This window comes from Meriones unguiculatus, chromosome 18 (assembly GCF_030254825.1).
Source record: "Meriones unguiculatus strain TT.TT164.6M chromosome 18, Bangor_MerUng_6.1, whole genome shotgun sequence".
Taxonomy (NCBI): domain Eukaryota; kingdom Metazoa; phylum Chordata; class Mammalia; order Rodentia; family Muridae; genus Meriones; species Meriones unguiculatus.
Genome location: NC_083365.1, coordinates 24,946,122 through 25,090,300, shown reverse-complemented (window position 1 = coordinate 25,090,300; position 144,179 = coordinate 24,946,122).

The following is a 144,179-nucleotide window of genomic DNA, read 5'->3' as shown; positions in this document are numbered from 1 at the left end:
ACCCCCAGGAGCTTACCTGCATTTCTGACCATAAGTCAATACTCTCATCCTAAGAAAAGTAGCCTGCTCTTCTCCACACCTCTCCTATTCCTGAAGTTCTGCTCCCTTTGTCAGCATTGTGGTCCCATAGAAATTGTCAAGAAAAGTTTTACAATAATAGCATGGCAAGGAATACCCCCACAGGCTCATGGCCAGCATGTAGTCACGGGATTTTACATTCAGAATCTTCCTTCAGGACCCCTGGGCAGACATTGTCCTCAAATTATCAATAATTTTATTCTTATTAAGTTATCTGTGATTTCGTGTCTTGTGAATGATATCTGACGGGAAAACAAGGGCTGAACCAGGACCTTGGAAACTCCACTCCTGTGAAGCCCCACCTACTGCTGCCTAAATTCTTCAACTGTTTTTTGGTAAGTCCAGCAAATGCAGTCTAGCCACCATTCCTGGTGATGTCCTGGGACAGGAAATGCTGAGGTAGACATTATCTCATTGCTTCTCTGTTTGAGTAACAAACAAACATCTATCCCTTGTAGATAGGGCATGGGTAACGACTCACAAAGGCTACATCTCTGCATCCACCTGCCCAGCAATTGTTCGCTGATCTTATAAACCGGGGGACGAGACTTTGTCAGTCTTGTCATTTCCTCTGCTTCCCTGAGCCTTATAAGTTTGCTGAGTTTTCTGAGCCTCCTGTCCCTCCCTCCCCCAGGAGGGAATGTTTCAATCTGTAGGTAACGGTTTCACAAGGGTACACACCCTGCGTTTTCTACATTCTGGTGCATGTTGTTGTGGCCTTTTGAATGTCTGAATTCCATAACCAAGCCACAGTATGTAGGCTTGAGGGGGATCGCAGAGAAAAGGAGAGCTGTTCTTCCCTTGCTTTAAAAAGGAGTCCTTGATTTTCATTTTTCACTCGCTATTGCAGACAATGCAGCTAAGAATGAATAAGGAACGCACACAGGGTAAAGTGGCCTAATTCCTTAGAGGTTACCGTTCCTGCCTACAATAAGTAGATTGAAATACCAACATCAGAAAGCAGGATGGTGGAGGGGGATCCAAGACGACAGCGACCAGCGCACACCAGATCTGAGGGGCATAGGATCTGAAACTCCAAAATTGGTGAGTGGAGGGGTTGGCTGAAGCCACAACATCGACGACAATGAGGCTTCCTACGCAAGAGGGGACAACCTGTGAGCTGGCACAGTTTGGATCCAGGTCACTCGCAGACATCTCTAGAGGGACTGAGAGTGATGAATAGTCCACTACCCTGCACTTCCCCTTGCCCTAAGCAGCCATGCTAGCCCCAAACACAAGCCCCTGAGCTCGGGGACTGAAAGGCAGAGTCATCTGCCAAAAAAAGCCCATGGCCATATGGTTTCAGTGCAGAATTCTACCAGACCTTCAAAGAAGAGCTAACTCCAATTCTCTTCAAACTATTCCACAAAATAGAAACAGAAGGGACATTACCAAAATATGAGGCCACAGTCACCGTGATACCTAAACCACACAAAGACCTAACCAAAAAAGAAAACTTCAGACCTATCTCTCTTATGAACATTGATGCAAAAATACTCAGTCCAAGAACACATAAAATATATCATCCACCATGACCAAGTAGGCTTCATCCCAGGCATGCAGGGGTGGTTCAATATACAGAAATCCATTAATGTAATCCATCATATTAAAAAACTGAAGGAGAAAAACCACAATATCATCTCCTTAGATGCCGAAAAAGCATTTGACAAAATCCAGCACCCATTCATGTTTAAAGTCTTGGAGAGATCAGGGATACAAAGCACATACCTAAACATAGTAAAGGCAATATACAGCAAGCCTATAGCCAACATCAAACTAAACGGAGAGAAACTTAAATTAATCCCACTGAAATCATGGACAAGGCATCTCTCCGTATCTCTTCAATATAGTATTTGAAGTCCAAGATAGAGCAATAAGACAACTAATGGAGATCAAGGTGATATAATTTGGAAAGGAGGAGGTCAAAGTATCATTATTTGTAGATGATATGATAGTATACATGAGTGACCCAAAAATTCAAGCAGACAACTCCTTCAGCTGAAAAACACCTTCAGCAAAGTGGCTGTATACAAAATTAATTCAAAAATATCAGTAGCCCTCCTGTATATGAAATACAAAAGGGCTAAGAAAGAAATTAAGGAAACTACAGCCTTCACAATAGCCACTAATAACATAAAGTACCTTGGTGTAACTCTGATAAAGCAAGTGAAAGACCTGCTTGAAAATACCTTCAAGTCTATGAAGAAAGAAATTGAAGAAGATATCAAAAGATGGAAAGATCTCCTGTGCTCATGGATTGGTAGGATTAACATAGTGAAAATGGCCATACTGCCAAAAGCAATCTACAGATTCAATGCAATTCCCTTCAAAATACCAACACAACTCTTTACAGAACTTGAAAGAATTAATTCCCAGTTTCATAAGGAAAAATGAAAAAAAAAAAAAAACAGAATTTCTAAAACAATCCTGTACAGCAACAGATCATCTGGAAGCATCTCTACCTCTGATGTCAAGCTGTACTACAGAGCAATAGTTAATAAAAACTGCATGGTACTGGCATAGAAACACAATGGTGGATCAGTGGAATTGAATAGAAGACCCAGAAATAAAGCCACACACCTACAGATACTTGATTTTTGACAAAGAAGCCAAAACCATATGATGGAAAAAAGACAACATCTTCAACAAATGTTGCTGGTCTAACTGGATGTCTACATGTAGAAAAATGCAAATAAATCCATACTTATCACCCTGCACAAAACTAAAGTCCAAGCGGATTAAAGACCTCAACATAAAACCAGACACACTAAATGTGTTAGAAAAGTGGGAAGAACCTTGAACTCATTGGTACAGGAGACAACTTCCTGAACAGAACACCAACAGCACAGCCTCTAAGAGCAACAGTTAATAAATGGGACCCCATGAAGCTGAAAAGCTTCTGTAAAGCAAAGGACATTGCCATCAGAGCAAAACGACAGCCTACAGATTGAGAAAGGATCTTCACCAACCCTGTATCTGACAGAGGGCTAACGTCCAGAATATATAAAGAACACAAAAATTAAAAAGCAACAAACAAAGTAATCTAATTAAAAAAATGGGGTACAGAGCTAAACAGAATTCTCTGTAGAGGAATATAGAATGGCAGAAAAACACCTAAAGAGGTGCTCAATGTCTTTAGCCATCTAAGAGATGCAAATCAAAATGACCCTGAGATTTCATCTTACACCCATCAGAATGGCTAAGATCAAACACTGAAGTGACAACACATGCTGGAGAGGATGTGGAGAAAGGGGAACCCTCTTCCATTGCTGGTGGGAATGTAACCTTGTATAACCACTTTTGAAATCAATCTGGTACTTTCTCAGAAATTAGGAATAATGCTTCCTCAAGATCCAGCTATATATAACTCCTAGGCATATATCCAAAAGATGCTCAAGTACACAACAAGGACATTTACTCAACCATGTTCATAGCAGCTTTATTCATAATAGCTAGAATCTGGAAACAACCTAAATGTCCCTCAACTGAGGAATGGATACAGAAATTGTGGTACATTTACACAATGGAATACTACTCAGCAATTAAAAACAAGTAAATCATGAATTTTGCAAGCAAACAGTGAGAACTAGAAAAGATCATCCTGAGTGAGTTATTCCAGAAGCAGAAAGACATACATGGCACATACTCACTTATAAGAGGATATTGGACATGTAATATAGGATAAACATACTAAAATCTGTACACCTAAAGAAGCTAAGCAAGGAAGACCCTCGGTAAGATGATCAATACTCACTCAGAAAGGCAAACAGGATGGACATTAGAAGATGCAGAAAACAGGAAACAGGACAGGAGCCTACCACAAAGGGCCTTTGTAAGACTATCTACTCAGCAGTGTCTCAAAGCAGATGCTGAGACTTATAGCCAAACTCTGGGTAGAGTGTAGGGACTGTTATGAAGGAAGGGGGAGATAGAAAGACCTGGAGGGGACAGGAGCTCCACTAGCAGAGCAACAGAGCCAAAAATTCTGGGCTTAGGGGTTTTTTCAGAGACTGATATTCCCACTAGGACCATGCATGGAGATAATCTAGAACCCCTGCACAGATGTAACCCATGGCAGCTCAGTGTCCAAATGGGTTCCTAGTAAAGGGAACAGGAGCTGTCTGTGACATGAATTCAGTGGCTGGCTCTATGCTCATCTAAGGGGGGAGCAGCCTTACCAGGCCACAGAGGAAGACAATAGAGCCAGTTCTGATGAGACTTTATAGGCTGGGGTCAGATGGAAGAGGAGGAGGACCTCCCCTATCAATGGACTTGGGGAACTATATGTGAGGAGAACTCAGAGGGAAGGTGTGATTGGGAGGGCATATGGGAGGGGGCTACAGCTGGGATACCAAGTGAATTAATTGTAATTAATAAACAAATAAATAATTTTAAAAATCCAAACAAAAATAAATCCCAAGAACTTGACAACCTTGTAAATTTCAATGTGAGATAGAAAAATAATACCCTGCTTTGTGGAAGTATCTTATTGGTAAATAAAGAACTCTCATTCCTCTGTGTCACAGAAAAAAAAAAAAAGGAAAGTAAGCAGGGTGGTGGAGGCAAAGATATCATTGTCTTATGAGAGCTCAGCTGACCCTTCTTCTCCTTAGAGTCTGAAAGCTGACCATTTCACCAAACCCAAGCTGAGAAAGTAAAAGCTAGCTCAGATGCCTGCAGATCTTTCAGCATAAGTGGATCCTGCAGAAAAATCAAAGAGACAGGAGGGCACATTAGCATCTGGATCAATGGTTGTACAATCCTAAGTGTTTTGATTGATCGAAATGAACTTTTTGTAGCCTTGGAGGAGTTCTTCAAAATGTAATATGTCTGTATTGTTATAACAATTTGCACACCATTTCTTACTACTTTCTTCTTCTTCTTCTTCTTCTTCTTCTTCTTCTTCTTCTTCTTCTTCTTCTTCTTCTTCTTCTTCTTCCTCTTCTTCCTCTTCTTCCTCTTCTTCCTCTTCTTCCTCTTCTTCCTCTTCTTCCTCTTCTTCCTCTTCTTCCTCTTCTTCCTCTTCTTCTTCTTCTTCTTCTTCTTCTTCTTCTTCTTCTTCTTCTTCTTCTTCTTCTTCTTCTTCTTCTTCTTCTTCTTCTTCTCCCCCCTCCCGCCCCCCTGAGACGGTTTTGCTGTGTAGTCTTGGCCATCCTGGACTCACTTTCTAGAACAGGCTGGCAATTATCTGCCTGCCTCTGCTCCCTGAGTGCTGGGATTACAGGCATGGCCACCACACCAGCTACTTCCGTTTCCCTGTAGCGACTTACTGAGAAAGACAAAGGGGCATTTTATATTTCACATGATAACTGTTTCCAAAACTGTGGGAAGAATTCATTTGAAAAGAAAGATAATAAGGTTCTTGTTGAAAGAATGCTTCTGAAAAAAAGCATTTGGCTCTTAATTCAGTTCCCAGAATGTCCAGAAACTGGTCCTCATTCTTACTGCTCAACATGTTTTGTCTTTTGATTTTAAATTTGTATCTGCATGTATTTATTTTGTCCTGTGAGTTGTTGAATATCTTTACATGCAGTTTCTTGAATACTGTAATTTGCTCGTGGTAGACTTTTGCTATTATCTTTTTAGAGAGGGGATTTCTCTGTGTATAGCCTTTGTTTTCCTGGACTCAATTTGTAGACCAGGCTGGCTTCAAACTCAGATATCCATCTGCCTCTGCCTCCTGAAAGCTGGGATTAAATGTATGCACTACCACTGACAGGCTTCATGGAAGACTCTGAATAGGTTTTTCAAGTGATAAGTTAGTTAGGACAAAATCCAGCAACCCACGAAGCCTTGTCTGCAGTCTAACTTCTAATTTTCAAACAGTTACCAGCCACAGTCAGTGGGCCATTGCTATGTGTTATGCATTGATCAACTTAGAAAAATTCCTTCACTTTCTGCCTACATCAAATTCCCTCATTTGCCGAGATCCAAATCCAGTGTAATCAACAATCTCAGGTTTTCCATCAATGGTGCCTTTGAAACTCATCTGACTCCCTTTAACTTTCCCAGGAGAGTAAGTTTCTGTTAAAGCAATGATCACACTGTCTTAGTTTGTCCTCCTGAACACTAAGTTATTCAAGCTCTTACTACATGAATCTCCATCTCCTTTATCTTTCTCAAACAGGAGTTCATTTGTCCCCAATATAGAAACAAGTTTATTTCCAATGTCAGAGTTGTAAAATAGATGAATAAGATTTACAGCACAATAGCTGTTTAGCATATACTTATTTGTGTACAGTTGAAACATAACTCGCTGAGTAGCTAATTACTATTTCTGGAGGAAAGCAAGAATGAACCTCATCTCCATAATTAAAACAAACAGAGCAATAGGTAGCAAATCTGTCCAGCAAACAAACTTTGAAAATTGTGTTGCATTGTAGCAATAGACAGAATTATAACAGCTATGTCTACTGAGGTCATAAGACACCAGGGTCCTCAAAATAGGTCAGCATTTCCATTCTTTAGAAACAAAATATCAAACTGCAATATTTTATTCTTCGCCTACAATGTCATCTTTAAATATATGATTCACTTTATCTTTGATACTGATGTTACCATTTAGACTTCAAGATCCAATTTTACTGTTTCTTTCATCATTCACTTCATTTTCTACTATAATTATAATCTTCATTGACCTGTGGATTGCTCAAAGGAAAGAATGCTATCTATTTAAAATGTCTTCCTTGCTACCAGTTGGTACAGTGGGTCACAAAGGACAATTGTTAACTTTGATAAGTATAGAATACCAATTAGAAACTGGAGAAAACCCAGACCAAACAGAGCATATTCAAATTAGTGAAAATCTAATAAAGCGAAAAATGAAATGTGGAAATGTTTTAGAAATGTATCACACAGCCACCACGAGCATCACACTCTGTAAAAGGAACTTCTATTCACCTGCTTCAACTGTTGTCTCTGAGGCTGGTTGCCTCCTTCTGCTAACCTAGACCTAGTCCTAGAAGCTTCTAGCCTCCCTACAACCTAACCTAGGCCTAGAATGTTTTTAGCCTCTGAGACTTACTGCTGAATAAACTCACCCTTTCTAATTCTTTCTGAGCTCAAAGCTGGCTGGTTCAACTCAGCTGTTCTGGCTCAAACTCCTTTTCTAGCAAACTTGTTCAGTATCTGGCTTTACTCCCAGCCCCTGAATTGCTCTGGTTGGCCTCCAAGTAACTCAAGCAATCTGCTCTAATCTCCTGGCTACTTCTCATTCTCTGGCTCATTCAGTCTTCACCTGAGTTCTCTCTCCTTCTGCAACCCATCTCTCGCCATTATTGTCCTAGGAAAACTTTTTCTTCTCTCTCTGCATTGCTACTTACACAGTTCATCTTTTCCCTCTCTTCTCGTGAGAGTTGGGCATATCCTATTTTGTCAAATTTTTTCTGATTCATTGCATTTTCTGCCACTCAATTAGACACCAAGTTTAAACATGCACGATTTCTTCTACAAACTAACTTTACCTTCATTGTTTGAGATAAAAAGTGTGTACCACCATGGATCTAAGCTTTTATTTACCTAGAACTTGTTTGAGACCAAGCTGGCCTTGAACACAGATCTTTTTGCCTCTGTCTTCTGTATTAAAAGTGTGTTTTTATTCCAGGCAAATCACACAGACCAAGAAAATCACTGGGTGTGATCTCTTACCAGAACAGCCAAGTTCTGAAGTAACATTTCTCTATACCACTCTACGCTACCCCTCACATCCTGAGTAATGGCTGTCAAACCCAGCTAACATCCCATGTGTCTTTGCTCTGCTCAGCGTATGTTTTGGCAGAGCCTAAAGACTAAGGTCTGTGCCTCCATGCTTTCTCACCAGCATTGTATTTCTTAGGGTTAGGAATGATGTTGCTTATGACCCTAGTTCACTCACTTAAACTCTTATATAATATCCACTTTCTTAGCATATTGTTTATTTTGGGCCTGTTTTTCAAAATGTGCGGTGTTGTATCAAATATTCTTTAATTTGTCCTCACAAAAATATATTTCTTGACTATATATCTAAATTAAGTTTAACATTATTGAATTTATTAATTTTGCCTTATAAAATTAATTAATAAATAATAGTTATGTTATCACTATAAGCAAGATAATTTAGTATTAATTATTATACTCAATTATATTTAATAATATTATACTTAACAATATTTTATTAACTAATGAGATTATTCTCTATTCTAAGTGAATGTATTTGATTAATAAAATGTAAAATATTCCCTTTATGTTTCTTTGCCTGGTTTATTTTTGTACATGGTATAACATAATAAAAATATTTTGATATTATAATCAGCCCCAACAGTATTTACTGAACACATTTTTTTCCTCATTGATATCAGAGAAAGCTATGACCATTGGTGAATATTTTTAAATTTTCTTGCTCAATAAGATATTATATTTATCCAGTTTTGCCTCAATAAAAGTATTGCTATATTATATTAATTATTAGCCTTTTGGATCTTGATAGCTAATAGAAGAAATCTTCTTACCTGATGATGTTTACACATTAGAGAAGTCTGGGTAGGGCCAGCAGGAATTTTAAACAGGTAAAAGTACTGCCTGAGTGTGACCATATGGACTTATTTTTCAACTCCTGAAAGTTGTCCTTTGACCTCCATACACACACCATGGCACATAAACCACACAAATAAGTAAATATTCATATTAGCTTTATCACATCTTCTATTGACTTTATCTGTGATTGCTAATACAAAGAATATTTCTTAAATAGTACAGTCTGGAACTCTTGTTAGTATGTAAAACTACAACTAATTTATAAAAAGAATATTGTATTATAAATTGTGTGTGTGTTTATTCAGCTATGTGCAGAAGCCAGAGGTATCAGATCCCTCTCACCTGACATGGGTGCTCAGTGCAGGTCTCCTTCATGGGCAGAACTGGTTCTTAACTGCAGAGCTGTTCTTTCAGTCCCACATAATTGAATTTTGTATATTGAACTTATATCTAGCAACCTTTGGATAATACGCTAAGTAGTAAATGAGCAAAGGAGATTCAATTTTAGTGAAGTGGAACCTCTTACTAAAAAGAAAAATTAGAGCTCAACAAAACATATTTGTGATAAATCCTAGGCTCAGGGGTAAAGTGACTTCTAAGGATACCACTGTGCTCAAACAATACATAACAAAATAGAAATGAAAACCAACAAAAACACCCAAGCTAACACAAACTGAGAGCTCTGATTGTAACATGATTGGGAAGCATGCATGCAGGGCAGTGAGATTTCACGTGTACCACTGCTTGAAAGATAAGATGCTAACTTCGACTTTCAGCTTATCTCGGGAGATAATTCAACACTTTCTCTCAGGGATCCAACAACCCAGGAATTTCCCATAGTAGTCTTTATGCACGCATGCACACATTAACATAGATAACAATATTGTTCATAAGATTGTAACATGGAGAAAAATAAAAACTTTGCCATCAAGATAGATAGCATACCCAGCTGATGGACTATTAAACAGCAGTAAAGGAGCGTGTGATACCCATAAAAAGATGACTTACTATCAAAAACATAATGTTAGAATATCAGAAATATTTAAATGATGGTTCCCTCAATAAATGAATCTGAAAGATATGACAGGAGAAGAAGGGATAGGTTATGACCCATTGGAAATGCCTTACTTTCCCAGGCAAATGCTGAGTATATGAATCTAACTACATCCTAAAGCGATATTGACAATATCTGAATAGAATATAAAACTCGTGTACATAGTTTGTTTTTTAGCACTTTGTGGATTCTTTTTTCCCCACCCTTTATCCCCTGGGTTTCACCTTCTATCACTAGATAGGGAGAAAGGGGAGAGAGAGACAGAGACAGAGAGACAAAGAGAGATCCTTGAATTGAATTTATTTCTTCTTGTTTCTTCTTTGAGCACAACTACTAACAAAAAACAACTAAGCCCCCTGAAGAAACACCAACCACCAACCATCCCTATTGGGGATCTAGCATTTATATGCTCTCTGAAAAAAAATCTCAGAATTTCAAAGATCAGAATTTCAAATTGCAGAAGCTATCTGCAGCTAGAAAATCCCACGCCTCTGCTAGAGCATGAGGCAAATCATAGTCAACTGCTGCAAAGAACCTCGTATCCCCACACCTGTGATTAAGATGAAAATATATTCTTATAATACTTTTTGTGTTTTTTAAAGAAGCCAAACTTCCAGAACTATCACTAAATGTGTATTCCAAATATATAATAAAATTTCATATTATACACTTAATTGTAATAACATTAACATGCTATTATATAGTAACATATCAAGTGAAAGAAGTTTGAAAAAAAAATGTAAAATATCTACTCACTTAGCAAATACTTAGTAAACATTGTTAATGCCAGAAACTGCTAAACAAACCATGAATTAAGCTATACAAAGCACCGGTGTTGGGCAAGAGAAAACTCCCCTGCATTCCATCATCTTCAATTGAGCTAACTTAAAATTGCAAAATATGCATACTTACACAGTTACTCGAAAGGGAAACAAAAATAAGCAAATGTTTTCTATTTTAAATCATAAGGTATTTAAACACTTTGGACAATCTGGAACAAAGAATAATACTAAGCAAGGCAATGATACATGCTACTAGAGTAAGCTAATTGACCACAAAGGAAGACTATGAGAGACAGAGGAAGAAAGATAAGGACTATAAGAAAACTAGAAAATGCTTTTAAAATGGCTGGTAAGACTTGCAGATAATTATCTCAAGTGACAACAGTCCTCTTTAACAGTCACATCTCTCTAACATTTTCGTCTTATTCCAATTTTCCATGAAAAAAAAAATACAGCTTTGGAGAGGACCAAAGAGTTTGATTTGAGAGACATGCTAAGCCAATTATCACTTTGAGTGTTTAAAGATGTTATACTCTGCTTAATTTTTACAATATGTGAAAATCAATTGACTTTTCCCATTGATATTCAATGTTTATTCACCGTAAGTTTTGAAATAATGATCCCTCCGATTTCAGTGCAGGCAGATAGGGACCAGCGTAGCACAGTTATAAACAGCTTCTGTCAGCTTCTTCAGAAACTCTCTGTCAGTGCCCAGCAGCCAGACACTTGTTAGTGTTCACCACGTAGTATCCCGCAGCAGAGAATCTGGTGTCACTGTGCGCAAGGTGTTAATGAGTAAAGACTCAGCTAATAACTGTGGAGAACTTGCTGACCAGGCAGAAAAACATTACTGAAGCAGCCACAAAATGGGGTCCTTCCAACTTATAACACAAATCAATGTTTTTCAGTAACAAGACTGTCCAGGTACATAAACAGAGATACAGGGAATAAAGAAATAATGCCTAGCACATTACACCTTCTATATAAAACTTACGAGTAGTATTTACTCCCTTGTGTCATATAGCTAAACTTATTTTAGGTAAACTGCAACCAAGGGATCCTGAACAAGAAAGAACATAATGTTTTCATTCATAAAATTGATGAAATAAAATGTTGATGAAGAAACAATGTTAAAATACATAAAAGAAGCCTCTAGCTTGACCAAATGTTTAACTGAAAATGAGATGGTTTTCTCGGTGGGTAAAGAATTTGTCCCTAACATGAAGACTAGAGCTCGGACATGCAGAATCAACTTAGAAGTCAGGTCTATGGGGTAGTCTATCTATAACCCCAGTGTTGGGAGAGTGATGACATAGGACCCCTGGGCAAGCTAGCTAACTAGAGTACCAAGATGGCAAACTCTGATCTCAGTGACAGACTGTGCGTCAGCTCATGGGGTGAAGAGTAACAGAAGACATCGCACTTGGGCCTATGCGCACGTGCGCACACGTGCACACACACACACATACACACACACAAACACACACAGATTTGCCTTCTACAATGTGGATCTATACACGTGAACACACATACAAGTACACACATATACCATACATTATACATAACCCACAAACAAACTGAGGCCCAAGTCACAATGGAGTCAACTGTCCATCATGTTAATTAGTCCAGAATCAGATGGTTTAAAAGAGCAAGGGAACACAAAAGGAGTTCGACACCAATCCAACATTCAAAACAAAACAAAACCTTGCATTTTTAGCATGGCGCCTGGCTGGCAGGCACCAGTAAGTGGATCCAGTGTGGTTTGGCTGTGGTTCTAGGGCAGCTTTACTTGCAGAAGACCACTAAGGTTCTCCGCATCCTCTCCTTTGGACACTTCTTACTTCGTCAGACAATACATAGAGTATAAAATATTTGGCCATAATTTCTTGCTGATTATAATGAGTTCAGAACCGATTAACCTGAACAAAACAGAGAAACAGGATCTAGAAAGCCTACATGCGCACAAGATTTTCCAGTGGATTCAACAATGAGGAGAAAAGAAACTTGGCTCAAAATCCTAGAAAGCCCCTTTGTGAGGAGAAACATTAAAGATGAAAAGACATGGTGAAGTTATCTAAAAGTAATCTACCTTTTATAGAATAAAACTCTCTTCATGCACTAAAAAAATATCATCTCCTCCATATGTTAATATAATCTTTGAATATAAAATCCAAATTAAAAACTAATTCTTAATAGAAAGCTTTTGTTAAAAGGCAACATTTTGAAATGCTGTCAGTAACTATCATAAATATTTGAGAAGTTAATATTTTAATCTTCAACTATAGCACAGAAAACACTTTTGGTGACAGACAGCACTTCATTAATGGAGTTCTGTGTGTCTAATTGCTTTGGGCACAGTGAGCTGCATTATTTTGACACATGACACGCAATTAATATGTGGTCACGCGGATAACGGGAGATTTTACACCTTCCCCCTTCTATGTTCAGAGTGAATAATTAGCATATATTTTTCTGCCTAGAATAATAATCAGAGCCTCAGATCCAGAAGTTGCCTAATGAGGTAAGATTCCAGTTGTTGACATTAATACATCTGACACATTTTTTCAGTTGTTAAAGTAAACCTTGTGCTATCACTTCATTTACCCTTTCCCAAGTGCCCTTGGGAACTAGGAGTTATGTTGTTCTCAACACAAATGATTGAGAAGAAAGACCCCAATGGACATTTTATATTACTGCTTCACTGCTATGCACACAGTAGGCATGAAATAAATATCTCTGACAAGTTCTAGGAGAGCAAATTTTGATATCTTTTGCCATGACATGTGATCATTAGTATTCAAAGCAGAATCTACGTCTTTCGGGCAAGTTTCTAGAATTAAAAAGTGGATTATCTTGCAGCACAATGTGAGGTGCAAACAGTTATTTTCATCAAACCCAGCGTAAGTATGCGAAGAAATATTGTTAATGAAACGGTCATCCAGCATCTAGGCAACAGAGGCAGGAAGTGACTCAGCCTGCTCACCAATTAGTCAATACGACTCTGCAAGCTTTTAAGAATTTACACATTAACTCAACTGAGCAAGCGCTAACCTGTACTGTGAGATGTGATCTGGAGCCTCTGAACACAAAGACTGAGAGTAGAGAGTGTCGTTGAAAGGACAGAGAAAAGAATTAAAAAGGCCCCCTTCGGATACAGTTTCCTTCCCATAGTAAGTTTGTGTATGCCCAAATGCTTTCTAGGTGAAGCTAAGGAAGCTGAAATGAAGCTCATCGTTAACTTCAGTGAGTGGACGTCAATTCTAAGGGTTTTGAACAATCAAGAAAAATTATAAATTTAAGCATTAACTGATCGTGTATGAAGCTAGTAATGCCATGGTTTTATTATTATGGCCTATAGAGAACATCTTACATGCTGAAGAGTTTGTGAATATGTAATATATCCACGTATGAACTTTCACACTGAAGAGATTAATTGATTACAATTAATACACGACAATTAAGAAAACGCCAAACCAAAATCACACCACATAATCTACAATCTATAAAAATATTATCACATTACATACGAAGTATGGAAAGAAATGCATCTATCGTACCATGCCAGCTGCAAAGTTAAACTAACAAAATGATAGCTTAAGCAAACTTTTAATTCATAAAGCAGACAAGCCAGTATTTGACTTGATATCTGTTTAACACCTTGACCTGCCAACTTCTTTATTATCAAAATGAAAATATTGTTATGTCACAGGAAGGTTGACCAGAAGGATGGCCAGTGTGGAAAATTTACTCAAGAAATGATGTAGTTGATATGCACTACCGATAAGTTGGGCAAATTTCAAAGGTAGTTAGCTAGTATGATTCTCTAGCAAATGTAAATAGCAGCAATCTATGCAATGAGTATTAGAAGCCTATCAGTATGAAACATAAAAGTAATGGAAATAATCACCATTACCTGAACGTATATGCAAAACGTCATCTATCTGTAAGACTCATGAAACAATGCCAGTTGAATATCATTATTTCATTATACAGTAAAGAAACTGTACTGATTCGCTGTTTTGACTTAGCTAAGGTATAAATAGAATTGCCAGAATTCCAGGCTCTTTCTGGTTCCAGATGAACACCATGGCCAAGAGGAAATACTGTTGTGTGAACATCTATTTATCTCAAATAAAATACATATTATAAGCAAATGAATGATCTACTCAAATACGGTTTAGCCAACTAATGAGTTTATTGGTCTTATAGACAGGGGTAAAGTGAGAAGTTACTGATAGCATGGATGATTCAAAGCCTGCTAAGTCACCAAAATGTATACCAGGGAATGGATAACAGTTCACAAAACCTGTGTGCTTGGAGCAGTCTTCCTAACTTTAGGCAGCTTGGCTAACTAGGAAACTTTTTTCAAGAAACTTTCTTTATGGATTTTATAGCCATACGATGGGGGCTTGGTCTTATGAATCCTGTAAATTCTAGGAACTGGGTGAGTTTTATGAGTTTCATCTACTTCATAAAATTTATGTCTTCTTTTCCCCTACAGGAGTGAATATTTTAATTTAAAAGAAATAGCTCCATAACTTAATCTGTTCTTGCAATTGTTAAATGTGTTTCAACCCTGAATCTTGGAGAGAATGCAATAGATATATTGTTATTTTCATTCATTTATGGCTAGGCATTGATGATTACACTACTACTAAAGTGATTTATTCTCAGGAGGTTTACTTTTATGAATCTTGCAATAATCACTTTCTACAATGAAAAATAAGACTTTCTCCACCACAAAAGCTTATAGCGGGAAATTATGGTAATAAACATAAATAAATTTTTAGAATACAAATCCGCAGGCATATCAGATGTTTATCAAAGGAATAGCAAGTCTCCCCCACTCAGATCTATTATCTTGCCCATAGACTATTGTCTAATACTACTAATCATGAGCGCAGTGTCAAAAATGTTAGACTTAGCAGCGATCAGAAAGCAGTTGGTTGTACCTATAGCAGTCCTACCAGTAATGTACCGATGAACACATCTTGCCTGACATGTCGCCGATGCAGCACAGAGGCCCAATCCCCTCGTGATTCTGTCAGTTACGCTTTCTCCAGTGAACTGCATAGAATCTTTGAGAACCATAAATGCCAGCCAGCACAGAGGATGCTTTCAGCTCAGTCCTTGAATGATTTCTCTATGTCCTGCAACCAAAGCATGCAGTCTCTTGTTCCAGGATGAAACCAACAGAAGCGGACAAAGCTTTATGATTTGGGGGTCTTCAGGGACCTCCCCAATCAAGGCTTTATAGGGAGGTAGTCCACCTCTGACATTAAAATTGGGATTGTCATAGAACGGCATTTAGCTGAAAAGGCCCTTTACGATTATTCATGGTGCCTTCATATCAATTATTTAACTACTGTTATTATTTCCTTTTGATCTGTATTTTACAAATAAGCAGGATACTTAAGGGTTAGATTTAACAGGATCTCTGAAGGCCAAATGACATCCAAATCTTGGGTAGAGATACTGAGTAATAAATATTAGCAATATCCAATAAGGCATGAAAAGATCTCATCACTTTGACAAAACAGCAGTGCTAGGGTCTGAGAGATGTTTCAGCAAAGGAAGGTATTTTCTGTCAGGCCCTAATAACCCAAGTTTGACCATCAGGACCAAACATGAGAAAAGAAGAGAAATGACTCCTGCAAGTTATCAACTGCACCCTGCCCACCCTAACTCATGAAAAAAGAAAATCGTTAAAGGTAATGTGAGTACAATGTCATATATGAAAGACTCCGCCTTCTAGCTTCCAATAATCCACAGCCAGTTTCTATGACTCATACTGCTTCCTTATCCTAGAGTGCTGTCGTTACCTTGCCTTGGAACCACTGCATCTTTCACCTTGATGGCTCAGTAGATCCAACCTGCACTGCTTGACCAGGCTTGGGCCCAGAGGAAAGTAGACCAAAGTGAGTGCACCATCTGAACATTAGGCTGGCATAGACCACCAGCTGCCGCAATGGCCAGGGTCCAGCTCAATTGCTAAATCACCTACAGCTCCTGCTGCTTCTCTCATTTAACAACAGAGTTCTACCCAAACTCATGCACTTCACAGTGAAGGCTCTAATGCCTTTTGCAGCATTAAAGTTGGAAGAAGGAAAAGACAGAGGCAGGCCCCTATTTGTGCCTGTCAGTCTGTTTTGTTCTGGTTTCTCTCCTTACGTCCAGTTTCTTTCTCTGCTTGAGCTGTTCTCACCTGCATAAACTCTCACCAATGTTCAAGCTTCTGGAGTAGCTCACGCAAAGGTCCAGCCTGATGGTACATACTCGGTCTTCCTAGTCCAGAGCTTGAATTCTAGGGAGAAAGGCAGTCTGTGATTTCAAGTTTTAAGACCAACCTACTTAAAAAGCTGATACACCGAATAAAGAAAATAAAACACAAACAAAACGAATGATTTGGTTAATAAATACACATCCAACGAATGCTACAAACAGGCATAAAATCATACATCTTAATTGGATAAAGTTATCTCCTCTCATTCACATTGAATTACTAGAGTTATTCTTAGGAAAGCTGGGATCCAAAGGAGAAACATCTTTAATTGCTGCCTTTAATTATTATCATGTCATCAGCTCTAGCCAGTGCAAGTACAAATGGGTGATATAAATCTTGATAATGAAGAAAAATAACTATTTATAAAATCTTATTGTATAATTAGAAAGTCTATAGGAATTAACTGAAAAAGTAATAGAATTCATTATTCTGATCTGATGACAGAAAAATCCATTATCCTGTAACTGATAGAGAAAACTCTATATTTATCTGACTGTGTAATCCTCTAGCTGACTCTGCAATGTTCTGCCAGTTCTGGAATAATCTTAGTAACGTCTATCTAGATGGCTTGCATACAATATTTTGCACAATATATATTTCAAAAATACATTAAAAGATCTGGCAGTGTTCTCTGTAATGAGAAAGAGAAATATCAAGATTACAGTGATCAACTTCTCATCCGAAATTATATATTTACCGTATCATCAGTAAAAATAGTAGTGGTGCTCTAAAACTCAGAAACAGCCCTAATTATTATGCAATAAAATATAGAAGCAGATGTTCCATAAAGGATATAAAAGTAAGTACGACAAATGGCTATGTCAAATTACTAATACTCCTGAACATTAAAACAATTCATTAAGTTACAATTCTTAAAACAGTATGAGATGAAATATATATAATTACATATCTATGCAGATCAATGAAATAAAAATAACATATTTAAGCTCTATAACATAAGAAATTTATAAAAGAAAACATGTAAGACTTTTTTTTCCAATAATACATTTAATTAAATCATCATATCCTGAGTATTGTCACTTTGATATGTAATAAATAAAAAAAAATCAATGGAATTTTTTAATTAAAAAAATTCATATCCCGACCACAGTTTTCCTTCCCTCCTCTCCTCCCAATCCCTCCTAGCCCCCACCCTTGTTCACCCCATCCATTCCTCCTCCAAATTCTCTTCAAAAAGGGGCAAGACTCCCATGGATACCAACCAGACAATTTTTTAAGTAACTACTAAGCAATTGACCAAGAACTCTTAATAAAACTTACATTGATTTTTATCTTACTAATTAACAAATGAAAATGGTTACAAACAAATTCAACTTTGCTAAACAAGTAGGTCTCTGTACAGCAGGAGAAAATAGTGTTGAGAGGCAACTTAAAGGCCAAAGAATGCCCGTGTGAGGTGAGGAGGTTGGCATGACAACCCATGTGTCTTAGGAGCTTCTAGTGATGAGTAGCCGTGGAGAGATGGAGAGTCAGTTTGTAAGGTGTGGCCTTCGGTGGTCAGCTCTGTTCCGGTGGGTAGCCCCACACTTGAGAATATCTAAGCAGTGTAAATTGGACTTGATTGTTTTGTTTGTTCGTTTTAACGAGAACATAAAGTCGGGTAGCTATTGAACGGGGGATAAATATAAGGAGTTGGGCATTGAAGGAAATTATGATCAAAATACAATGTAGAAAATTCTCAGTGACATACAGAACATAATTTAAAGAATGGAGAAAATATTCGTAAACTTCCATCTGATAAGGATTGATCCTGAGAATATCTAAGGGACTCAAATGCTCAGCAGCAAAAAAAAAAAAAATTCAATTAAAAGAAAGATGAAAATTTAAGTAGAAAACCCCTTGAAAAACAAATACAGATATATAAATAAAATCACTGTCACTCACTATCAGGAAAATGCAAATTCAAAAATACGAGATGTCACTTCTAATCATTTAGATTAAGTAACATCAGAAAGACAAAAAAAAAACGTTCCTGTTCAGATCCATATCTCATTTTTGATTGTTTTCTTTTGATTGATCCTTTGTTTTCTGATTTCTTTGTATATTCAGCATATTAATCCTCTATCACATATAGAGCTAACAAAGATTATTCTGCTACTCTGTGCACTTCTTTTTCTCTCCTTTGCTGCACAGAAGCTTTTTGGTTTTCTGAGGTCCTGTGGGTCAAGTGTTAGCAGTAAATCCTAAGTGAATGGAGTCTTAGTCAGAAAATTCTTTCCTACACTTACATCCATTGGATGCTGCCTGCGGTTTCCTTTAGCAGTTTTGGAGTTTCAGGATTTAGATTGAGGCATTTGATCCATTTGAATGGGGGTCTAATTCATTCTTCTACGTTTGTCCAACACTGAAAATCCAGAGGCAAACACACATGCCCCATGGTTTCTGGAGCTCTTGGTTCGCAAAGTTAGGCATGTGGTAGAGCTGCCGATGTGCAGAGATGACTCTTGGTGTTTTCCCAAGAACCGCAAAGCCAACTTGTGAAAAGAGTGGCCAAAGGCACTCAGTCATCTGTGCCAACGCTAGGTTCCACAGAGCAGAGGGAACACAGGGCTTATGCATGTTTATATCAGTGCTCACACGAAGCCACAAAATTGACACTTAATGTTTTTCTCCCAAAGGAAATCGTTGTTAAATAAATGAAACTACATTTTTAAGGAAAGCGAGACAATGATAAAGTAAGAGACTGGAATGGGATGGTGGGAAGGAAAGAGTGAGCACATGCTCACACACATGCACACTCAAACATTTATGCTCTGTAGTAGCCTAAGATGTTGTTTTAGTTGATTGGATTTAGAGACACTCAAAGGGTTACTATTCATAGAGCGAAGATAACATGAAATGTTGGAGATGTTACTATCTTATTTCCCTTTCTTTTCTGTTACTTCCAAATGTGATTCTTGTTAATTTACCAAAAATTATAATGTGTGTGTGTTTTCCTGTCTCACAAGCCATAATTCATTGTAGTCTTTATAGCTGTCATTTTTGTTTTATAAGTGAGACATGTGCTCATGTATATGAGTTGTGGTACAATGTTTTAATGTATAAATGTTCAGGTGAGAGAAATAAGCATACACGTCTCGTGAAGTGTGAATCACATCTTTGTCCTGAGAACCTTCACACTCTTTTCCTATTTACATTAAATGTTGAAGACTGTTGTACACAGTAGTTATACTGTTGTTCTGTAAAAACAAACAAATAAACAAACAAACAAAACATCTGCGCTAATTCCTTTTCTGATTTTGTTTGGTGACATGCATTAACTGCTTCTCATTCCTTTTTCTGTCTATAGTCACTACTGTTCTATTTTTTTTCTTTGAAATGGATATTTTCCTGTCCACAAAATAATGAGTCTGGTTTCTTTCACTACATAATGACCTCTCCTGAAATTCAGTATCATCAAACAGAGGACCAGGACATCTATCCATAACACCACCCACGAGACCATCACATGAAAATCAAGTGCAACTGGCATTGACAACATGGTGTGGAGAAGATTCAAGACAAATAAGATAATAGCATCCCCTTGTGTTTGGCTGCTGTCTCATGGTACATATACATTTCCTTTACCCATCCATCAGTGGGTGAGAATGCCCTGTCTGGTTACATATCTGCCTATGTAGAATGTTGCAGTAAATATGAAGGTTCAGATATCACTTTGCAGTAATGATTTGATTTCTCTTGCCTATGTACCTGTTGTGAGGACTGGTTATATATATATAACAGATATATTCTGTGTGTGTGTGTATATATATATATATATACACTTTATCTCTTAAAAGAAACTTCATGCTGTTTTACATAGTGCACGAGTTAATTTGAATGCATTAATTTACCATAGACATGTATAATAATTCCCCTTTCTCCATTTTTAAAATCAGTATTTGTTAGATTTTTGTCTCTTTGGTTTGCTTTTGGTTTGGATACCTAGTGAGTTCAATGCTATCCCTGGAAGTACAGGACTATATCTTATAAACAAAAATGTGTAAATGATATTAATGTGCACAGATAGGCTTGTGGTTTTCTTATTTATTTCTGACTTTGCCAGTTTATAAAACGAATACTGAAAAGATCTTTAGAAGATAGTGATAAAGCTGGGCACTCTGGCACATACCTGTAATCCCAGCACTCGGGGAGACAGAAGCAGGTGGATCTCTGTGAGTTCAAGGCCAGCCTGGTCTACAAAGCGAGTCCAGGACATCCAAGGCTACACAGAAAAATCCTCTCTCAAAAATACAAAACAAACAAAAAACAGCAACAACAAAAGAAGGTAATGATAAGTAACAAGGTCTGGCCAAGATGGCATAATTTCTGTTTACTAAGAAGATATCATGTGTTCCAATTTATCTTCTACTCAAATTTATCTGAGATAAACCCATTGTCTCCAACAAAATGCACATTCATGAGAACAATAGAGTTATATTTTAGTTTTATAGTCCTTTCATTTTGGGCTGGGTTTTCTTTAAAGAAGGCTTTATTAGTCTTACCATCTTCCTAAATGGAAGCAATAGATATCAATAGTTTGTTTTTTTTTTTTAATTTTTTGTGAGCTCAGCACACTTGTGTTTTTCAGTTATCAATAAGTTCATCTGGGAACCCAGGATGCAATTTGTCTTTTCCTGTTTTTAGGATAAGACGATGTTGGATGATTGATTCCTGAAGAAAATAATGAAAATTTCAGTTGCATTCATGCATTCTAGAATTACATTATTGCACCCTTGGAAAATGTGAAAGCCCTGATAAGCTAAATTTTTCCCTCATAAAATTGTAGTTACAGTCAGCCCTGATAGGAATTTGACAGCAAGATATAGTTCTTTAAGCCAAGTCAATATATTGTAAATATATGTGGATTATATTGTGATAACTAAATCTGTCACAGTCTAGCTAAGCTGCTATTAAGGCTAATATTTTAAATGTAGAAAGAATGTTCAATCTTGGCACCTGGTAATATTGGAAAGTTAGAGAATATTTGTCATCATAGAACTAGTTTATCTTAGGTGGGTAAAATTTTTTGCTAGAATTAAAAAGCCACAACCAAATATTCTAAGAACCAGAAATATTTAATGTTCCAAGCTTTGCTATTTAATAGTATGTGTCTTTTGAGACTTTGAAATGTGGTTGGTTTAAATTGAGAGATACACAATAGACCTCAATGACTTCATTTGAAATTAAAAACATGTTATATAGAAGTTTTATATTGATTACATGTTGAAATTATAATATTTTCAGTATATTGAGTCAAATAAGCTACACCAAGGAGTGAAAGAGCTAGGAATTCCCTATATCTGAAGTTAAAGAATGGTGAGTTAGAAGTAAGAATGCCTGTATTAAATCTATTCAAATAAAGAATGTTGACTGCATGTCTCAGAAACTCTCATTCATTCTAATATAAGTAGTTGGATTCAAATTCTCTGCCAACTGAATAATCTTGGTTAAAAAAAATTGTAATATCATCAAGCATCAATCTGTTTTCATATGCACTAAGAAAGATAATTCAGTGTATAGGGGTTGTTACAAGAGATAAAATAATATATTCAAAATACTTATTTATGTTTATAATCAAATGACCATAACATCACTTGCCGCTGAGCAAGATTGGTTTATTACTCATTAAAGAGGAACCGAATACACAGCGCAGGCATCTGTGGACACCTCAGTAAGGATTATAAATGATCTATTACAGGATTCAGGCTTTGATTCAGGAACTTGAGAGATTCAAACAAGCAGTAGTTGCCTTTGGGCAGGGGTGGTGTCAGAAAGGAGGAACACACACCCCTGTGATGGAAACCTCAGTAGGTCTTAATCCTTTGTAAGGTCTAAACATGGGACCATTTGCAATCATGGGCAGCAATCTCGTTTTTGACCCATGCTTGGACAAAGTTATAAAGAGACCTTGCCTTGTTTCCTGCTTTCAGATGATGTTGGTGTAATGATAGGGAGATTATGTATGCCCAGCAGGAGGTGAACATGGCCTCAAAAGGTTTGTCAGCTCATGTGCTAGACATCAAGATCTGCTTTTCAAACTTTGTGTTTTATTTCCCACACTGTAGCTGATGGGTAGCAAGCATGCAGCGAATAAGCGAAGTTGTTTTCAAATACACATGTCAAGGAAGAGCAGAGTTTATAACTGTTCTGAGAACTTCTATCCTCTAGTTGCCAGATAGAGGATAAAGAGGTTGCAGTGGAATTTTGAAAAGATCACTGGAGAAGTAGAAAGAAAACAAGAGGTGATGTCACTAAGCTGAAGGAGGAAAATCTGTCAAGGAGGAAAAGGAAGTGAATAGCTGTCAGATCTGACTAGGAATATAGGGAAGATGGATCCTGAACCTTGGAGACAGCCATAGGGAGGTCATGAGAACAGTGTCAGTGGAATAAAGCCTGATGAAAGTCAGACTTGTGGAGTAGAAAAGAAATAAAAGGTGAGACGCTGACTGGTGAGATGGTTCAGCAAGTAGTGGCGCATGCCACCAAGCCTGAGAACCTGAAATCAACCCATGGGCTCCACATGGTTGAAAGAGAGAATTGACTCTTTTTTAATTTATTTTTAATATAATTTTTATTTATTACAATTTATTCACTTTGTATCCCCAGCTATAGCCCCACCTTAGTCCCCTCCCCAATCACATCCTCCCTTCGGGTTCTCCTTCCATGCCCCTTCCCCAGTCCACTGATAGTGGAGGACCTCCTCCCCTTCCATCTGACCCTAGCCTATCAGGTCTCATCAGGACTGTCTTTCATAGTGTTCCTCTGTGGCCTGGCAAGACTGCCCTCCCCTCAGGAGGAGGTGATCAAAGAACCAGCCAATACAGTTCCTGTTCCTCTTACTAGGGAACCTACTTGGATACTGAGCTGGCATGGCTGTATATGAGCAGGGGTTCTAGGTTGTCTAGGTTATATCCGTGAATGGTCCTTGGTTGGAGTAACAGTCTCAAAAAAAGTTCCCTAGGCCCAGATATTTTGGTTCTGTTGCTCCCCTTGTGGAGCTCCTGTCCTCTCCAAGTCTTACTATCTCCCTCTTCTTTCCTAAGCTTCCCTGCACTCTGCCCAAAGATTGGTTATGAGTCTCAGGGATTCCAGACATATTTAAGGCTTACTTGGCTCTCATGGAGCAATGAAGAAAATCGTGCTAAGATGTAACAACATAGAGAGGTGTCTTCCCTCTTGTCCCATCTATCTTCCAGCACATCTCTGGGAGTGGAGATGTTTCCACTGTTTCCATTTCAATACACTGTCAATGGACTGTGAGATACATTTATTCAATGGCAAGCTTTTTTTCTGGTTATAGATGTAAATCCTTTTAACAGCAATTCCGACAGTTCTAGGAGAAATTGTGGAGAGTGAAGGTTGAGTATAGACTCATCATTAAGGGGCTCTGAAAATTTTTCAATGGTTTATGTCAACTTTGTCTGGTCCATGTAATTTTTCTCTTTGAATGAATGAGCCACAAAGGCCATAAGCTTTAGAATTAGAAAGACTTAAGACACATTTATTCCTCTAACCCAACAATCATTGTGACATTCCAAAAATACATGCTTTTGATCTTTGGTTTGTTTGTTTATAAAACAGTAATGACAATATTTATTTTGTCAGGCTTTTGTTTGTGTTGTTTTGAGATAGCATCTTACTAGATAGTCCAGGTAGGCTCCCAACTCACAACAATCCTTCTACCTCAGCCTCCGTTGTGTTGAAATGGTGTGTGAAAGCCAACATGCCTGGCTAATTTGTACAGATTTTAAAGAATTTTTTAAAAGGTGTTTCTGCACGAGTGGTCCTTGGTTGGAGTATCAGTCCCAGAAAAGACCCCTGTGCCAGATTTTTTTTGCATCTGTTGCTCTCCTTGTGGAGCTCCTGTCCTCTCCAGGTTTTACTATTTCCCACTTCTTTTATAAGATTCCCTGCACTCTTCCCAAAGTTTGGCTATGAGTCTCAGCCTCTGCCTTGATACCCTGCAGGGTAGAGCCTTTCAGAGGCCCTCTGTGTAGCCCATGGCAGTTCAGTGTCCAAGTGGGTTCCATAGTAATGGGGACAGGGACTGTCTCTGACATGAACTGATTGGCCTGCTCTTTAATCATCAACCCCTGAGGGGGGAGCAGCCTTACCAGGCTACAGAGGAAGACAATGCAGCCACTCTTGATGAGACCTGATAGACTAAGATCAGAGGGAAGGGGAAGAGGCCCTCCCTTATCAGGGGACCAGGAAGAGGGAGGGCAGGAAGATTGGGAAGGGAGGAGGAAGGGAGCTACAAGGGGAAAACAAAGTGAATAAACTGAAATTAATAAAAATAAAAATTAAAAGAAAGATGTGTTTGTGTTAACACAGTAGAATTCAATATGTTCCAGTCACTCAGCATTTTTCAGATGCTCCTGTGTAGTACGGGCTAGCCTCAAACTTGCCAGCCTCCACATCTCGCGTGGTATCATTACTGGTTTGTGCTATCATACCTAGCACCACTGCTTTTTAACCATAAATACCACTTCTCTAACAAGGGCATCTTGGGTACCACAGCTGTCGGGATCAGGAGCCCTCCACATACATTTCACATTAGAAAGATCTCTGGAATCACTGCACTCATATGTCATAAAGAGTAAAATAAGAACAGGGTAGGCCATAGAATATAATTTCCGTATGATGATTAAAAAAAAAATCTGACAGTTCTATTGATTTTAAACTTCTCTGAGTTTTCAGTCCTGAAAATACATGAAGCCCAAATTTGTCTTCTGCAGAATTTTTGCAATGCCCTGTGGCCTCTACCCATTGTGTTGGCCCTACGATTCAATTCCTCTATTTGGCAACAGTGAAGAACTTTTCTGGATATAACCAAAAGATCATGCCAAGGATCAGAAGGGAGTTTAACTTGCTCTCATGTCTTCAGGCCCACGCTTTTAAATGAAGGCTTAGGCTCCTGAGGTCAGAATGATGCTCTTGCTGGGAAAGCAGTTTCATCTCTTCAGGTAAGTGCTAAAGGGTAGCCTTGGGGGACTAAGTTGGCCACTAGGACCTGAGCATTCCTGGCCTACAGCTAGCCGGAGAAAGTAGACTCAGTCCTGCTACTACAAAGAATGGAGTTCTACCAAAGGTGAGGCAAGCTTGAAAGGTGACCTGAGCTGTAAGCAGCTTAGTAAGCAGTAAGTTCTGCTTACTGGAGCCTCACAGCCTGGGAGACTCCTGGCTTAGAAACTGGGGTAAAGCAGGTGTGGCTGAAGTTGTGAACATTGTGGTAAATTGCTTTATTATAGAAGAAAGCAGGCAAAGAGTGTCTCCTGTTTTCCTGCTGTGCCGGGCTATTTATATAATAGTTCAGTAGGGGATTCTGTCAACACTCAAAGAAGAGGACTTGAAAAAAATGGCCTCAGCAGGCAAGTCATTGAGTGTGCTCAAAGTTTTAGAGCATTCAGTTATTAGAATAAAGTTTAGTGGCAGGAAGATATACTTTGTTGAAGGAGAAGCACTGGTATTTTCCCTTTTCTAATAAGAAATCCAGCCCAAATTAAGGTGGATCGTAATTAAAGACACAGCAACATGAGCATTATTTTAAGAATGTAGTACGAGCATCAGGAGACAGCCAGTTAATTGGAAGAAACGACTGTTTACCAGCATAAATACTGTAAATGATCTTAGAGAAGTAATTATAAATGATAAGGAACCCTGGGAGGGTTAATAATGGATTTCAATGTAAATTTTTACATTTGATTCACAGTTTCTACATTCTATGGCTTATTTGATAATAAGTCCCCAGACAGTTATGTGTCCTAAACATGACCTAAAAACTTGAAAATTTCCATGGTAAAAGCCACAACTTTGAGAAAAAGGAAAATGAGCTTAAGAATTGCCATAATAAGCCTATTTGGAGCCTGTACATCTTTACATGAAGTAAATAGAACAGATATAGAAAAATACCTTCTCAGATATGAGGTCATCACAAAGATTAGGGTATTAGTGGCCTTGTATCTTAAAGTCATCAAACAGCAAAAACTGATGGTGGATGTGGATTTCTTAAGGAAATAAAACCAGGGCTATGGATCTGAAGCAATATAACGAGAGTCAGAGCATGTGTGTGTGTGTCTGTGTGCATGTGTGTCTGTGTATCTGTGAGTCTGTGTGTGAATATAAGCATGTCTGAGTGTGTGCATTTTCACATGAATGAAGAGTTGGGAAAAAAATTATATGAAAATTCACCCAAGGCTCTCTGTCCCTTGCCTAAAAAAAAATAAAAAAAAAAATTAGAACTACTTAAAGTACATTCTTTTTAGTGCAAAGAAAAGTTGTTTGGCAGAATTCTCTAACTGTCCTTCACTAGAAAGGCTATGTTTTGTAGTCTTCTAGCTATGTTAATGTTTTTGTATGTGAAGCTGTATGATTTTGTGTGAACCACGTTGAGTGTATGTTCCTGTGGAGACCAAAAGAGGGCACTAGATCACTAGATCCCCTGGCACTGAATTTACAAGCAATTTTGCCTGATGGCAATGCTGAGGTCTAAACCCTGGCCCTAGGCAAAAGCAGAAAGTGCTCTGAACTGGTTAGCTCTCTCAGGCAACCCCCACTTATTCTTAATTAAAAGTCACATTTTTCCAGAATGCTCATCACCTTTTAGGGAAGTGAGAAGCCAAACAAAGAGTAAATGAACTACACTTTCTGGCTTTACCCAGAGTTTGGGGGTGGGTGATCTCTTTGCTGTGCTGAAGTCAGTATAAAGTCGTGGTCAGTGACGACTTTTGCATCCATCCACACTGTGATGTGGAGGATCACATCACTTCTTTACTTGGAGGAGTATAGGAAAATACTTTCTGTCAGTGTTGATCACATACTGTCAGTATTGATAGGTTAATGTCCACTGATAGAATGTGGGTTAATGTTGTATCTAACTTTTTTTTATATCAGGAATAGATAGGGTTTTGTTGTTGTTGTTGTTGTTGTTGTTGTTTGTTTGTTTGTTTTTTTGTGAACATGAGCAGATCCGAACTGGGCTCATTGTCATTGTTTTCTATTAAATAATAATAAAAATCTTAACGTAAAATAATTTACTACACAAGAATCTTTGTCCGTTATTTAGAAAAAGGGAATGCAGGTAAATGAATCCATTTTAGTTGAACATTCTTCCCATTTGTCTCTGTAAAACATACCTATGTATACTTACACACCTTTTAAAATACTCTAGGTATTTTAAACATTGAATTTGAGCTCCTCTGGGTAGCTGGGGTTTATGGTAATGTAAATTGCAGGGTGGGGCTGAGAACCCCCACAGGTCCTCTGAATTTCAAGGGGGTATGGTATATTTGTCAACAGCCATGTCTCTATTTTCCTGGGCTTTAGCAATAAACACAACACCTGTCACATAGTTAATAGGTTAAATTTGTACCATAATATACTGACGGTAAACTTGTACACAAGACTTGCTTCAGGGTGCAACTCTACCCAGCATCAAATAGCAGGCTAATAAAAGCGCTAGCAGAAACAGTTTTACGACCCTCCAATGACTTGTGTTTTACATTATATTATCTCATTGCAGACATCTGAATTAAAGGTTAACAAATAGTATTTAATGGGTTGTCTCGATGAATGTACAGTGCGTGAATACATGTGTCTTGCGATTTCTATCAGTTTTAATACTATACATATTTTATGATTTGGGTTAAGACACACTCTAAGTGGGTGATGGCTCTTGACTGACTTTTTAAAGTAATATGAAATGGCACATTTTGTTAGACTTCCTCCAATTAACTACAGATCCACCATTAAAGCAATCTGTCATCATTTTAACAATGTCATTAACGTCTACAATATAACTCACAGGGGCTTTGTTCTTCCTTCAAAATTAGTAGCACATACATTTATATAGAAAGCTTGAAATACAAAAACAAATTTAAGAAGCTTTCAACTCTAAGCTATACAAATATTTTAAATGAGTTGCACAGAAAGCCTGGCTTTACTAACAATGAAAAGCCCACCGAAATTATATATCCATTAAAGTGGATTAATGATGTAAAATACAAATTTCTTTTCTTTCTACTCCAGCCATCAAGAAATATGATTTGCTGTATTGCTAAATGTACTTGAGTTAATGAAAATAATTTAAACTTTTGGGCCACTGAAAGTAGACATTTGTGTACAAAGTATTGTACCACAGAGAAATGATAGTTTCAGCTCTTTCAAGACGTTGTGGAAATGTTTTAGTTGATAAAAGCTGCACATTAAGTGCCTAATTTACATGTTGATATCCAACTTTAAATTGCTAGATTTTGTTTATTTACTATTGCAGTTTCGGTAAATAGGTTAAGATTCAGTCGAGGTTAAACGCAAAGGAAAGGTGTAAGTTCAGAAAAGCGAGCAGAGTTTCCGCTGAGCGAGGGCCCTAGCAACACTCCTAACACAGGTGTTCCCGCTGGCATAAACATGAACAGGCTGTGGAAATCTGCACGCTGTCAACCAACGTTGTCAACGCATGTAAAAGCACTCACAGTTCTTCGCAAAATTTTTCATTGATAATTATTAGTTTATACATAGCTTATCAAATGCAGAAGGCTACATGGAGTAATCCTTTTCATATTTTTTTTTAAATCGGTTTTTCTGAAGATCCCTTTGTGTGACTCTCAAAATCTCCCAATTAAAATTTTGGTTGTTTGTTTGTTTGGTTGGTTGGTTTTTGTTTGTTTGTTTGTTTTTTCTGCACTCACGTCTTCCCCCTTCATAGAGTGGACATTTATTTCAGATTGAAATTAAGACTCTGAGCTCACCAAAAGACTCCACTACCTTGTTATGACAGTGACGGAGCAAATAAATGTTACAGTTATTTTGCACCCTGAATTAATGCTCTCTCTCTCTCTCTCTCTCTCTCTCTCTCTCTCTCTCTTCAACAGCTCCTCCTCTTCTACACTGCTTATTCAGATAAAGTTCCCAACCACCCACTCCTCCAAAGAAATATCCCCAGATTGACCATGACACATACCCTATAGCTTAAAGCCATTCAACATTCTAGAAGGAGGGGAACAGAGCAGGGCCTGAAGGGAAGACAGAAAAGCAGGGAAATGGTGTAATCTTATTTTAATTTGTAAAAATCTAATATAAGAAAAGTATTAAAAAGACTGCCGTCTAGGGTCTCTCTTCCAGGCCTACTGTCTTTACCAGCCCTTTCTTTGGGATACATTTCAGTAATTGAGTTGCTCAGCCCTCAACTTCAGCACTTGGTTGCATCTCAGTCCTATAGTCCAGGTCCTCAAACAAGACCTTTTAGGGCTTCTAGGAGACTGGCATATTTCTCAACTCTTCTTCATGACAATCATTCATCAATCTCTTTTTCTTTCTCATTTCACCCCCAGATTTCTGCTCTTCTTCTCCTAATTATGATCACTCAAAATTTATTAGTGAGAGAACCAAAATTCTTGATGATGATTACAAGAAGTTCAAACTATTACACATACTAAATAGATTGCAGTTCTTTTAATTTTTATAACACTTTTATAACAATATCACTGATTGGAAATTTTATAAAGAAATTAAGTTTATTTCTTCTAAGTCTGGAGGCTGGGAAATTCAAGAGCATAGATGGAAAGGGCCTTCACAATACACCATTCCACAATAGAAGACAGAAGGGCAGGCATGAGCAAGCAGAAGAACTCACTTTTATAATACACACACTCATACACACACTCAAACTCCTCACACACACTCACACACACACACACACACACACACACAAACTCACACTACACTAATTGAGCTAATCCTGCAAAAACAATATGAGCTCATTCATAAATTTTCCTGAAAAAAGGGACCTTTCTCCCAACACTATCAAACGAGGAATTAAATTTCCAACATGTATATTTTGATGGATGAGTTCAAACAAGTGCCCGCAAGGGTTTAGATTTGAGAACAAGTAGCAAAGTCAAGACTAATGTACTTTGGATATCTTTTCAGATTTCAATTCAGTTTTTGAGGTTAGAAAAACCAAGTAGTGTTTCATCACAGTAGTTCCATAAATATGCATAATTACTTTTTGTTTTAATTCACTCCTTTCAATTTTAGGATTCAGTGCAATATCAGCCAAGTTTGTGTTTTTCACTCAATGGATTTTAAATAGTAATTATTATTATTGCTGTTGTTGTTGTGGTATGTGTGTGTGCACTACCTGCAACAACACACACATGAAGGTCAGACGAAAACTTTTTGCCATCAGTTCTGTCCTTTGACCTTTATGTGGGTTCCGGGGATGGAAGACAGGCTTTCAGTGTTACATAGCAACTACTTTACCCACTGAGCCATCCTGCCAGCCAAGAATTTTTCTGAACCAGTAATAAATTTCTGTAAAGCCATTTCTCTAAAATGGTTAAAGGACTTTTTACTCAAATGAAGTAACTTACTTCTCTTCATCTGCTTTATGCAATAGCCACCACCCACAAATAGCCACATGACAAGGTAAAACAATGTCAGTATGTTGAAAGATTATTGCAGTGATCCAAAGTATCCTATATCTTGTATTCTTTCACGTTACATCAAAAAAATCATATGCATTTTTTTGAATTTGCTTCTACTTTTACAGAAAAGTGTAATACACACCATTGAAAATATTACCGTAAAAGTCAAATGCTAAACAAATCCATTGATTGGTTGCTTGATTCACTCAAAACAAATTGCCTAGTCTTTCATTTGGTTCAAACAAATAGGCTGGACTGGAACCACATGCTCCATCTTGATTCCTTATGCTTCATCTATACACAAACCAGAAAAATGTCAACCAACATGTGATGTTCAGTAATTATTTAATATTACATGGGGTTCATCTAGGAATTTATGGCTTAAAGACATCTTTAATGAAAATATCATATGTCTTAGAATTAGAACATAATCTTCTAAACCATGACTTAGACTCTATCCATTTTAACCCTACAAAGTCTCTTAAACTCGGGGGGGCAAGATGGCGGCGCAGGGAGGACTCTCATTCTGAGCTGCAGCACAGCAGGATCAGCACAGTGACCAGCAATCAGAACTCTCGGCCATAAAACACAGTCATTGTGTTTCCCAGGTGAGAGGATACCCCACGGTGGGGGATTCAATCAGCTTTTAACTCACCCGGCTAAACCGTGGAAGAGATCCCGGTTCCGCCAGACGCTTGGCTGCTGGCCGCCAGCCCCAGCCCCAGCCCCAGCCCCAGCCCCAGCCCAGAGCCACAAGCCAGTGTCTCTGGTCACGGTCCCAGACTGAACCGTGTGCACCACACTATCAGAGACTGGAATTTTCAGTCGAGAGATAACCCCAGGGTACAGGAAACGATTGGGACCGGCCTTAGGTCACCCAGACATCCCCTGGAAAAGACTCGGGCGGGTTCCACGGGCACCCCAGGAGCCAGCCCGGAGCCAGAGCCGGGGACCCAGGTTCCGGCACAGAGCCCTGCCTGACTGCGCGCCTGATTCGCCGCCGGAGATAGAAACGGCGGGTCTGATCTCAGAGCACTCAGCTCACCCCCAAGCTGAAAAGGTCCCCGGAAAATTACCCAGCTTAGGGAGCCACTCAGGCTCCCAAAAGCCGCAAAGGCAGACACAGGCAGTTTCTGCGCACCAGACAGCTGGCAGAGACTGAGCCGCCATCACACAGCTGTGCTCCAGGCACAGGCAGTTTCTGCGGCCAGCCAGCTGGCGGACACTGAGCAGTGTGCACCAGGGCAAAAAAAGACACTGGGAGTCCGTGTCTCCAGAGAATCCATGGGGAAGGAAGGAAACTGTACTGACCTAAATCACCCAATCCTTCCCTAGAAAAAGTCTAGCAGTCTAGTGGGGCCGAGGCGCCAGCACTCAGCTGTGCTCCAGACACAGGCACAAACAGTTGAGGCGCGCCTGATGTCCAACTGGGTCACAGCAGCTGATCATTAAATTTACAATAAGAAACCCAGAAACAGGGCAGCTGCCCTCAGGACTTCCCTGGGTCAGAGGAGAACCCTCTCGACTAACAAAGACAACAGTTACCACTCAGGTCTATATCCTCGAGGTGAGCAACTCCTGAAAAAACACCAGTCATCCAGGTACTATACCCAAAAAGCTGAGAAGACATCCTTCAGGAAAAAACAGCTTTCTGCAAAGGGGATTCTCTCCACCACAGGATCCCCAGGAACCACCAGAAAATAACCCCAAACACCTAAGATAACACAATGGGTAGAGGCCAGCATAAAAGCTCAAGCAACAAAAGACAGAGCAATATGGCATCTCCAGAACCCAGTTACCCAGGAGCAAGTAGCCCTAGACACCCCACCATAACTGAAATCCAAGAAGATGACCTAACAAGTATGCTCATGAAGATGATAACAGAGGAAACAAATAAGATTCGTAAAGACATAGAGGAAGATAAACTCAAACAGAATATTGCCATCCATAAAGAAATAGAGGAAGCTGCAGCCAAACAGTTTATGGCCTTTAGAAAGGAAATGCTTAAAACACTGAATGAAATGATAGAAACAGAGTTGAAGGAACTAAAAGAAAAACAGGAAAGTACAATCAGACGGGTAAAGGAAGTAAACAAAACAACTCAAGACCTGAAGATAGAATTGGAAAAATTAAAGAAAACACAAATGGAAGAAATAATGGAAAGGAAGAATCTAGGGAAGAAAACAGGAACTACAGAGATAAGCATAACCAACAGACTACAAGAGATGGAAGAAAGAATCTCAGGTGTAGAAGATACAATGGAAGAAATCGATGTATCTGTCAAAGAAAATGTTAAATCCAAAAAATTCCTGACACAGACCGTCCAAGAAATGCAAGACAATATGAAAAGACAAAACCTAAGAAGAATAGGTATAGAGGAAAAAGAAGACTCCCTTCTCCAAGGCCCAGAAAACATTTTCAACAAAATCATTGAAGAAAATTTCCCCAAGCTAAAGGAGAGGCCAATTAGAATACATGAGGCCTACAGAACACCCAACAAATTTGACCAGAAAAGAAAATCCTCCCGCCACATAATAATCAAAACAGTAAGTATACAGAACAAAGAAAAAATACTAAAAGCTGCAAGGGAAAAAGGCCAAGTAACATATAATGGCAAACCCATTAGAATCACACCTGACTTTTCAACAGAGACTATGAAAGCCAGAAGGGCCTGGACGGATATCATGCAGACCCTAAGAGAACACAGATGTCAGCCAAGGCTACTATACCCCGTAAAACTCTCAGTCCTCATAGATGGAGAAAACAAGATATTCAATGACAAAAACAAATTTCAACAATACCTACAAACAAATCCAGCATTACAGAAGACACTGGAAGGGAAAATACAACCCAAGAAAGCTAGCTACATTCAAGAAAACACAGGAAATAAATAACCTCACTTCAGTAAAACAAAAAGCAACCAAGCACACAACAGTATGACCACAGCCAACATCAAAATCAAGAGATCTAACAACCACTGGTCATTAATCTCTCTCAACATCAATGGACTCAACTCTCCAATAAAAAGACACAGATTAACAGAATGGATATGTAAACAAAACCCAGCAATCTGTTGCATACAAGAAACACACCTAAGACACAAAGATAGACATTACCTGAGGGTAAAGGGTTGGAAGACGACTTTCCAAGCAAACAGACCCAAGAAGCAAGCAGGAGTAGCCATTCTAATATCTGATAAAATAGACTTTCAACCAAAATTAATCAAAAGAGATGGGGAAGGACACTTCATACTCATCAAGGGAAAATTTCACCAGGAAGACATCACAATCCTGAACATCTATGCCCCAAATACAAGGGCACCCACATTTGTGAAAGAAACATTGATAAAATTTAAAGCACATATAGATCCCCACACATTAATAGTGGGAGACTTCAACACCCCACTCTCAACAAAGGACAGGTCAACAAAACAGAAATTAAACAAAGAAACAATGTCTCTGACAAAGGTCATGAATCAAATGGACCTAACAGACATTTACAGAACTTTACACCCAAACACAAAAGAATTTACCTTCTTCTCAGCACCTCATGGAACCTTCTCCAAAATAGACCATATAGTGGGTCACAAAGCAAGCCTCAACAGATACAAGAAGATTGAAATAATCCCATGTATCTTGCCTGATCACCATGGAATAAAGCTGGACCTCAACAATAACAGAAATAACAAAAAGCCTACACACACATGGAAACTGAACAACTTGTTACTAAATGACAGCTGGGTCAGGGAAGAAATAAAGAAAGAAATTAAAGTCTTTCTAGAAATCAATGAAAATGAAGACACAACATACCCGAACTTGTGGGACACAATGAAAGCAGTGCTAAGAGGAAAGTTCATAGCACTAAATGCCTTCAAGAAGAAATTCGAGACAGCTCATTCAAGCACCCTAATGGCTCACTTAAAAACCCTAGAAAAAGAAGAAGCAAAGTCTCTTAAACTCTCTGGAATTTCATTTATTTGTTTGTTTGTTTATTTGTCTGTTCATTTGTTTGTTTGTTTGTTTTACAATTTACTCACTTTGTATCGCAGCTGTAGCCCCCTCCTTCGTCTATTCCCAGTCCTACCCTCCCTCCCTCTTCTTCCCCTATGCCCCTTCCCTAATCCACTGATAGGGGAGGACCTCCTCCCCTTCTATCTGACCCTAGCCTATCAGGTCTCATCAGGATTGGTTGTATCATCTTCCTCTGTGGTCTGGCAAGGCTGTACCCCCCAGGGGGAGGTGATCAAAGAGCCAGACACCGAGTTCATGCATTAGACAGCCCTTGCTCCCCTTACTAGAGCACCCACTTGGAAACTGAGCAGCCTATGGGCTTCCTCTGAGAAGGGGGTCTAGGTCCTCTCCATGGTCCTTAGTTGGAGCATCGGACTCTGCAGCCCCTCCTGGATCTAGATGTCTTGGCTCTGTTGGTCTCCTTGTGGAGTTTCTGTCCCCTCCAGGTCTTTCTATCTCCCTCTTCTTCAGTAAGGTTTCCTAAACTCTGCCCAAGTTTGGCTGTGAGTCTCAGTATCTCCTTCGATATCCTGATGAGTAGAGTCTTTCAGAAGCCCCCCTGTGGAAGGCTTCTGTCCTATTCCTTGTCTTCTCCTACTTCTGATGTCTATCCTGTTTGCCCTTCTGAGTGAGGTTTCAGCCTCTTCCCTAGGGTCCTCCTTGTTGTTTAGCTTCTTTAAGACTACAGATGTTAGTATGTTTATCCTATCTTATATGGCTAATATCCACTTATAAGTGTATATACTATATGTGTCTTTCTGCCTCACTCAGGTTACTTCACTCAGGATGATCTTTTCTAGTTCCATCCATTTACCTGCAAATTTCATGATTTCTTTGTTTTTAATTGCTGAGTAGTATTCCATTCTGTAAATGTACCATAATGCCTGCATCCATTCTTCACTTGAGGGACATCTATGTTGTTTCCATATTCTAGCTATTATGAATAATGCTGCTATGAACATAGTTGAGCAAATATCCTTGTTGCATGATTTAGCATCTTTTGGATATATGCCCAAGAGTGGTATAGCTGGATCTTGAGGTAGCACTATTCCTAATTTTCTAAGAAAGCACCAGATTGATTTCCAAAGTGGTTGGACAAGGTTACATTCCCATCAGCAATGGAACAGGGTTCCCCTTTCTCCCCAACCTCTCCAGCATGCTTAATAGTAAAATATAGTGTTTCTGTGTCATTTACTTGGGAACTAATATGGGGAAAGTGGGTTAGATGCTCCCCAATAGCTAAAAGGAGTAAAAGGAGGTGAGCAAAGGCCCCTAGAAAAATAATTTCATGATATAGATGGTGTCCAGCATGGGGCACCATCTGTAGTAGGGTAGCATCAATAAGAAATGATATGAGAGTCTGTAGGGCTTCTCTACCCCAGCTAGTTCCCAAACAACCAAGAGAGAGAGAGACGTTTTGTATTTATATAAGCTTTAAGACACAATAACTGAGCAGATACTAACCCTTTAGGATGTTTTACTATTTCCCAGTTACACGTACTTGCCATAATTGTTCCTGCCTGGGCTGCTTCTGTTCCATCAGGCCAGCCCTCCTGGTCATGTGCTCATGATCCACACTTCCCCACGATGATCTCCTTCTCTCCTTCTCTCATGCTTTTCTTCTTGTCTCATAGTCACCATCTGACACTCCAAGCCTGGAAACCTAAGCTCTATCCATTTACAGGCTGTCAGCAACTTTCCTTAGCCAGTCAGAGAATATTGGTGATCAAAGTTTATACTTCACTGGTATGTGAAAATGTGCTCATCTGGGCTATAACCAGATCTTGAAGGCAAGTACCTAACAATTTACTGCATAGCACCAGACCAAACCCCAACAAGTTCCCTCTGCATTTAGTGAAGAAAATAGAAGATGAAAGAATGCCATTTCTGCTCTCCAGGCCCCATATGTAATAGCTCAGTGAATCTCAAACAGTTCCATGACTTAGGCATTGTGATCCTTCTGTATAAATAAGGAATCTGAGGTGCAGATAAGATAAGAGTGTTAATAAATTTTTAAAATGAGGTAGGCAGAATTTAAGCCTGGATTCTTCTAATGTGAGAGCCAAGTTCTTTCTATTCTCCATTCTGCCTTTCATGTAGCGGAGCATGATCCCTAGAGTAGTCAAGTTAAAAACCAAGTTTAGTGTGTTTGGTATTAATTATAAGCAGGAAGTCAAAGAGTGTAGACATGTTTGATGAGAAAACATCTTTATCTTGGGGTAATTAGAGTCATCTCTTCATTTATAAGGTTTTAGGGAACATGGTCTCTTGTATTCCATTAGAGTAGTTAATGGCTAGCAGAAATATACAAGGAATAAAAATAATTTATAAATCTATCTGAGTGCAAAGATGAGAACATAGAGTTCCATGCGATACTTCGTTACTTTAAAAGAAGTGATCACTGAAAATCATGGTTTATACTTAGAAACTAGTTCTGCTAACTATTTTTAATACTACTAAATTGATAAAATTAAATTATATAAACACACATTCTTAATTCTTACAAAGCCACCCAGATTTATGTCTTTAATTATTTTTAGTTTCTTATTGACTTTGAACACAAACCTATATATTTTAAGGTAAATTTCCAATTAGGGTTTAAAGTTCTTCTTTCCAGTGAGAAGACCATATCTGAAAATTAGCCATTTGACAATATCTTTTTCATGAATCAAATTCAATGCTCTCACCCAGTAACCAAGTGCTGTATGTAGCATTGGCCTATACTCTAGTTTACAACCATAGTTTTCAATATCTGATACTAGACAGGAATTCTGAAAGAAGTACCAGCAGCATGTTTCCACATTCTCTGTAAGTTCATATGTGCATTGGTCAATTGCATCTGGACTCCATCCTCTCTGGCTCTTATAATCTTTGTGACTTCTCTTCCACATAGCTCCCTGAGTCTTGAGGAGAAGGAGTGTATGAAGACATCCCATTTAGATTGAATGGTTTCCAAAAGCTCTCACATTCTGCAGAAGAGAACAAGAAGGATGCTATAAACACATTTCTAACATTCAAAGGTTTGGTTATAATGTTTATCTTGATGGTTGAGCCAGCAGGAAAAAAAAAATTAAACAAATGACATCAATGTCATATGTTGGGGGCTGGTCTTACACTTGTATTTTGATGCTAATTACTGGCCCTTAAAATCCGGTTACTGCCTGGATGGACCTGTTCTTGTTGTGTAAACCTGCCCATGACATTATACCTGATTATAAAAGCTTAAAACCTGATTAAAAGCTTAAAACCTGGGCAGGGCAGAATGGGGTAGGCCTGGCTAAGGTTCCTGGGCTTTGGGTTCAAGAGAATCACAGGAAATATTCAGACAGGATAAGAGGATGCAGGAAGATGCCAAGATGGGTTAGCATGGAGAAGGAACCACATGGGCCAGGAGGAAGGATTCCAAGGATGGCAGTGGCTGGAAAAAACACCAAGATGTAAAATATAAGCAAGTACTTATAAGATTATGGATGAAAGTAACCCAGATGGGAATGGTTAAGGCGATGGCATTGGATGGGGGCTTGGAGATGAATGGTGAAGTTATTGAGACAGTGTAGGTAGAATATCTGCCCAGCCCAAGGTAAATAAGGCAATTATAAAATCTAACAGATATCTGTGTCTTATTATTTATGATAGCAGGTTAAAAATACCACCATAATAATTATAGCCTAATAATAAACATTTGTTAGGATATACCTTTATATTTACCACAGTCACATTAATGCATATCTTCATATTTAAAATGTATATTGGTGTGTGGACACTTAAAAGAGATTATAATCCAATGAGTAGAGTCAACAAGCTTTCTGGACACACGAACAAACGGTCCAAAAGTTGAAAACCATAAGAGTGGGGCCGGTAGAATTAAGGACAAGTAAAATGTCTGAAAGAATAGCTAAACTGCACAGGGTCTGGTTTCTTTACACGGCCTTGATAAATACCATTCGTTCATCCTTATCACTTGAAAGATAATCAAAGTGACCAATTTTTTTTTCAGTAGAATCATCACTATGTATACAGAATCCATGCCTAAACAACATTCTAAGCTTTATTCAAAGCCTGTACATAAATTTTACAATATATGTTCTTCAAACCAGGATTTAGCATAATTGTCAATACTAAGTAATTAATGATCACCTTTAGATAATCAGGCATCTTGTTCTATTGATTCACATGCCAACAAATAAATAGTACTGGACATTATAGGTAATGCAAATAATTATTTTTTCTTGTGAGTTTAATTAAGGGTCTTCATACTGCTGTAATTAAAACTTCAAAAACATTTAAAATGTTATTACCCAAATTAAGAACTCTAGGACTGGTCCAATCAAGATTTGCAAAAAGATCAAAGTAATTACAGTTTCTTCTCTCTTATTCCATTGAAGGAATCAGCCTGTATGTATGTATGTATATCACCATACATATCATTAAGTGTTTCATTATTTTCACGTTCATTAATAGCACATAAATATCAGATATAGAAGCAAATACTTCAATATTAATTAAATTTAGGGTTTCTCATTGTCCATTATCTATCTATTAAGAATTACAACCCCCAGCTTAACTGAGAATACCATATTAACCACACGCTTTATAATGAGATCATAAAAAGTGCCTTGCCTCCCGGGGGACTGCCTTGTGCTTCTCAGTCTTCCTTACCTACTCACTAAATTGGGCATTTTTAACCTACTGTCTACAAATTCAGCACAATGCAATTCTAGTTTTTAATTTATTTTTATTTTTATTAATTACAGTTTATTCACTTTGTATCCCGGATATAGCCCTTCCTCCACCGGCTCCCAATCTCACCCTCCCTCTTCTCCTATGCCCCTCCCCCAGTCCAATGATAGGGGAGGTCCTCCTCCCCTTCCATCTGACCCTAGCCTATCAGGTCTCATCAGGACTGGCTGCATCGTCTTCCTCTGTGGCCTGGTAAGGCTGCTCCCCCCTCAGGTGGAGGTGATCAAAGAGCTAGCCCATGAATTCATGTCAGAGATGGTCCCTGATCCTATTTATTGGGAAACCCTCTTGGACACTGAGCTGGCACGGGCTACTTCTGTGCAAGGGTTCTAGGTTATCTCCATGAATGGACCTTGTTTGGAATATCAATCTCAGAAAAGACTACTGTGCCCAGATTTTTGGTTCTGTTGCTCTCCTTGTGGAGCTCCTGTTCCCTCCAGGTCATTGAATATTCTCCTTCTTTCATAAGATTCCCTGCACTCTGCCCGAAGTTTGGCTATGAATCTCAGCATATGTTTTGATAACCTGTTGGAGACAGAGGCCCTCTGTCATAGGCTCCTGTCCTGTTCCCTGTTTTCTCCCTCTTCCAATGTCTGTCTCATTTGCCTTGCCGAATGTAGTTTGAGCATCTTACCCAGGGACCTACTTCTTGATTAGCTTCCTCAGGTGTACAGATTTTACTATGATTATCCTATATGTCTAATATCCACTTTTAATTGAGTATATACCGTGTGTGTCTTTCTGCTTCTGGGATACCTCACTCAGGATGATCTTGAGAATACCATATTAACCACACACTTTATAAAGAGATCATAAAAAGTGCCTTGCCTTCCAGGGGACCACCTTGTGTTTCTCAGTTTTCCTTACTTGCTCACTAAATTGGTCATTTTTAACCTACTGTTAACAAATTCAGCACAATGTAATTTTAAAAAGCAACTGGAGAATAATATTATTGCCCTATAGCTGCTGCATTTGATCAAAACGCTATGACATGCAAAAATATTCCACAGGAAAATACTAGCCAGGAGAAAGAGGCCACCCAGGGGTCTACTGTCTATGTCAACTTCTTCCACCATCCCGTCCTAAGACAAACAAGTGACTAGTATGTAAGATATGAATTATAGTACTAGATTATTAAGTGTATTTAAAATTAAGAACTTTCATATTTAAAATGTAACCATATGGTTGTATGTGTGTGTACACAAGTATAATTAATTATACGGTGGGTAAAGGCATAGCCTTTTCGTTTTATTTATTAACCAAAGTTCTAAAATAATTACATCATGGTGATGTAGGGATGAAACCCAAACTGAGTCTTAGCAGGCAGTAATGATCTATACTTTACTACCTCTCAGGCACTAAAAATAATAACAAAAGATTTTTTAAGGTGGTAAAGCATGGTGAATTCCCACATGCTGCCTTGAGTTGTATAGATCGGGAGCAACCACCACCTGTATTTGAAAAGTTCAAAAGTAGAGAGAATGCAAAAAAGAAAACTCAGCTGTGATTTTGCCTCTGCTTGCTCCAATCTGCCTATAAAGAAATATTTGCATCATAATATTATGGAAACATAGTAAACTTCATCATAAGGTGGTTTTATTGAAAGAGCAGTTTATTTTTAAAGAATACAGAGATGAAAGAACAGATGTACAATAAAAAGAAATGGCAAGCTTTATTTGTTCCCATTCTGATTGCCCAGAGTCTGTTACGTGAATCTGTTAAGTTCTGCTTACCTCAGAGCACACGACTAAACGCAGTTATTCTAGCCAGTGGCTAATTTTTTTATAGGGAATGGATGCCTGGCCCAACCTGAGACTCGCCCCATGGGAGACAGTCGACCTCTGACACTATTGATAGCACTCTGCTGTGTTTGCAGACGGGAAACCAAACATGGCTGTCTTCTGAGAGGTTCTGCGCAGCAATGGATTGAAACGGAAACTAAGACTCACTGACAAACTTTGGGCGGAGTATAGGGAACCACGTAGAAAGTGGGGGAAGGATAGAATGACTTGGAGGGGAAAGGAGCTCCACAAGAAGGCCAAAAGTTCCAAGTAACCTGGGCCCAGTGGGGCTTGAGAAAACTGAAGCACCAACCTAGGACCAGGCATGGACTGGACCTAGACCCTCTACACATATATACCCAGTGGGCAGCTTAGCCTCCATGAGGGTCTCCCAGAAACAGGATAGGAACTGTCTCTGACCTGGTCTCTGTTACATGTCTTTTGATCCCTTTCCCTGGTATGGCTGCCTTGCCAGGACACCGTGAAAGAGGAAGGGCACAGTCCTGGATGAGACTGTATGTGCTGGGGCTGGTTTGGCGGGGGGTTGGGGGAGGTATGCCCTTTTCTGAGGGGCTGGGTAAGGGGGATGGGAGATGAGGGAAGGGACTGGGAGTAGAGGAAGGAGGGGGCTACAATTGAGTTGGAAATTGAATAACTAACTAAATAATAAAAAAGGAAAAAAAAAACAAAATAATTGGAAATACGGAATTAGTAACATAAATTTGTAGTGAAAGTTACAAGTTTTGTTCTTGAAATTTATTATAGTTCCTTAACTTTCTATAAATAAGTATCTTTTAGTTGCTTAATATAAACGTAAGTGCAGTAAATGAAAAAAATGGAGGAAGAATAATCCCTTCGTCATTAGCATTCAGCCTAATTAAGCTTTCTAAATATACCAGGTCAAAGTTGCTAAGCCTTCACTGGCTTTCCCTAATACAGGGAAAATGCTAATTAATTTATAGGTAATATTTAAACTTTATTTTATGTAGCATGTCAGCAGTCCCAGTTAAAAGAGAAAAGCGAGTTTTACAGTCCTGTGGAAGGTAATAAATGTCAGACACATGTAGGTCCAGTTACAGCATTATGAACACCCAGGGTAATACACCCAAGGAAAACCTTACACAAACACGAAATGAAAAGACTTGTTTTCTAAGCACAGTCAGGGGACTGTTCATAACTCCATGCGTAATGTAGGTGAGACAGAGGGCTAAAGGCTGCTATGCAGTGGTCCGACAATAAACCCCCAGCAAGTGCGCATTTTGATGGGGTGTTAATTGAGTAGCAGGTGAACATAAACAGAAAGCACCAAGAGTGTATGTGTGTAAGGGGCGGGGGGTTAGTCTTCTTCTTGATGAGGGAACATAAAGATGCTGAGCCCCGTAATCAGAAATGAATGCAATCTGGAGCCAATTTCTCCAGCTTTATTCCACCCTCCATAGTGTGGTCTTCTCTAATCCCAAATGCTTGCCAGGAAATAATACATGTTTTGTTTTGTTTTTTTTTAAGCTGATTAAAATGGAGGTTTGTAGCGTGGTTTTGTTTGTGTTTGTTTGCAAGTACAATGTTCAATACAGTGACTGCTGTTTGCTATCATTCTTGCCTCAAAGACCCTCAAGATTTAGGAACAATGACTAGGTCAGTCTCTCAGTGCTTACAGTAAGATGACTCCAGGATTTAACCAGGACACAGACACCAAGCAGCATAAAACAGAATAGATAGAAACAAGAAAAGAAAAATAACATTCAGATTTCAGATTTTTCTAAGAAAACGGGATTTTTTTTTTCCCTGCATAGTTCGCCGAGGACGTATTAGAAATAAAGTAATTTCATTTTTATTAAAGAACTCTTGGATAAAATACGTCTAAGGGATAATGTAGAATTTTTTTTAATGTACTTTTAAAAATAAGGCCAAAGCAAAGCATATCTTCTCACAGAATTACCTTCAGATGCTCGCACCGTGCCATCTAAAACAGCACCATTTTCCATTTGAGAAGAACGGCTCCACGTCCGTTCTAACAAGGCACTAAATATACCCACGCTGTGTGAAAGTCATCTTACGTGCTTTCCGAAATAGCTAATATTTATGTGTTTCCGGTGAATAAGGAATTGAGCTAACCGCTTTACACACCCCGTTTCATTTGGTCCACGCAACAGCCGTGTGAGGTAAGAATTCACAATTTACTTTCAGTTGAACACACCAGTGTGTGGAAAGCTTAAGTGTCTCTCTCACGGCACTTGAACTTAGTGGTGAAGCCAGATGTTGGTCTACGAAAACTGAGTCCGTAAGGAGCGGAGACCCTCGACTGCTCCACCGTCTCTCTTTACATCAACTCTTTTTCTTCCCACAGAACATTGGAAAGGAACTAAATGAGTGCTTTGCTGTAGTGAAGAGAACTGTTACGCTAGAATCACAAAAATTTGCCTCCCTGTCTATCACACGTATCGTGCTCCTAAGGCAAATGGAACATCGTGGAAGAGTGCGAAAAGATTGTAAGGGACAAGAAGCACAAGGTGAAATTGTGTCCTCTAGAAATGTCAGGGAAGCCACACCCCTGAGGTATCAACCGACATGGCTGCTGATGTGAGAAATGAACAAAGACGCCCTAAACAAAGAACTTTTCCCCAGGGAAGAGCCCCATTGGTTTATCAAATGGTTAGCCTTGAAATCACATACATGTAAGTCACAATATATAAGCTGAACAGGCTGTGTTTATATACTATATATATTGTATTTATATATTTATCTACAGATGTAATATATGTTGTCTATGTGTGTGTGTCTGTCTGTCTGTCTCTGTGTGTAAACAATTTAAAAAAAAATGAGGCCATGAATCTGAGAGAGATCAAAGAGGCTATATATGGGAAGAAAGAAAAGAGGGAAATGATGTAATTATATTTTGATTTTAAATGATAAAAAATTACTAACTTTTTTATTTTAAAAATTGACTCTTCTCTGATACAATACATCCTAAACACAGTTTCCCTTCCTATCACTCCTCCTAGCTGCCCCTCTCTCCCCAAAATACACTCCTCTTCCATCTTCTCCTCCGAAAAGAGTATGTCTATAAGAGAAGACAGCCAAATAGGGAAAACAAAACATGGTATAATAAGCCTCAAATCAAAGCTGAACAGTTCAATCCAATAGCAGGAAAAGAGTCTCAAGAGTAGGCAGAAGGGTCACTTCCACTGTCAGGAGTCCCACAGAAACACCAAGCTAATGTCACTACATACACCTGGTGCAGACCTATGCAGGCCCTGTGCTTGTCTCTGTGAGCCCACGTGATTCCTGCTTAAAGGACCATGTTCTTCCGGTGTCCTCCATCCCCTCTGACTTCTACAGTCTTCTCTCCCCCTCTTCCCCCACGGGGTTCCCTGATCTCTGAGGAGAGGAACTTGGTGGAGCTCTCCAGTTTTTTAAAAACATTTTTTTATTTATTACAATTTATTCACTTTGTATCCCTGCTGTAGTTCCCTTCCTCATCTCCTCCCATGCCCCTTCCCCAGTCCACTGATAGGGGAGGCCCTCCTCCCTTTCCATCTGACGCTAGCCTGTCAGGTCTCATCAGGACTGGCTGCATTGTCCTCCTCTGTGACAGAGAAGAAACCTGGAATTTATGTAGTAGTGTGCACTTGTATATCTATATGACACATTCTATTCATAGCCAAAACTGAAAGGCAGATAGCCAGTTCAGGTGTGCATTAAAAAAATAACAACATGGTATTACATCTTGTGGACCATTTTGATAAAAGGTCCTGAAGTATTAAAAACAAATCCTATGCCTTACTAACTGCCCGTGGTGCTGTTGGAAATACTCAGCAATGACCCTTTGAGAAGCCTCACAATTCAACAAGGAGAACCACACAAAGTAAAACTGTTAACACTGTAGAAACACAGATTTTATCCATGAAACTAACACACCCATCCCAGGCTTCCTGGTTCGCTCAAAGACATCTCTTCACACTCAGCTCTCACCAAGAAAGCAGCACCACTGTTCCTTTAGCTATAGCCATAGATGTAGTCCCTCACTACTTTCATCTCAATCTAGTCGCCTACTAGAGAATAAGTGGAGAGGTCTTGTCTGTTCTCCAGAGGACTTCAAGATGGGTTTCAACACTTGGTGACAGGGAATGTGCTTTTGAACTATTCACCTAATGTCACTTCCTCACTTTACATCTTCAGTGGCTCACTGTAACTTAATGTCCAGACCTGCCGGGTTAGCACACATGACTCACTGTGATCAAGCTCCATCTGTTTCAGGCATTCACTCCTTCCATTACCTCACACTCACCTCATACTAGAGCATGCCGAACAGAATACAGCCCTACTGTTGTGTCAAGGTGTTTCACACGCCCGTACCTTCCCTTACGCTTGTTTTAATTGGAAGGCCTCCCCTTTCTATTCTGCTCCCTCATTCCAAGATTTCTTTCCAATGCACTTCATCAGTTTGCCAACCAACAGTTCCAGAACTATTCTGGAAGACCTAGGAGGTCCACGAATCCTTCCACTAAAGAACTACAGTAGAAAAAACAAGACTTTGCAAGCTAACGCTAGAGAAACATGAGCTCCACGCATACCCATTGTAGTGGTTAAGCTCAACTGAGCGGGGTCTAGAATGAGCAATGTTATAAACTCTAGGCATATCCATGACAATGTCTCCAGAGAATTTTAAATGAAGAGGGGAGATCTTTCCTAAATGTGGGTGAAAATTGTTCCTCAATGGCAGGGCAAAAATAAAGCCTTCCTTTTTTTTAAAGTGACTTTTGTCAGGTGTCCTCACAGCAGCATAAAAAGTAGTTAGAGTATCCACACTTCAAAATATAAGTACATGGGCTAAATCTTTAAAAACAGCAGAAAGTGTGTGGTGTGAGAACTGTAGGGGGAACTTTGAGGGAAGACACTGAAACCAGTGACATCTGCTAGCTAAAAACACTCACTCGTTTTCTGGAGTCCAAGAAAAGGATAAGCAGGGGAGAGAGGGTTTGGAAACTTCCCACTTAAGATTTAGTGCAAGAGATTGAAAGCATGTCCCACTGTTTCTAAAGAGTTTGAGGATCTAGGACCTGTAAACACTTTTTTATGTAATAAAGATTAGGACTAAGAAGGAGATACTGGATTAAAGGTCATGAGCACAGGGGCTAGCATAGCCCAGAAGACAAGGTCAAGATAAAACTGAAAGATTAAGCTGGATGTGGTGGTGCACGCTTTTAGTATCAGCACTCAGGAGGCTGAGGTAGGTGGATCTCTGAAATGGAGGCCAGCTTGACTTAAAGTCACCCTATACACTAAGCCAGAGTTACACAAAGAATCCTTATCTCAAAAACGAATACAATTTTTGGATCAAAGGTTTTGTTGGTGGGTTGTTGTTCCCCTCCTTCCAAAAGTCCTTCCAGGGTAAGAGGTGATCACTTCAGTATCCATGACCCCCCTGTCCCATATCTTCCCAGGAGCCTACCCTATCATAGGCCTCCAGCTTGTTAAAGAGATGTCCCCCTCAGTTTACCTTCTTATTCCCAGCCCTCTCACCTCTCAACTCCATTCTCCCTACATCTCATCCCCACTCTTGTTTCCCTCCCCATTCCATCTCCTGCCCAGTTCTCTCTCTTCATCTACTTCTGCTGTCTATTCTAGTTCCCCTTTTGAGTGATATTTGGCACCTTCCCCTTGGTCTCTCCTTGTTACTTATCTTGTTTGGGGCTGTGACTTGAAGTGTGGTTATCCTGTCCTATGGGTCTAATATCCACTTCTAAGTGAGTGCATACGATGTGTGTCTTTCCAAGTCTGTGTCACCTCACTCAGGATGATCTTTTCTGGTTCCATCCATTCGCCTGCAAATTTCATGATTTCTTTGTTTTTAATAGCTGAGTAGTATTCCGTTGTGTAAATATGCCACAATTTCTGTATCCTTTCTTTGGTTGAGGGACATCTACGTTGTTTCCAGTCTCTGGCTATTAAGAATAAAGCCTCCATGAACATACTGGACTAGATGCCCTTGTTGTATGGTAGAACATCTTTTGGGTATATGCTCAGGACTGATATAGCTGGGTCTTGAGTAGAACTATTGCCAGTTTTTCTGAGAAAAACCAGATTGTTTTCTGGACAAGTTTGCACCCCCACCAGCAACAGAGGAGTGTTCCCCTTTCTGCACATCTTCTGCAAGTGTTGTCACTTGAATTTTTGATCTTAGCCATTCAGATCAGTGTAAGATGGAATCTGAGAGTCATTTTGATTTGCATTTTTTCTGATAGCTAAGGACATTGGACATTTAAGTGCTTCTCAGCCATTCAAAATTCCTCGGTTATGAATTACTGGTTTAGCTCTGTCCTGCGTTTTAATTGGATTATTTGATTTGTTGATTTTTAATTTTTCAAGTTCTGTGTATATTTCAGATATTAGCCTCTGCCCTATGTAGGTGAAGATCTTTTCCCAGTCAGTAGGCTGTCATTTTGTTCTATTGATAGTGTTCTTTGACTTGCAGAAGCTTCTCAGTTTCATAAGATACTACTTACTACTTGCTCTCAGAGCCTCTGCTGTTGATGTTCTGTTCAGGAAGTTGTCTCCTAAACCTTTGATCCAAACATTACTCTGCCTACAAGAAGTACAGGGATAAAGAGGGAACAAAGATTGAGGGAATGTCCAGCCAATAATTGGCCCAACCTGAGACCCACCTGACAGTAGAGAGCCAGGCCCTGACACTATTAATGATGCTCTACTATGCTTGCAGACAGGAGCCTAACTTGACTGTCCTCTGGGAGGCTCCAGCCAGCAAGGATCAAGACAGATGCTGGGACTTGCAACCAAGCATGGGGCAGAGCTCCGGAGGTCCTGTGGAAGTATTTGGGGAAAGATAAAAGGACCTGAAGAGGACAGGAACCTAACAAGAAGACCAACAAAGACGACTAACCCATTCCCAAGGGGGCTTTCAAAGACTGAGACATCAACTATAGAACATGCATGGTCTGGACTTAGGCCCCCTTCACATATGTGGCCAACGGGCAGCTTGGCCTTCATGATCACCTGGTGAGTGGAGGGGGTAGTCGTTTCTAACATGGACTCTATTGCCTGCTTTTGGATCACTTCCCCTGGCAGGGGTGTCTTGTCTGGGCTCAGGGGATGAGAATATGCTCAGTCCTGATGTGACTTAATGTGCTGGGGAAGGCTGATATGGGACAAGGAGGAGAATCTCCTTTTCTGGGAGAAAAGGAGATGGGAAGAAGGAAGGAGGAACTGGGAGGAGAGGAAGGAGGGAGTACCCTTGGGATGTAAAGTAAATAAACTGAAATTTAAAAAATAAATTTAAAAAAAAAAATGAAGAGTCAAAAAAATTGAGAAGACTAGCAGAGGAATGGCATTGAGGAGAGTCTAAATCAGCTATCTTTATAGTGATGAAAGGAAGCTTTATGCCATTCTATATTCCTTTCTGAAAATGCAAGAAGAGTAATTTTCCTTCTAATGATTAGCTGTAGAGGCTCAGTAGGAAATTCCAAGTAAAACTAATGCTAAAACAGCAATAAAGAATGAGCAGAATCTTGTATATAAAGGTACCACAACAGGAAAGTTTGCCTATGAGACTGAAGAGCAGACACTCCAAAATTAAGAAAACTATAGAACACATGGCACATGTTAGGATTTCAAAACTCAGGTGCTAAGTCATTTGAGAAAAGGATTTAGAGAAAAGGACCTGAGGTGGATGCCCCACAGACACACCCAAAACTCTGAGATGCCTGCATCTCTGCCTGTCAAGGTACCCGAGCCTCCATCATGTGTGCCACCTGCCCTTCAAGGCATCCGTACCTGCTCCTGGCCTTCCAAAAGACCCATCCAGTATGGCTACATCTGAAACACCAGCACCCATGCCTGTACCCCTGGCCCTCTCTGCTCTTCCTCATGCCAGTGACAGTTGGATCTAGTCTTTAGTGCAGGTTCAAGAAACAAACAGCCAAGGCTGCAGACAAACAGATGACTAAACAGAGCCAGCTTAAGAACAGAGTCAACAAAAACCAGGATATCATGGCTCCACCAGAACCCCTCCCCAAAATAATGGATATTCTAATGCAGATGAAACACAGGAACATGATTATGCAGTTATTGTAGGTATACAAAAAGGAAAGGAAAAAAAATCTCTCAGAGAAATACAGGAAAATACAACCAAAGCAACAGAGTTCATCAAGGAGAGTCAAGAAATCACAATCAAACAAGTGAAGGAAATGAACAAAACTGCTCAAGACCTGAAAATGGAATTAGAATCAATAAGGAAAACATTAACAGAGAAAACTCTGGAGATAGAAAATGTAATGAAGAGATCAGGAACCACAGAGGTAAACATCACCAACAGAATTCAAGAGATGGAAGAGAGAATCTCAGGTGTTGAGGATATAATTGAAGAAATCAATACATCACTCAAATAAAAACATAGAAACAAAACATTTTCCTGACACAAAACATCCAAGAAATCAACAACACCATGAAAAGATGATACCTAAAAATAATAGAAATAGAGGAAAAAGAAGATTCCAGGCTCCAAGGTCCAGAAAAATATTTTCAAAAAAATCATAGAAGTAAATCTCCCCAATCCAAAGAAAAAGATGCCCTTAAACATACAAGAGGCTTATAGAACACCAAAGAAAAGAAATTCCTCCTGCCACATAATAATCAAAACACTAGATCTACAGAACAAAGAAAAATAATAAAACGAGCAAGAGAAAAAATTCAAGTAACATATAAAGGTAAACTACACACAAATTTAAAGGTAAATTACAATCAAAATTACACATGACTTCTCAACAGAGACTTTGAAAGCCAGAAGGGCCTGGGCAGGTATCATGAAAACATTAAGAAAAATGCCAACCCAGACTACTATACCCAGCAAAATTCTCAATCACCGTAGTTGGAGAAAACAAGATATTCCATGACAAAACTAAATTTAAACAATATCTATGTACCAACCTAGCCCTACAGAAGATACTAGAAGGAAAACTCCACTGCAAGGTAAACTACACCCAAGAAAACAAAGAATATAGATAACTTTACAACAGCAAAACGAAGAGAAAACAAGCACACACACATATGATCACTACCAACTCCACAATAAAAGGAAATCAAAATTATTGGTCACTAATATCTAGCAATATCAATGGACTCAACTCTCCCATAAAAGGATAGATACAGGCTAACAAAATTGCTATGGAAACAGGATCAGAAATTCTGCTGCATTCAAAAAATATACCTCAGCAAAAAAGATGGACACTACCTCAGATTAAAGGGCTGAAAACAGTTTTCCAAGCAAACAGACCCAAGAAGCAAGAGCTGGGGTAACCATCCTAATATTTAATGAAATAAGCTTTCAACCACATTTAATCAAAAGAAATGGGGAAAGACACGTCATACTCATCAAAGGAAAAATCCACCAAGAGGACATCGCAGTCCTGAAGATCTTTGCCCCAAATACAAGGGCACCAGCATTCAAAACAGAAACATTATTAAGACTTAAATCACACATTGATCCCAACACATTAATAGTGGAAAACGTCAACACCTGACTTCCGCCAATAGACAGATCATCAAGACAGAAGCTAAATATAAAAATACTGGAGCTAACAGAGGTCATGAATCAAATGGACCTAATAGATGTATGCAAAACTTTTCACCTAAACACAAAAGCCGTCTCCAGACAGAACCTTCTCCAAAATTAACTATATAGTCAGTCACAAAGCAAACCTCAACCAATACATGAAAATTGAATTAATCCATTGCTCTTTATTAGCACACCGTGTATGAAAGCTAGACCTCAACAACAACAGAAACAACAAAAAATCTACACATGGAAACTGAACATCTCCCTGCTCAGTTATCACTGGGTTAGGAAAGAAATAAAGAATGCAAAGAAAATGAAGCCACCAAACTTATGAGACACCATAAAAGCGGTGCTAAGAAGAAAATTCATAGCACTAGGTGCCTTCATAAAGAAATTGGAGAGATCCCATATTAGCAACTTAACAGATCACATGAAAGCTTTAGAAAAAAAAAGGCAAACACACGAAAGAAGAGTAGATGGCAGGAAATAATCAAACTCAGGCCTGAAATCAATAAATTAGAAACAAAAAAGCAATAAAAACAATCAACAAAACCAAAATTTGGTTCTTTGAGAAAATCAACAAGATGGACAAACCCCCTAGCCAAACTGAAAGACAGAGAGACAGTACCCAAATTAACAAAAACAGAAATGAAAAGGGGGACATAACAACAGACACAGAGGAAATGCAAAGAATCATTAGATCTTACTTCAAAAACCTGTATTTCACAAAATTGGAAAATCTAAAGGAAATGGAGGACATTCACCTACCAAAGTTAAATTAAGAACAGATAAACAGTTTAAATAGTCTTATACCCTTAAGGAAATAGAAGCAGCCATCAAATGTCTCCCGTCCAAGAAAACCCCAGGGACAGATGGTTTTAGCATGGAATTCCACCAGACTTTAAAAGAAGAGCTAACACCAATACTTTTCAAATTATTCCACAAAATAGAAACAGAAGAGACATTATCAAACTCATTCTATGAATCCACAATAATCCTGATACGTAAACCAAAGAAAAAGATTTCAGATCTGTCTCCTTCATGAACATTGATGTAAAAATATTCAATAAGATACTTGCAAACCAAATTAAAAAACACATCAAACACATCATCCACCATGATCAAGTAGACTTCATTCCAGGGGTGCAGGGAGGGTTCAACATACAAAAATCCATTAATATAATCTACTATATAAACAAGCCAAAGAAAAAAAATCACATGATCATCTCATTAGATGCAGAAAACATCGTTGACAAAAATCCAACACTGCTTCATGATAAAAGTCTTGAAGAGAACAGGGATATAAGGTCCATACTTAAACATATTAAAGACTATATACAGCAAACTGATAGTCAACATCAAACTAAGTGGAGAGAAACTCAAAGCAATCCCACTAGAATCAGGGATGAAAAAAGGTTGAGCACTTTCTCCATATCTCTTCAATATAGTAATAGAAGTTCTAGCTAGGGCAATAAGACAGCTAAAGAACATCAAAGGGATACAAATTGAAAAAGAAGGAGTTCAAAGTATCGCTATTTGCAGATGATATGATAGTATACGTAAGTGACCTCAAAAATTCTACCAGAGAACTCCTACAGCTAATAAACTCCTTCAGCAAAGTTTCTGGATACAAGATAAATTAAAAAAAATTGTAGCCCTTGTGTATATAAATGACAAACAGGTTGAAAAATAAATCAGGGAAACAACGCCCTTCACAATACCCCAAAATAATATAAACTATCTAGGGGTAACTCTAACCAAGGAAGTCAAAGACCTATATGACAAGAACTTCAAGTCTCTGAAGAACGAAATTGAAAAAGATGCCAAAAGATGGAAGGATCTCCCATGCTTATGGATCAGTAGGATTAACATAGTAAAAATGGTGATCTTACCAAAGGCAATCTGCAGGTTCAATGGAATCCCCATCAAAATACCAACATAATTTTCCACAGACCTCGAAAGAACAATTCTAAACTTCACATGGAAAAACAAAACAAAACAACCCAGAACAGCTAAAACAATCCTATACAATAATAGAACTTCTGGAGGTTCTCTATACCTGACCTCAAGCTATACTACAGAGCAACAGTATAGGCATAGTAATAGTATAAAAACAGGCTGGCTGATCAATGGAATCTAATTGAAGACCCAGAAATAAACCTACATAGCTATGCACACCTGATTTTTGACAAAGAAGCCAAAACCATACATGGAAAAAAGACAGCATCTTCAACAAATGGTACTAGTCTAACTGGATGTCTTCGAATAGAAAAATACAAATGGATCCATATTTATCATCCTGCACAAAACACAAGTCCAAGTGGATCAAAGACCTCAACATAAAACCAGATACACTAAATCTGTTAGATGAAAAAGTGGGTTCAGAGCCTTGATCTCATTGGCACAGGAGACAACTTCCTGAACAGAACACCAACAGCCCAGGCTCTAAGAGCTACAATTAATAAATGGGACCTCTTGAAACTGAAAAGTTTTTGTAAAGCAAAGGACGCTATCAATAAAATGAAATGGCAACCTACAGAGTGGGAAAGGATCTTCACCAATCCTACATCTGACAGAGGTGTAATATATAATATAATTTATATAATATATAAAGAACTCAAAAAAATCAGACACTAACAAACCTAATAATCCAATTAAAATTGGATATAGAGATAAACAGAGAATTCTCAACAGAGGAATCTAGAATGGTGGAGAAGCACTTAAATGCTTAGTCATCAAGGAAATGCAAAACAACGCTGAGATTCCATCTTACACCTGTCAGAATGGCTAAGATAAAAATCTCAAGTGACAGCACATGCTGGAGAGGACGTGGATAAAGGGGATCACTCCTCCATTGTGGTGGGGGTGCAAACTTGTACAACCACTTTGGAAATTAATCTGGTGCTTTCTCAGAAAACTGGGAATAGCACTGCCTCAAGAGCCAGCTATATCACTCCTGAGCATATACCCAAAATATTCTCCACCATACAACATGGACATTTGTTCAACCACGTTCATAGCAGCTTAATTCATAATAGCCAGAAGCTGGAAACAACCTAGATGTCCCTCAGCCAAAAGATGGATAAAGAAACTGTGGTATATTTACACAATGGAATAATATTCCGCCATTAAGAACAAGAAAATCATGAAATTTGCAGACAAATGGATGGAACTAGAAAAGATCTTCCTGAGTGAGGTAGCACAGACCCAGGAAGAGTCACATGCTTATATACTCATTATGAATGGATTTTAGTTATATACTACAGGCCGGACATACCACAATGCACAGACCCCAAGAAGATAAGCTTGATGGACACATTGGGCTTCATGTGGGTGCTCTAGTTAGGGAAGTGGATGATATCTCTGACAGGGACTATCTTGCCTGCTTTTTGATCACTTCCCTTTGATGGGACTTCCCTACCAATGGAGGTAGAGGAACTCAGTGCTTATGGGAATAGAGGAGATGTGTCTGGGTATTCTATTCTTCAGAATAGGGGGGATAGGATGCAGGAGGGAATGTGGGACTAAAAAAGGAGGAGCTTATGACCTTGAAAGAACAATTCTCAAATTTATATGGAAAAACAAAAAAACCTAGTATAAGCTAAAACAGTCTTGTACAAAAAGATCTTCTGGAGGTATTTCCATCCCTGATATAAAGCTGTACTATAGGACAACCATAATAAAAAGGGCATAGTACTGGCATAGAACAATCCTTAGTTATCAGGAAAATAAAAATCAAAATGACTGATATTTCATCATATACCCATCAAAATGCTAAGATCAAAAACTCAAGTGACAGCACATGCTAGTTAGGATGTGGAGAAGGGATTGATCACTCCTCCATTGCTGGTGGGAGTGCAAACTTGTACAGCTGCTTTGGAAATCAAGCTGATGCTTTCTCAAAAACTTGAAAATAATGCTACCCCAAGACCCATCTATACCATTCCTGGGCATATCCCCAAAAGATGCTCCACCATACAACAAGGGCATTTTCTCAACTATGTTCATAGCAACTTTAGTCATAATAGCCTTTATCCTCAAGAATGTAAACTCTGTAAACACACACACACACACACACACACACACACACACACACACACGGATTCCTACGAAAATTATAAAATTATGAACCCCTAAGAACCTTGGGTAAGTCTCTGATTCCAAGACTGAGTTGTAGCTGGAAACTGTAGAAGCTATTTCTTAATGAAGAAGTGGGTTCACCTGAGTAGCTATCATATTTTGAGGAGCCTTTACCCCAGAATCACCCACAGCAACTGGACACTTTGTAAAGAAAGCAAATTCACATTCACAACTCAGACTGATAAGAAAGGCTGATGTCAGTCCAGCCATCCCAGGACTAACAAGCCCTTGATGACACCGATGAACTCTGAAGTTGAGAAACCACCAGGCAAAGATTGCCAATGGCTCCTGACATCAGGGAGTGTGGCTCAGCCAGACTTCAATTCCTTCTGACAGATGTGCATACCAACAGCCTCTGAAGTTATTCTGCCTTCCAGAATAACTAATGTAAACTGAGCTACATTAGCCTTCCACAAAAACCAAAACTAAACTGAGCTCTAATAGACTCTAGTCTTAACCATCAAGATACAGAAAATAGAGAAAAAGCAAAATTTAATGAAGAAAATCTAGAGTGAGGGAAATTCTGTAGTTTTAAATAACATAGATGTTTTTCCCATGAAAAAATGCAAAGAGAACAATTACACACGAGGAAAGAAGCTATAGAGTAGAAAAGTTTATCTACATATCAAACACAGAGGTCACACTTGATAGATGCTCAAGCAAAGAGGCTGGGAGTGGAGTGTTTATTCTATAAATGCATAATTTTGAACACCATGTTGAACACTCTCTGCTGCCTGGGAGGATGGTGAGAGTATGCCAATGTTCTTGGTATTGGTGGGATTATGTCATATAGACATAATTTCAGATCAATCCAAGGAGAGAGGTGTGGAAGTGGATGATAGGGAATTGTTCTTGTTTTGGTGGAATTACTGTTGAAACCCAGCAACAGTTATTTATGGCTTCTTATGTTCTTACTACTTTTACATATCTGTAGTTTTCAATAATAAAATGTTTCACATCAAGAAACATGACTTTCAAAAGCCTTTCCTTGTTTCACTCTCAATTTGAAGTAGATACCCTTTGTCAAAGTTTCTCCCTGGATCCATGTATAATGCTTTCACTGGATTTGACTCCTTGAGAAAAGAACTAAGTTTTATTTACCTTCGTCACCCAAGGCCAGCACAGTGCTTGAGCATAGCATTATCATCAACTCAAGAAACCAAAACCACACTTGCACAGGTAGCTGAAGAGGGTTCAGTAAAGAATGATTTACACGTAGCAGGAGGATTACAAAACAAACAATCAAAACAAAACAAAACAGAAACAAAAAACCCACTAAACCAACCAAACAAGCAAAACCCAGCAACAAACAGAAACAGCAGAGGATGGAGGAGACCATGGACTGCTAACAAACAGGAAACCATTTCCTCCTCCCATCTGTGGGTACAGGGATGAGAGGTGGAGGCCGTTCAGTGTGCTAGAGGACTTTGTTAAGCAACAGACCTGTAGGGCTGTGGTATGAGGTGGCTGGAGAAAATGTACACTGCAAAGTCAACGCGCCACTATGCTAGGAACTCTCATTAGTTGACTCCAAAAGAAAACAAGAAATGCGGAAACCCATTGCTTCAATCAACGAAAACCCAGAGGCAAAATCAAGTGACAATTCAGGCAGCCAGAAATTATGTTTGTAGTTGGTTCAGTGACTCACAGACAAAGGTTTCCAGACTGAAAGGTTTCTAGTCGCCAATCATAAAATATTTGGGGTGTGTACACAGCAATGAGTCTGTACGTGTGAATGTGGAGCGCACAGAAACGGCTGAGTGTAGAAAACCGCATAATGGTGTGTGTCTAATGCACACAGGTGTTGAGACACACATGTATATGTGTGCACATGTGTAGGGTCACACAAGGGTAAGTGTGTATGTAGTTATAGATGTGCTCACATAGGTATGAATGCAGGGGTAGCGCACATACAGGAAATGTGTACATATGTGTGCAAGCATGTGTCCATGTGGGTGTTAAATAAATACTGATGCACGTGTGTTGGTGGATTGCTGCAGGCAAACATATGGGGTTTGTGTATTCTGTGTTACCTTCCTCAGACTATTCTGTCAGGCTAAAGAGAAAAAAAAAAGACTGAAAAACTAAGTTGGTGTCAAATTATTAAGAAGACCACAAATATTTCTAACAATCATGGGAAAGAAGAATCTTTCCCATCTCCCTCATCTCTAATGAAGAAATGTTACTTGTGTGCATGCTGCGTCAGCTCAAGTTGTAGTGTTAAGCAGCATGCTAATATTAGCATATCAGTGTAAATATACCTGCAATTGTCAGTTAACCTTATGCTATTATTTTCAGGCTGCCTGCGGCAGTGCATCGGGACTGTCAGAAGGAAAAAAATCACAGAGAACTCGGCAGTTTCACATTCCCTTCTGAAAGCCAAGACACAATGGGCTCGTTAGCAACATGTGGTTGCCTACAGCTCAGCATTAATGCATCTTTACCTCTTCAATAACCCCCCCCCCCCCCCCCGAGCCGCTGAGTAATTCGGCAAAACGTAAACATGTATTCGCCCAGGAAGAATATGTGGCAGCCAAATGAGACTTTGTTTTCCCCTCTTTCTCAAATGTTCTTTCGAAACAACTAAAGAAGGCTGATAATTTCTAGGCACAATTTCTGGGGTAAATGGCCTTTTCCTGAAGATCACTGTGTTGCTCTTACCCAGACAGTTCAAGGTAAGGGCTCTGCTATGCTTTGATGTCTAAAATACTCACATCAAAAAGGATTCTCACACAGGTCCTTGGTCTGCTAATATCTAACATCCATAGCAATTAAGAAAAATCTTTTATTATAGAAAACCTAAATCTCTATGTTTTCAGTGATACCTGTTCTGCAACCACGTTTCAAAATTGTTCCTGATAGGGATTTAAGCTGTGGATAACTGCCCTATGGTGATGGCTCTCCAAATCAAATCTTGAAGCAGTAGCAACCACACCAAGAGTAGACACTAAAATTGTTTTGTCCGGTATATATACAAACATGGTTTAGAACTAGATTGGTTGTATGGAAAATCACACATTCTTGTTTAGCAGAGTTGATGGTTTTGCATTGCTACATATGTACCTCACTCTCTTTGAAATAGAGGAAAATTTAATCATGAGTTTCATTATGTTTTTAATTTTTCTTATTCTTGGGAATTTCATACATGCATGTGACTGGCTGTGCACATGTTGTTTTCATTCTTAACAGCAACCAAAAGACATAGGAACCGAGCCAACAACTTCTGCTACAGGGGATCACAAATGTACAACCGACTCAGCTGCCTAATGCAGTTGAGCTTTTGATACAACTGTGAAGCAGAGTGGCAGGCTCAGAAAAGCATGTGTTCACGTGCGGAAGCCACTAAACATATGTGAATCTTCCCATTGATGAACTAGTTTCTTCTCTGAGTAGCTCAGGAGCAAATGACACAATGCTTCCAAATAACTCTACCCACTGACTAGTGTGGAAGGCAAGGTCTCTGGCCTCCTATTTGATTGCGTTCTTGCCTCAATGAGAGCAGCTTCAGATTTCACAACACAAAATTCTATGACCTACTTTAGATTCTTCCCCCTTTTCTCATTTATCTTTACTTTCCAGTGCTTTCACTCTTCACCCCAATTTGAGCTACCAGTTTTAACAGTTCCTCAATTTGAAAGTACCCAAAACAGAAATTATCTCAGGAAAATTCTTCTTAACCTTAAATGTGAATCTATTTCTAGTCGTCTTTGGGGATAAAGCTAGAGAAATCACAAACACAGATCAAGATCACAAATTACCCTTAGAACTTGGGATCTGAAAAAAGAAATGAAAAAAAAGATGATGATGCCAAAGGTCAATTAGTGTAGTCCCAAAGTGGACAGGTCAGTGTTATAGAGATGTGTGCCTGTGGTGACTGATCATGGGGGAACTCCTGTATCTTATTTAAGGGAACACAGAGAGAGATGGCAAGGGCCCTCTAGAATATATTGGTTTCCAAGTACTTTTTTCCTTACAAGTAAAACTTTGTAAATATAAATAAATAAATAACTATGAAAACAGCTAAATGCTATATCAAGAAAAGGCATTCAGAGTCAGAAATCAACTCTGAGACTTCTGTCTTGATTTTATTCTGTAATTTACTGTTTTGTTCTGAGTTTCTTTGCCTTTCCTTCTTTCTGCCGTGCACTGATGTTCAGCTAATGCTTGTCTCAGTTATATCCCTAACTCAGTCTTTAGATCCATGGGTCCTAGAGTCAGAACTCACTGAAAAGGATTCACTTGTAAGAAAGATCATTTGAATCACTGAGAGGCATCCTCTTGCAGAGGCTGGAAATAGGTGATGTTTTCAGCTCATCCAGTTGGAAAGCACCGATCTTGACTCCCGCCAGGTGCTGGCATCTCTCTGAGGCTCTAACATCATGTATAAGAGCATTCATGCATTTTCTTCTGACCTTTGACTTCAGACTGTCCTATGGCCTTGGCCATATGTCTCTCTAGGCTTCAAGTTTGATATCCAAGGACACTAACAGAAGGACATAAAGGTGGAAACCCACAGTCCCAGTCAGGCTAAAATTAGAAACACGAAGAATTTCCTCACCCTCAGAAGGAGCATCACCCTCCCATATGAAGGTCATGACATCTTATCTTGCGTGAACAGCCAGACCCCTCTATTTGGTTCCTGGCCTGCTGCTACCAGCCTGTGTCTGATCTTACCCTTATGGAAGCAAAGCCTAAAATTTTGATTTCTGGTGCACCATTAATAAAATTTACACCCAGCAAATAGCCTTTCTGCTATATGAATAAGCAAAGAATTCAAAGGCCCCCAACAAGCCTTTCTGAGCTGTCGCGTGGTCCATCCACAGAGACTAGGGGCTGTTGAAGTTCATCAAAAGCACAGGCACAGAGTTCTCATGGTGCAGGAAGAACACAGCCCTGCTGCCCTGAATACTGAGGATTTCCCCAGGTGGAGGACTACTTGGGGGGAGGGGTAATAGAAGGAGAGGAACCGCTCTGCATCACGGCAACAAACTCCTGCCCCTTCGAGGAGAGGCATTTCCAACCACACATGTCAGTCAGTCAAGGTAGTTTAAAAAACCTGGTCTCCTAAGGCCACGGTGTCATTATAGATTTAGCACTACTAGGGGCCTCTCTTTGTCACACAATGAAGCAATATGGCTAATTAACACTCACTGGGGAGCCTGAGATAATGATGCCTCTCTCTTCCTAGAGCCAATTACCCCAAATATTCAGATTACCTACCTACTATTTCACTGAAAGAAGTGTCTCTGGGTTTTTTTTTTTTAACTCAGGCATTATGTATCATGTAACGTCACGTTATGTGATATTGTGTCACAGGCTGACAGCTTACAGTGAGGGACATGCTGAATATATTGGGTAGTTAATACCTGCCTGGATTAACAAGGCAACCGACTTTTCAAAGACAGAAAGTCTGAGAAATATCTAGCATACCTCCTAGGCCATCTGCAGAAAGAACGTGACCAACAGATTTACCCCGCTGGGCACCACCGTGTGGCACTGTTGCTTCTTGTTAAGGCCCATGGAGGGATATTTGTCCACAGAGACTATACAGTTGACTGGGCTTGGTGCAGACTCCTTAAGGGGCCCTCTTCCACAGAGCCTATTTCGGCACTGTTGCACTGATCTCGGCCATGCAAGGGTTCATCTTTCAGAGGGAGGGTAGTGTCATGGAAGCAACAAGCCAACGCCCCCTTTGGTGTGTTCTTCGGTAATGCGTCTATTTTATAAACGTTCACTGCAACTGCATTCTCTTATTCTGTTATGGGGAGGCAGGACATACAGAAGCTCCACTCTGTGCTGTGCTTCAGACAAGCCGGATCATGAGCCTGCCTCGGGGGCCTTGCACTGATAACACTGGCCTGGATGCTCACCCTCAAACTATCTTCCTGGTGAATTTTCTCACACTTTGTAAAAAAAAGAAAGAAAGAAAGAAAGAAAGAAAGAAAGAAAGAAAGAAAGAAAGAAAGAAAGAAAGAAAGAAAGAAACCTTGGGCCCCCTAGAAGCAAAGGAAGCACCTTTGTATCTGTGTGTGCATATGCCTTCCATGGTCACATATGGACTTCAGGAATTCTTCAGTCAGATTAGACGCCTATTGTAAAAGGCGCAGAAAGGATTGGTGAGGTCGTGAAGTAGATTGAACCAGAGTACATGTGAAACCCAAAACGAAGAAGGAAAACCTGAAAATTGACTCATGGGAGCAGGATTAAGTCCAGGAATTCAATCAGGAGTCCAGGATAAGAGTTTAGGGGAAGAGGGGATGAGCATTATTAGCTGGAGTGTGAGGTGTCCAGACATTAAGAAAAAGGGCAATGGTGTAAGCAATTAGTTCTTCGTTAGATCAGGCTGTGAGTATTACGTTTTTTTAATAAAAATAACATTATAAACGTTAAATAGAAATAATTCCCTCCCTCTCTTCAAATCTCAGAGTGGACCACTACCTTTTATAAAGATTTCTCTTAATCTTCTATCTTTTCCTTTGGAGCCAGGAAAAATGTATTCCATGTCAGTACCCAGAAATCTTGACATTTGTTTTGCTTTCCACTTTTTTCCAAACATCCCAATGAACCATATATCTCATGAGGATCCCCAATAATTCATAGTAATTGTTTTAATAACTTTTGTGCATTTCAAGGTGAGATCACAGTGTCTCAGCCAATGCTTTGATTTCTAAGGCATTGAGATATTATTGCTTCCAAATCTCATTGATGTACTCCAAGTCTGTCCCAAGCTAGTGATAGTGAAGTCTACTGAAACATTTGATTTTTCTACTAAATCCATAGCATTACTATGCTATTCAGTATAAAGACATGAATCACTATGAATCAAGTTTGGATGTGGGATTTGTAAGTTTGCATGTTTCCGTAGACAGCATAAATGTAAGCAGAAAAGCCATAGAAAGTCTTTGCCTTTCACAGACCTTGCTGTATCTAACAAACGTATCTCTGCATCTTTCTCTAGTTGCATCTTTCTCTAAGTGCAACCTTTTTCGTGCAAGGGGCTATCAGTGAAGATGGAGAGTAATTCCTATTTGCTTTGGCTACAGTAAAAGCCATTGACTGATGAAAATCTCAGTTTTAAACCTGGATTCTACAAAGCCCCAAACAGACTGTGTTAGGTGCCTTATGTATGCATGTTGTTGGGTCCATCTCTAGTGTAAATGTATATTCTACATATTTTGGATATCTTTATTCTTAGTTCATCCAAAATACTGCTTTGCTTATCATTTTTTTAATGTTTGGTAAAATGGGCCTTAAGAATTCATTGGAATTTTTAACTTTCTAAACACCATGAATATGAGAGTAAAAGTATCTTTAAGTTGTAAATCTCAAGGCTAGAGAGAATACTCAGTGTGTATGAACACTGACTCTTTCAGAGGGCCCTGTTTCAATTCCTCACACCCACATGGGAGCTAACAACCATCTGTACCTCCAGTTCCAGAGGTTTGATGCCCTCTTCTGGCTTCTGGAGCATGCACATAACGCACAGCCATAAACACGGGCAAAACACCCATACACATAAAATAAACAAATCTTTAAAAAAAAAAAACATGACTCTTAAGGGGAAAGATGCTGGGTTATATGGCAAAACATTAAAATGTTAAAACTAGAAAGAAGAGAGAGAAGGGGCAAAGGGCATAGAAATTAACAGCTGATGTCTCTTATAGAAGTAAAGAAACCTAAAACCAGCCTACCTCACAATGCAGAACTGAAACATTCTGAATGCTGTAGTATCATGTTTCCCTAGAAGATGACATGCCTCAAGATGGAAACATGGGTTTAAATGTAATTAAGAAAAAATACAGTATGCACCTCTCCTCCACCACATGTGCAGCTGGGCCACTGTGGTCCCTAACACTGGGGAAAAGCTAAAAATTTAACTGGATGCAATTGACCAGGACTATCTGGTATACCACGTTGAAGCTGAGATGGTTAAGATAGTGCATATCCTGACTTCTTTCTTTTTTTATTTTTTATTTTTTTTATCAGTTACATTTTATTAACTCTGTATCCCAGCCATGTCCCGATCCCTCATTCCCTCCCAGTCCCTCCCTCCCTCATCTCCACCGTGCCCCTTTCCAAGTCTACTGATAGGGGGGACCTCCTCCCCATTCATCTGATCCTGTTTTATCAGGTATCTTCAGGACTGGCTGCAAAGCCCTCCTCTGTGGCCTAACAGGACTGCTCCTCCCTTCGGGGGTGGGGAGGCCAAAGAGCCAGTCATTGAGTTCCTGTTAGAAATAGTCCTTGTTCTCCTCACTTTGGGAAACCAATTGGTTACTGAGCTACCACAGGCTACATCTGAGTGGAGGTTCTAGGTTATATCCATACATGGTCCTTGGTTGAATGTCAGTCTCAGAAAAGACCCTGTGCCCAGATATATTTGGTCCTTGTGGAGCTCCTATCCTTTCCCCATCAGACTAACTCCCCTTCTTTCTTATGATTCCCTGTACTCTGCCAAAGGTTTGGTCATGAGTCTTTGCTTTGAAAACACTGCTAGTTAGAGTCTTTCAGATGCGCTCAGTAGACTCCTGTCATACGTTCAATGCACATCCCATCTGTCTTTCTAAACGAGGATTGATCTTCTTGCCCCATGTCCGCTCAATTGATTATCTTTTTTAGGTGTATAGATTTCATTATGTTTATCATATCTTATAGGTCTATATAAGTGAGTATATCCCATGTTTGTCTTTCTCCTTCTGGGATATTTCACTCAGAATGATCTTTTCTAGATCCCACCATTTGCCTGCAAATTTCATGATTTCCTCCTTTTTGATTGCTGAGTAGTATTCCATTGTGTAAAAATACCACAATTTTTGTACCCATTCCTCCATTGATGGACATCTGGGTTGTTTCCAGGTTCTGGCTATTACAAATAAAGCTGCTATAAACATGGTTGAGCAAGTATCCCTTTTGTGTACTTGAACGAACTTTGGGTATATACCTAGCAGTGGTATAGCTGGGTCTTGAGGAAGCACTATTCCTAATTGTCTTAGAAAGTGCCAGATAGCTTTCCAGAGTGGTTGTACCAGTTTACATTCCCACCAGCAGTGGAGGAGGGTTCCCCTTTCTCCACAACCTCTCCAGCATGTGTTGTCGCTTGAGTTTTTCATCTTGGCCATTCTGATGGGTGTAAGGTGATATCTCAGGGTCGTTTTGATTTGCATTTCCCTGATGGCTAATGAGGATGAGCATTTCTTTAAGTGTTTTTCTGCCATTCGATATTCCTCTGTTGAGAATTCTCTGTTTAGCTCTGTTCCCCATTTTTAATTGGCATATCCTGATTTCTAAGTTCCCAGATTTGTCGGATCTAAGACTGCTGTTAGCTAGAGTTGTGACACAAAACATGAGAGTCTTTTTTTTTTTTTTTTTTGGTGCAGGTGATGGATGACCAGACAAAATGTGTCTCAATTATTAGCTACCAAACTGTCTCAGCTAAGGATCTTAAAGAAAAACTCAGCAGGCAGGTCCTGCCCATGAGATTAGACTCCCCACTGACAGTCTGTATTTCTCCGTCTTCAACTTATTTCAACTGCTGAACTATCTAGGAAAGGGCTCTACCAAGCAAGCAAAAGACCACAAGGGACAAAATCTTGCATGAAAAACACACATTCACAATCATTAATATATTGAAGAGGTAAATATATGTATTATCACTGTAAGAAATAGAAAATAATGTGATCTGTCAATGAAGGGAAATAAAAATAAAACATTTTGGAAATTGAAAAGCTCAAGCAAAAACGGGAATTCCTTGTCTGACAGGTAAGGTCATCTAAAAATGTGGATTCACAACTCCCTTTTCTTAACCTAAGTTTTTTGCTCTGATTAAAATGATTTCATTGACCTAAAATAGAACAAGGCAGTCAGCTTTTGTTATTCTCGCCTTACAACATGGAGCAAAGCCTCTGTTCTTTCTCACTGACAACCAACCAGTGCTACTAGCTCCCATTGAACGCCTCTGAACGTATCCTCTAATGTAGCTGATTACTTCACTCTCAAATCCTCACATTGCTGGTTCTATTTTTACGACTTGTCAGGTGGATGGCTGGCACTTCTTCTGTGTCCAAACAGGATCTGAAATTATGTACGCTGTCATTTCCAAAGTGTTACTCGTGAATCACGAATAAATTAATGAATAGATTGCTACACAACACTACCCTCACGCATAAATGTGTACACACATGCACAAACCCAGTAAGTACAAAATAAAATCTGAACTCAAATTTTTTTTTAAGCTGAGTAGTATACCATTGTGTAAATGTACCACAATTGCTTTATCAATTCTTCAGTTGATGGACATCTAACCAATTAAATAATGTAATAAAAAAATGAAACACAGGGATAAACAGAGAATTCTTATCAGAGGCGTATCGAATGGTGGAGAAACACTTAAAGGAGACCAACAGAGCCTTAAAAACTGAGCCCTGGGGGCCCTGAAAAGAATGATAACCCAACCAAGGACAATGCATGGAAAGGACCTAAAACGGAGGCTCAGATGTAACCTTTAGACTTAGTCTCCAAGTGGGGTCCCTAATAAGGGGAGCAGGGACTTTCTCTGGCATGAACTCAGTGACAGACTCTCTGATCACCTCCCCCTGGGGGGTGCAGCCTTGCCAGTCCACAGAGGAGGACAATGCAACCAGTCCTGATGAGTCCCAATAAGCTAGGGTCAAATAGAAGGGGAGGAGGACCTCCCCTATCAGTGGACTAGGGGAAGAGCATATGGGGAGAAGAGAGGAGGAAGGATTGGGGGGATATGAGGGAGGGGCCACAGCCAGGACAGAATTTGAATAAATTGTAATAAATGATAAAAAATATTTAAAAAGAAAAAGCATTAAAAATTTTAGGAAGAAATGCTCAACATCCTTAGTCATCAGGGAAATGCAAATCAAAATGACTCTGAAATTCCATCTTACACCGGTCAGAATGGCTAAGATAAAAAAAAAAAAAAAACCCTCAAGTGACAGTACATGCTGGCAAGGATGTGGAGAAAAGAGAACACTCCTTCATTGCTGGTAGGAGTGCAAACTTGTACAACCACTTTGCAAATCACTCTGGCACTTTCTCAGAAAATTGGGACTAGTTCTACCTCAAGACCCAGCTGTACCATTCATAAGCATATATCCAAAAGATGCTCCACCATATAACAAGGATATTTGCTATGTCAACTATGTTTATAGCAGATTTAGTCATAATGGTCCTTGACCTTTCTAGCCACTGCTTCTTGATTTGTTTTATGTAAATATAAGTTCCCTCCAGTTGAACAGACCTTCAGTCAAAATAATCAGTTAGTTACCCCCAACATAAGTGTCACTGCTACATCATCAAAGGGATCTTGGAAGGAGCATCACAGGCTTTACAGCTGAGAGGACTGTTGATAACTTTTCTCCCTTGGCAGCTTTCGTGGCACCTTTCAATACTATGAAAGTTAGCCGCAGGGCGGCAGCTTCTAGGAGACTACAGCCCCAATCTTCAAAGTCCTATGACCAAAGTATATGGCATCTTTAGCAATAGGATTTTGCCTCTGGGAGATGACCAAGTAGAGTGGCCATAGTTTATATTATTTTGGCATGGTCTCTTGAGCTCTTTTTTTAATTTTAATTGTTTGTATATTTCTTTATTACAATTTATTCATTTTGTATACCCTCTGCAGCCCCCTCCCATGTCTCCTCCCAGTCCCACCCACCCTCACACTTCTCCCTCTAAGCACTTTCTCTAGTCCACTGATAGGGGAGGTCCTCCTCCCCTTCCATCTGACCCTAGCCTATCAGGTCTCATCAAGGCTGGCTGCATCATCTTCCTCTGTGGTCTGGCAAGGCTATACTCCCCAGGAGGAGGTGATAAAAGAGCCGGCCACTGAGTTCATGTCAGAGACAGCAACTTAAAAGATGGTGTCTCATGTCTGGCAATGGGGATTTCCAGTTAAGAAGACATTCTCAAAGAATTATAAATCCATCTTTGAAGTTTTATTATATATTTTGCATTAATTTGTTTATATGTGTTGGTATGCATGCATTTGCAATGGTGCACATGCGGAAGTCAAAAGACAGCTTACAAAAATCAGTTCTCTCCTTCCACTACACAGGATTTGGGGATTGAACGCAGATTGCTTGGCTCAGTAGCAAATGCTTCTACTGGCTTCAGTCATCTCTCTGACCTCAAAAACACAAACCTGATTAAAACTTACATAATCATTCACAGCAATGATTTATAAAAAAAAAATAATAATAGTTGAAAATGGCTATCCTTAGTAATGGTTGTGTTTTGAGAGTATTTTTTGTGATTCAACACTTAAAGATATTTTAAAGTTCCATTAACAAGTCCTTTTGTAGCTACAAATGAAAGTCAAAAAGCATCCACTGTCTTACATGATGAAATGGCTGATCTCCCACCACTGAAGTAGACACTGAAGTGTTCTGGAAGACCCACCTGCCAGAGAAAAAAAGCTGGCTCAGTTTTAGTGTGACAACCTGGGATCTTGTCTGCTCTTAGTCTCTTCCATAAGACAAATGCAAACATTCTAAGTCAATCGCGTTTACACTCTCAGCCAATGAACCACCACCAACAGCACACACACACACACAGACACACACACACACACACACAAAGTCCAAATAGACTTCCTCTCTGTGCTCTGTAAAACTCTCATGCATTTTGTTCTATCACTTAAAATCTGCTTTATTTAAACAGAAGGGTAAAACTTAGGACCTTGTATTTTAACCAACAAAACACCCAAATAATAAATTTTAAGAAAAAATATTAAATATTTTATTAAATTATGAACTGCTGTTGAACTACAGTAAATGGATGGAGAGACATAGTAATAAGTTTTGATTGTTGATTTTTTTTATAATCTACAGAAAGACTAGGATGATAATACCTGTAGGTTACAATTCTAGGAAACTGTGTCTTACCAGCCCAGGGTCGTGTATGTCAAGAGACTTCTTTCTCCTCAGCCACTGAGTTAGTCCATTGTAAAGGTCATACAAACCCAAGAGCTTGACTCCTTGAGGATGACAAATATTTTACTACTTATTAGAAATCACTGCATCATCATAAGTGGGTTTGTAGGTCACTACGTCCCAAGTTCTTAGGCCTAGATGTGTCCCTCAGAAATAGAGCCTTGGCCTACCATGCTTGAGGCCCAGATTCAAATTCCAGCATTACAAAAAATAATGGAAATAAATGCCATCGATGTTCTTGCTATATACACATAAGAAATGAGGCCATCAAAATGAAGGCACTTCCTGAAGGTCATGGAAAGCGAAGACTGTCCTGATGTACTAGCATCCCAGTGATTTTTTTTCCTCTCAAAGAAGACTGTCTGTCTCTCTCTTCTCCCTCCCTCCTCTCTCTTTGCTCTGTCTGTCTCGATTTAAGAAAACCAAGGTGGTGTTTTGAGAAAGAGGAGAAAACGTGAAAGTTTTTGTTGATGAAAACAACTAAGCTACTCACTGCTACTGGCCAGTGTGGGGATCATGAAATTAACCACTGCAACAAAGCACCTACCCCTCAGGTGAAACCATGCAGCCCGGAAGGTAAGCAGCTCAAAAATCAACCTCATGTGCGCAAAAGAAAGTGCTTGAGTCAGCTCAAGCTGCCAGAGCAGGGCCACCTCGTAGCCTGGAAGCCGTCACTGAATCCATGCGCCTGAAGGTCTGCATATGATTTTGGAGAGCATCCCCTGTGTAACATTAGCCACGCAAGGACAGCTCAGCTGACAGAGGTCAGGTGTATGTCCAGCATCAGAGTATCAGTCCTGGAAAGAGACTCAGCTCAGACCTCTCTGACTTCATCCTCACTACAACCCACTTTTCATGTTAAGAGAAATTTGGAAACATGAAGGATCTCTGGGTTGGACCTTTTGTACAAAGAGTGGTGATCAAAATTCACCCTGGAGGGGGCAAACTGGGATACAAAGTGAGTAAGTTGTAATAAATAATAATAATTAAAATTTAAAAAAAAAGAGAAAAAATTCCCCCTGGAGCATGACTTCACAGGGACAAGCAATGAGTTCTGAGTTAGACCCAAGGTTCTGTTTTTTTTCAGCAAGATGTATATTTGCTAAGATCTTGACCCTGTAGGGGCAGAGATAGAGAGTCTATAAAGGAGGTAACAGTACCATTCATAGTGTTCCTTGTTCCTCTGAAATTCCAGAATAACTGGAGAAGAGGTTATGTCCACAGAAGGTGCCATTCAACCTTATAGAGATTGTTAGAAAAGTTAACCCTTCTTTGTATGATTTAGGTACTCCTCTTTCAAATATCCATATTTGGGACTTCCACATTGTTACCTCATTTAAACTTTAGGACAACCTTCAAGAGCCGGCATAGTCTCTATCACGCCAAGCTCTCGATGTTATTTTATCTTCTTTTATATTGTAATCAAAACCGTGACATTTCAGTATTCACAAAAATATTTTTTTTTCACACTAGAGACTGCAGGGCCAAACTTTCTAGCAACAAATAACAAAGGTTTAGCCAAAGTCATCCAAGAAGGAAAGATAAAACCAGATAGCCACAAACACATTAACATGTCTAGCAAAATCTTGAAATCAAACCTGATATTGAGGTAGAAAAGAAAATATAGGCTGACATTTAAAAAGATCAACCTCTTGAAATTAATGAAACAGTCTATTAGAAGCCATGTACCTTTTACATAGAGGCAAAGAAATAATGAAATTTTGTGCCCATTACAGATTCATATTTTTTACATCTTAAAATTCATTGTGTCTGTGTCTCTGTGTGTGTATACATATACTGTGGTGCCCCTGTACAGTTCAGAGCACAACTTGCAGAGTAGACCTTTTCCTTCCACCACATGGGTCCTGGGGATTGAACACAGGTCATAGACTTGGTGGCAAGTGGTTCACCTACTGAACCATCTCACTGTCCCTTGATTGATACATTTTTCCTCAAAACTCTTACCATGCTAGAAAAAAAAAGAATTTTCTTTTATCTACAGAAATGAAATGAATAGTATTTCAAAGGCTGAAAGGCTGAGGTTCAGGCCTTGCAGATGGAGACTTAGATGGGTTGTTCTTCTAGTAGATTACCCGAGTCCCTGATCAACACATCAGCAAATAAAAGTGAAAATCTGTAATTATCAAAATGTTAAGACTGTATGTTCCCAATGTATAAAAGAATTTATTTGGGATGGAAAGGCTCAGGAGGTAAGAACATTGGATGCTCTTCTTAAGGACCCAGGTTCTATTCCCAGCAACCATATAGCAGCTCATAACCACCTATAACTCCAGTTCCAGGGGATCCAATGTCTCCGTGGGGCCTCCTCGATTACCAGGAATGCACATGGTATACAGATGTACATGTAAGCAAAAAACTCACACACATAAAATAATTATTTAATTAAAAATTAGAACAATGCATGAAAAATCCTTAGACTGCATGAGGAAAATGTCAACAGATTTGCTGGAAAGGAATGTTTTTCTAGTTAAAAGAGCCTGGCACACTCTTCCCCAGATTCAAGCAGTTTGTGTTTAAGCCTGTTCATATAAAAGTTCCACAGCCTTGGCTGGACATTTCTAACTGGAAAGGGCATTGAGCACTGACACATCTTACAGCCAGGAGGCTGCCATGCTATCACCGGAGAAATGGTACCTAGAAGCTCTGTGGCAACCCTCCCAGACCAATGTGGCAGGCATGCAGGAATTAGATTTTCTCAGTTCACTGAGTGTCTTTGGAACCACATGGAGCTAAGTTATTCCAAATGACTCTTCAAAATAGTGTTATGCATGTATGCATATATATATAAAAATACAAATTAGTAAATAAAACCTTTTTATGAAAGTAAATAAACACTATTAATTTTTGTTCTGTTTTAAAATGTATGAAATGATCATGCTTAGTGCTGATTTTTTTTAACACAAATATGTCCATTCAGCTAGTTATGACATCTAATATCATTCACCATCATTGTGGCACTCACTTCACTGGCTGTTCTGTTTTATTTTGTTTATCAGGGTACAACATGTCCCCCATCTTTCCACCGTCAACTGTCAGCTATTCTATGAAATAGGCCCTACTTTAATTTCTCAGCCTGGTAGCATGTTCATGCTTTGTATATATCTTTATACAAAGATCATGCTTTGTATAATAAGTGAAGATATTTTCTGTAAGCCATTTCCTGCCTGAAAACACTTAAATCATTAACACTTGCTTATGCTTGTTTCTTATGTGTACAAACATGGGCAGTAAAAGAGTTCAGCAAATTCTTCACAAAATAACCACGTATTATCTTTCTAACTTATGCCAGGCAATACAAAAATCTAGGTAATCCTCTGTAATACCAAGATGAAAATAGGCTAGGTTGAGCCCAGGCTTGAAACGTCCTCATTCAACATCTTAGATGCATTGTCCAGTAAATCCAAAACACATCTAATAAAATTCTTTGTTTAAATTCTGCTACCCTTCACCAAAAGTTTGTCAAATAATACATAATCACCATCAAAATCCCGTATTATGTCTTAGAGTATATCAGATTCTAGATTTGTCATATTTCTAAAGTGTCATATTTAATTTAATTGTACCCTAATTTGCTACGCAGTGCTTAGTGAGACACAGAGAAATGGTGCTGGAAGCATGAGCTCACAACGCAAAGCAAATCGTTCTCTCTCTGCTGGGTGGGAATGAGGTGACGTCATTCAGCTGTGATTTCTTTACCTCATTGCTGAGGTTGTGTCTGTGTTGCCCACTAGGTCTCTAAGTGATTGAATGTGTCATACTCGCTCTGTACTGCTTTCCCCAAACTGGTGCATGTCATATATTTAGATTGTCACAACACATATTGTTCCTTGCTTCTTAGTCTTAATAAAGACTAAAGAAAAGAAGCTAACAAGATATCTGAGGTAGTTTATCATCTTCAAGAATTAACAGACATATACTTCTCTGTCAGGAGCACTGGTCTCTAGGACCTAAATGTTGACTTAAAGCTTAGTCAAATCAAGACCCCCAGGAGAGCCTCAGAATCTTATATTCACATACTTCCCTAAACATCATCTCAAATTCAACTTTATTCATGGAGTCCCCCAATAAACTATTAAGTAGAAGAAGAAGAAATTGGAGGCATAAATCAAAGTGACCCAGTAATAGAAGTTTCTCGGAAAATCATGTTTCACTTTTAGAATGTTTATGTGTTCATTCCAAGTATAGCTGTGACTTTAATGCACATGTGATATTTTAATGAGCATAAATAAAACAGTTCCTAGTTTTCTCAGTGTCTAGTGGATAAAAGGATACTGTATCAGGTTTGATTGCATATGATGCTGAGCATCTCGAGCATTCAGCATCCAAGGACAACTTCTTCCTTGGCTGAGTACCACAGTACCCAGTATGTGAATACAGTGACAGCCATTGTTTGATCTAGTGTACAGAAACGGAATACAGTGCCACATGCAGATTTCCACTGGAGAAATGGTGCAGAGCTTAGCAACCAATCACAATATCTTACTAGAAGGTCAAATAGTATGTACCTTGGTGTGGCATTGAATGTGGTGAGACACTCTTGTCTATCTCGAAGCATACTCATTAAACCATTTCTCCAGTAAAGAGACTTGTGATTTTATGTTGCTTAATTCTGAAATGGTCCTCAGCTGTAAGTAAGTTAGCCCCCTTAAAATTCACAGTCCCTACATCTATTTCCTTTATTCAATTCTGAATTTTTAATTGCAACTCAACTATGTCAGATAATAGGGGAATCATTCAAAGTTCTACGCTAGAGATGTTGATTGAGAGAGCAGGCTAAGTAAGTTAATGTAGTCAGTTCCTTTTTATGAGAAACGTATTCATTTCCTCCAGAATTTTAACCTTCATTATGATGTCTTTTTTATTTTATTTTATTTTATTTAAAACACATACATACACTCTCTATAATAATAAAGGCAAACAAACAACAAAAACTGAATTTAATAAAAAAAACTTCTTAATGCTGTTTTCTACATCTCAAAATGTCATTCTCTCCTAAAATTTATTTTACACATGTATATTCCAGTGTCTGTTATAGTAATAAGATGTGTACAGTAGTAAAATGTATTCCCACTGCCTCATGCTCAGGAACTATGCAGTGGGGGCAGTGGTGATGTATACACTTCCCAAAGAATTTCTAGTGAGCTCCATGGCCATGGTTTGCCAGATAAATGATGCCAGGAGAATAAGGGGGAGGGGGAGTGACAGTAAAAAATAGTTTTCTGAAAAAAAAAATGTTCTCATATCTGATCATCTCCATCATATGTGCCAATTTAACTCTTGTTTTAGTCTAAAAAATAATTATAATTTGAGCCCAGGGGCATAGAATTAGTACTGACCCAGATATCCTGGGCCATCCTCAAGATGGCTAGGAGTGAGATTCGACCTTTAACTGCTCTAGAGGTCAAACGATTAAGGGAAGAATATCCAATTTAGTGTAATGAAGCTGTCAGTGAGATGACCAGAAGGGGGAAAATCCTCATCTCCAGTCTCAGAGAGTGATTTGCTAACTTGTCCCATATGTGGAGTGGCCTGGTTGATCGGTTTGTCTTTTTTCCCAACTCTCAAACCAGCTTTATTAACTGAAAGAAGAGACCTTGAGGTGTGTCTTGAATTTTTCCCCTCTTTCTAGGAATTTAAGTCTCCTTTCTGTCAATTAATGGGTCCCTCCATTCTGTGAGCAGTTCTTTACTTAAACTGAGATTGCCACGCTGTTCCTTCACAACTACACATGAATTTCAACCACGGCGGGAGGAAAGAAAGCATTTGAAAATGTAAGCAAGTGCAACTACGAAATGGTCCCCAAATGGAGAGGCAAATGAAGCCTGCTTTCAAGATGAAAGCGGCTTGTTTGGGAAGGGCTAAATACATTTAGTTCAGGTAACCACTTCAGCTTGACTGATAGAGCTGTTGTTTCAGTGCTTGGCCAAATAGCCTTTTATGATGCAATCAAGTAATAGATACAAGACTGACAAGGAACAAAGAAAAAGAGGTTTCTATCAACACTGACTAAGGTCCATTATTGTGGTGTACACTGTGCTACGGACCTGTAAACACATCTCCATTGATCTCACAGAGAGATAGAAATATCTCCCCTTGCATGGTTCAATCAAGGCCTTTTCACAAAGGTAAAGTGCAAACAATATTGAAGAAGGAGAGAGACACTGACATTACAGTCAAACAGTAAATAATGGTTGGGCTTGGGAAACCTATTTATAACATTTCAGATTCCTGTCAGTTCAAATGAAATGGATAACCCCTCTATTGCAACCTCAGGGACCAGAATGTGAGGGGCTTCACATTCCTCTTATTGTCCCCACTTTTACCAACTGACCAATCAATAAAGAAAAAAAATCTCATTTTACAATTTTGCATTTTCATAGATATCTTGGTGGGCATGCCTCTGGAAAAAAAAAATCTCATCATCCTTGAACGTCAATAACTCACTCCCCTCCTTGCCTCACCCGGCCCCCTGACATCCACTGCCATAGAGTGAACAACTTTTGTCCAATGCAAACTAGATAAAGAATTAACATGCCTTGGAAGTATGGCTGAGCGTCCCAGCCAATTTGAAGTTTTATTAGGCTTGCTCACTGCATCAGTTCTAAACTGTCACTTTTATTTGTGTTTAAAGACTTGTGATTTGGAGAAAGCTTTTTGGGTACTGTAGATGCCAATGCATAGTTTGGTATAGTTTTCTAAAATGGTCATCAGGATGGTCTGAGAGGCAGGAGGTTACAAACCAATGCATCTGTTATGTAAATCACTTTCCATAATCACTGTTTATCCATTGTGGTTAAGCAGCATTCCAAAAAGAGGAATGAATTGGTAATGTCTTAAAAGCAATGGCTCTTAATGCCTGTAGAGTCCTTACATTCAGCCATCAACGGAGAAGACATTTAATCCTTTGTTCCCGCTTTTGAGATCTGTAACAGCAATTAATACTGCACATTTTAAAACAATGTTCCAATGTAGGGGTAGGAAAGGTAAATAGAAGCAAATCGGAATCCTTCCACTCCTCTTTTTATCCTGCTCCTTTCTTTTCTTTCTTTCCCAAACACGAAATTCTAAAGGAAACAAAGACTCATTTAACTCAGGGTGAGGTATGGGTGATGCCTAAGTGTAAGGTACTTTGAATGCCGTGGATTCTTGTGTCTGGAGTGTAAATGAGGTGTTAACACAGCTCCTGGAACAGCGCTTTGATGTAGGTTTATGGTCAGCATGCATCCCCCCAGCATATACTTAGCATGAGGCGACGCTCCACTCCATCTTCAGAACCCCAGGAGAAAGCTTTTTAGGACAAAAGCAAACCAGGTCAGGAACAAACTCAACATTCCTTCCAGTGCCCCCTACTGTATCCAACATTTCAAGGAAGATGCCAGCGCCCAGGCTTTGTTTAACAAGCAAGATGCTCACTCATGTCCTGTTAAGTGCTAATGTTGTGAATTCTGTGGCTATCTTGTAGCAAGCAACTGCACTAATTTGAGTCTGTTTCTGGAATACAGAGTGAATAGTGTCTTTTGCAAGGTTCTGGAACAATGAATGCACACATTTTAGCATGCATATAGCTAAAATATGGTAAAACTGTACAAATGGATGTCACACATTATACATTTTATATTTTATAATTTATAATTTTATACATTTATATCTATGCAAGTTATATTACACAATTTACATAATTTATATTTTTATTAATATACTATACATTATTTTTGTTTTTAAAATTAATTTATTTTTATTAATTACAATTTATTCATTTTGTATCCCAGCTGTAGCCCCCTCCCTTGTCCCCTCCAAAATCCACCCTCTTTCCCTCTTCTCCTCCTATGCCCCTCCCCTAGTCCACTGATAGGGAAGGTACTCCTCCTTTTTCATCTGCCCCTACTCTATAAGGTCTCATCAGGACTTGTTGCATTGTCTTCCTCTGTGGCCTGGTAAGGCTGCTCCCCACTCAGGGAGAGGTGATCAAAGAGTCAGCCACTGAGTTCATGTCAGAGACAGTTCCTGTTCCCCTTACTAGGAAACCCACTTGGACACAGAGCTACCATGGGCTACATCTGTGCAGAGGTTCGACGTTATCTCCATGCACGGTCCTTGGTTGGACTATCAGTCTCAGAAAAGACTCTTGGACCCAATTTTTTGGTTCTGTTGCTCTCCTTGTGGAGCTCCTTCCCCTCCAGCTCTTTCTAACTCCCCCTTCTTTCATAAGATACCCTGCACTCTGCCCAAAGTTTGGCTATTCGTCTCAGCATCTGCTTTAATACCCTTCTGGGTAGAGTCTTTCAGAGGCCCTCTGTGGTAGGCTTCTGTCCTATTCCCTGTTTTCTCCTTCTTCTGATGCCCATCCTGTTTGCCATTCTGAGTGAGGATTGATCATCTTATCCGGGTCCTCCTTCTGACTTAGCTTCTTTAGGTATAGAGATTTTAATATGTTTATATTATATGTGTAATATCCACTTATAAGTGAATATATACTACGTGTGTCTTTCTGCTTCTGGGATAACTCACTCAGGATGATCTTTTCTAGTTCCCACCATTTGCCTGCAAATTTCATGGTATCCTTGTTTTTAATAGCTGAGTAGTAATCATTGTGTAAATGTACCACAATTTCTGCATCTATTCCTCAGTTGAGGGACATCTAAGTGGTTTCCAATTTCTGGATATTATGAATAAAGCTGCTATAAACATGGTTGAGCAAATATCCTTGTTGTATACTTGAGCATAGGAGTGGTATAGTTGGATCTTGAGGAAGCGCTATTCTTAATTGTCTGAAAAAGTAACAGATTGATTTCCAAAGTGGTTGTACAAGTTGCATTCCCACCAGCAATGGAGAAGGGTTCTCCTTTCTCCACACCCTCTCCAGCATCTGTTGTCACTTGAGGTTTTGATCTTAGCCATTCTCATGGGTGTAAGGTGAAATCTCAGGGTCATTTTGATTTGTATTTCCCTGATGACTAAGGACATTTAATATTTATTTTCTCTGCCACTTGATATTCTTCTACTGAGAATTCTCTGTTTAGCTCTGTACCCCATTTTTAATTGGATTACTTGATTTGGATTTGTTGCTTTTTAACTTCTTGAATTCTTTTATATTTTGGATATTATCACTCTGTCAGATATTGGGTTGGTGAAGATCCTTTCCCAGTCTGTAGGCTGTCGTTTGTTCTGACTACAGTGTCCTTTGCTTTACAGAAGCTTTTAGTTTCATGAGGTCCCATTTATAGATTGTTGATCTTAGAGCCTGTGCTGTTGGTGTTCTGTTCAGGAAGTTGTCTCATATGCCAATGAGTTCAAGGCTCTTCCCCTTTTTCTTGTAACACATTTAGTATGTCTGGTTTTATGTTGAGGTTTTTGATCCACTTGGACTTTAGTTTTGTGCAGGGTGATGAATATGGATCTAGTTGTATTTTTCTACATGTACACATCCAGTTAGACCAGCACTATTTGTTGAAGATGCTGTCTTTTTTCCATTGTATGGTTTTGGCTTCTTTGTAAAAAAAAAAAAAAAAAAAAAAAAAAAAAAAAGGAAGTATCAGTAGGTATGTGGGCTTATTTCTGGGTCTTGTATTCAATTCCATTGATCCACCATTCTCTTTCTATGCCAGTATCATGCAGTTTTTATTAACTATTGCTCTGTAGTACAGCTTGAGATCAGGGATGGAGATACCTCCAGACAATCTGTTATTGTACAGGATTATTTTAGCAATTCTTGTTTGGTTTTGTTTTTCCATATGAAATTGAGAATTTTTTCTTTCAAGGTCTGTGAAGAATTGTGTTGGTATTTTGATGGGAATTGCATTAAATCTGTAGATTGCTTTTGGCAGGATGGACAATTTCACTATCTTTTCTTTTAAGTAATTAGCATTTTTATTTCATAAGATGCAGAACATAGTATTTTAAACAGTCTTTAAAGAGCAAGCAATGGGGGAAGAACCAGTAATGCTCTGTAACACATTCACATGTGATATAGAGGTCATAGCAGGGTCAATGTAAAACAAGAACAAGAGCATGGGAGATCTTTCCAACCTCTAAGATCTTCAAATTCTTTCTTCAGAGACTTGAAGTTTTTTCTGAACAGGTCTTTCACTTGCTTGGTTAGAGTTATTAGTGGGTTACGTTATTAGTGGGTATTGTGAAGGGTGAGGTGTCCCTATTTTTTTTCTCAGCCCTTTTGTCTTTCACATACAGGAGGGCTTCAGATTTTTTGAGTTAATTTTGTATCCAGCCACTTTGCTAAAGGTGTTTATCAACTGACAGAGTTTTCTGGTTTAATTTTTGAGTCACTCATGTATACTATCATATCGTCTGCAAACTCTGATACTTTGACTTTTTCCTTCCCAATTTATACCGCCTTGATATCCTTTAATTGTCTTATTAGGTCTTATTGTCCAGCTAGGACTTTAAGTACCATGTTGAAGAGATATGGAGCGAGTGGGCAGTCTTGCCTTTTCCATGATTTCAGTGGGACTGATTTAAGTTTTTCTTTGTTTAGTTTGATATTGGCTATAGGCTTGCTATATATTGAATTTACTATGTTTAGATATGTGCCTTGTATCCCTGATCTCTCCAAGACTTTAAACATGAATGGGTGCTGGATTTTGTCAAATGCTGTTTCACCATCTAAGGAGATGATCTCTTTTAGTTTGTTTATATGATGGATTACATTGATGGATTTTCGTATATTGAACCACCCCTGCTTGCCTGGGATGAAGCTTACTTGGTTATGGTGGATGATATCTTTTACGTGTTCTTGGATTTGGTTTGCGGGTATTTTATTGAGTATTTTTCCATCAATGTTCATAAACGAGATAGATCTGAAGTTCTCTTTTTTGGTTAGGTCTTTGTGTGGTTTAGGTATCATGGTGACTGTAGCCTCATAGTTTGGCAATGTTCCTTCTGTTTCCATTTTGTGGAATAATTTGAGGAGAACTGAAGTTAGCTCTTCTTTGAAGGTCTGGTAGAATTCAGCACTAAAACCATCTGGCCCTGGCCTTTTTTTTTTTTTTTTTTTTTAATTTATTATGTATACAATGTTCTATCTACACATACACCTGCACACCAGAAGAGGGCAGCAGATCTCATTACAGATGGTTGTGAGCCACCATGTGGTTGCTGGGAATTGAACTCAGGACCTCTGAAAGAGCAGCCAGTGCACTTAACCTCTGAGCCATCTCTCCAGCTTTTTTTTTTTTTTTTTTTTTTTTTTTTTTGGCAGGGAAACTTTTGATGACTGCTTCCATTTTCTTGGGGGGTATAGCACTATTTAATCTATTTACTTGATCGTGATTTAATTTTGGTAAATAGAATCTGTCAAGAAAATAGTCCATTTCGTTTAGATTTTCATAATTTGTGACATACAGGTTTTTGTAGTAAGACCAAATGATTGTTTGGATTTCCTCAGTGTCTGTTGTTATGTTCCCCTTTTTGTTTCCGATTTTGCTCATTTGGATAGTTTCTCTCTGGCTTTTAGTTAGTTTGGCTAAGGGTTTGTCTGTCTTGTTGATTTTCTCAAAGAACCAGCTCTTGGTTTCATTGAGTCTTTGAATTGTTTTCTTTGTTTCTAATTAATTGATTTCAGTTCTGAGTTTGATTATTTCCAATCATCTACTTCTCTTTGGTGTGTCTGCTTCTTTTTCTTCTAGGGCTCTTAGGTGTGCTGTTAAGTTGCTTGTATGAGATTTCTCAAACTTCTTTCTGGAGGCAACTTAGTGCTATGATCTTTCCTTTTAGCACTGCTTTCATTGTGTCCCATAAGTTTGAGTAAGTTGTGCCTTCATTTTTCAGTGAATTTTAAGAAGTCTCTAACTTCTTTTTTCATTTTTCACTGTCATTGAGTAGAGATTTATTTAGTTTTCAAGTGTATGTAGGGTTTTTGTTATTTCTGTTGTTGTTGAGGTTTAGTTTTCGGCCATGGTGGTCTGATAAGATACAAGGGATTATTTCGATCTTCCTGTATCTGTTGAGGCTTGCTTTGTGCCTAAACATATGGTCAATTTTTGAGGTTCCATGAGGTGCTGAAAAAAAAAAAAGGTCTTCTCATGAGTTTGGGTAAAAGTTCTGTAGACATTTATTAGAGCCATTTGATTTAGGACTTCTGTAAGTGTCATTATTTTCCTATTTAGCTTCTGTTTAGATGATCTGTCCCTTGGTGAGAGTGGAGTGTTGAAGCCTCCCACTATTAAGGTGTTGGGATTGATGTGTGATTTAAGCTTTAATAATGTTTCATTTACAAATGCAGGTGCTCTTGTATTTGGAGCATAGAGGATCAGGGTTGTGATGGCCTCCTGGTGGATTTTCCCTTGGATGAAGTGACCCTCTTTATCTTTTTTCGATTAATTTTGGTGGAAGTCTATTTTATTAGATATTAGGGTAGCTACCAGAGCTTGTTTTCTGGGTCCATTTGCTTGAAAAACCTTTTTCCAGCCCTTTACTCTGAGGTAGTGTTTATCTTTGTTGCAGAGGTGTGTTTCTTGGATGCAGCAGAATGTTGGATCCTGGTTTTGTAACCATTCTATTAGTCTGTGTCTTTTTATTGGAGAGTTGAGTCTGTTGATATTGATAGATAATAGTGACCAATAAATGTTAGTTCCTTTTTATTGTAGAGTTTGTGGTGTTACTGTGTTTCTATGCTTGTTTTCTTTTAATTTTTTGTTGTGAAATTATCTATATCCTGTGTTTTCTTGAGTGTAGTTGATTTGTTAGTTTGGAGTTTTCCTTCGTATCTTCTGTAGAGCTGGGTTGCTTTGTAGATATTGTTTAAGTTTAGTTTTGTCATGGAATATTTTGTTTTCTCCATTTATGCTGATTGAAAGCTTTGCTGAGTATAGTAGTCTGGGTTGGTATCTGTGATCCCTTAGAGTCTGCATTACATCTGTCCAGGCCTTCTGGATTTCATAGATTCTGTTGAGAAGTCTGATGTGACTTTGATAAGTCTACCTTTATATGTTATTTGGCCTTTTTCCCTTGCTGCTTTTAAAATTTTTCTTTGTTCTATAGATTTAGTGTTTTGACTATTATGTGACATGAGGAGTTTCTTTTATTTTATAATTTATATTTTTTATAAATTTATATAATTTATATCTGTGTGATTTACATTATTTAACTTATTTAACTTATTAAGTAAATTAAAATTTTATTTATTTATTTTATAATTAATTAATTAATTTAATAAAAATTATTAAATTAATTAAAATTTAATTTAATTTTGTTCATATATTATACATTATACTTTTTGACTCCTTGACTTTATTCTCTAGCAGGGAATAATATCCAGCTGCTATTCTCCTCCTTCCTTGATTTTAACTTTAAATATCCTACTGTCCTCAAATTTGCAATGAAAAGCATGTCTCTCCCTCCCCCCATTTCTAGCCTACTTCATTCAGAATGCCCATTTTGTCATTGGATGACCCATTACTTCTAGCTGTCATTGGACATTTTTAATTTGGCTCCTGGCTTGCCTCCTCACATGGCAAAAACTTTTTGTTTTGTGTTTTTTCTGCCCCCCCTCCAAAACTTATATAGCTACTGGAAACAGACATCTACTAAGCTGAATCTCACATGCATAGATCAGTCCTAGGCCAAAAAAAAAAAACAAGGGACTGTTTAATTTTAATTAAAGCTCAAAAAAAATTAGTTCAGAAGGAAAGAAATTTCCCTAGAAATTTATAAATAGAAATATTTACCCCAGTTTCTTCCTAGAGTTTATTACTGCAGTCTAATCTAACTCAGAGTGAAATCCATCCATACTCTGAATCCTAAAGGTGACCAATGCCACATTTTCATGATACCTTGAGTACAACATAAGCAACTCAATGGGAAGAACATAAATTGCATAGGGTGGTTGCCCACTGAGAGTCTTACTCCATCAAGTTGGTCCTTCACTGTGAGGTAAGTTCAGCTTGCTAGTGAGGGCTAAGTGGTCACAATTTCATGGAAAATAGGAATCCAATATGCAAAAATTATGCAACACCCACAAATCTAAATTCTGTTTCATCACTCTCTCCTGCATGAAGTCTTAATGAATCTTTTTGCCAACTACTCTCTCACTTCACACTTCCACGTCAATTTATGCGTGTTGAACAACACTACAGGTACAAAACAGAAAGCCTTTCACTCTACCTGAATACAAAGCTGTTCTGAATGACAACGAACTAGGTGGCCCAGCACTAAAGGTGACTTGTGAGGCCTTTGTCGGGGACTAGTAACACTTACCATCTAAGAATTCAGGAGGATATAAAGAGATGGTGATGGGCTTGCAGCTACACAGGAAGGTCCTTGATGGCAGGCACCGCCAGGCCTTTTGGGGTAAACAGACGCTGCAGTGTCTTCATCACATTCCAGTTATGGATTTGGCTTTCCAGTGTAATCCCAGCTTAGCTGGTTCTAGAACTTTCCTTCTTCTTACTTTCTATTCCCCTTCGCAGACCTTTATGTTTTAAGGTATACAGAGGAACGAAAGAAAGATAAACACAAAGTAATGGGGAAATACGATATTTTTGTACTTAACATTCAAGGTCTGAGTCATTTGTGAACAAAACTTATGCCATACAGAAATGTGTAATTTTACTGAGGACTGGACTATCGTGATGGCAGTTTCACTCACCTCCATGAAACCAGCTAGCTAATCACGTTGTTTTGAAAATATAGAAATCATTTTTCTTGTACTAATTTTCCTTTAGTCTTGTGCTCCTAGGGATCAATCAAAGGCTTGTGCATGCTAGAGAAACACTCTAGCACTCAGCAACTTCCCCAGCCTTATTTTATGTGTGTGCACATGTACATGTATGCATACCTGTGTGTGTGTTTGTGTGTGTGGTGTCTGTGTGTGTGTGTGTGTAAGATTGAGAAGTCATCCTTTTGAAAATCAGCTACTGTTTAATCTGACTGGTGAACATTACAGTTTCTAAGTACCAGCATGATAATGGAGTCTCTTATGTTCTTTGGACAGAGTGCCAGGAGCCACACTCCTTTTCTTTTTCTTCCATCCATTCTTAGGACATAAAACACCTTATCTTATACAGCTGAGGCCTGGCCTCCTCTCTCAGTTTTTACTCTTTTGAAGTTGAAAGCCTCCTCCAGCATTTCTCATAGAAAAACAATTACCTATCACATGACAGTTTCTTCAGTGAGACTGGGAAAGTTGAAATTCAAAATGAAATGAGGTAAGAGAAAGACAGGGACTATGTTTTCTCACAAACCTGAAATAATAATACAAACTTTTAAAAGTAAGAAACCTTTTTCTCTGAAAAATCAGATTTTAGTAAATACAGGATGGAGGAGCAAAGAGTGAGGTTAAGTATTAAAATTTCCTTTGCAAGGTGGTTAGAGAAAATTTCTTCCCACCTCTGTGAACAGTAAATCAGAACTTCGCAGATCTCTCTTGATGAGATGGGGAGGCAAAGACTGGGTATAGAAGAGCCTGAGGTAGCTAAACTGCTCATGTGCTGTCCCCAAACAAGATAGTAGCACAGAAAGAACTGTACATCTGTAGCTCCTCCCACTCAACTCCTCAGCTCCCTGACCATTAGGAAAAGTTTGTCCAGACAGGAGAGACAGCAAAATCCCTAGGGCCTAACACAGGCCAGATATAGCTGACTTTTCCAAAAGAAAGATAGCAAATGCCATGTAAACCGCAAGGTACCCAAAAGAGTGCCCAGAAAAGCAGGAACAGCTCAGCAGTCAGACAAAACTACCCTGAGACAAAAAAATGCTTCCCTGTTTAGACTTTGCTAAGCCTAAATGCAAAACATTAAAAATTGCCTATTTCGAGTAATTTCACTGCGACCCCTGGCAAAGCATGTGACTCTTACTAAGAATACAAGGATATCCTGTACCCAACAATGTAAAATTCTTGGTGTCTGGCATTTAATCAAAGTTTACAAGGCATCAAAGAAAAAAGAAAAATAAGCTATAATCAACTAATCAAAAAGAACCCAAAACTGGAACAGGTGTCAAAACCATGAGACAAGGACATTAAATTCATTTATGTAACTATATTCTTATGTTAAAAAACACAGAAAACAGGATGAACATTTTTAAAAAAAGATGCAAAAAAAGAACACCAGGATCAACTTCTGAGGGAAAATAATCACAATGTCTAATGTTTTTTAAATGCTGCTTTTCTGTGGACGCCTCTCAGTGGTAGAATCCCTCTCAAGACAGTTCCTAATCTTCAACCCATTTCTTCAGATGCATTCAATTTAATTGTGAATGTCCCATAGAAAGAACCTGAAATCTGAAGCTGAAAGTGAATGGCATGTCTGCGACAAATATAAAGACAGCATTGTAAAACTGATACCTCTATAACGTTTTAAGTAGGCTGACAAAATATGGCATATTTAGTATATTTCATTCACCTCTGTTGCCTTTGTGACCTTATATTCTTCAGTACACTGTTGCTCAGAAAAGGTACATTTCATTTCAAATTGCTGTATTTCAGAAAGAGTATCATTTGGAGGCTAGATTAAATTTGAATTTGAAATCTTCTTTCGACTAATAGGGATAATGATTTAATCCCTTCTGGAACCTACAACAGCTAGTGGCTTCCCTGAGTTACAAGAAGCAGATGGTGTTTCCTGTGAATTTTGTTATATCCTGTGACTGATTAATACTGCCCAGTCCAAATATGCTCAGACTAAGGACAACTGAGAAAGGAATGCTTGGACACAGTTCTTCTTTAATATTTCAGTTTGACTTACAGATACTGCTTTCAAGGCCCCTCTATAGCTAACATTGCTTTAGTCCGTATCCCAACAAGCTAGTTTTACCAGTGAAAGACAGTGTCATTTTCTCATCCATATTCATTAAAATCCAAGCCTCTCTTCCATCCATCCTCTGTATCCTTCTGCAACCAGGCTTCTCACTTCCCACCTACTCCATGATAACCATCTAATGAACTCATCTCTGATTCACCTTTCAAATAACAGCTTTGAACATTTCACCTCCTTCCACAAAAAAAGAAAAAGTCAGGGGGTTTGAATTATCTATAAAATGCTATCTAAAACCTCGTGAGGTGACACTCATCTCTAAGTCCAGAACTTGGAAAGAGAAGGCAATAAGATAGAGTCTAGGGTCACCCTAGTCTGCAGAGCAACTTCAGGCCATCCTGGGATACATGAGAGCCTGTATCAAAAAAAAAAACCACACACATGCGCACACACATGCACACACACACACGGGGGTGGGGGAAGAGGGAGAAAGATGCATGCATACACAGAGACATCTAAAATTTCAGATAATAAAAAGTCCTTAATGCTGACTCCAAATTTAACATTTGTTGTTCTTCTGAGCTTCACAAGAAGACAAACAGAGCAAAAAAAAAAAAAAAATGCTGGGCCCAGGGGGTTCTACAGAGACTGATGAATCAACCAAGGACCATACATGGAGAGAACCTAGACCCTTCTGTTCAAATGTAGCCCATAGGCAGCTCAGTCTCCATGGGGGTTTCCTAGTAAGGGGAGCAGGAGCAGTCTCTGGCATGAACTCCCCTTGCCTGCTCTTGGATCACCTCCCCCTGGCAGGGTGGACTTACTAGGCCACAGAGACAGACAGACCTGATGAGACCTGATAGGCCAGATAGTAGGGAAGAAGGGCTCCCCCTATCAGTGGACTAGGGGAGAGGTTTTGGGGGGAGGGGAGACAGAGTGAGGGTGGAACAGGGAGGAGCTGGGGGAGGGACCTACAGCTGGGATACAAAATGAATAAATTGTAATAAATAATAATAATTATAATTATAACACATTTAAATGAAAAATGTATTTTATTTTATATCTTTGATATATGCATTTTATGTTGGAATATCATGAAAGGCTGTATCAGAAAAAAAACAGGAGTAAGTAAGCCATGGTGGGTAAAGAGCAACCATGGCTGTGCATCCCAGAGGACACTCTTAACCCTGCTGTTCCGGTAGTCCTATGTAGTAGCTATACCACAAGTGAGAGGCAATGCATGGACAACACAGTGCCCATCCAGAGTTGATGGGGAGCTCCCACATAAAGGATTCAGATGGGTGTCACACTGAACGCCAGGTTAACAAGAAGCAAGCCTCTCCCACACAAAGAGAAAGAGAAGAAATCTGTCTACAACACACTGACCTTGGTGCTAGTGGCGAAGAGTCTGCAGACTTTGAGAAGTATGGTGTCTTGCTAGGAATCATGGCTGTGAATTAAAATGTGTGTCCTACTGGAAAGCCTTCAGGTGAGTTCATGTTGCTACCAAGAGATCATTCTTATAAGGGGAGGCAAATCCCTCAATCCGGGACTTAAAGACCCTCAGGGTTATAGATGCAAAGAGAATGAGCTCGTGATGAGGAAGCACTACTGGGAGAAAGACATTGCTGTGACCAGGAGCAAGCAGAATGGATAGGAAACAGAGTCTAATATGCAAAGATTCCAGATACATCGCCATACAGATTACAAACATGTTTAACACAGGCTAAGAATTTTTAAAGTTTGAAAATAGAGTAAAGGAATATGAAAGTATAGAAAAGAACAAGAGATTTGACCTAGAAAGAGTGCTTCTGTAAATGAGACTGTAAGCTAAACATCACCTCTCAAACCTCGTCTCTCTACCCTCTAAATCCTTCCATCCTTCTAAATATTCTTTACTTTTTCTCTGAACTTCCTTGCACGCATTCTTCTGCTCCCATTTCTTCCATGTCTTCAACTCAATTCCTCTTTCCTTGTATTTGAATTCTTATCTACTGAGCCTTAATTTACTTATTTATTTGCTCTGTTTTTGTTCAGTGAAGACCATTTGTTCATTAATTTGTGCGTGTTACTCATTGGTGCCAGGTGAATCCAGATCTCCCACATATTATGAATACACTCTACAGTTTGAGCTATATACCCCTAGCTTAAGAGTCATTTCAAATGCCTCCTATTTGATTTATCCACTATTCCCATCAGCCTATGCTCCATAACAAGATGCGTTGCCTGAAGAACTACAACAAAAACAAACCCATAAAATCTCTTTTTCCTCTGTGTTAGGAAGAGAAGTGGTGTGAGATAGGTAGCAGGTGTATTAGGAGGACTTGGGTGGGATCCTGCATAGGGAATCTAAAAACCTATTTTTAAAAATGTCATTTGCATACGGGTTAGACAATAATAGAATGGGTACTGAACTGAGTGGGGGAAGGAGGGTTAAATGGAAAGCACAAAGAATGAAGAGAGAAGAGACGAAAAGTGAGAACGATACAAAGAGGATTACAGATTGAGATTGCCTTTTTTTAATTCTTTATTAATTACACTTTATTCACTTTGTATCCCCCCTGTGGTTCCCTCCTTCCTCCCATCCCAATCCCTCCTTTCCTCCACCCGCTGCATGCATGGTCCTCCCCAAGTCCACTGATAGCGGAGGTCTTATTTTCCTTCCTTCTGATCCTCATCAATTAGGTCTCATCAGGAATGTCTTCTTCTGTGGCCTGGTAATGCTGCTTGCCCCTCAGGGGGAGGTAATTAAAGAGCAGGCCAATCAGTTCATGTCAGAGACAGTCCCTGTTTCTATTACAAAGGAACCTACTTGGATACTGAACTGTCATGGGCTGCACCTGTGCTGGGATCTTAGGTTATCTCCATGCATAGTCCTTGGTTGGAATATCAGTCTCAGGAAAGACCCCTGTGCTCAGATTTTTTGGTTCTGTTGCTCTCCTTGTGGAGTTCCTGTCCTCTCCAGATCTTACTGTTTCCCACTTCCTTCCTAAGATTCCCTGCACTCTGCCCAAAGGTTGCCCATAAACTAATCAAGAGGGAGGACTCTTGCTAAAATGCTCAATTCCTATCCAGAAAGGCAAAGAGGATGGACATCAGAAGAAGGAGAAAAGAGGGAACAAGTCAGGACCCTGACACAGAGGACCTCTGAAAGCCTCTGCCCTGCAGACTATCAATGCAGATGCTGAGACTTATGGGATTGCCTTTTAATGAAAGAAAAACGTTTGCTGAAAAACAACATGGACAGATGTATAAACGTCAGGTCAGTGTTGAGCATATTTTAATGCTCTCTCTCTTGCTGTCTCGCTCTCTTCTCTCTTGACAAACACCAAAGTGGTTTCAATTTTTTTTCAAAGAAAAATTGGCATGGAACAGTCCTGAAACATATCCTGACGATTTAGGGGATTTAGGGAAAAGAATGTAAAACATCTGTGATACTGAGGTTTCAGAATTGTCTGTTGTCCAGACTCGGTAGCTTTTCCCATGGAATTACAAAAAGAATTGTATGACAAATAGTCTCTATCCTAATTATGTAATTACACAGTAGGAATGAACAGCTGAAGAGGGGCCATCCCATGTTTCTGCCCCCACACAAAGGACGAGCTCTCATCATACCATACAGTATCATGTCATGGTAGAATGAAATGTTGTTTTTCACGTGGGATTAGAACACACACGATCAAAGCAATGGGAGTCAAATTAGAACTAATTTCTAGCTTAAGCCTGAACAGGGCACAAATCCGAGTGAGTTATTATTATTATTTTTAAAACTTGCTTAAGGAAAATTTTTTTTCTTTACCTTATTCCTTTATTTTTTTCAACTGCCACTGGCAAAGCCAGAATATCCGAGTCCATGCCAGCAAATAAAGATATTGAGGACAAACGCCTAAATTTTCCAGGTGTGAAGCTAATGAAAGTTACCAAACCTAATGGAAAAATCTCAGTGCTGAGCTCACAGTCAGTAATCAATCATCCAGTTTATCAACTCTTTCTGTGCCCTTGGTGTCAATGGAAGTTATATGTGCTGTGTCCTCAGAAGCATCTCTGCCTTCCAGGTTACAGAAAGCAATTCTGAGTGTGGAAAGTGTTATGGCCGTGGTTTGCTCTAAGAAATAAAGCCATTCACCAGCTAAGCTCTTCTGGAAACATGGCATCGTTGGAAATACTGTTAACAACGTGCTGGATGAGCAGAGGGACAAGAAAAGAGCAAGGGTTTTCCGGAAGTTTCGAGTGCCGAGCAGGTGACTGCAAGGCCTCTTTAGTAGAGGGGTGTGCTGGCTTTATCTGTCTTTAGGGAAACCACGCCCCCATCACAGCACACCCCCCCTTCCCTTGCCTAGGAAGAGAGCACAGTGGGACAGGGTGCCCAAAATGAACAGCGGGGAAATAAATGATGGGAAAATTTGCCTGCTAATCTTTTCAGGGCAGAGCACTTTGCATCCAAGGAAGAAGGAGTCATTTCTCCTTTCTCTGTTCATTTTCTTTCTACGAGGCCTGTCTCCATCGTGTGGGGAGATCTTTCACGGCTATAGCACGTACAAGGCTCAGGCGAGGAAAAGGATTCAAGATGTATTCTTCGGCCACCGGGTACAAATCGCAGAAAATGGCTTGCTCAGACTTGCGGGGGAAAGATGCTGACTTCCAGCATCTGATAAGGTCATCCTTGCTGGATGATCCTCCGGTGGCAGGGAAGGTAGTCACGGCTTAGTGGAGAACTAGCAGCGTCAGGTCCAGAGAAATGGCTTCCCATTTCACCTGACATCCAAGAGTTATCAGTCCCAGTAGTCCCACCGTATAATAGGAAGTCTGTAGCTTTCGTTCTGGAAAAATTATTAATCATTTGTGGCTGAAAAATGAATCAGTGGAGTTAACCTATGTTGTCAGGTTTGATTTATCTGGAGGTAAACAACATTCTAAGAGGATTTAGTGGGCTAGTGTTTAGTAAAAGGGTATGTCCAGGTCGCGGCTCTACATAGATTGAATGTCCAAACATTTAAAAGCTCTTTTATTACTGGAGTGAATACCAAACTGACAGCCATCATTTGGTGACCTTAGAATGTCCCAGATATTTGTAACAGACTTTCGGTAGCAAATCCGACCTCTTATCAAGCCAAGGTTAAATAAAATGACAAGGTTTTTTTTTCTTTAAGATTAATATTGAACAACCCTGTTATAAATATATTCTCCTGAGTAGAACGTTAAACTACAATTATTTGGAAGCATCTCCGAAGGAGGAGAGAAGAAAGGGGTGAGATTTGTTTTCTTCTTCTCATTTGTTTCACGGGGTTGCTGTCTGTCTACCTCATCATCACACTTCTTTGTGGATATGATGATTGCTGTGCTGGCCACCTGCTCAAGAAAACCACCTGCCTCAAAAATGCAATTTTTAGCAAAGATTTAAATTGCAAAGTAGAATGCCAAGTTCCTCTGCCAAAGCGAACTTGCTGGTCTTCTGAAGAAGGGTATGCTGTCTCAGAAGGAAGACTTCCCTGTTTAGTACTCGGCTTCAACTTAATAGCAGATCTCTCTCTGTATGTCTCTCTTACTAATTCCTCTCTCTTGTCAGGTACTATCTTCAATGAGATCTTAAACAAATGAAAGCAAAGAAACCTCTCCAACTATGAACATAAACTTTTTTTTAGACACCAACTCACTGTTATTCAAGGGCTCCTTTTGCAGAAAAAATAAACACTTCCAACAAACGTTCTGGGTGTGTCAAATTGTGGAAAGTAGAATGTCGCTTTTGTTTTTTTGTTGAATATGACAAAAAAGGTTTATTGACTAGCTCCAGAAAGGGTATTCTTTTTATTTTTTAAAACTATTTATTTTATTTTATGTGCATCAGTAGTTTTGGCTGCATGTATGTCTGTATAGGGGTGTCAGGCCCTCTGGATTTGGAGTTACAGACCTTTGTGAGTTGCCATGTGGGTGCTAGGAATTGAACCCAGGTCCTCTGGAGAGCAGACCGTGCTCTTGACCACTGAGCCATCTCTCCAGCCCTAGAAAAAGTACTCTTCCTCTCACCTCTCCTGTCTTCTTGTTCCCAGAGTGCAATGGGAAGAAACTGAAGGAACATAGATTCTGAAGAGAGACTTCCATTTCAGTCTCTACTGGGTCTCAAGGAGCATCTACCCACCAACTTATTTCTTTCAACATAACCTGTTAATCCAGGATCTATCAAGGGATGACAATTAATGGTTACTCTGCTACATATGGAGAAGCCCCAAAATACCTTAACAATCAATTTATGATATCCTAAAGAGAGTCGTTAAAAGTAGTTTCCTTACTAAAACATGATCAGTGAAAACAGACAGAAAGTGAAGGGGGGAGGTTTGCAGGCAAATGGATGGAACTAGAAAAGATCAGCCTGAGTGAGGTAACCCAGACCCAGTAAGACACACATAGTTTGTACTTGCTTATAAGCAGATATTAGCCATTTATATAGGATAACCATACTACAATTCACAGACACAACAAGGAGGGCCCAAGAAAGGGTGCATGAATTGCACTGAGAAGAGGAGATAGAAAAGACAGAGGAAGTGCTGGAAAAGAGAGAACAGGATAGGAGAGACAGTGCTGAGGGAAATTAGGGTGAGGATCTGATATTGAGAGAGTGGAGGAGAGGAAAAGGAGGATAAAGGGCATGCAGAGAGAAGAGGGACCTTGGCCTGGGACATCTCTGAGACAGGCTGGAAACCTATGACAAGGTAGGCTACTGCGAGGATTTGGGAGTGACTCTAGCAGAGACCCCTACTCTCAGGGGACATGGAGACTGAAGAGGCCACCCTCTAACCAGACAGGACTCCAAGTAGAGAAAAGGGAACACCAACCCACCTATGAAAACTTCAACCCAAAATTTACCCTGCCTACAAGATGTGCAGGGATGAAAATAGAGCAGAGACTGAGGGAATTTTCAACCAATGAGTGGCCACACCATAGGAGTGAGCAACCACTGACAGTATTGAGGACGCTCTGCTATGCCTGCAGACAAGATCCTAACATAGCTTTCTGTTGAGAAGCTCTACCCAGCAATGCATGGAAACACATGCTGAGATTCACAGCCAAACATTGGGCAGAGCACAGGGAACCTTGTGGAAGAGCGGGTGGAAGGATAGAGGGACACAGAGAGGACGGGATCTCCACAAGAAGACCAACAGAGCCATCTAACCTGGCCCCAGGGGGCTTGTGGAGACAGAAACACCAACCAACTCAGAACCATGTATGGAATGGATCTAGGCTCCCTACACATATGTATCTGGCAGACAGCTTGGACTTCGTGTGGGTTCCCAGTAGGGGAGCAGAGCCTGTCTCTGACAAAGACTCTCTTGCATGCTTTTTGATCATTTCTCCCAATGGGGCTTCCTGGACAGGCCATGATGGTAGAGAATGAGCTCAGTCCAGGTATGACTTGGTGTGCTGGGATGGGTAGGTGGGGACAGCTCCCCTTTTTCTTAGGGGGAGTTAAAGGAGGATATGAGGAAAAGGAAAGGAGAGTGGGACTGGGAGGAGAGGAGGAATAGGGTCACACTTCAGATGTAAAATCAATAATCAATAAATAAATTTTAAAACTCTTTAAGAAAAGAAAGAAACTGCAAAAAACAGGCAATAAATCTTTCTGAGTTATTTTAATATGGGCTACAGGGAATCTTCATCAAGTATTTCATGAGATTACATATTTTCAGCCTCCTGATGATCCATCATGAAAAATAGCCTCAGGGATTCAAAAATAGTTGACAATTAAGAAACTAATCAGGATTTTGTGGCTGAGATAGAATGGAACTGAAATCCCCTGAGTTATAGATGAGCCCCGTATCCTGACATTTGCTTCTTTTTAAATGCTAGGAGATGCACCTCTGTGGACTCTGTGCTCCAGGTAAGTATTTCTGAGCACGCTATGAATGCACAGCCTTGGTGCTCCTTTCTCAGGTCTGTGCTATTTAGCAAGCAATTTTGGAGAACGAAACAAAAAAAAGTTACAGTTTGCTTATTATTCACTGTATCAAAGGCTTCCTCTCACAAGCCCAGTGTTCCTCAGCTACAATGCAAGCCATCTAAACTTACAGTATCTCCCCCTCGGTGCTGTATCATCCTCAGGCAGGGAGACTGAGATAATCAATATCAAGTACCAAACCTACTTCCATATTGTGAAGGACAGAATCCTGACTCAAAATTCTCTGTGTTCTGTTACCACCCATCATGGGTAAAAACTGCATCAGCAGGCTTTGGGTCCCCAACAAAGCTGCTAATATTCCCTCCATACAGACATGTTTCACTCACTTTTGACCAATTAAACATGGGGTTGATGTGAAAGTAAACAGTAAGAAAAGTGCATTGAAGAGTTAGATGGTTGGATGAACTTTTTTGCCAACATTGCAATAGAAAAAAACTTGTGGGTTTTGTCTTCTGTGAAAAACAAATCCTATGGTTTCTACAGAATCCACATTGATGATAAAAAAACAAAATGAGAAGAGCATCCAGGGTCCTATCTGAGCACCAACGTTCTTAATCTTTGTACCTGCTCAGAAGGCAGGACTCCTTCCTATTTGGGATTCTCACAACGTTCTCCCATGTTTCTTAAATCATAGCTTCAAACAGGAAGAGAGGGAGAGCATTACTTTGGAATCATGGAAGAGAACAGTGAGCTTGGAAGGTGAGCTGGGAAGCAGCCTAGAAATCAAGACCTGTACCTCCAGCTCTCAGAGTTCGGGCTTGTATGCAACATCCTCCCCAATATCTTAATGTATCCTTATTCCTTCCTTTGAAGACTTCCTATCACACATAAATTAAACTCAGTACATAATAGGCCTTCCATATTTTCAGTATCAGAATCTTGTGTATGTGTGTGGTTGAGAAGGAATATAATTTTCTTATTAAGTAAAAAACAGCCCACAAATCTTTTCAAGTATCATCTTTTTGCAGTGAAGTTTATTTCCCCTTAGTACAAAAACATAAAAACTGCACACGTTATGCATAAATACAGCATGCCTTTTTGCTTTAAAAGTACATTATATATATATATATGTGTGTGTGTGTGTGTGTATGTATATATATACATATATATTACTTTAAATACATTTTTAAGTAAAACAGATCTTCATCACTTTTCTCCTTCCCACTCTCCCCCCTAAGGTCCTCCCAAAGACCCTACCCCTAGCCTCTCTCGTGTTCTCCACTCTCAGATTGGTAGCTGCTTTATTATTGTTGTTGTTACATGCATGTACGGGTATGTATAAACATATAAATACAACCTGCTGAGTCTATTTTTGTTGTTTGTGTATATATGACTTTGGGGCTGGACATGTTGTCCTGTGTAACCAGCAAGAGCCTCATTCCTTAGCCTCTCCCAGTACTCATTATCTCTGTATTATTCTTTGTCTAGGAGTGGGACCCCACTAGAGTTTTCTCCATTTCATGTTAGAATGTCCATAAATATTGCCACTGTTCAGGTCCTTTCTATGTAGCCATTTCTAAGAGAGAATTTCCCAGAAGACACAGTGGCATCCTGGCCCTTATCACCTTTTCGTTCACTCTTCCCTGGTATTGTCTGGGCCATAGACAGTGAGGCTGTGATGAAGGTGTGAGGGCTGAGCTCCCCACAACTCTTTGATCTCTGCATTACATCCAATTGTGGTTTTTTGTGATGGTCTTCTTTTGCATTAAAGAGTTCGTTGATGTGGAGCAGTAATTACACTTACCTGTGGATATAAGCAAAAGATTCCAAGTGTAGTAAGTAATTATGTTAGTCTATCAAAATGGCAGTCGTTCATCATTTTCTAAGGTCCATCACCTCACTAGCCCTGGGAATTTGGCTAGGTTTCCAGTACCAGGCATGATTTCCCTCCTGTTGCTTGAACCTTAAGTCCAATTAGACAGCTGTTATTTGCTGCCAACGTGTAGGTGCCACTTATTGTGCCTTTACAGATGTCTTACCAAGCCGGTCAATGTTGTCATTCATACGTGTTGCAGCTGAGCTGGACACCAAATGACATCCCTCTTTTCTGGCAAATTCTGGTACCATGGAAGCTAGACCACAGAAAGGGGGTTTTCAGGTTAGATGTAGCTTGAACAATCCAAGCACCGTATCCTACAGGTGTGGTATCTTCAGCAATAGGGAGGATATCGACCTTAACTTCTGAGACGCAACCAAGGAAGGCCTTAAACCAGGTGAAGTAGACCTGCTTCCTCAAACGCTTATCATTTCTTTACTTGCAAAATCATTTCTTCCAGCTTGTTGACATGTACAATATAATATTATCTATAGCCACTCAAATATACAATAGCACTCCACAGTTCTTACCCGTCTCGTGGAAATGTAGACAACTGAGGAACTTTCTCCATCTCTCCTTCCTTCTGCTGTATCCATTGTGATAGCCACCATTCAGAACATCTTAACGTTCTTAACTTCGATGAGACCAACTTCATCTAGGTCTCACATATTAGGGGGCGTCACGCGGGACCTGACTTTTTGTGCCTTGCTCATGTCGCTTAACAAAACAACACATAGTTTCTTCCGTGTTCTCACAAATGACAGGTTTGTATGTACAAATGGTATTTATTCCATTGTGTAGATGGGTTACGTTTTCTTAATCCATTCACCAACTGATGAGTGTTTACATTTCTTCTATTTCCCAGCTGTTGTGAACAGGGTTTCAAAACAAAATGAAGTCTGGATGCCTCTTCAGAATACTGGTTTCATTTCCTTTGAATTTATATCATCATGGAACTATTGAATGGTATGGTACTTCCATTGTAAATATTCTAGGGAAATCTGTTGTATGCTTTGAACATCATTTCTTCTCATGCCTCCCATACTCAAAAAACAGTTCAACAAAACTAGTAGAACTAGCTGATTCATTCATTTCAATGTCTATTTGTAACTAATCAACAAACAATATTTAAAAAATAATAAACCTCAAGACGTGCTACTGTTAGAATTGTTTTTGGTAAAAGTATTTTAATTGATTTGTCTAAGAATAGAGCTAGGATTACATCACTATCAACAAAAAGTTTCTTAGTTTTAAACTTCTAAAGTTCTCTCTCAAAGTGCTGTAGAATTACATAAGATACCTTTTTGAACTAGACTTCCATCTTTTAAAATCATCTTAATTTATGGTAATATATGCTCTCTCATGTTAAATGGAATAAATTGCCTGTAAGAGAAGAAAATGCACTTAAGTGTTATACAAATCAGAAATCATTCATATTTCTACAGTTTTTCCAAAGAAAATCTTTGAAATATTAGCAGTTAAAACTTTCCTTTAGTGTTTGAGTTTCAACAAGCAGCATTATTTGCTTTGGAGTGCTTGGGATTTTTACGGGGCATGAGAAAAAAAAATTAACCACCCAGAGAATAATTTATTAGCTCTGTTTTACAGGATACAGCTGGTTGTAAAAACAATCAACTTAATATATCATGATCATATTTCATAACTTCTAATTTCTATGTAATTGATAAACTCACCAATTTAAAGCAAAGATAATTCTTTTTCTTTTTCTTTCTTTTTTTTCTTTCTTTCTTTTTTTTTTTTTTTTTTTGCATGTAAGGCAGGAGGGAGCAGAGGAGGGCTGAATGAAAACTTCCATAAAATAAGGCACCCAAATGGTCTGAGTGGATCCAGTGAGCCCCAAGCCATAGTGAACTACGTGAAGAGATTGTTTTGTTGCAGAAGGTCACAGGCAACTCACACTCACCTGTCTTCTTCTTCTTCTTCTTCTTCTTCTTCTTCTTCTTCTTCTTCTTCTTCTTCTTCTTCTTCTTCTTCATCTTCTTCCTCTTCTTCTTGTCTTGCTTTTAGTTATTTTCATATACATCTTGCCAATAGATTTCTCCTACCATCTTTAATGCTGTTCCATATATAAGGTTTAAAATGAATTTTTATTTTACTTAAGTCCTAGATAAAAGAAAAATAATCTATAATACATGATTGATAAATGGGAGGGAGTTTTCTAGAAAGGAGAAAAAGTAAAAGTGGGAGAATAAGGAGACAGAGGAGTAAACAAAGGATAAAGAGAAGTGAAAGAGCCAACAAAGCCCTCCCCTCAGCTTGCCAGAAAAGCAAGCTTGTGTTCTCCTCTATGCTTATGCCCAGAAGAGAGGCTCTTCTTGGATGGATGGCCTTACAGAGATAGTGAGTGAAATCGGGAAGACTACCTGCCTTCTACCTAATAGACAGTCACACAGGCATTAATTTTAAACTCTGACTCAACCATTCAATCCATATGTAATATAGTCAGCCATTCGGTGGCCCAAGTTCACTTTACACTAACCCTGGGTACCCCTTTAGTTGCTGTCTCCATATTAATAAAGGTTTTTTTAAAAAAAATATCATGTCTCATTATATATCCCTGGCTAGCCTGAAACTAACTACGTAGAATGGGCTGACCTCTAACTCAAAGAGAATCACCTGCCTCTGCCTCTTCAGCACTATGATTGAAGACATGTTTCTCCATGCGTGGCAAAGACATGATTCTTTTCTCACAACTTTTTTTTTTAATTTTTACTTATTTATTCACTTTGCATCCCTGTCCTAGCCCCTTCCCTCCTTTCCTTCTGGTCCCACCACAGGAGAAGGAAGACATAATTCTTTGGTCTTAGAAGATACAATTTTTAAGACTCTTCTAATCACGCTAAGCCGACACAAAAATCAATGGAAGAGTTTTCTCTCCATGAAAACAACATATAAAGGTTTGACCAACTAACAGTATACCAGCTCCAGGGAGAATAAGTCCAGCAAGTGGAATGCTAAGTTGACAATTAGAATTCATTTATGTGTCTCTTTCTCTAGTCTTGAGGAGAAGGAATTCTAAGAACATTGCATACTCTTTGGATACATATCATTTTCATTTCATCTGATACCGGAGGATGTAGGAAAGACTCAATGAGTGTTGACCTTCCTCTTCAGAGGCTGGGAAGCAGGCTGGGCTGCACCTGTCATGTTTCCTGTGATGCTTCAAAGCAAAGCTGTGAGCAGTAACGTTTTGTATTTAAAGTAGAGAGAGAATGAAAATTCACTGGCAAACTTGATGTAGTTCTGTTACATCAGAAATAAAGTTATACATCAAAGTGTAACTGCCCCCCCCCCGGCCTTATAAGCCAGAGTTACAAACCAAGGACATGGGTTTTCACCAAAAATTAAAGTTTATACCAATTTTGAGTATAATCCAAAAACTATATCTTACAGAAAACACACAAAAAAATGCTAAAATGAACTCCATTATCGGGGACTTTATAGTCTCTTTGTAAATAACAGGCTTTGCCTCCTGTCTGTTGTTTTCTTTCCAACACGTGGCCCTACATTGGACCCTGGCTGACAGCCTTCACTCAGCTCAGCTTTCCTCTTTCAGGGTTCAGACAGAACCTCCAATTTCTTCAGCCTCATCCAAAGAAAACACGGGTACATGTGGAAATTTCATGGTGAAGTGCGTTGCTTTGTACAATCAGTGTGAGTTAATGATTATACTACAAAGGGAAAGGATTATTGTAATGGGGCGAGAAGTAGACACCTTGAGCAAGCCTTCCTAAGGCTTGCTAAGCCTTCCTAAGCATCACAGGAGAAAGCTCAGACCACCAGGACGGAACTCCTCTGCTTTCCCTCTTCTGCCGTTTAGAGTAAGACTGGCCTCACGTCTCATGGGAGACGATGTGTAGCAACACCCCCTTTACCCCAAGGGAACCAACACCTTATAGAGCAGCAGCAGTGGGCATATGTGTGACTTCTCATGTGGGCTTCTTTTGTGTGAGACACTTCTATGTTTTTCGAGATACATGAGACAAGCTGTGTTCCTGTGTGGAAGGACAGCACTCCAAGACTCGTGAGCTCTCCGTTGAGTGCGGCATGAGCAAATACAACTCATAATAGGGGGCTAAAAAGAACACAAACTGGTGAATAAACACATGGGTGACTCAACTGCCTGTGTTCCCTTTTGAGATGTCAATATTATCCACCACGCACAATGCCAGCTTTTCATGGACCTTTAACAAACTGATTAGAAGTGATGGACGTTTCCTCGAGAGACCTAACGACAATGCATCAAAAAATATTCCCTGCACATTTCCACTGTGCTTCTTTGCAGTGCTACCGAAAATTAGACAGCACATTGGTGACAAATTAAAATCCGCCGCTCCGTTTCCTAGAGCTTACAATTAATGGGACCAAACCCAACAACAATAAATTCTGTGGGATGAGAGAATTGACACTTAACAAACATGCTGCAATATCAATAAATCACGCTTCGTTTTCACAAATGGAGTTTGTTTCAATTCTCAGCTGCCGGACAATGATTTGACTTGGAGCAAAGGCAATGGAGTCAGATAACAGCTGAGACGCCTCGTTTGAATGGGGCCGAAAGATCCATTGCAGGGTTTTGCAGAGTGCGAATTACAATTCCAGTGATATCAGAAGCAACTAATTCTGTCCTTTAGAAGTGAGGACATAAAAGAAGTTTGCGGGTTTTCTTATTTCGAGCTTTAATTGAGGGCTAGGTTGTAATTCATTTTCATCCCTGAGTGAGTGGTAAAAACATACCCAGCAGGTAATTCACACCACCTCACAAACTGTTGGTGCAGTCAGAAGACTAATCAGGGGAAGCTTCCAATAGCAAATTATCAGCTACAAATTAAAACTCTGCCTCATGCTTGCTAAAAGCAGCTCTGCTTTTCACTAGCACCCATGTGAGTATTAGTAACTGTTGGATTGTGGTGGGAAGGGATGATAAGGGATTCTACCAGTTTGCATTAAAGTAAGCCTTGGGAGGGTGTGAAATAAACTAGACTTCAAACAATGCTAAATTTTGGGATTAAGGATGAAGAGTTGTCATAATCCTGGGTGGGGGTGGGGTGGTGTTTATTCTGAGGATGGAAATTTAGTCCAATGCCCAGCTAAAGAAACAAACGGGTTCTGAGGAGTTTAAAACAGTTTGCATTGAAGTCTTCCGGGGAAGACAGCTTTTTCAACCCAGGTTCTCAAAATAAAGATAGAGAGTATAAGGGGACAATAATAATTAATTAAATGTATGCTGTTAATTAATCTCAAGAAAATAGAGAAAGGGTAAGACTTTTGTTTGTTTGTTTGTTTAAAGAACGGTCTTGGATTTTTCCAGGCGTTATGCCATAACCTCAACGTAATTTACAAAGTATACTTTTAGCATTTAACCTTCGCAGTGATTTTTGCTTAAATGATGTTGAAAATTGTTGCAAGAAAGCTGCAAAGTGGCTATGATAACACATAAAGAGTTCAGAATGGCTGCACATGTCTGATAAATACATATGCTACATACACAATTCTGTTATTGGCTTAAATGGCCATAATTGCACCTTTTGGGCTGTAGATCCACTTTTCGTTCCATCTCTCCCCAAACAAAGCTCTTCCAAAAGCACTAAAGACGAGGGTGCATAAATAGTAAATAAATAAATAATTTGGGTTTTTTGCTGCAACTAATTTCTTTTGAGGTTTTCTTTTTTTAACTTTTTATTTTATTTATTAATTACAATTTATTCACTTTGTATCCCAGCTGTACCCCTTGCCCCATCCCCTCCCAATCCCACCCTTCCTCCCTCTTCTCCTATGCTCCTCTCCCAGTCCAATGATAGAGGAGGATCTCTTCCCCTTCCATCTGACCATAGCCCATCAGATCTCATCAGGACTGGTTGCAACTAATTTCTTATAGTCAAAATCTTGGTTATTCTAAGTTAGAAAAACAAAAGTTCTGGAAAATACCTTAGGGTGGATTGACTGGTACAAAATTAAGCTTCATGTTGTTTCAGAGCTACGCAGGCCTACAGCATAGGTTTGGCCTACCGGGCAGCTGTGTTTTCTAATCACGTGTCTCTGTCCCTAAAAGAAACCCAGATAAATTAATTATTCAAGGGTGCAAAGCTGAATTCCTGGGTGCCAAGCTTTGAGCCTGTAGCAAATGTAAACACTATAGTAGAGATCTCTGGGTAAAAGAAGAGTAAAAGGGTGGGCAGGAGAGACATTTAGAAACAAAAAAACCTCTGGAAGGAGCCTGGTGTAACATTTTCACTCTACTTTGACACCACAATCCTTTTCCCTAGGAGTATAGTTCAAGAAGCACCTACCCCGTTAGACCAGCCAAGCAGAGAGCAGACAGCTTTGTCTGCTCCTTCTACTACATCGCTCGTGTTGTGTGTGTGTGTGTGTGTGTGTGTGTGTGTGTGTGTGTGTGTGTGTGTTTGCCTTATCGATCTTTGGTTATTTAAGGCAAAATTATCAGCAATTAGAGGAGGCGTGCCTCACTGTTTTCTTCAGCAGATGGTGATTTCTCTTGTAAGATCTCGGCGCTACGTTGGTGCTGTGTGTAAACATGACAGCGCACTCATACGAAAGGGACTTCCTGTGATCCTGGACAGGAGGAGAGCATGTACAAAATCTTGTCTGCAATCCAAATTTTCTTCTTTCTTAGAAACTGGAGTCCGACCATGACCCCATAGAAACACTCTATCACCAGAGGTGATGTGAAGCCACAGTTCCTTGACGCTAAGACCACAGAGCTGACCTGGCATCCTAATGTTTGGGTGAAGACCCCCACAGGGGCAGAAAACAATTCGGGCCTGAACAGGATTGTTTGATTTTTTTTCCAAGGTCCCTGAAATTTCCTCAGAAGAGTTAAATGATACACAAGCTTTATCAAACCTCCTGAGATACGTATTTGATAAACTCAGTTGATGAACTCCTAAACTGTTCTTTTAAAATCTGTTAAATAGCTTGAAGGAACAACAAATTCATACATCAGCCCACTCTTTCTGTTCTAAAGTGCAATTTATAGGGCTAAACGAAAGTAAATGTCATACCTTTAATTTCGTCAAAAGTTATGTACAAGTCTATTATACCAAATAATCGCATAACTGAGTGCAGCCACCTTTCTCCTCAGCGGGGTGCCGTTTTACAGACTTTAAAATTCACCAAGTTCAAGCAGCTTTCCCTCTAAATAATACATGTGCTAAATATGTCACATTAAAAGTGCTTTTGGCATGTAAATGATCCGTTTTCTCATAGAAATGCTTTTAAAAGAATCTGAGCTCACTTTTTCCCATTTTTTTCTTTTCTTTTTTCTTTTCTTTTTTTTTGGGGGGGGTGGAATTCTAAGTGCATTGAATTTCATTGTCCTACAGAACCATGCAGAGTTGAGCGAAGGGAACGGCAGGGACAAACCAGCCCTTGTCAGGCTGTGTATTTATGAATCATTTGAACTGTCAGAAGTCTCGAAAGTGTTCTATTTGCTTCAACATTATTTTCTGCTCCAGTCCAGGCAAAAAAATCTTCGCTTTCGCTCTCATTTCCCTCTCTCCTGCAAGTTCGGTGTTAAGGAAGCAGCTGCCGCTCTCGAAAGTTAGGGATTCGCTATTAAAACCCAAGGCAAGTGTGTGAGCAACTTTTTTGTGTACTTTTTTTCACGCTTCGAACCCTCTCCCAGATTTTCCTATCTCTAACCCTAAGTGACAAGGCTAATGTTTTGTGGGTGATGAAAGTGCTTTTCCACCAAAAAATCTTACCAAAGTTAATATTATTAGTGAAAGTTGCTTATAATATTCTTTATTATTTTCTGAAGTTCAAATTTTACTGGGCACCCTGTGTTTTTATCTGACAATTCTAAAGACTGATGGAAAGGTCAAGCTTGAGCAATGCAAGGTAAATCTACAAACACACCTACCTGCTTCTATGGTTTAGGCAATGGTTATCAAATTACATCCGTGTCTTTCACCCACCATAGAATCAATGCAGACTCTTTACATTCAGGGACACAATCCTAAAGAACAGCTTCACTTTTAAAAATTAAATATGAGTAACCAAAACTGAAGGCAGACAGGGGCAGTAAGAGTATTGCCATTTGAGAGGTAGGGAGATGGTTCTGTGGTTAAGTAGGCCATGCAAGTATGAGGACCTGAGTTCAAGTTCCCAAAATTCATGTAAAGCTAGATGCAGCAGTGCACATCTGTAATCCAGATGTTCCAGTGGTGAGATGTCAATGATATGAGACAAGAGCTCCTTCAGAAGCCCTTGGCCAGCTGTGTGCACAGTGGCAAGCAATTGTCAGGCATTGTGTCAGATAGAGAAGAGGGCCTAGATGGATGATGAATGTTGTCCTCTGACCTCCGTGTGTACACGGTAGCGTGTGTGCACCACACTCATAAGAAAGTGCACATATACATACACACACATGATACACTCAAAATGTTTTAAGTGTCATATTCTTGTTTATTCCACTATTATTCAAATATTTTTCAAGTGTAACTAGTCATAAAACACCACAACGATGCCAGTCCTCAGCTTCTCCACTTTGGCAATTAGACAGGCTTGTCTTGGGGCTTGTTTGAAGAATTGTTTCCTCTACATGTATGGCAGGGTCTGGCTACATTAGTCAGTAACATAACCGCTTATATTGACTGAGCACCTGTTTTGAGACTGATTTCTTAATTTCCAAGTGCGTAATTTCTTTAGTGAGCATTGGTTGTCATGAAGGATCTTACAAGCGGGATAGCAGTGACCATCTTTACTTAGCAAAGCAGTGCGTGTTAGAGAGCAAACACATGATTCAGCAGGACAGGAGTCTACGTCAGTGGAACGGCCAGCTATATTCTGCCCATAACAAGTGACGGAAAGACTTTTATGTCCATCCCTCTCAAGAAAAGATTTTCTTCATAGAAGACCAAGAGAGTAATGTCAGGGAGCAAATCTCACAACAATCCACGCTATTAGGTAGGGAACTCTTTTGCCTCTGTTCTTCTAGCAAACTGCAGATGGAACCATTAATGGAAAACATTCAGTGATCAGTGCCTAGGACAAAGAACATTTTTTCCTACATTTCTTCTGCCCTTTATATTCATTTGCATAACACAGAATAATAAGAATTTTATTGGGCTGCCCGTGGAGCCCAATTTTAAAAGGAAAGTCTTAAATCACATCGGATTTAGCTTGTAACTCATTTATAAACTCCCAAATCATTTCTTTGGACCAGTCCCTTTTACAACCAGTAGGAGCTCTCCATCAGCAATCGTAGCGTGAAGTGCACCAAGGCTCCATTTTTGTAAAACGTGGTTCCTCAGCTGCTTGACTAAGCCCACCCCTTGGCAAACTGTACCACTCCCCCTGTGTGTATTTGCATATAATCATGCTGGTTTCACCGCTTGGTCTGGACACTCTCCAGCATCTCCCCGTCCCCCCGGGCTTAAACAGCACATTTCAGCAAAGGTTTCTTATCATTTAACAGGCACTTTTAGAACAGGTGGAAATGCAAAACTAGCACTTTTTGTGTTATGAAAGGATAAGCCTGAAATGTAGTCAGAGGCACTCAGTTCCCAAATCGCATTTCTTTTTTTGGTAAAGCAGAAGTCTCTAACAGAGTTAAGTGAAAGCAAATGTTCCTAGAGGGTGACCCAGTACATTCTAAGAGGAGGCTACTAGTCCTCAGAAAGACATGTGCAGTGAAAGAAGTCATCCACGGTTTTCATTTTAACAACATTGCTACTCATTCAAAGATTGGGGACTAAGACAAGTCACAGAATTAACAGAATATATATTTATACTCTGAAAAAGCAGAGTAGCATGTCACCAGACAGAAAGACAGATACGTGAAATATTGAAAAATAGGATACCCTCTGCCTCATATTAACTATTGCAAAATATCAATATTAACTGCTTACAAAAGCGAGCGGGACGGAAGGAGGATTCAGAGAGTTTTGAAAGCGAGATTCCGCGTGTCTTCTAGCCACGCTTCTGATAAGATGGAGGAAAACAATGAACGGCATCCACAGGAAACCACACAGCTTCTTCCTTCCCTCAGCACTGCACATCAGACGCTCCGGCAGCAACAGCCTCTGAGCAGTGTGAAGAATATGTGAGAGGTTTAATTGAATTGATGGTGGCACTGACCTGATGAAAAACAATGTTGCAGCTAACTGAGGTGTCTCAAGATCTTAATTGCACAAAAACAGTTCCCTTTTGATCTGAGAAGTCTCCAGATCCATCATGAAAGGTTTTTTTTTTAATCTTTTTTGAATAATTGCATTACAAGGAGATTTTTGATGTAAGAGAAACTGAATTTAAAATGTTTGTGGATATTATTATGTTATTATTATTATTATTATTATTATTATTATTACTTGGCTAAAATGTTGCACTCACACAGTTCAACTTTTGAAAATGTTGTCTAAAATTTTAAATACAATCTTACATAGTGATTTTTTTCTACACTTTGTTTCTTATATCCAAAGGCTGAGAGCTAATTTGTATTTTTTTTAATTAAGAAAGATAGATGAAATAATGTATTTGGTTTATCCAAGAACATTGATAGACATGAAGCACAAATATCGTAAATTATTAAGGATGATTTTTTTTTTCACATTCATTCCTGAGCGGTTAGGTTGCTTTTTGATGATCAAATAGATTTTGACTTCAGAGAAGACAGTTCAGTGCACCCATAAATACACTTATATTTATAGTTTTGGTGGGTGAAAATTGGACTTTGGTGTCCTGAAAAAAGTTAAGGACAATGTGATATTTAGATCCTTAAATCCTGACGTGATTTGTCCTGTGAACTAAGCTAAAACAACATGTAGAATCATGAAGTTAGACAATCTTCAGCTTGATTATTACGAAATGTATTATCCTTTCTAAGTAAAGGTGGCATTTATTAAGCCTAAGCATCTAGCTGAATGCAGCAACAGGGTTCTATTCACACCAGAAGGGAAATCTCTTGCCAACGTGGTCATGACTAGGTCACTGTGTAGATGAGGAGTCTGCCTTTGAATGCCTTTCATCTTGATGGCTCAGTCATACACAGCTCAAGCATGGGGATGACCACAGCTCAAAGTCTTTTTTTTTTTTCTAACACAGTTTAAACCTAGTAAGAGGGAAAGCAATAGGTTTTATAAAACATTTCCCTTTACCCTAAGAACTTATAGAGGGTAAATCCAGTGTCTAAAACCGTGTGTGTGTGTGTGTGTGTGTGTGTGTGTGTGTGTCTAGGCCAGAGGAGAGCTTTGGTTGTTTGTTTCTCAGAGGCCATCAGCTTTCTTTGGTGTATGGGACAGGGTGTTCCAGTAATCAAGAGCTTCACCATGAACTGGAGAGATGGCTCAGAGATTAAGAACAGTTGCTATTCTTCCAAAGGTCCTGAGTTCAATTCCCAGCAACCACATTGTGGCTCATAACCATTAATAGTAAGATCCGGTGTGCAGGCAGAATGTTGTATAAATAATAAATAAATATTTTTTTAAAAAAATGAGCTGTACCATGAGGGCTAGATAGACTATGTGGGGGGTGAGCCCTAAGAATCTGCCTGTCTATGGCTCCCCAGCCTTGAAAATATGAGCACAGAGCACACTACACACTGAGTGGATAAGTGGGTGGGTGGATGGATGGATGGATGGATGGATGGATGGATGGATGGACGGATGGACGGATGGCTTGTTTCTTAGATGGGTCATACTCAAATCCTCATGCCTGAAGAGCAAGCACCTCACTGACAGAGCCACTGCCCAGGACTCCAAAACATCCTTCACTTCATTCCAAAATGATGTAGTTTTCCCTCTGACATAAAAAACAAACAAACAAACAAACAAAACGAAAACAAGAACAGAAAATCTCACACAGTTTTTTATTTTTTCTGCTTTTGACTATCTTTGGAGAGACCTGGTGAATTTTGAGAAGATGCCCAGATTCTCACGTCCTTGTTCACATTCTCCCACTCTCCCCTGCGCTAGCTGCTCTAATGATGCTTCCATGAGGACGGGGCAGGGAGGTTCCAGCTGATTCCTAAGACCTTGTAGAATATCAGGCGGAAACTGTCGCCTTGTAGAGGATTTAAGGACCTTTTAAGATTATTTTTTTTCTGTTATATCAGAACCAGCACTACCGAAGAATCAAATAAAAATGTCAGCGAACCCATGGGTGTCACGGCAATAGGCCCAAGGGCAAAGCAGTCGGCGAACTAAGTGGGTATGTGGCAGAGAGGACAGTGTTACTGTTCCGGTGCTGTTCTTGTCTGCTTGTGTGAGCTTAGACGGAGGTTTGAGGTACTCACTAGCGAAAAGGGGTATCTTGGTTGCTCTCTAGGCTTTTCTCTTTTAGATAATAAAGGGAACTAAGAAAGCAGAAGAGGGGAGAAGGCTCAGTGGGTGAAATGCTTGCTGCGTGGGGATAAGGACATGAGTTTTGGTCACCAGCTAAACGCGGGAGAGAGGGAGCCAGGCACATCTGTGTACCCAGAACTGCAAGGGCAGAGATGGTGAGTCCCGGGGACTCGCTGCTGAGCTCCAGGTTCAGGGGGAGACATTGTCTAAAAAAAAAAAAATAAGGTGGAAAGAAATAGAGGAAGGCACTCGAAAAAGCCCTCTATCCTCCACATGTGTGTGTGTGCGCACACACACACACACAGTATGTGTTAATCTGTCTCTTATTTACAATTTATACTCTTAAAAATGTTTGACAACTAAGTTTCTGGGATCTAATTCAATAGCAAAATTAATGAGTCTGAAGTGATATTTACTATGGGTACATTTTGCTGCAGAACCATTAATGTATGGATTATAGGGACCTTGCTAACGACAACTTAAGGAAACATGGTGTATGCTGTGATCACCTCACGAGATCTCAAACTTGGGAACCCCAGACACAACCGATCACAGAGATTTTAGATGGTGACAGTAGATCCAGAAGATGGCCATTAGCAAACAAGTTCTCTCTTTCTTCTTCAGGAATCTAAACCATTTGCCGGTCAAGCCAGCAGTCAGTCTGGCTTGGGTTTCATTGTATCACCACTCACATTCTACATTTCAAATGTTCTGGAGATGAGTTACAAAAGCGGGGAGTAGCACAGTTGTTGATGTGAGCAACTGTAACAAAAGCAATTTTTAAATCCCCTAAATGAACTGTTAGGCAGCATGTCCTCAAGTAACAAGGTCTTCTAGCTGGCCATCTTATTAGAAAATGGTGATATGACTGTTAAGAGGGAGTAAGGAGTGTGCTTGGGGAAATGTACCCCCGCTTAAACTGACCAGAACAGGATCTGTAACTATTGATTCACTTGACACAAGCAGTCTTGGATTTTTCTATCAGAATGATGTTTAGGACTAATGAGTATCTTTAAACGCTGGTGTAGCAATAGCTCTACCATCCCTTCCTCCTGAGCCCAAAATGGGCCTTACTAACCTAGAAGGTGCCTTCTTTAAAAAATAAAATAAAATAAAATAAAATAAAATAACACTTCCTGACTGAGACAACACACAAAATAACATGGAAGGATCTCAACGCTAGCAATCCCCGAGGTTTGATAACAAAGAGTAGGGATGGCCTGTCCTGGGCCCTGGCCTCATGCTTACCTCATGCTTACCTCAGTGATTCTCTCTTCAGAACACCACTTCACTACTTAACTCTCAGCCGCTTCTTCATGAGCACCTGCCAAGTTTCTCTTCAGTTCCTCTTGAATGAATTTTCAGGCAGTTTCCAAAGCACCTTTCTTCTGTGCTAAGGATGCTGCGGTGTATTTCGGGTGAGGAATTTCAAATCCCATTCATAATTGTTTGAAATCTTCCTTCATTCAAGCTGTCAGGTCTTGACAGGCCTGGTTCTGCTGTTATGCACTATTAAATGGAAGGTACTCTCCAGCCTAGAGGGAACTTCTCTGTGTCAGCGGTGGGAAAATGGGTGAATTTTATGGGGGAGCCTTTGGGGAAGGCAATGCCACATATTGGGACTTCTAGCATGATGCGCAGTAAAAACCAGTCCCTTCATGAGAGCACTAACTACACAGTGTTTGTCAATGTTGATAATATTTCAGCTGATGCTCCCAGTTTTGAGTCTGAAAATAATTTCTAGGTATGTGGTCTCATAAATCAGACTAGGATAAAGTTACATGACAGGTTTCTATTTTAAATCAGGAATTTTAGAAAGCCACAGAAGAGTCATATTCTGAAGATAATATTTTCTATATTTAGGTAAAAAATGAAGAAAGGATTGATTTCTAGTTCTTAGAAGTTCCCCAGTGACTTCTGCTGTGAGGCACAGAGGTCATTAAGAAACAATATTACTAATTTAGATTGAATCACGTTTCAGTGTGGACCAGTAATGTGTCTTACATCTCATAAACACATTGTGACCAATGACCTGGAGGTGCTTTACATGATAAAAGCCATCACAAACTATCTGGAAGAACTGATATCCAGAGGTAAAGATTTGAATTTATTCACCCCTAGGTGGACTTACCACATGAGCTCTGCTTCCATAAACTAGTTGTTTCTGGTGGAGATACTAGTTTATTTATTTATTTATTTATTTATTTATTCTCATACTCAATAAATGTGTAAGTGGTTTATAGATAGTTTGCTAAGGATAAGTATTATAGAATGCAAAAGAAATAAAGAAAGAAGGAAGGAAGGAAGGAAGGAAGGAAGGAAGGAAGGAAGGAAGGAAGACTCTTTCCTATAAAGGGTGTACAGGAAATGTAGTATTTGTATAATTAAGGATCACACAGTATAAAATAAAAGAAACACTGTATCAAAATATTTTCCCTTCAAACTATGGTACCAAAGATACTGGAATAACACAATCTCCCTCTTTCCAAAAGGCCAGTAGGGATGGAAATAGATCATTTCCAGGGGAGAGAGCTTGGGGAAGGTTAAATTTGAGCTAGACCCTTTTACTATGGGAGAAGAGGGGTAAAGGACATGAGGGAGAGAAAGAGAGAGAGAGGCCCAGGCTGATGGACAAAGCAAGCCAACATAAAATTGGGAAAGTATTCAGGTAGAGAGTGGCTTGGGCTGAACCACAGGTGGAGAATATAAAAGTGAGTAGAGATGAAGGAGATAAAGTCAGGAAGGCTGGCACACAGCCAGACCATGAGGGACACTTTACACAAAAATGCAAAGCTAAGGAGTTCGGAGTTTATTAACAAGACTGGGGAGTCATTAAAGTTTTTTTTAGCATAAAATGACACAAGGATGTTAAAAAGATTAATCAGTTAGCTGTATAATGGATAGGTTGGAAAAGTGCAAGAATTGAGGCAGAAGAACCAAAGAGGATAGCCATTGCCGTGGTCCAAATGATATCAGAAGAAGGAAGGGCCGGTCACATGGGCCAAATGAGTCCTGGGGAAGGGGTTAGCTTCTTATCACTGTGACAAAATGCCTGATGAAACACTTAAAGGGGGACTTATTTTTGGCTCATTCTTTCAGAGGTTTCAATCCACAACCATTTGCTTCTATTTCTGACCCTGAGCTGAGGCAGTATATCATGCAAAAAGAGTGGAACAGAGGTTAGCTGAAGATCTCAAGGTGGTCACAAAGCATAGTGAGCCAGAATAAGGGGTAGGATCAATACACGCTCTTGGCAAGCAGGCTTTCCAAACGAACTGTTTCCTCCAACCAAGTCACATCTCATAGGAATAACACGAACTTACAAATTCATGAGTGAGTTAATCTATTAATTATGGTAAGACCTTCGCAGCCCCCTCATCTCTCAATGATTGGATCCACCATCAGGACCCAACCTTCAACATATAAGTTTCTGTGGTTAGTTCTTATCCATGCCATAACATTATGTCCTTGGCCCCCAAAGGACTCATGGCCATGATTGTCTCACAATGCTAAATGCAATGAGTTGTTCTCCATGGGTGCCAAAACCTCTTTGGCTTTTCAAATGTTCAGAATATAAGTCCAAAGTCTACTGTGAGACTCAAAGCAAAATCTTTATATATATGGAATTCTTTTTTAAGTTTTATTTTTATTAATTACAGTTTATTCACTCTGTATCCCACCTGTAACTCCCTTCCTCCTCCCCTCCCAATCCCACACTCCTTCCCTCTTCTCATCCATGCCCCTCCCCCAGTCCACTGATAAGGGATGTCTTTCTCCCCTTCCTTCTCAGGCCTCATCAGGAGTGGCTACATTGTCTTCCTCTGTGGCCTGGTAAGGCTGCTTCCCCCTCAGGGGGAGATGATCAAAGAGCAAGCCAATCAGTTCATGTCAGAGACAGTCCCTGTTCGCATTACTATGGAACCCACTTGGACCCTGAACTGCCATGGGTTACGTCTGTGCAAGGGTTCTAGGTTATATCCATGAATGGTCCTTGGTTGGAGTATCAGTCTCAGAAAAGACCCCTGTGCCCAGATGTTTGTTTTTTTGGGTTTTTTTTTGTTTTGTTTTGTTTTTTTGTTTTGTTTTTGTTTTGTTTTTGTTTTTTTTTTTTTTTTTGTTCTGTTGCTCTCCTTGTGGAGCTCCTCTCCTCTCCAGGTCTTACTATTTGCCACTTCTTTCATATGATTCCCTGCATTCTGCCCAAAGTTTGGCTATAAGTCTGAGCATCTGCTCTGATACCCTGCAGGGTAGAGACTGTCTGAGGCCCTCTGTGGTAGGCTCCTGTTCTGTTCCCTGTTTTCTCCCTCTTCTGATGTCAATTCTCTTTGCCTTTCTGAATGAGGATTGGAAATCAAACTGGCACTTTCTCAGACAATTAGTGCTATGTCAAGATCCAGCTATACCACTCCTAGGCGTATATTCAAAAGATGCTCAAGTACACAACAAGGACATTTGCTCAACCATGTTTGTAGCAGCTTTATTTGTAATAGCCAGGAGCTAGAAACAACCCAGATGCCCCAAAGTTGAGGAATGGATACAGAAATTGTGGTGCGTCTACACAATGGAATACTACTCAGCAATTAAAAACAAGGAAATCATGAAATTTGCAGGCAAATGGTGGGAACTGGAAAAGATCATCCTGAGTGAGGTATCCCAGAAGCAGAAAGACACACAGGGTATATACTCACTCATAAGTGGATATTAAACATATAATATAGGATAAACATACTAAAATCTGTACACCTAAAGAAACTAATCAAGAAGGACGACTCTGGCTAAGATGCTCAAAGCAAGATCCTTTGTGAGTTCCATGTTAAAAACTGAAAATCAAGCTACATCCTTCCAATAAATAAACAACACAGTGTAAACATTCCCATTTCAAAAACGGGGATTAGAAAGGAAGGCTACTGGGAATTGAACGTGGGGCCTCTGGGAGAGCAGCTAATGTTCTTAACTGCTAAGCCAACACTCAGCCCCTAGCATATTGTTCTTAAAAGAAAAGTTAAAATGACAAGAAAATATACAGTACATTTTACAGCAGGTTTCACTTTACCTCTGTGAGGGTTGGGTTTGTGTTCCAATGGTTATCAACGGTAGGAATCTCTCCTATTTCTCTAGATCTTCCGTCTTCTAGCCCCTACCCTTTCAGAATTCAAGGCACGGCTCAAGAGAAGTCATTATAGAAACTAGGAAAAGAAAGCACAATTCTTTATACTTCTCAGTGTTTGGTAAACAAAATATGAGATGCAGCTTCAGGACACTCTGCATAAAAGAATGTTGTCTATAACAAAGAAGACCAATTAAATGTTATTATTCATGTAATACAATGGCATAAACCAGTGGCCCTAAGAAATGAAATATAGGAGATGTTAGTACCTTGTTCTACACACACACACACACACACCACACACACCCTACACACATATGCACACACTCTGGGAATGACTAGCATCTTGAAACAAAAGACAATGCAAGCTAGCACACTAATGACTGTGAACAAAGAAAGATAAAACAAATTGATTAAAAGATAGCAGAAGTATTAATGGGGAAAGGTTAATGAAACTTACAACTTTTCTGTACCCCCAGGGCTGTAAGGATTAATTCAACAGTCCCAGGCTGTTCAATCTCTATACTCCAAGGTCTTCAGAACTTACCCTTGGTCTAGCTGCTCAGAGATAACCTCTCAAAGTCCCCAGATTGTCACACCTACTAAGAGTCCTTTCTAATTACCATGGGCTTTAAGTCATGACAGATTGGTCTAGTAGAATGACATAGAGAACACTGTTTTCATTGTTGCTGCTGGTGTTTCAATTTTTAGCCATGGGGTACAACGCACTAGTTTCAACTTTCAGTTGGAAATTGTGCAGCTTGTGACTTTACCTAGTTTTCTGCCCATGAAAAACAAAACCTACCCAAAGTGCTTACTATAAAAGAATGAAGGTACCTGGGTTCTTCTGAGTATTCACCAAATTGAGTATGTGATGTGACTCTAATTATTTTTCTAACTATGATCTCTGCATAAGCTTGGCCATCTGCTCTGTGTTTACTACAGGCTTTAAGCTAAGAAGAAAAAGTTTGTTATTTAAAGGTAAAAAGCAAAATTCTTTAATAACAAACTCTAGGACAAAAGATAGTTCTTGTTTTATGGAAGAAGCAAAACATCAAAAGTTAAGTGGTTTCCTCAGAACCTTCTTCTACAGTATTATCGATATTTCCAATTTATTACTTTTATTAACCTGCTAACCTTCCAGGAGATCCTCAAAACTGAGACTGAAAGTCATGCCCTCCAACCTTATTGTGGAGTCGTTTACAACTCTTGTAAAACTTGGTTTCTTCCCGTCTCCCTAAAAATGTCTGGGTATCTCCGGCCGCAGGTCCGAATGCATGCATAAAGCATGCGTTGATCCAACTCTGTGACCTACAGGTTTGAGCACTCATTCCACTGTCAGTAGGTTCTGCAAGAATTCATGAATACACACTGATCCTCACACATTCAGATAATCCAACTAGGTAGGAAGAGTTGTTTATAGCTCTGCTTACATTATTTGTGAAAAAGAAATTATTTTTCCCATTAAGGGTGTCCCAAGTTCGGTATATTTTATGAAAGGGTTAAAGTTTTCCAGGTCGAGGATTTGTGAGGATCTGAAATAAACCATATAGCTGGTTTTCTGCCCCTTGGAAAAATAATTAAAAATATTAGAGTTAGGTATTGTTTTAGTAGCTATAGTTATCTTTCTCAAAAACATATGACTTATGAATTGGGTTCTTATATCTGAAACAAAGCAGTAACAGTGGTCTCCCCCGCCCCAAGTGAAAGTCAACTTACTTATAATTTGGATCTCTAGCAAAGTATTGGGATTGGTGAGGAGAACCTGCATGACTTTAGTGAAAAGAGCTGATTTCAAACTACTTAGACCCTTGTCTACTGATCAGGAAAGAGAGGGCCCTTTACTTCCGGGAATGGTATTTTGGAAGAGCCATTTGGGAGAAGGAGCTTCTTCTTTCAGCCAATATTTATGAAATGTCTATCATGCAAGGAACTCTGTGCTAAGCCCTGTGAGAGGGCTATAGAGGTGAATAAGCCATGGTTGTTGCACTCAAGGAATTTTCAATAAAGCATTCCTCTTCAGAACCAAAAATAAAGGTGCAAAATTAAAAAGAAAAAAAAAAGCAGAGAATCCACATGAGCTTTTGCTATAGGTTACACAGCCCTGTTCATCCAGGACTCTGCATTTGATCTTCTCATTTCTACTTGAGTTTCTGCTGGAGATTAGGGGTAAGATCATTTAATGCAGCAAACTCTGTGCAGATGTCACCTTCCCAATTGTTTCTAATCATGATCATCAGATGATAAAGACATGCTGAAGGGAGAAAAGGATTAAAAAAAGGGGGGGGGGGATTCATCATCTATCATTCAAGCAAGCTCACTTTGACCACACAGGAGCCTTGAAATGAGGACTATCTGTCAAGGAAGCATAGTAGATTGAGTTTGATGGTGGGGTGCAGGCTGACGAAGCTATGGAACTGTCCCTGGAAAGGGAAACCGGTGGTTAAGGGATATGGCTTTGTCTCAATGATGCCCAGAGCTTTCTCCTATAGGAATCTCCTCACAGTACGAGAAATAATAGTACATTGAAAGTGGAGACCAGTTAAGGAGAAGACCATGCAACAAACCATTGGCAGAAATTAAATTTCCAGCAGATGTTAAATTTCTAATTGTTCACTGCATGATAAGAAATACTGTAAAATCTTTATCTTCAAGTACTATTTACTAAAGACGATATTTTATACATGATTAAATAGCTTCAGAAGTTGATTTTATCCAAGGCCATGCAATCAGGGTATGGTACTGGGTTCCTTAATTCAACGGTGTATTCTATTCTTACGAAGATCAAAACTAGGCAAAGGACCAGTAACTCAGCCACTTGAACTAAGTGCCAGGACTCCTGTTCAACACTTGTCACACTGGCAAATTTGGAAAAATTAAAGTAACATCTAATTCACTGAGCACTGATATAGAGGATCTGAAAATTCAGGGTAAGCAAACAATTTCATTACCAAGGAATGAGATAAAGCCCAAAGAAATTAGGGAGATATAGTCAAGTACAATACATAGGGCTGAAGAGATGGCTCAGAAGTTAAGAGCACTGGCTGCTCTTCTAGAAGACCCAGGTCTATTTCCAGGACCCACATGGCGATTCACCACCTCTGCAACTCCAGATCCAGGGGACCTGATACCTTCTTCTAGCCTCTGTGGGCACTGGGCAACCACACGGTACACAAATATTCATGCAAGCAAAAACCCCATACACATAAAATAAAATTATATAGATGTAATGTAGCATGCGATATTTAAGAAATGCCTACTATAATAACACTTTGTCTTTTTTTTATTTGATACTTAATGTAATTAAGGCTTTCTAGCTTGACTTTTAAAACCTCTTGAGAAGCCGGGCTCAGTGGCATATGCTTGTACTACCAGCACTCAGGAAGGCAGACACAGGTAGGTCTCTGTGAGTTTGAGTCTAGCCTGGTCTACAAAGCACGTCTAGGACAGCCAAGGAAACCCTGTCTCAAAAAAAAAGAAAAAGAGAAAAAAGAAAGAAAAAGAAAAAAAAAAACATCTTGAGGAAATTTACAGGAACTAATATGAGGAAAGAAAACAGAGTTAGGTGGTGATAATTAAGATGAAGAATTCTAGAATGGAGGAATATTATTAACAACCTAAGAAGTCAGGAGACATGCTACGTGCAGACAGAGAAAACAAGATGATGGGTCCTTCTGCAAAAAGAAAGTTAATGGATGAAGCAGTTTTGCTACCACCCCCTTGCTAATAGCCTCCATTCATAAGAAGGAACAAAAGAGGCATGGGAAGTAGATAAAAACATTAATAAGTAGAGTTTTTCAGTTTCCATCCACTTTAGACACTATGGAGCTTTAGAAAATGGTTCCTTCCCATTTCCCACTCACGCTCTTCATCCATTACCCAGTATAAATTTAAGGAGTAAAAGCCATCATTCTCCCCTAGATGGCGCTGCTACAAATTGGGATGGACAGTCCTTTATGGACCTCAAATGTATAAATCTAACAATTTAGAAGCAAAGCAATAAAGATTAAATATATGGCAAAATGCAGTGAACACCAGAGTCACGCTGAGGACCATGCAACAAACAAACAAAATATACTGAAATCGTCCGGTCCCGGTGGGACATAAATCAGGAAAGATTCTACTTTATGACTAGGCTTCCTCCAGATCTGCTAAGATATAATGCTATTTGTCCAACATATTTTGGTTCCCAATATTTTTCCTTTCAAGTTATTGAAGTTAATATTTAACAAACACATTTTCTGCCAAGTTTTAACATGATATCACCCTCCGAAGAAACAAAGTCCAGAAATAATTCGTCTTGTTGGCAATATTTATTAGTATTTTGACACAGAACCTGAATTATTATTGAAAGTAAATGGGAAATCGGTGACTTAGGACTAGGGAATTTTTTAAAAGTGTTCTCAAGGTTACTGTGTGCTCCGCGGCGGTGAAAACGTGGATAAATAAGGCTACATGGTGTCCCATAATCAGAATATTTTTCTCTCTGTGTGACTGCTTTTTAAGGAAAAATTTCTAGCTGACAAAATTAATTCCTCCTGTTGGTTTTGTTTAGACATTGGAGATCCTGGTGTCATGGAGCTAAACAAAAAATACTAGACCTTCCAAGAGGCTTTATTTTCGTTATGTGGCTTGATCTTGTCACTTGCCACAGCTATAAACTTCCCAAAAGACCTCTCAGATTATACCTGTGTTTATATTACAATGTAATTACATTAACTGTATGTGTTATACTATGATACATCAATACTGTAGGCCATTGGGCTATTGCATTATTAATTATATGTAGTCATTGTATTAAATACGTGTACATATTTATACTTCCCACTAAAAAATATTCTCAGCTTGGAGAGGAAATACAAGGAAATAACTGAGTCCCACTCAGGAAATCTCTGAGACACTAGAACAATGTGGAAGACAGCAAGTTCCCATATTCACACAGCTGGCTGTGTCTAAAGGAGCCACAGGAAACAAGCCAGAGTCCAACCTGTTAGCTGCTTCCAGAGGACAAATGACTTCAAGCCCTGGGGACACCGGGGTCTCATCTGTATGACACACCAAAGCGGAACCCTGGCCTTGCTCCAGCTCTCTGTCTTTGAGTGTATCTCTCTCTTCTGCATATATGTGTGCAGAGAAAAACAACAACAATACATGCACACACAATACAGCCAATACACGTGATATGAACTCCGTGGATATTATGGTCTAAATTTAACGAGGAAATAAAACAGGCTGATTGTTACCTTTTGGTCAGGGCATAGATGACAATCACAATAATTTCGCCAAACATTCAAACAAGGAAACAGGAGGGAGTGCCAGGGACTGACAGTCTATTAAAAAATAACCTCCAAAACACCGGTTTACATAAACATGTAAGGCTCAAAGAAAGACTGGACAGGCCAACTGAACTTTTCCACCCTCCAGCCCTGGGCCTATTGAAGGGTTCCAGGCTGTAATTAGGGCTCTTTCAAGCAGGACATGTGTTAGCATTTCCTTCCGCTTCAAGAGAAAAGGGCCCGGTCGGTCACTGAGAGTTTGACTCCTCAAAGAGCTTTTCCACTTCTTCATTGTTGTCTGTTCTGAGAGTGTAGATAGAGCAAGGAGAGCGAGCTTCACACTGAAGCATATAACATTTGACAGCCTTTTGTGAGTAGCAGAGTCCGTGGGTTTTTTTTTTTTTTTTCCAACAATGGTATCCTCTCACCTCATTATAAAATCTAACCTGTCAGAGCTAAATTGAGGAGTTTTTTTCGACAGGGCTGGGAAACTCATCTTTAATTACTGTACAGGGGACTGTTCCTGAATTATGAAGTATGCGAGAAAAAAACCTGAAAGGCGATCTGGCTGCCCTGAGAAACAGGCTCGCCTTGATAGAGAAGCCATGTTGTTGGTTTTACAGCATCTTTGGTGATGAGGCTTTGATGCTGTCGGCTTTAAAATCCAGATGAGACACAAAGGGGGAAAAAAAACATATTAGTTAGTCCAGTGAAACTGTGGGTGCCCTCACCTGTCCATGGACGAACTCTTGTGACTTTTATTGGGTCTCTCTACTTTAAGACTGTAATGATCTACCCTACAGTCATTTCTAATGGAGGCTTTCCTCATACCAGCCTAATGCATCGGTTACTATAAGTTAGCAGAGTCTGTTGCAAAACCCATGCCCTTCCTCTAGCTGGCTAATAACCTTGCAGTTGCAAACCAATCTCTTTCTCACTCACTCTCTCTCTCACTCTCACTCTTTTTCTCTTTCCCTCTCTTCTCCCTCCTTCTCCCTCTCCCTTTTTGTCCACACCCTTTAAATTTTATCTGCATAAGAGAAAGATTCATCCTACCTATGGTATAGGACTGGTGAGTTAATTCCGTGAGATAATGAATATGGAAAGTTTAGCCAAGTGCTGAGTGGGTTACAGGCCCTCGGTCAAGGGCAGCTGTTATTATTGCAAGCCCTTCCCATGGAATTTCTAACTGCTTTGTCTGCGCAGGAAAACGTGGCTTCCAAGCTAGACTAAGTATTAAACAAGAGTGCCTTCCCTTTTCTGCACATAGGTATAGGCTTCTATCTTACAGCTGCAGAAACAAGGCCATTATTATAAAGGAACCAAACAAACAGACCCTTGTTCTTCCGTCGCCCCGAACCCCACTTAAATTAATATTCTCTCAAAGTCAGTATTTCAGCTTTGTAGATTAACCAGTCACTCAAGGTATCTCTCATAAGAAAAAAAAAAAAAAAAAAAAAGCACATGTTTCCTTGTAGATGAAAAACTCTGGACGTTTCCACAAGCACGTCTAAAAATATTGGCAGCTCTAAATGCATACAGCCGTGTTAGAGCCTTCAAGTCCTGTGCTGTAGAAAACATGTTTGTTTTGTCCAGTTAATGCTTCCTAAACCTGCCTGGAAATCAACTCTCTCTCTTGCTCTCTGTTTCTGTGTGTGTGTGTGTGTGTGTGTGTGTGTGTGTGTGTGTCTGAGACTCTCCCTCTGTGTCTCTCTATCTGTCTCTGTCTTTTTCTGTCTGTCTCTGTGTGGGTCTCCCACCCCCAAGTCTGTCTGTTCCATTTTTTTTTCAGCAGCTCTTGCTACACTAATAATTCATTCAGTACTATTATGTTTCAAGCCTTTTACATGTATTAGCTCATTAAACCTTAACATTGTTGTGAGGTAGGCAGCATAATTACTTCATATTACTTTTCTAAAATTAGCCAGCTACTAAATGATAGTGGGATTCAAATCCTGGTGCTTTGATTCAAGTCTGTTTCCTGATCCTGTGTTCTATGACCTCTCGTGATATTATGCTTTCATTTGCAAATGAAGAAAATCCCAGTGGAAACAGGTTCAGTGAATGAAGAGAGTTCATTGTGTAATTTACCTATCAGTATCAGGCACCAGGCCTGTTTCCTGTCTCTGAATTCACTCACTCACCTCCTCACTCTGCCTTTCTTTTGCTACACTTTCCAGGTAGCCTTCAGTTACTTCCAAAAACAAGACAAAGCAGTTTTCCTCCAAAGCTTGATAAATTGTAACAGATTGTAATTTGTACCACTCAGTACAGATAAAGAAACACATTGTGCTTACTGTCTTGCACCTGTTTTTGATCTCTGAGAAGAGTAGGGATGGATTGGTGTAAGGCACCGGCCAGGCCTATCTCTGAAGGAAAAGTATCCTGTTTAGTTTTAACTGTCAGCTTGCCACAAACTGAAATAACCTGGGGTGAATCTTAATGAGGAATTACCTAGAGCATGTAGGCCTGTGGCCAGTATGGGGTGGAAGCTGTCTTGATTATTAATTGAGGTAGGAAGACTGAGCCAGCCCACTGTGGGTAGCACTATTCCCTAGACAGAGGTTCCTGGGCAGTATTAAAGGAAAAAAAGGCTAGCTGAAAGCAAGCAAGACTACATATATCTATTTTCTCTTTGATCTTGACGATGGATGTAATATGACTTACTGCTTGAATTCTTGCCTCAACATCTCTGAAACTGTGGGCTGTAACTTGAGATTGTAAACCAAATAAAGCTGGCCTTTCCTATGCTGCTTTTTGTCAGGGTATTGCCACAGCTATAGAAATGAAACTAAAACAGACTATAAGCCCAATCCTAGCCAAACAAGAAAACAAAGTACAAGAAGGAGAAAAAAAAAAAAAAACAAGGAAACAGTCTTATAGTTTATGTTTTGAATAACAGGCTTTTTAACTAAATCTGAGGTAGATAATCTGTGGGCCACGTGTTCAAAGATGCTACCTTATGTTTTCCTTATTCCTAAGGCTTCTGGGGTCTTACGACAAAGCAGGGAAGCACAAGTAATCAAGAAACCGTAAAGTCAATGAAGACAATACAACCAAAGCTTGCCTTTCTCCTGACAACTTTTATTCTTCATCCAATATTCCTAAATCCACACAGAAATAAGAGATTCGAGATTTCTTCTGATAACTCTTAATGAAAATTTAAGTTATATATGCAACTATGAGTCTGTGTAAAATGTCCTATGGGCATTTTCTGTATTTTGCAAAGCTTAAAGGATATGAAAATAGAAAAAAATTAAAGGTCAGTGGCCCCAGCTCACTCTTCCAATTCTCCTTCCTCGATGCCATTAAAGCTGTCATATATAGTCCAAGAATCTGTAAACATTTTGTTCCTTTGTGCACACGGGCTTATAAAACACATCTTCTGAGGTATCGGACGGTCTGATGCTCTTTGGGTGGATGACACCTAAATGAACATCTGTACAAAGTCCCAATTTATTTCTAATATCAGAGATCAGACCTCTACTCTTGCCTGATGCGTCTAAAACAAAAAGGGGGAACTGTAGAGAGCTGCGGAATGCTATGCCTTAAAGATGGAGCTGGTTTCCGCCTCCCACCTTCCCGATGGTGAGTGCTCTCTGTCACGAACAACTCCACATTTGGCTAAGGCCGAGGATCTGGCTTGCTTCCATGTATGTGGACCTATCTGCATTGCCCCCGTGGCACGCCTGGGTTGGCTACCCAGAGGCTATTTAAGCTGTGGGCTGGCTTTCCCCGGGGTCCGAGGATTGTTCAATGTTCCTGAATAAACTGCATTGAAAAAAAAAAAAAAAAAAAAAAACACATCTTCTGTGGCAAAGAGACACAGAAGGTACATGTCTAAAGAGCCTTCCATCAGTACAAACAGATCTCTTTTTAAAATCACGTTAACTGCTATATAGGGTGTCATTGTGTGTCGGAGCCATCACCTAACTTCTACCAGACATGTAAAATTTTCAACACTTACCACACAAAAAAAACAAATTAATTTTTTTGAAAAAAAAATCCTTGTACATTCTTCTTTGTGTACACGAGCACTTTTGTCTCTAAGTCAGAAACTCACCAATGAAAGTACTTGGTTGAGGGCTTTGAGCACTTTAAATTTTTATAGAATTTACCAAATTACCATCCAAAATGGCTGTTCCAATTTACACTCCCACCAACTGTGTCTGAGAGTACCTGTTTCCCCACTGGATATTAGCAATCTTTTTGCATTCAATTTCAAAGAGTAATCAACAGGGCTCCAGTTAACTCTGTGATGAAAGTGGCTCCCCAAGAAGCGTAAGAATGTATCATTAGACAGGGAAGAAAACAATTATTTGGTGTGACCTCACTCTGTGATTGGTATAATAATAATATTACAAGACCTCTTGATTGAACAGCTCCTTACCCTAGACTTTAAAGACATTAACTACCTGCCTTATACTATTCTCAAGAGGTCAATAAGAGTCATCCCTTCCCATTCTGCAGATGCAAATTTTAAACTATTAAATATAAGCAAAATATTCTTTCAAGCTGTTATAAGAAGAGAGGGTAATAAGCTTATTCTTTGGAATGCCTACTTGATTTGCTTTATTTTTTGGTGATGAGGCAACCTTTGAAAGACAGAAACAAAACTCTAATCTGGGCAATTTTTGCAGCAAAATCTAGGTAGCTGCTTGTATCAAAATCATATTATTTTACACTTACATAAAATTATACAGAATACATTATACAATGGTATGTGTGCATGCTGGCACACATGTATGTGGAAGTTAAGCCACTTGGGCTGACAATGCTCCCCACATAAACCTTAAACTAACAATCCCCCCTCCCAAGTACCAGCATGAAAAACATTCTTTCAAATGGTTGATCAGTGTTAGTATGAGTGACTCTGCAAACAATACTTACTATCAATACAGTTCTCGGTTGCCTCTCAGAGTATTAAGGTACAGAAGACACTACACAATTAGGACACAGAATTTGTATGATTCAAGCTAGATCTACCTTGAAATCCTCCTTCCTGTAATCTAATGTCCTTGATTCCAGAAAATACTACTCAGGTTGCCAAGGAAGGGAAACAAATAGTTCTACCAAGGCACGAAAATCTATAAACTATGTCAATAGAAAGGTACACCTAAAGTTGCAATAAGCGGCACTCACAAGTCAGTGGCAAGCAACAGCTGTCTAATAGGACATCAGAGGCCCACTCAACCAATCACGCCTGCTACTGGAAACTAGTGAGATCATGGACCCTGGAAAAGAATCTACTACCGCCCTTTTACCAGACCAGCAGGATTCCACACTGCATTCTAAATCTTTCTCTTATAGGCACAGGTAAATGTAACAAAGAAATTTCTCTTTAAAGTCAATGGAGATCATCACAGAAAACCATGACTGGACCCATTGCAGGGATCAACAGACGCTGGGTATCCCGATCCCACTGGATACGTCGACATCACGGCTCCTGCACCTATGACTGCAGAAATATGTTGGAAGGTGGAAAGATTGCAAAACCACAAAACCAGGAAATCTCCTGTAAAACACTCTTTCTTAGAAACAGCTGCATAAGCAAGACTGAAATAACAGCTATATCAATATATATAATATGTGTGTGTATCTGTGTGTGTCTCTGTGTGTGTGCGTGCATGCACAAACACAAATCAAAGAAAAATAAGCTATCAACCGATAGAAGTCATAGAAGGAGCTTGAGGGAGGGAAGCTAGGAGGGATTAGGAGGAGGAAAGGGGGGAATAAAGTGAGATAACTATTTCAACCAAAAACATTTTAAAACGTGTTCTCTTTATTGCAACAAGAAGGTAGATACTGATTTAGAAGTACTGTGGATTCTAAGCTAATGAAATTTCCCTGTATATGGGTGCTTTTGCTACTTCTGGTAAAAGCCACTGCTGTTCTTTTCTTGTGTGATACTACCAATCTAAGGGGATATGAAAAGAAAATATGGTGCCACCTGCAGCATTCAGTGGTTAACACCTCTCTATGGTCCTACCTAGTCGTTCACAGACTGGCGAACTTGAACCGTTCATATGGGAGGCAGCGCAAACCCTGGTAACTTCCTCAGAGCAATTCGGAGGCGTTGCCTTGAGCTTAGCCCCAGACACAGGTCCCAGAGGGAAGCCAGGTCCTTTCAAGCGTGTCTTATTCCCCTGTAGAGAAGTCACTACCCAAACATACCTGCTTACACACAGTCCAAGTGAAATCGTTACAGTGATTATAACCAGCCCAGGCACAGTCAGAAAACCCCTTCATATCTGGAAGAAAACTACTCACATGCTTTGAAGTGTGTGTGATTTTGTGAGCATTCCATTGCTTTTAATGTTCAATCCATAGTCAACCAATTGTGTTGGCAGTGATACTGAATATAAAGTAATTGGAATGCAGATGATAAAGTGACTGTCCAGATCGAAAATGCATTTTTTTTTCCTCAGCGCAGAAATCTTAAGATAATTTAGGAATAAATGTCAGTAAGCTTATCCTTCCACAAAGTCTTTCTTCCTTCCTTCTTTCCCACCTTTCTTCTTTTCTTCCTTCCTACCTCCTTCCTTTCAGCTTTGCCACCTTAACTTGCAGCCACAATCCTTTCCTCCATCTACCCAGGCTCCATCAACATTGAGGATTCCCTGTCTAAAGCTTTGACACATTTGTCACAACAGCTAAGGTTGAGGACAGGAGTTGAAACAATTTCACCAGGCTTGTTATGACTCCCGTGGCCCCTGCATAGTCCTCTTAACAGCCTTTGTTCCCATCCTTCCAATCAAATGTGAGCACCAACTACTTCCCCTTGCACAGTGTGAGGCAGGAAGGCTGGGGCCTTTGAGCTCTTCTTCTGGCGCACAGATCATTAGAGTGGATGATATTGTTCTGTACATCAAACCCTTCATGCCAAACTTCTAAATGAGAGAGAGAGAGAGAGACTGAAATGATGACAATGAGCTAACGGTGTCCCTTTTTAATGCCAATATCCCTTCTTATGAAAATGACCCCTTTAATAAATTTGACAGAGGACTTCAAGGCCTCAGGACCATGTGGAGAGGAGCCTGGAGTATGGGTGAGAAGGGAGAGGGTGACCAGATGATAAAGAATACATATGCGGTTTCCTGGGCATATGATCCTGCTGCCCTGTCTCCCACTAGGAGCTATAGATCTGTGGTTCTTTAGAAGTCATGAGATAGCTCCCACTGTTTTCCAAAGCCTAAATATCAGAAACTGATGGGTCTGAGCTAAGATGGAGACATCTGGGGTTGAACATGCTTCTAAGAGACAAGCGTAATGACACCTTGTATTTTCAGAGGGCCTTTTCCTCAAAGCTCAAAGCATTTTTACAGATTTGATCTAATTATACGCCCACAACATTGATGGCACCTAGGAAGAAAGTAGGAAAAAAGGGCGGTGAATATTATGGGGGGTGAATGTATTAATACCTCTATGATTACTTTGCCTGGCAGATACACATAAAATCTTTATAAGTAACTTTACAATTTTATAAAGTGGAATCTTTGTAAGTCAGGGTGGTTGGGGGTTTTTGGGGAGGGAGTACTTATCTTGCTTTTGTTTGGAGAGTGAGCTATTTCTACCTTTTTGTTTTGTTGCTATACAAAACAAAAAGGTAGATATTTTCAGACAGTATTTCACTATATAGCTGGCTGGCCTGAAACTTCTTACGTAGATTAGGCTGAATTCAAAGTCACAGAGTTCTACCTATCTTTGCCTCTCAGGTGCTAGCACAGCGACTGGTTTTTTTTGTTTTGTTTTGTTTTGGTTTGGTTTGGTTTGGTTTGGTTTGGTTTTTTGTTGTTGTTTTTTAACACCTTAACAGTTGCTTTTCTCTTGTGTTCAAGTAAGAGCTGATGTTGAGGGCTAATATAAAAACAAACAAGCAAAAAAAAACCTCCATTTAAAAAAAAAATCAATACTGAACTTCCTCCAGTGACTCTTTCTTGGGGCCCTGCCTACCCAGTCTTTCTCTGTATTTTACTCTGTGGATACACAATCTATAGAAATCAGCATTTTAAAAAAAATCTTCAGTTCCTTAAGTGAGACAACAAAGAAGCTATGAATGTATAACGTGAAACACTGTTCCCTATTACATTCCAAGCAGGTAATACTACTGCTCTTGCTTCCACAAAGGGCCCCAAAGCACCTTGTAGGGACCATTCTAAAATGTGTATGAGAAAATTGTCTCCTTTTATACATTCTTCGTTAGGGAACATTTTTACACTGAGACAACTTTTAATGACTGGATGGTAGCTGAATACATTCCAACCACAAAATTATAAGCCTGCTTATTCTTGTATCCGGAAAACACAAAAGACCTTATAGATAAGATTTTTTTTTTTTTACTACCTTCTCATGGGTCATTTTTACAGACTTTAAAGAGGTACCAGAGTATGCACACACAAAAAAAAAAGTTTATGCTTTTCACCTTTCACAAAGCAGAACTTGACACTGCTCTCCTTCTGGAGAAGGGAAGGCAGTCTTGGGAGAAGTAGGGTTAAGTGAATGTGTGTGTGTGTGTGTGTGTGTGTGTGCGTGAATGCGCGCGCATGCATGTGCACATATTTAAGGAGATAGGAACTAAAAATATGGCCTCACAGGTCTGCCATGACTAAGCAGAGAGTGCATTTTTACTGTAGCAACTAAGTGACATGACAGACTGGAGAAAATCCCAAGCAACCCACATCTCCTCTTGTTACCAGAGGAGGATTTGTGGCCTCAAATGAAAGCAACATGATAAAAACCTGTGCAATTCTGTTGAAAAGCAATCCACGTGCCCTCCTATATTTTTCATTCCTATGTAATAGCATCTTTAACTGCATATTACATATTCTCTCTACCATCTTTAACCAGTGGATATTCTTTTGGGGAAGGGTACATGGAAATATTAAAGGAAAAGTAGCTTAAGGACTTCGGTTTTGATATTCCTACCAATGCTAAAGAACTCATCACTCTAAATCCTTTGGTGGGCTGGGGATGTAGCTCAGATTGTAATATACCTACCTGCTGTACAGAAAGCCTTGGCTTCTCTCTCCTTCAATACCACACAAAAACAGGTATGATGATGTCTATCTGGGAGACGGAAGGAGGATGATCCAAGGAAGATTCAAGGTCATCTGCCTACACTACATAGATAATCCCAGGCCAGCATTGGTGACATGAGACTCTATTTCAAAGACAAGTAAAATAAAATAATTACAGAACTTTTCAAATGAATTCTCTGTTGACGATGACAAAGCTTCATTTCTCTGTGACTTGGCGACAAACGAAGTCATGTTCGTCCGTGAGTTAGGTTCTGCCTTACATGGCCATGACTACACAGGTTGCTCACAGAACAAGAGCAAATTCGAAACACAAGACTCTAAAGAAAGGAACAGGAGCCCATGAGGAGAATATGGTGCAGAGAAGAGCAAGAAAAGAAGACACTGGGAAGAAAGAGATAGAGATGAGCTTGCACTTGATGCCCCGACGTAGCTGTTGCATCAAGGTATGAAATCCTTGGGCATAGATCACCAATGTCAGAAAAACAGCATCACATTCCCTGCGTATGTATAAAAATCTCAGAAACCCACGCAATGGTATAAAAAAATCACAGCTGTTATAACATAGCAATCCCTCACAAATTAAAAAAAAAAAGACATCAGTATCTCTCTCTGCAAGATAAAGCTTTTTCTTTTTCTGTGCTTGTTGAACAAATATTATTTTTTACTCTGAGTACCCAGGGCAGGGCAGTGATAGAACTGGCGCTAGAAAATCATCTACTTGCCATGTTTCTTGTTGAATCCTGAGGTCCTTGTTTTCTTTTTGTTGTTGTTGTTGTTTGTTTGTTTGTTTCTTCTTCTAACATTTGATTGGTGGTTCAAAAGAAGCATAGGCATCTGACTGCTGTGGAACACATCATTTGAGAGTAAGGACTTGCATACACGTATTTGTCTGGCAAACAAACTCCCCAGGGGAAAATATCTGAAGAGCTTGGTCTATCATCCCCAGGAGGGCAGTGACTGCCTTCTTGTCTTCAGCCCATCAGTAACTTTCAGTCAAAGAATAGCAGCCGCTAATTGCGGGAGGCATGTGTACTAAGATAGCAGTGGAAGGAAGGAAGCTTGGGACACTTCCCTCAGAAGGCCCAGCAGCTACTTCAAACCCTGAGGGCTGTTCTCTAGACTAACGTCTTTGACTTGATCAAATAACGAGCCAAATATCTGCTGTACAGGTCTTACGTACAGTGATGGTGGATTTGAAATGATATTATAAAACTTTTCATATTGGTGGCCATGGATGTTATTTAGCAGTTTTAAACAAAGGCTGTAAGATTTTCTATGTCTTTAGATAGGAAAACTCCTTACAAACATAGATTTGTTCCTATGATAACTTTCCTAGGAGGAACATAAGTGAGAAATGTAGGCCAGTGGCAGAGCACATGTCTAGGGTCCCTTAGCCCCAGGACTGAAGCTCCACAACAGATAAACACATACATACCTGTGCACAAAACACAAACACATACACACACAAAGTAAATGAAAGATCAATAGAGAAAAATTTTTGGACTCAAAGCATAGAGTCTTAGATAACAGAAATAGACCAGAGTTAAAGAAATTCACAAATAATAAGAGAACAAGGATAAATTACAAATACAGATATTCATATTCTCAGAACAGTAAGTTGGGGATTAGCACTCACAGGCTTCAGTGAAAGAAAGACAACTTTATAAATACAGATGCCTTTAAATTACAGCCAGCATGTGAACCTCAATAAAATTTCAACTCAAAGACAGTGGTGTTAATCAGAATGAAATCTAAGGAAACAATCATTTTTGTAGAACAACAGAAAAAAAATAAGTAGAGGTCTACAGGCAGGATTGAAGACAGGAGAAATGAAAAGCACAATGGGGGGGGGATTCTTTATGTTCAGCTAAGATCTCATATATGTTAAAAGTAGTGGTTGACAATGATGCAGAACGTATCTCCTAACGCAGTCATTCTCAAGCTTTTGATTGTCATTATAAAAATCTTAAGACAAGGGCTTTATCCTGGTTTTCTTTTCCAAACATCTTAGTTTATTTATTCTCAGTCATCCCATCAATGCCAGACAGTTAAAATACATTCGCAACGCCTGGGGTTACGTTGTTTTGTATCCCTGACAAAATAGACACAGAGAAACACTGCCCAAATCCCCTTGCAGGTACGACTTGTCCTGGCAGCAAATGTGGCCAGAAGCAGCCTTCGGGATGTGCCTCAGTTCCAAGATCCACTTTCCCCCCGAGCCCATGTACTTCTCAGAGAAGTCCGTCTCTGGTGCCTGAGCTGGATTCAGTGATCAAGACCTAGGGTCTGTCACCTGCATCAAAACAGAAAAACATTTCTAATTTATGCCGTCGGATTCCTGGTATAAGTGAAAATTAGAACACTTAGGCCCGTTGACAAACCATGAAATCTTACGGACGTAATCTCGAAGTGCTGTTTCTGTTTTGTCCTTAAGGAACCTACAGAACACACACGCTGTTTCGTATCAGTTACACACGGCATATACAGGACTACACAGTACATTGCTTAAGAATATTTGCATGCAACACTGACTGGTAATGACTGGTATTCATGCTCAAATCATGGTTATTCCAAAGAACAGAAAAAAAATTTAGGGACAGGTTGTTTTACAAGCAACATCAGAGACTGAGTAGTGCTGGTGGCAGTCTGTTTCATAGGATGGGTGTGTGCAATGCAATTATATTGTATAACTTAAATAAAAGGGAGAAAAACAGAGAGAGAGTGAGAGAGAGAGAGAGAGAGATGGAGAGAGAGAGAGATCATTGCTCCTTGTATGTACATCCTATAAAGTGAAAGTGACCCTTCATTAGCTAATACAGTTATCGCTCTCCTCACCATGTCGCGTGAACTTCCTGTGAGACTCCCACCACACATTTTCATCAGCCAGTCTATGCGCAGTCTTTGTGTACTGAGGTATAGAGACATCTTTGAGTATACAGTTATGTCATTAGATGTGATCAACATTAAACAAACCCTGTTTCAAACTATAATTCTTCACAGTTCACCCCACAAAACTCTCATGACTTGCAATATCAGACAGCACTGCAACATTTTTTTCCAGAAGTTGTTTTAAACAAGAAAACCACAAACAATAGTATAACCATGCAAAAGGGATGACAGCAAGTAGGCCAAGGAAAGGGCAATTGTTTCCTGTATAAATAAGAAGGTCCAGTGCTGCCTTGTTGACCCTCAGCTGATGACTCAAAATTTTCACTACTCTTCGCATGTCTGCAGGTAACCAGGAAAACACCACAAACACTGCTTTTAAGGTTAGAAAGAAATCTTAGTGTAGGCAAATTTGAAAATACAGAATCTGCAGGTCATATGAATTGATGATGTGCATATACACAAATGTCTTCTTGTCAATACTAAATATTTAACAATATTTCAGTCAGAAAGGAAATAACACTTCTGTGATTGTGTGCTTCTGAAGAATGAGTAGGTCATGTGCATTCAGGCACATAATAAAAATCCTGAGCTGGATTTACTAGCATAGGCGTGCTGTCTTGGAAGGCTAAAATAGGAGGATTTCAAGTCTGTGGTCTGACTTTGCTATAAATAACTAAATATGTCATATATAAATACGTCCATATATAGCATATACCATATATGTATATCTGCAAAAAATGTTGGATACCAAATCTCCTACCCTGGAAGACCTCATTCCCCAAGTATTTCCCAGGCATTTCTAACAGTACCCACAATGCCATGTCCCAGCAGTCCCTGTACCTAACTGTGCTAACTCCATCACTCAGCGCATTTAACATTCTCTTGCTGATGTGCATGTGTCATTAGTTATAAAACATCCCGTGAAGCCTCACTATCTGACATTAGGAAACCAATGACTCTGGCTAGTGCGTTGCTCTGGGTTTGCCACAAGGCACCTCTGTCACTGAGAACTACTGAGTACAACACACACAGAGAGATGGGGTCCTCTTCCTCAGCCATTCTAAACTTGGTACTCTGATGGCTGAATGTAAGAGCAGCTACAAAATCTCTACCATATGCAAACATTAACCAACTGCCTTTAGCACAGTGTTGGGCTCAAAATCAACCCAAAGACTTCAGTCTGAGATTGGCTTTATCTTTCCCATCTTTAAGACCCTGCCACTACCAAACTCATGTCGCCTCCTCAAGCACAGAAAAAGATTGGGAAAAGTAAGCTGGGTTGGCTTTACCTCACAACTGATTTCCTGTTAGAGCTTGCTGGGGGAGGTTTAACACTATATAATCTATTGAAGAATATGGTAGGTGGAGTTTCTTGAAAGAGTCAGAATTTTAATTTTAAATTGGATTTTAACTAAAACTTCATTTGTTTAAATTACTGGATACAACTGGGGAGTTGTTTCCTGTTCTCTTTCTTCTCTGCTGAGGATGTATTAAAATTGGCTTGATTTGAAATGGGGTCACAGAAAGCACATTTTCCTTGATGATTGTCTCATCAAGGACACTCACTTTTGAGTTGAAGTTGGAATGTGGACTCGAAGATCACTGTACCAGTCAAGCTTGGTGTATCATACCTGGAATCTCAGCACTTGGGAGGTAAGAGAGCTGTGAGTTCAAGACCACCCATTAATTAGGTAGTAAGATCTTGTCTCAAAACAAAAAGAAAGCAGGATAAGAATGAGGAGGAAGAGGACAGGGAGGAAGAGGAGGAAGAGGAAATGCCGTGATGACTAGATCTAATTGCTGACAAGGACTGATCCAGTAACATATACAAGGGATACTTAGAGCTTAGGATATTTACCTTACATATAATAGGAACTTTCTATAAGTGTCAATTAATTTTATACCTGCCTTCGAAACTGCAAAAAAAAAAATAAATGCAGTTACTAATCTCTTCTGAAGGCAGTTATCATATCACATGATATGTGTCTTTCTTCTGCCTGGGAGTCAATCATCTTAATAAACATTTAATAAGAGTATATGCAAATCAGATAATCACTAGCTTGATAAATTTTAACTGTTCTTTCTGTTCTTGGACTTTACCATAGTTTCACTGGGTGCTAGAAAGTGAACAAAAGTTGTGTATAGAATGTAAAGACCCATTAATTTCAATGTGTTTTTCTACATTAAATCCAGCTGCTTGAGCTTCTTCCAATGAGTGGAAGATAATTATTTAGATTCTATGGTAAGACAAATCCTATAGTTTATAAGTATCATCATAACCAATGATGATTCTGGTGTAAAATGCAATAATTCTTATAATTGAGGTAATAGCTAGGCTTTGATTCTTTAGTGGCCCTTTAAATCCACATTTTTTAAATTTGTCAGCTCCTATGTTCTTTCCAAATTGTGAAGCCTTAAGTGTCTGATAAACACAATTAAGCAGCATATAAAATAACTACAATTGTATTACAAAGGAAATCAAATTAATTATTTTTCTCCATTAACATAAAATAGACTATTTCCTTGAATTACACGTATCTAGTTTTTTGTGTTTTTTTACCCTATATTTGATTGCAAACCTCCAGAACAAAACTTCAAAGTTTAAGTTAAGTATCCCCATTAAGTAAAACTTTTGTATCTCAACAGCTGATGAAAAGGTGTATAATTCTCTGGCCTTTGGAAGAAACAGTGACATGCAGCTGTTAAAAGTTATATAAACTGTGAAAATTAGAGCAAGTTAACATTACGAATATAATTCCATATATCTAGTATACTGTATCCAACTAACGAACATTTCCACTTGAAATGTTGTCACTGTTTTTTCTCTCCTTTTTACCCCCACAACTTACCTTTTGGTCTTTATCAGATATACGGTTTAGTCTCCTCCTGGATCTCCTCAACAGTGTGATTTATTGGCGAATTTGCTTGTGGATAAAGATAACATAGATTGAGAGTGCAAGACACCAGTCCACAATTACTCTTAGTCTTAATGTCCACCATTATTTATTTATTGTCCTGTCAGTGTGTCCATAATTTTGAAAAATGCCTTAAATCTATTTTGGAGTAAGACATAAGAAAGGCAAGCATGCATATGAAACATCCTATTTATGACTTTAATAAACCCGGTCTGTCTTTCCTTTGATTGAGATGGAGAGGTTAATATTTATACATCAGTTAATTGACTCACTAGTCATTACCTGTTCTCTATCACACTGGTAATAGAAAAAGGAGGACTCTTATCTCTGTGAATAAAGTACTTGCAAGCCAAAAGTGTAAACAGATCTCTCACAAAATACACCGATAATTAAAAATACAGGTATATGTGGGCACCGAAGACTAAAAAATGAATTACCCAGGAGTGTGTTGGTATAAAGAAGAGCAATTCAGGTAAGGACTAGCTTAGTCGATTTTCTCATTGCTGTGACAAAAGACGACAGAAGCAATTTAATGGACAGAGGATTTTTTTTTTTTTTTTGGCTCTTGGGTTTAGTCCATCAGTGGGGAAGGACGTTGGAGTTCACAGAGTTAGGGACTGTAAGAAAGTCTCCTCCCATTTTAGCACATCAGAACAGGAGAGAGAATAAATACAAAAGAGACCCAGCTACAACTTGTAAGGCCCTGGACCCAGTGGCCCACCTCAAGCAGCCAGGCTCTACATCCTCTCAAAATAGCATCACTGGCTATATGGCCTGGGGTGTTATTTAAGACTCAAGCCATTAACAAAAAATACTGCTAAGGGCTGTGTGCAAAGCCTACATGGACATGGAAATGAAGAACAATCTCTTGAGAAGGATTTTACAGAGCAAAGGCTCATTTGTTTGTTTGTTTTCATTTTTATTTAAGTAAAAGTTGGAGGTTGACTGAAATTATGGCAGATCTTGTTGCAATCAGAGTTTGAACTTTCTGTTTCAAAGAGAGCCATGAAAAGAATCAGGGAGCAATATGAGCAACTTGGTAGGTCAAAAGAGCAAAAGAACAAACAACTCTGGATATAAAGACATAAAAAAAAGTTGTTTGAAACTACTGCAATGGCCCAGAAGACTGGATATTTTGTTCTTTCTGCTCATGGGTGTGATGGGAATAGAAAGATTGCTATTAACAAAATTGAAGTCCTCTCTGGAAGTACAGATGGAAGACAGACAAGAGTCAGGTTTTCCTTGTGAGCAAAGAGTCACCCCTCACCAGTTGATGAATTTTGTAAGATTGAACACAGCAGTGAAATGTGACTGATTGTCCCATCTGGCACTAGACCAGTGACTAACCTGGGGGCGTGATACGAAGTGATAATGAAAAATAGTCGAAAGGATTTGTTCATTAATGTCCCCTGGAGACATTTGTACATGTTGAAAATGAGCTCTGTGAGAAACAGCAACCTGACTTGGACAGCGGTTGTGCTCACTCAGTGTTTTTCTGAATGTTCCTGGGCCCAGAGATTGGCTGTGGCTTCTATCCTCTAGAGCGTAAAACAAACTCCTCAGACATAGTCTCATCTCTATGAAAGAAGAACAAGAGAAGCCAGCATTTGCTGTTTCTACTTACGATCATGGATTGACTGGCACATGGTACCTGTTATTCTCAGAAGCCCAACTACGAGCCATGCTCATTGGCGCCTGTCCCCCAGATTCTTCAGTTCTCCCTGTATTAAACCAGCAGACTGTATATATGGTAGTCAGGGTAAGTAATCATCTTGACCTAAAACATAAAGAAGTCACAAAGTAACTTTTACATTTTTTTTATAGATTTGGGGCAATAGAATCAGCCGAGAAAATAAAATAATATTATTATAAGTGATGTTTTCATACTAAACTTCACACTAATTTCCCCGTGGTTATATTTTTGCTCAGCTGCTTTAGGCATTATGTACATTATTTATAATAAGTCTAGCATTATGAACTCAGAAGCTGTCTTACAGGGTATAAGATGCAAAATAGCATTTAAACACAGAACAGTAGCAAGCAGTACAATACTCACTCTTTGAGGTTTTGTACTGTTTTCCTTAAGAGAAAGACTAAGCTCAGGAAAGACTATTTACAGCTTTCTTGTTTGATCTGGTTTTGTGAGACAGTATCTTACATAGCCCAGGCATGTTTCAAACTCAGTACGTAGTTGACAGAACGACCTTGACTGAACTCCTGAATGTCCCATTTCCACCTTACAAGTACTGAGATTATAGACCTGCATAACTATGCTCAGCTAGAGCTCCTTGTAAAATACTTTAAAAATACTTATGTGTTCAAATTAAAATTGGACAAGCTATGCATCATTTTGGTTCACAAGTTTGTTGTTTATTGCTAGGTAGCCAAACTGAATGAGTGAAAATAGCTTGTTTTAGTGACCAGGTCTAGTTTAAGTTCATTTGGTTTCCAACCCAGTTTTCTGTACAGATGTAGAAGAGTAAGATCTTAGAATCAAAAGTCCTTCCATGGCAGCACATCTGAAAATGTTCAATGTATACAATAGCCTTATTTTAGGGACCCATATCTTCAGACACAGCAGCATGACAATAGTAAATCATAAGAACATTGTTCATTACATCTGGTAAAGGTCCCATTTTTAGGAATAATCTGAATTTTCTTCTATAGAGAAGTACACATACATACATTCAAGATGATCCTTCTGTTCAGCTCTAGAAAGAAGCCAGTGATCTACTGTTACGCAAATAAAAACAACAGGGCCCGGTGGCACATGCCTGTAATCCCAACACTCAGGGAGACAAGGCAAACAGATCTCTATGAGTTCAAGGCCATCCTAGTCTACAAAGAGAGTCCAGGAAAGCCAAAACTACACAGAGAAACCTTGTCATAAAAAAAACAAGTCAAAAGCAAAAAACAAACAAAAAAAACAAATAAAAACAAGTTGTTCAAGGATGTACACAAATTTGTTTTTTGTTTAAAAAACACAAAAACTGTGGGGTTGTGGTGGTGCCAGTGGATTGTGGCCAGTAGGATTTCCTGAGGGAGTCAGAGGCAGGAGGATCACAAAAACTGCTAGAAGTAGTTAAGTGTAGTGGTTGGTATATTTGGTGTTTTGTTTCCTTATAAATTTCTATAGTGTTTGATAATTTCTTATTTTAGAAAAAGTAAAGTACTATTCTTGTAATTTAAAAACAAGCAAAGAAAAGTTATCAAACTCATGATTCTGCCTCTAAGTAGTATGTCACCTAAACACAAATTCTCCCTAGTATTCTTGACATTTTTTTTTTATTAATTTAGCTCTGGAATTTCAGCTAATCCAAGCTAAGATTTCTGATGACACTCAAGGGATATGACCCCACGTGACCAAAATTTTTTTAAAGGTTTGCATAAATCTCTGTGGACTGAAACTATTAACTTTCACATAGCCATGGTGCCAGGCAAAGCCAAGGAAATTTTAAGGTCATCCTTAGGTATGGTTAGATTTTTCCTTCCTAAGGCTTCTTACTGTCTCCCACACCACAGCACCACACCCCTTCCCCTTCGGATACTAGCTTATAAAGCTGGGATGCAAAACAAGCCTTATTTTTATAGGAGACAGGCAGGAAGCATAAGTAGTTACAAACACATGATCAGAAATGTACTGAGACATCTAGTATGAACATGTTTTTTTTTTAAAAAGCAAATATTTCTCTGCACATATCAGTACACACACATATCAAATCTAAAAGAATTCCCTCAATTTCACACCCAATTAGATCTGTTTAAACTGTTGAGTCTATATATAAAAAAATAACCTTGGAAGAATAATAGAGAATGAGGGAGAGAATTCAGCTGCCTCCCAAAAGTTAGATACATAAATGAAAAATTCATTCCTAAGTGGAAAAAAAATGCAAAAAATATCTGTAAGGTTTAAACATTATGTAGGTGTGAGGCTGTCATTTACTGTATTTTGCCTACTGTCAAATGAGAATCAAGGATGTATAAAACTTGTTTTCTCCAAATCCTGTAACTCAGTATAAGGGGAGGGGGGGAGAGAGAAAGAGAAAGAGAAAGAGATCTTGTCTTCTGTCAGCTTAGCCATAGGTTTTCTTCTTTGCTGGATTCCTATTTTTTGTTGTCACTGTGTCCCTGTTGCTATTCTTAGAATCCATAATTTCTTTTGAAAAACCTGAAAGGAACCAAGAGGAATGCAGGCAATCGGCAAGCTGGAACCAGGGGACACTCTTAAAAGAGGTTGAGAATCAGCCCTTCAATGCTGTGATCTTCCCTCTTTGCACTGTGAACTTTAAAAAAAAAAATCTTTTTAAGACAATGGTGCATTCAGGTTTTTTTGGTGAGTGCCAAGAGCTGAGAACTGCCAAATGTCTCACAGACCCCAGTCTCCCTGATGCCTATTAACGCAAAGGGCACACTGCACTCTTCCCTAAATAGCTCACCATAAATCGTCACGAGGTCTTGTCACTCTGGATATTTGTTGGGATCATTTAAATGATCCCTCATCTGAGACCTGTTACCTTGAAATTAAGAGTCACTTCCATGTCAGAAGTCAGAGGTCATCTCTGGAACAGATACTTATAACTATTTTAAAGGGAATTTAATGTTAGGAAAAATCAGAATTCCACGTATTAAGCATGGGACTTCACAAGCCAGTGAACTGCTATTGATTGGCACCTTAGAGAGACGTATCATTTTATTCTGAAAAGTGCCATTAGAGCATGAAATCACTAGGAATCAGGAACAAAGAGTTTCTAGGAACTTACTGTCCACTTAGCTTTATAGACAAGAAAACTGAAATCCAGAATGTATCTGATTTAACTTTATAGGGCCCTAAAAATAGTTTTTCATAAATATGTATTACAATAAGTGAAATCTTTTTATGTTTTCACAATTTTTTGGAAATTTAACTTTATCCTTAGAGTCGGTTATACTAACAGAAACTCCATGTGTGAGCTTCCAAAGTCTTTCCATTCTTTCTCCAGTGTATTGCTCTGCAACCAACTGGGACACTTTGAAAATCTAGGTCCGGAGATGGAGGGTGTAGGGGCTGTGAACGGTTATTTAAGTGACAGGACTTGTGAGATCATTTACTAGTAGGAGGAGAGGGACCACACATACCCCCAGAGAGATATGTGTTGGTATTGGGAGGGTGGCCATGGTGATTACTGCTTAGAAGTCAGGGCCTCAATGGTAGAGATTAGGAAACTGTGAAAAACTAAAGCACCCCAAAGAATGGGACATTGCAAAGCCAGGTGTGGGGTGGGGACTAACTGGATGTGAAATCCGTTATAAGAAATTTCACAGATGATATTTCAAGGTGAGTATTTTTTTAAGGCAGATGTTCATTGAGAACAGTCATGCTCAACCTGAGTGTAGTGCCCTAAGCATCATTACTAACTTCTGTTTGCGTTGCCAGGAAAAACTACTCTCATCAAGTTATTTTTTGATGCACCAAGTTTAACATTAGATTAGAAACCTCAGTGAGAACTGAACATCCCCTTTTGTGCTTAACAAACTCAAATTCACCCCACCTAAAAGGAAGCTGAAATTTGGGGCATAACATTTTGTTAACGCATTCGTAGCTAGGGAAAAAAAATCACCCTTGGCAAACACATCTGCCACTTACAGTTCAAGATAAACCTTCAAATGATTGAGTTTACAGTTTCGTGTTCTCTTGTTATACTTCTCTTAGCCTAATGGTCACTTTCCATGCCTGTGATGAAGAGGAGCAGCTAAAAGCCAGGTACAAAACAAACTTCCGCAGGCAATATTTGCAGAGCTGCTTAGGGTAAGCAGTCCGGCAGGCTCTTAAATCATCATTTATTGGCTCCTGTCTTTGAGCCAGGCTTTCTGTGGTGCCGTAAGCAATTCTTAATTTCCATCAATATGCTTCCCTTTCAAATATAGCCAGTTTTCATTATCAGTGAAAGAGCTGAGACCCAAACTTCCCATAGCATCTGGGTATTCCAGGATGTAACATGAGAGAATTATTTAGATTGGGCTAAACTCAGCTGCCATAGACCAGGTAGAAATCACATCTTTAAACTGGCTTGGTATGTTTTCTCACTAGGAGAAGAACCTTTTGAGTCTTACTGGTTTATACTGGGAAGGTCTAAAGATGGTATCTTTACTGCCCCAAATAGACTCTCCTCCTGCATCACAACCTAGAGACCACTCTTTCTGCTTATAACTCATCTAGAGCAAACCCTGCTCCCTGGAAGAGTAAAGATATTGGGACCGTCCTATGAGAGCTGTGACAAATCAAACGATATTGTATTATATGTAAGTACATCAGGGGTTAATAACATGACAGAGCCGCCTGAAACACTGAAAAAACACTGGAGGGAGGATGTGAATTATCACCTGCCAGGATCTTGGCTATACAGGTGGTGTGGGTGGTGGTAGTGGTGGCAATAGGATGAATAAGACAAAGAACAAGATATGGGGTCAACAACACCGACTCCACATGGACCTGAAGTTTGCCATGATGAGAGACAGCAGAAAAAGACATTACAAAGGCCCTAGACAGACTTGGTTCATCAAATTACCTTGCTTCTTCATCAACTAGATGATGGCGGCCAAGTACTTCCTAAGTTCCCTCCCAGAGTGAAACATTCCATCCTGAAGGGAAACTCCTTAAGCAGGAAGCTGAACCGTGCAAAAATAGCTTCAGGAGGTCCCTGAAATGGACCAGATTCTGTAGGACCTGCTCTGCCTGAGTAAACCATAAAATCTCAGAGTCCATCTCAAGACAAAATGGTGCTGAGCTGCCAAGAAGACTGAGAGCAGCTGCCTGGAGGAAACAAAAAACAACTGAGCTGCCTAGAGGAGGTTTAGACCACCTGAGGCACCTGGAAAGGCACTGTCCATCCTGTGGAACTGACTGCAGTCTGTGCAGTGTGCCCCAGGTTCCATGCTGGGGCAGGATTTGGTGATGCAGATGTCCTTGACACATATCTACCCCTGTAAGTAACTCCTCACCCATATTCCTGTAAGTAACCCCAATAAAACTCATCGGTGCGCCATGCTGGACTTTGGTGTGATCCGTAGTTTGGGCTGTGGTGGATTTCCTGTTTGGGTGAGTAGACAGATGTGTGTTTTGCATGTACCCAGGAAAAGTTTTATCACCCAGCACAAGGTTTAGAAATATGTTTGATTTAGGTCGCCAGGAGCCAGTTTTCTGTCTTTGTTACTGATTCTAACTAGAATTTAAGATAACTAACAGCTCAGAGAAGTGCCATCCTATTTTCAGATCTACTAGAATCTTTTAATGAGTGTGGGCAGAGAGGAATATGTTATGTGCCTTTGTTAACATGCCAGAAAGAGAGACCTGTGTGTCCTTTTTCCTTGTTTTATAATTATCTCCTCATATAACATAATATTTTTATTGCCATATCATTTTACACCTAGGATAGAAGATCAAACAATTTGCTTGTTTATTGACTATTACTAAAACTATTTAACTATTCTATATTTCTGTTACAGAACCATTTGAAAATTAGGAGAAAAAAATTAACTTTTAGATTTTATTATTTATGAGCTTTTCTTTTAATGTATTTTAATGTTTATAATCGTATAAAGTAAACAGTTCTGTTTTGACATTTGCACACATGTATTTTGTGTGCTTTCATCATCATCTCTCATCATATTTTTCTATACCCCTTGCTCCTTTCTCCGTCATTTCTAGCAATCCCTATTAAACTTTCATGTAACCCCTCAAATTTTACAAATTGCAGAAAACTTACCTTTTCTCTTTTTGAGATAGGCTTTTCTTACCAAATATAATAATCTCTGCTTGGACCTATTTCCCTGCAAATAACAATGTTTCAGTCTTCTTTATGGATGACTAATAATCGTGTGTCTGTGTGTGTGTGTAGAGCATACTTTATCTATTTGTCTGCTTGTAGGCACCTAGGCTGATTACTTAGCTTAGCTGTTGTAAATAATATTACAATAAACATGGGTTTATATCTCTCATAAGATCACTTTAATATGCTAAAGTGGAGTAAGGTAAAAATATTTCCAAGTTCTAAAATTCACAGATCTAGGGCGACTGTTCCCTTTTTATTTGGGATCTTCTCCTTCTCCTTTGTCTTGGTAGATAAGGTAGCAGACATAACTGACAACTGCACAAATTCTGAGGGTTTACTACCAACATGAAAATCATCACTTTGAGAAAATCTGATAGGATGGAGCACTTGAGAAAGTTTCACGTTGGGCAAGTAAAGTGTGTAGAATGGGCAGTATTCTTCCCATTGAGAATTCAAGATTAAAAAAAAAAAAGTAAAGGTGGAACTCATGGAACTCAGAACCTTTCTGTGCTGGCTAGCTAGCTTTATGTCAACTTGACATAAGCCAGAGTCATTGGAAAGGAGGAAACCTCAGTTGAGAAGGTGTGTCACTAAGATCAGAGTGTAGGCAGGTATTTTATTAATTAGTGATTTTTGTGGGAGGGCTCAGCCCATTGTGGGTGGTGCCATCCTTGGGCTTAGTGGTCCTGGGTTCTGTAAGAAAGCAGACTGAGCAAGCCAGGAAGAAGCAACCCTCCATGATCTCTGCATCAGCTCCTGCCTTCAAGTCCCTAGCCTGTTTGGGTTCCTGTCCTGATGTCCTTCAATAATGAACTATGTCGTGTAAACATAAGCTGAATAAACCCTTTCCTCCCCAGGTTGCTTTGGTTATGATGTTTATCATAGGAACAGTAACTCTAATGAGGATGTTTTCTTAAAACCAGAGAGAAGCCAAAGGTAAAAGGCAGAAGCCACACTTTCCCACCCTACCCTTCTCAAGGCTTATTACTTTTGCAGTTCTAAGAGCTAAGAGACATTTAGGATTCTTGCCACCCAGTTTTCAAATGCTGGCTTGTTTCCTTCACTCTGAACCCTATCTCCCATTTTCAAACCCTCCATCAATATTCATTTTGCAAACACCATCCCCAGATTGTTCCAGATATGAAAAGGAAATTAAAGTAGCTTTTTATTTAACAAAAGAGGAGTTGAAGCAAACATTACAGAAAATTAGAGGAAATCCAGTTCTAACCCTAGGTACTATGGACTGTGACATGCATAGAAAGAGATTTTACACTCGGCTACCAAAGTGTCCATTTATCATCACTTTCATTTGCTCAAAAAAACATGCACAGATGTGACTCCATTGCACACATATTTTTCTAATCTTTTCTTTCTTCGGTTTCAAACTGTCTTGCGGGGCATCCTGCTAACCAGTTCAGGAAATGAAGAACAAAGGCCTGACAAGGTAAGCTTCTTCGGTTTCTTTAGAAATAAAGTTGTCAGAACTCGTCATTATTTAGCTAGCCTCACCTGCCCAAACACCAGCTTAAATAAACTTAACAGTATCTACAACAAAAGGAGTTTCAAACACGAGTGTTAAATAAGCCCATAAAATGACAGAGAATTAGGCATATGGCTGCTTAGGCTGACCAAATACTCGTGTGTTGTTATAAGCCTTTAATTTAGCTTTCAGTGTACATACCTGAATGCTGGGGTGGAACAGGTGAGCCCCGAGGGTGAGGGGATCTCACACTCCTAAGACAAGATTATGTTGCTAATACGGGGCGCTCACATTTGCTATTCTTGCCCAGCCTAGAAACATGCATGAAAAAAAAAATTAAAATACCAGAAATTCTTTTGCTATCAGGTACTCCAGGAGAAATGTAAATTACTGTCTGTCATGAAGTTGTGGAGAATGAATTAAAGTCATTAATGCTAACACATTATTCACAAAGTGTAACACTGGCTCCAAAGTGGAAACTCAGTCAACAGAACACAGTAAATCAACTTACCGTTCAGTCTGGGAAGCCACCAATGGGAGTCTGGCTCACTTTAAGGGGATTTGGGATAAAACAGCAGAGCAGGATAGTTCAACACATTTTTCACATTTTTCAGTAAAAATAGATAAAATGTCTAATTTCAAGCTCTGAACAGAATGTGTTTTAATGCAATTTCCTTGAAAATTGCTGTTTCTTGTGCACCTCTGAATATATACTCAGCATGAATTGATTACCACTGGTTCCCTAGCTTATATTTTAGTCACAGAAAGAAAGAGAGAGAGAGAGAGAGAGAGAGAGAGAGAGAGAGAGAGAGAGAGAGAAAGAAAGAAAGAAAGAAAGAAAGAAAGAAAGAAAGAAAGGAGAAAGAATCCTCTGCTCTTTGTTTTCATTCCAGAAAAGGGAAGGTAATATCTATGTTGATAGTGTGGTCTCTAGCCAGGAAACTGATATGACCCAGACGTTTCTCTGTGAAACCAGGTTGCAGAGTGTCATGATGTCTATGAGATCATAGCTCTGAGATCTGCAATAACATTTGCTGTTTCTTTTGTTTTTCTCAATAACATTTTCAGTTCAGCATCGTTGGTAATTTTCCATTATCTCTCCCAGTTTTTTTGTTTTTGTTTTTTTTGGCTTTTTTTTATCCCCTGCATTTCCCTTTCAGAGTCTCATTGAATTAACTGAGGATTAAAACTATATGATATAGTCTTATTATAAGCAGAAGAAAATGAAGATGATCTAATGAGATAAATCACCGAAGGTTAATAGCTTTTTTAAAATCAATCTTCCTTCCAAGGAAAAGGCTAAATGACTTAGTGGATGAAATGCTAGCCCCTCACCTCTGAGACCATAGTTCAAGTCTAAACTGCTAAAACCGCAAGCAACATGTTTACCGGGTGGAGATCAGTCTCTAGTGGACAAAATTCTGCACTGCATGAACTGCAGATCTTGGCAGTTCTGCCCTGCACCCCTCAGTCCAGTCAGTGGGGAAGATGTGTATCTTGCTCCCAGCCCTTCCTGTCTCTTTGGCAACAGCCCAGGTGGAAGCTCCCATCACTGTCAGGAAGCCATGACTCTTTTCCAGAGAGTCTCAAATAGCACTGGGGCTGTGAAGTCACCGGAAGCTGAGGCTCACCAATCCTGACCTCTCAGCTGTCACCAGAATAACATGACCTCCCACACCTGTAAACCGTGTGACACCTTTTCCTGTCAATTAACAAAGGAGGACACACAGAAGAGATAACTCGGCTATTTCAGACTGGCTGAGGACTCACCAGTAGATGATCACTAATATAGAAGGCAGAATTAGGGGGTTAAATTCAACTGCATCTATAGAAATTGAAAAGGTATAGATAGACCCATGTCTACTTATGTCCGTGTATCTTGAAGTGTGTTTGGCCGTGTTTTAGTGGATGAAAGTCAGACCATCTATTTGGCTACCTGGGCAAATCTCAGTGATTTTTTTTAATGCTTCCTTGCATCCGTCCCTTAATAATGTGCTTATCCGTTTTCTTCATCAATCATATAGTGCACTGTTTTGAGTCTCTAGAAAGAATACGAACTGTGTATAGAACAGATACAAGTAGCTATTATTTAAGCACACTGCAGTTTTATGCATAAAATAATCTAAGTGCAGGGTCCAACTGAAATCAGCACTTTAGTACCCTGTTTTACGATCAGATATTCTTTGCCTGTGCGTTGTGTAATAAACCACATAGAAGCAGCAGTCGAGTATATTTAAACAGCAGACAATATAATGCATGAGAAAAGTTTAAACCGAGCATCTGGCCAAGATGCTGGTGCATCCACAGGACTTCCATATTGCCCCCAAACTGATTTATTAACGATTGTTGTCTACTTACCGATAATTCAAAACACCTGCAGATCTCTTTGTTGTGATTAAAGCAGCCCTCAACCCAACCCCAGGCTGATAGATGGCTCTGTAATTTCTGGGGAAATAAGATAAAGGTCACGAGTGAATACATCCTTGGGTACCTTCTCTTCCCATCGTTGCCTTC